Source organism: Melopsittacus undulatus, chromosome 3 (genome assembly GCF_012275295.1).
Source record: "Melopsittacus undulatus isolate bMelUnd1 chromosome 3, bMelUnd1.mat.Z, whole genome shotgun sequence".
Classification (NCBI taxonomy): domain Eukaryota; kingdom Metazoa; phylum Chordata; class Aves; order Psittaciformes; family Psittaculidae; genus Melopsittacus; species Melopsittacus undulatus.
Genome location: NC_047529.1, coordinates 65,567,697 through 65,711,875, shown reverse-complemented (window position 1 = coordinate 65,711,875; position 144,179 = coordinate 65,567,697). Strand labels below are relative to the sequence as shown.

The 144,179-nt window shown below is 37.0% G+C and overlaps 2 protein-coding genes across 2 annotated transcripts in view; one reads left to right on the top strand and one right to left on the bottom strand.

Moving 5' to 3' along the window:
• GJA1 (gap junction protein alpha 1) overlaps window positions 1-3,599 on the bottom strand; it is a 9,274-nt gene extending 5,675 nt beyond the window's left edge. Inside the window, exon 1 of the mRNA XM_005154714.3 lies at window positions 3,361-3,599. The gene's annotated coding sequence lies outside the window, so the exon portion shown is untranslated. The remainder of the gene's footprint in view (window positions 1-3,360) is intronic.
• Window positions 3,600-46,653: 43,054 nt separating this feature from the next.
• TBC1D32 (TBC1 domain family member 32) lies at window positions 46,654-133,629 on the top strand. The gene is made up of 34 exons (XM_031054064.2): window positions 46,654-46,697; window positions 48,941-49,095; window positions 53,973-54,134; window positions 55,005-55,182; window positions 55,815-55,886; window positions 57,063-57,188; window positions 58,082-58,160; window positions 58,267-58,367; window positions 58,452-58,513; window positions 58,996-59,140; window positions 59,866-59,925; window positions 61,373-61,472; window positions 61,774-61,911; window positions 63,235-63,327; window positions 63,566-63,708; window positions 68,213-68,340; window positions 69,427-69,628; window positions 76,596-76,678; window positions 78,358-78,496; window positions 79,174-79,261; window positions 80,787-80,905; window positions 81,521-81,637; window positions 84,741-84,829; window positions 96,956-97,078; window positions 98,298-98,406; window positions 99,192-99,285; window positions 106,088-106,213; window positions 112,592-112,675; window positions 122,380-122,449; window positions 123,269-123,384; window positions 124,054-124,208; window positions 125,949-126,089; window positions 127,923-128,111; window positions 131,219-133,629. Exons 2-34 carry the CDS (start codon window positions 48,941-48,943, stop codon window positions 131,336-131,338), a joined length of 3,906 nt encoding a protein of 1,301 aa, XP_030909924.2. The 5' UTR covers window positions 46,654-46,697; the 3' UTR covers window positions 131,339-133,629.
• Window positions 133,630-144,179: the final 10,550 nt, after the last annotated feature.

Sequence of the window (144,179 nt, the reverse complement as noted above, 5' to 3'; positions counted from 1 at the left end):
TGTGCTGTTAATCAGATAGCTTCGTGGTGGCACAAATATATTATTCCTTTGCTTAAGTAGATTCTACTGCTTTATGAAACACAGTACCTTGTTTTGTTGTAGAGAAAATTCATTCATCGGCTCTAACTTGTTTACTTTCAGGGCACTGAAAGACCATTTTTATTAACTGATTACAGTATTAGTTTACTGTGTATAAAAAGAGGTTTTGTATCAGTTATTTAAGTATTCTAGCTTTGTAAATAGCTTGAAATGGATGGCAGATAACCCTTAAAATAGTTCCTCAGCATTCTGGACTTCTTTTAAAACTTCCAGACACCTTAAATGAGTCCCCTGAAGGACAGATGTTGACCTGATCAATTGATTTCAGTACTTCAGGAATTTAAGGATACAACTCATGATGAATATGTGTATTTCATAAGCTCTTACTGTCTATTACTTTACAGCATTATAACTTTTTTCTGAAACAGACCAATGCCGGCCTAGTAAACTCTCTGAAAGATGAATTTCTTCCAGGTCCTACTGTGTGTGAGTAAAGATAGGGGGAAAAAAGCCATAGAGCAGCAGGAGATATGACAGTATTCATCTGCATGGGTTTTGGATGACCACATATAGAAGAAATTTGATTTGTAAGCCACAATTAAGAAATTCTAGAACTATTTTTTATGGACAGTATTCATCATGTCATCTGGTTCATATTTTCCAGGAAGAATAACGCAAACCCAGTGCTGTGGTAACATGCCCAGGTCTGACTACAGTGATAGAAGGTCACATGCTAGTTGATGGAAGAGAGGTAGGGGTTAGAGTGGGCTCTAAAATGGGATTGTGCAGCTGAAGCAGTTGGGAAACAGGCCAAAGTTTTGGTTTTCCAACTTTTCCTACCTTTTTATAAGTGCTCACACACACACAAATAGCCAACAAAAGAGAAGATTCTGGACCTTGAACATCAATCAGCTTGAGTATTTCCCCAAAGCAACCAGCAGTGCAGAGAAAGCAGCTGAGATGTACAACTGATGGGGTTTGGATGGATTGGAACAGTGAAGACTAGTTTTCTGAAACATTACAAGTGTCAGTGAATGTCTTCCACACATTCCCCTGGAAAGGTGTAGTTCATTTGTAGGTCTGCGGATGAGCTCAGTTCCCTTCATCCCCTGGACAAAGATTACATGATAAATGGCTGCAGTAACTGGGATTTAAAGTGTCACAACTTTGTGGTTTTTTTCGCTGTCTGCTAGTATTGCTGGTAGTCAGCTGCTAGTGGATCTATCTACCCATAGCCTCTGCCGCTCCTGTCTTGTACCCTCTACACCTAGTTTAATTCTAAGGTGTAGTTGCAAAAGCAACTGTAAGGACTTTTTTAGATATTCTCTAGTTGTACAAGTCAGGTCTACCCTGTGTGTTACTGCCCAGATTCATCCCTTTCCTCACTTGCTTTGAATCAAAGATGAAACTCTCAATTCCCTGAGTGGGTCTCAAACCCTCTTCATGCTCCTGCCAGTGGATTTTGAAACCTAGATTTCTGAAACATATTTGTTGCATACGCTACAGCCTAGGTGCCTCCACTAAGGATAAATTCAGAGGGTAACATGGGGAGAGATACCAGAGACTGGGGGAAAGAGCAACATATCTGATGAAACAGATAGATTGCTCAATGTCATATAACCTTCCTCACACCCACAGGAATCCTTGGCCTAAACCGATGCTCATTTCAGAGACAAACAGAAATAATCTTTTGGGCTTGCATAATATGAGACCTGAGATAATGTTACAATGTTGAATCTTTCTTCGCTTTGAGTGTATAAGTGCTCAGATTTATGTTGCAAATCAAATCCTTCTCTTCCCTCTCCTGAACCCAGCCTGCTGCTCACCCTTCTCCCATTTGTATGCTTGTTAGATATCATGGGTCAGTGCCAGTGTTTGGCTTTGAAGTTTCTGAAGGAAACACTTCAGTAAACATCCCAAAGACTTGAGGCTTAAATTCTGCAGTGTAGTGTGTCGTCCAGATGTTAAAACCGGCAGGATGAAAGCTTCACTCGAGTCCTCCAACTTGCTCCCTATGCGCATACACACGCACACAGACAGAAGTTGGGCACAAGGTGTCCATAACGCATTTATGTCCCCATTACCAGGGCTTTTTTGTCATAAATCTCACATACAAAAATCAAAAGGTACTCCTCAGACAAAATACGCCACTTCATGATGCTTGCTGGTTATCTCAAGGCAGAATGTGAGGACACACATAAGGACACAGTATTCTTGCCTGAGAGGAGAACGTGTTACTTGATAAGATAGACTCTGTGCTTAGTTTGTCTTTCAGATGAAAGCTTTGTCCTGCCTCCTCGTGTAGCTCTTTAGCTACTTGCTAGCAGCAAGCAACAACTGCTGCAAGAAACCACTCCAGGTCTTGCAACTTAAAACCTTCTTAGTTCGCCAACAGATGCCATGAAGCATTTTTTTCCTCTGCATTTTGGTATTTAAGCCTTCAAGGTAATATAAAGGGAATGTGTCATATTGGAATTATGACACATATTGTGGGTATTCTTTCCAGTTCCTCCTAGACAACTTTCATTTACATCTACCCAAAACTTTCACAAACTTATGCCAGCGTGGTAAGGCATATCATGGTATCTCACATTCCTTCTCTAAAATCCCTCACCGAGGTTGCTAAAACAGAGTAACTATATACAAACCAGGTTAAAAACTCATAACCCACGTCTGGATTTTATCACATCTATATTAAAAGAAGAGGTGAAAACCTATCAGGAAGACCACGTGCAAGTCACCATGCAGTAGCTGCCGCATTTAACAAAGCACCTAATTAAGAACCTTGTTCCGCGCAAACTAGTAGGCATCAATCAGGATTTCCATAAGAAAGCAAAATGTGCGGGGCAGAAATGGGGTGCACTCAGGACAAGGTCTCCCTGTAGCTGACTTTTGATGCAATTTCGGTACCACCGAGGCAGCTGAGGCGCACCTCCAGTTTTTAGCTCTTTAAAGGAGTACATTTACCCTGAGAGAAGGAAGGGCAGAAAGGAGGGATTTCACCCAAGCACCAGCAACAAGTCTGCAGCTCAGCCCCGCAGCTGCAGCTTCACCGCAGTTCCTTCAGTGGAACAAGGCTAGAAGTTGTGGAAGTGTAGGAGTTGAAGAAACGTACAGAAAGAAGACGAAAGAAAGCAAAGAACTTCTGCAAGTCTGAACTTAGCACTTTACGAGAACTCACGCTTTTAGAGATGTGTATTTTAAAACAAGTTCAGCCACCAGCGCAGTAACACAAAATGCTTGGGGTTAAAAAAAAAAAAAAAGTGTTTTCAGAAAAAAGTGATACACAAGAAGATGAAAAATGAAAACTTTTCAACTTACCCTTGCTGATCAGCAGTGAAACTGGATCAGAATACTTCTGTGGAGGGTTAAAGTAAAACGGAAGAGCACGTTCAGAAACTCAGACCTATTTAAACTTTAAAAGTCTACTGCTACTTTGTATTTTTCATCCTTCCTTCCCCACTAATGAAAGAAAAGTGCTGATACCTCGTAAAAGTTTTTTCTACCTTGGAACACTGGGAGAGCTTTTAACAAGTTTTTAAGGCTCTGGCTGTGCAAGAGGAGGGGAAAAGGAGGGGTGGCAGCCCGGGAGGAGGGGCGCTCCGCGAGTGGGGAGGAGGAGGAGGAGGAAGGGGGGAGGAGGGACAGAACTGAAGGCACAGCAAAAACGCTCCTGGGGAAGCGGGGAGAGCAGGGCATGGAAGCCCACTCTTGCTGACCTAACAAAACAAACATAAGAGGAAGCAGCAGCCACCCCGCACCTCCCCTCCCCCTTGGCCACTGAGGGCACCTGGGTGGTATTGCATCCACATCTGGGCTTGCCTGGGACAGACGAAACAACTTGGCTCTCTTGTGTGCCTCAGGAGTTTCGCTACAGGGAGAGGGGAAAATGCATGAAAGTGTTTAATAGGCAACCAGAGTGAGCCTCCTGGATGCTGGGGCTGGACCGTGTAGCTGCTTTCTCCAGTCCCTCCTTTGCCACCACATAGGAGAGGAAACCCTCTCAGCTTTTCTTGTGAACACAGCTTTGTTTACTTAGTTCTGTTTCCTTTACGTGCACACATGAACGTATGCACCAGGAGCAGCGTTTTGTTTCTACAGGAGATACATCACACTTTTTTTTTCATTATTATTTGTGTGTGTGTGTGCGTTTGCGCGTGTGGCCGTCCCATGGGAGAAATGAAGAAATGATCTCACATTCCAGGAAACTCTTTCCAGGAAACTTCAGAAAATAAAGCATAGTCCAGCAAATAGGTCTACCATAGTGTGAAGAAATGCTCCTGATAGTTTTTGAACGCATTTTACACAATAAAAGCATGCTCCAAAACTGGTTTATTCAATTAGTAGGAAACTAGTTTGCCTTTGCTCCTGACCAGTCCCTGGTTAAACACTCCTTGAAAAATGCCTCCTCTGTAGAACAGAGATTAATGTATTTCTCTGCCTGTGTTAAGCTCTTCACAAATGGATTCCAAACTGCATTAGGAATTGCTCTTGTACTTTTTTGTGTCACGGGGTATTAGCTCCCTGGTGGGACTACTTATGAGCTTCTCTAGAAGGTTTGTGGTTAGATAGTTCTTAATGAAGTTTTACATTTTGGGTCCTACCTGACTCATTTGGGTTTCAATTCATGTTATAGGCTATTTCTGGGCCCAATAGTGTGGATGAGCATTTTATGCTCTTTAAAGGCTACAGAGGAGGGGATAAGTCCAGTAATGGCCATTAAGGGGTTTCCAAATAAAGATCCTCTTTACAGTTTCTTCCTGAAATAATTAATGTTACACTCTACAACACAACTTGGATATCACTGCTTATTTTTCACAGCACTTACCTACTGCTTTTTCATCCAAAATTCTCTGGGGATGAGAATTAAGACAAGATCTTTGTAGGAAGATACTCATCAGGGGGCTTTGAAGCTGGGAAACAAGAACACTGGTTCTTGCTCTGGAGTTGTTTGTAGCAGACCACACTGCCTCCTGTTGAGAGAAAGAGCTAGTACGCTACATCTGTACATCTTCCATTCCTCTGACTTCAGGTACAGATGGAGGTTGGTTTCCCTAGTCTGCCCCCTTTCCTTTGTTGCTGTCTGTTAGTTTTGACAGCTTTTTACAGTTGTCCATGCCATGTAGAAGAAAGAAGCCTTTTCTTTCTGTTCTCTGAGTCTTGTTTAAAGGTTGCTTTTTATCTTCATAGTAAGGGAGAAATTGAGCTTTGTGCTTAATAGGCTGTGGGCCCTTCTTGAAAATAAAAAAAATTGTAATCTATAAACTGTAGCATTTCACTGCTTTTGTGACTATGGTATAGACAGTGAGCAGCATACAGATAATGCTCCTGCTGCTGCCCCATAAAACACAATTGTTCTAGAGCAAAGTACGAAACTCCACCAACATGGCTACGTGTGTGCCGGTGGTGAGACAATGAGGAGATTTGGGATGCTGTATGTGTCGGTGTTGAAAAAGCTGCCTCTTATGAAAGCAGAATTATGCCAGAAAAAAAAATGCTTGAATTATAGCATGCTAGAATACAATGCTATTGTTCCCTGTCGAAGCCGGCAGGCTCACAGGGTCCTGCTTGCCTGATCTTGCATTTTTCCATGTACATAGGCTTTGCAGTTTTTCAAGCACTCTGTTTTTAAAAGAAGGACTGAGAAGAATTTCTCCACTTAAATAAAAAAACAGTATTTGTGAGAAGCCCAGCACTCCTAAAATCCACTTTGGAAAACTAAAATATGTATGTTAGTAACAAGGGAAGAATAATTTTGCAGTAATAATAAGCATAACACTTGGCTTTGCTACGGCTTTATCCACATAAAAAGGGAAAGTATTTCAAGTCTTCACTATGATGCTCTGTAGAATTAGGAAGAATTATTACTAGTCCTGATAAAAATGCCTTAGAAATGTCTTCTAGAATTTGGAAATATGTCTCTGTGATCGCATTTCACAGCTTATTACCAGAACATACCCAACTTCAGATGGTGCAATGATCTACCGTTTCACAAGGTTACCGAAAGTCTCACACTCAATTTGCATTGTAATGGAAATAAGCTTTTCAGATTGAACGATTGTCTTCACATACATCTCTTCTTCAGCTGAAGCTGTGTTCAGCAGGAAAGCACAGGGGTGTCTGACCTATTTGCAGGTCTTTTCTTAATTACAGACTAAGAGATAGGGTAAGAAGATCACAGATTCAAAGCCTTGTGGGTCACAGTGTCTTTTTACATGATAGAGAATAAGATTCTGGGGAGCAGAGCTCTCTGGTACCTATATTGACATTCATTGACATGTTTTGCCTTCTGCAGCAAACAGCGCTGCCTTGTGAAGCAAACTTTAGCATAGCAATGCCAGGACTCCAGAACCTGTTTGTCTTGGTTTGGCAGGCTACAGTAAAATTCGTAAGGGCACGTTCACACTGCAACCCAGACACAGTACTGGAGCCCAAGCTCAAAGTGCATCTCTGGGACTGAACTTTGGAGTGACTTCCACAGGATTTCTGTCCACTCTCTGCTGAATCTCAGCTGAATCAGTGAAATAGTTCAGAGCCCAGAGTTCCTTTTCCAAATAGACTTACCAAAGGAATCATTAATTGTATTATTTATTATTTTAAGCCTTTGACACAGATTAATCGTTAACACAGGCCATTGTTTCCTTTCTGTTTATTACCTGAACACAAGTACAGAATTCTATACAGAAACGTTTTCCTCATATTGCCTCCAAATACTCCCTCAATAATATTTTAGTAACCTGATTTGCTTGGAAAGCCCTGGTGAATGTTTCACTTGGAAGGTTCTCCAGTCCTTAGATCATTACAGAATTCCCTGTTGATACCAGTGGTGCTCATATTCTACTACCAGTTAAGTACATCTGAGGTTTATGGAGCTCTTAAGACAAATAGTATGTCTTCAGTTGTTTTCAATTTGTTTGCTAAGTTCACTTCTCAATATTCTCATGTATAGCACTGTCCTCATCCTGTGCAACTGGGGAGAGGAATCCATGAGCTGAATATACAGTAAACTGAGATGAATATACACATGTAATGCAGATTTTCTTAGGTGCCTTTCAAGGCAGCTGTGCAGTCACCCGCATCCCTAGATGGCACGTAAGCTTCAGCACGTTTTCACCTATATCCCTTCTCACACATTTGGCTTTAAAGACAGACTTGTGAATAATGTGTGTTTCATGCCCTATTGAGGTAAAGCTTCTCAGAACGTTCAAGGAACAATAATGCAGTATTTCTTGATTACCTAAGCACATAAATGTGCAGACTAATGATTTTTCTTTTTTTTTTTTTTTGTTAAAAGCAGCCAGTGGTTTTGCCTGTTTAAGGAATTTACATCATGTAGAAATACAACAGAGCTTTGAAGTTGCTGGCCACAGTGCTTGTATGTTCTCTCAGCTGGGGTGACTGGGCTGGAGCCCACTAGAAGCTGGGGTGTCTGGGCTGGAGCCCACTAGAAGCTGCTACTGCTGGTGCTGCAAAACAGTTTCCTCCCATCCCTGGATTTCAAAGGGTCATTGCTTGTTCAAAGCAAAGGCTATTAAAGGCAATTGTCATCCATCAAGGCGGTAGCTGCCCTCACTGGCATGGCATGGCATATATAAGAAAATATTTTTGGATAATCATAAGGACAGTAATAATAAAAGGTGGGATAATCACAAACCAGTCTAATGGTGAGCGCACTTGACATTCCTTATTAAAATGGGTCTCTTGGATTCATTTGCTGTGGGGTTCCTAATGCTAGATATTCCTCAGGGAAAAAAGAAGGCTTAGTCAATGTAGATAGCCTGCAAAAGAAAAATACTGCCATTTTAAAAGAGACCCTGCTGGAAGCATGTGAAGACTGAAGCAAGTTGGATGAAAATGTGGAGAAGTTCTCAGTGGCAGAGGCCATCAGATTAGAGCTCTGCCTAGCAAATGGTCACTAGTGTCTGGAAATATTTAGCACTGTTCCACATTCATCTGTAAAGAATCTGAGTGTTTTATAAAAATAACATTGAACAAGTTATGTTGTATTAACCTCTTTTACTGAGATAGGAAGTTTGTCATGGAGAATATCAGCAGCTCTTCTGAGTCATAGACAGCTCATGTCGCAACCATGATTAGGAGCAAAATTTCTTAAATGGCAGACTCTATCATTTAAGTCCCAAATTCCTCTCACTTATTCTCTGCTTCCTTTTGAAATATCAGCTAGCAGTAAAAACAGCTAAATGGGTGTTTCTTTTTAAAATTTATGAGGATTTTGGAGAAGGAAGACACTGTCTTAAAAGTTTGGGGTGATTGTTTCCTTCCTGTTCTTTGTGCTGATTGGTGCCTGCCACTTCATACCACTAAGAATATTATGAAGATCTCATCACAACTACTTCATGGTGATACTCAGCTTCCTCACTTTCCCATGCTCCATTTAGAAATACAGATTTGCTCCTGGCTCACTCATGGACAGAAAAGGAGAAGGGTAATACATGGAGGCTCAGATCCTCTTCAGCTGTGTCAAGGAACTTCTCAACCTCACTACAGACAGCTTAAACACCAGAAAAGTTGGTTTTAAAAGGGTTTATCCCAACACTGTAACTGATTCCAATCAGTATCTCCGCTGAACTAGCTGCCCCTCTAGAAAGACACTAGAAAACCATTCAAAGAATGAAGTATGAGTTACAGATCCTTATGAATTTGGCTCCACCTTCTGTACACAGTGAAAATAAACATGAATTATATTGCGTCTTAAATGTCACCGAAGCTGTTTTGTTTTTTTATTTTCCATTTCACTTTCAAAAATCCTGCACTGAGGTGGTTTCATACTACCTTTTGAGCTTTTACTTCTCCATATTGGTGTTAAGGTTTTCCAGTCATTTGGCTCCAAAGAATGGGAGGCTTTCTTAGGACAAATATGGCCATTTCAGGTTTTCAAACCATAGAGTAAAATAATGTGAAAGTAACATAGTCTGTCACAAAACAGTCTCTAAATTTTTTCAGGGAGTCTTGCAATGACTAAGTACACTAGCAATGAAATAAATCAAAATTTCAGAACATGTATTGACATCATCTGCTACTTACTGTGATGGGTAATCTCAATGAATTCAGAAAATCTGCACACATTAAGTACTACCCAGAAATGTAAATAGAGGCTACATAGCCAAACTCCACTGCACAAATAAAATAAAACCAGTGTAGCTATACCTTCTCTTCCCCCAAATTCCTACCCAGTTGAAGATATTTTTGCACCTTCATTGATGAAAATGTTTTCCTTAGCTCCAAGCAGAAAAACAGCTGTGCAATAATCATTGTGCTTTACATGTTTAGAAAAAGTGAGTGGTTTTGACATAAATGTAATACTTTGTATACAGACTTTTCAAACAGCCGCTGCCTATGGTAGTCTTTGAAATCTGGTAGAGATTGATGAGTTTTCCACATGACTAAAACAAGGGACAGAAAGTTTGGCTACTTTGGCCATGTCAGAAGAGCAGAGGGGAAAGGGTGAGCTCCATTCCCCTCAAGAAATCTTACCTTTTCCATCCTGTCTTCAGAATATACTCAGGCTTTTATTTCATTTTGATTTTTGTTCTTCTCATTTAAATAGTTCCAGAGTTTCACTCAGCATTTGAATGAGTTTGATAATGGGAGACATTGGTTTTTAGCCACAGAGCAGTATTTCTACATATAGTTAGGCAATATCATTGGTTACAGTAAATTAAGTTGAGCTGCTTCAATACTTAAGTAAGGATTAAAGTCTGGCCAAACACACTTTTTATCCAGAGGATCAAAATGAACATTTTATTTATGTTGGTCTAGAAATTGTCTAATAATTGGAAATAAGTTCATTTCTTGTTACCACCTTCTATGTAGAAACAGACCTAATATCAGTGATTTCTCATTTATTGTTACATACATTTGAATAGGATTTGCTAATCACATTATTAATCTATTTTTAAAAAATTCATCACAAAATTAGGGAATGCCTGTGGGCAGCCTTTTCCTGTAGATACAATCATTTTTAGATTGATGTGCACATTGGTCCACATTTAGCTGGGGGACTGTGTTCACTCACCTGCAGACAGACAAAGGTTGTCATTTTAAAGTCTTCTCACACAGCTGCCACGAAAACAAAGACAATCAGCTTTCTTCTCACTTTAGGCTTTTTTTTCCAGCTGCAGACAAGAGAAGTTTAACGTCACCTGGGAGAACAGGCCTGAAATACAGTATTTCAAAAGATTTCTTTCAGACAGGGGCAGGGTGCGTGAGGTGTTCCTGTCTGAAAGGCAGAGGCATACTCACTGGGTTTTTTGATAGCATCATCGGGGTGTTTGAGGACATGAACATTTCAAAGCTTCCCTCTCATTTTCCCTATACCATTCTGTTGCCATTTGCTGTACAGCTGCATATACGTTGGCCAGAATCACTTGAGGAGCATAATTGCTTCTTTCTTTATGCAATCTGCAGGATTAACCATGTTGTAGACATGAAAATATCTGCGAAGAACTGAACATCAAGAAATTTTACAGAAAAGCAAGTGAAACTTATAAATAGAGTTGACTTCTGGTAAAAACTCAGATTGATTAAAAATATAATTAAGGAGTTCCCGTAAGAACAGCTTTGGGAAAACAACTGGAAAATTAATCTCCTGGAATTAAGAGTTTCTGTTATAAAATTTTCCCAGAAAAGGATCTTCCAGTATAATCCATGAGTCCTTTTCCCAGGCAGTAAAGAACATCAAGTCCAGTAGTCTGCTTGGAATTTAAAGGTATGTGTATTCATCTATTTAATTTCTGAGAAATTTAAAATTTAACTACAATAAAAAAAAAAGGTAGTAGAGTTAGTTACACAGTGCATCAGTAAGTTAATGTCATGTACAAATGAGGCATAAAGAACATAAACATCTCTGACTCCACAATTCATGCTAGAAATTGCTCATTAGCTATAGCTGGCACTGTTCATCAAACATGAATGGTGCATAAGGGAAAGCATCACATAAAAGATAACTATATTTCAGGTATTAATCTTTAATGCAAGCTACATGACATCAAAAGCATGCTAAAAGTATACAGAATAAAATCAGTTCATTAAGGTGAGAAAAATTAATTGTAATGTATTAAGCATTAAACTAAGGGTTAAATTTTACATGTCAGCTTTGAATAATGAAACCCAGAAGCTTTACAGCTTTCTGAGGCTGCATTCAAAAGAAACAATTTTCAATTACCTGTTCTCAAAACTAACACTGACATATTATCCATAAGCATAATTCTTGTAAACTTGATCACAATAAAACCCAAAATGGCTATCAATAATCCCACACTACTCCATATTTACAGACTATTTTCAGAAGATAGGAATGTAAGAATTAATTCCACAGTCAGTGAAGGTTGTATCTTGCAAATTATTCTGTGTAAAATTTTCTTGCAAATTATTCTGTTCAAAATATAAGTAAAAATTAGTAGGCAAAGCCAGTGAAATGTTATCCCCTGTGGAAAAAAAATGAAGTGTCCTTATGTGAGTGCCCTTCAAGGGTGATTTAGTGTAAGCACTGACTACAGAACTGACACTGCACTCCAGATATGGGGAACTGAGGCACACAAGTCTATTTCTGGCCCAGCAGCCTTCCCCCAGTGATGATCAAACTCTGGAAAAGTGTGAACTCCTGCGAAACCCAGGCATCATTCACGGTGCTCCGCATGCCCATAGCCGCCCCATATTGTGCTTTCTAGAGCCCTCTTACCATCCTTGCTCTGGCCAGAAGCCCTGAGAAAACCGAGGTACCCCACCTCCCTCACTACAGAGGCCCTGATTTGCCATATGTTTTCCTAAGCAGCCCAGGATGGGCTGCCACATGGGGCTTCCACACCATGCACTTACCTCTTCCTAGCTGAAGCCACTTGTGATTCTGCTTCTGCCACTGGTGAGGTTTTGCTAATCATTAAGTGATCAGAACACTTGCCTGCAAAGTGGTAAACTTTCTTGCAAGCCCTGCTGAGACTATAAAGTTCAAAACAGTATCTTTAGCTTCCCAAGCCTCTGCTTTAATTAGCAAGACAGAGGACAACAGAAGGAAAATGGATGCATCTTCTATTCCTGTAGAGAAAGCTGTGCTGGTTTGCAAAAATGTGGCACTGCAGGACATGGTTTAGTGGTGGGATTGGCAGTGTTTGGTTTATGGTTGGATCCAATGATCTTAATGGTTTTTTCCAACCCAAATTATTCTATGATTCTGTTTCTATGAATGAGAATTGAAAGCTTCATTAACCTAGGAAATAATTCAGGAAAAAGAAAAAAGTGAGGGTATTTACTGAACAGGCTTCTGTTTGAACCAGTGCTTGAGCCCTTAACTGTGTAGCTAAATTTTCCCATTTTTTTCCTGTTTGAACATGCCCATAAACTCCAGGAGTGGAATGACATCTCTCCCTGGGGAACCTGAGCAACCTCCTTCATGTAGAGAATGACAAGCCAAAGAAAATCAGTCTAATGACTAAGAGGAGATATTGTGTTACTGCTACTAGCAGTTTAATGCCACACAGAAACAATCCTCATGGAAGAAACAAGGTCTGACTTCTTTTCACCCTGCCAAGCACTCAAACCACTAAGGCAGAAAGAGGGGTTTGTACCCTGTGAGTGTCCTTTTTCTCCATTTTTTTCAGTAAGTTTCAATTTCAGTGCAGAAGCTCACAGTTTCAGGAAACAAAGTTGCTTCGTATATATACCTAAATAGATATATCATATATATATCTTTTGAAGCTCTATATCAGGAATTTATTTTGTGGTCAATAGAAAATTCACATAGTAACAATTTGCCAATGTAGTTTTACAATCTTGTGAAAATATTGCTCTTTTTCAATTTTGTATATTTGGAACATACAAAACACACCACCAACAACAAAAAAAAAGAGGTGTAAAACAGTAGGTTTCCTCTCTTGCCTATCTCACAAAAGGGCTGGAAGAAAAAAGCTGACTGCCTATCCATCTGTTCATATAGAAGAACATGCACATTTTCCAAGCTAGTAAGCAAGGATTGTAAATGAAAACTGTCTTTATTCATGTACCAAGCTATCTGAATTTCATTGCCTCCATTCAATGAAAAATAAGAATATTAAATTAAACCCATAATATTTAATTAATAATATTTCAAAATGAAATTTGAGGACATTTGGATTACCACTATAGTGTATTTTAATTCACTAACTGCAAGATACGAAGTAGAAATCCAGAGACTTTCATAACACGCTATGTGTGAAAGCTGCTTCTACATTTTTGGAAACTTCAGAGTCTGGACACTGATAACTTTCTTCTTTTAACATCTTTTCCAAAAATACATCTGAAGACAGAATAAGTATTTATAACGTGGTGTTGAAGAAAGTATATTTATTTCTTCTGGCAGCTTCAGATTGTCAAAAGATTGTGCACAGCCCAAGCTGATAAAATCTACATGAGCCTGAGAACTCCCTTTACCACCCCACTGCACACTAGTTTATGGAAATTGTGAGTGATTACAACATTTCAGATGAACTTCTTTAGTCACTGTTTATACTCCTTTGGGTAAATTCCTTTTCTGAAACCTGGAAAGCAGTCACAGGGATGAAGCCAGTTAAGCTGATAACTCTAAATGAAACTGCCAAAAATGTTTACTGATAAGGGAAGATCATACCGATCAGCCACATGAGACAGAAAGTGAAGGCTAATCTTAGGTATAGGAAAGGGAAGCACACACACTATAAACTGCAAGCAGGATGCTAAAACCGAAGTAAAATATCTTTTAATTACTTCATGAAACCACTACATAAAGCACAGATCATTCATGTAGAGTGAAGTGATACTGACGCACCTGCAAAATCTTTTTTTTTTCTTTCCATGGCATGTAAATAGAACTTTGTTACTTATTCAACTTTTGTTCCCTGCCCTCAATACCATTTGATTTCAAGTAGGAATTCTACATCAAGAACAAATAGCGCCTCAGCCAGCCTTTGAAATGGAAATGTAGAAGTGTGAAATCGTGAAAGTCCTTGATATGCAATCTGCTTGACCTGCAGACTCCATCTGAAAAGTGCTGATGTATGTGTTGGAAGCCCTGGTATTATGTACCATCAGAAACCAGCTCACTTCTACCACTGGCCTCCACCGTAACAACTCACCACGAATTTTTAATAAAGTGTTTTGCTCTTATGGTGGATAGATGTAGATTTAACATCAGGCAACTGGGAATTGAGTACATATCACATATAATAATTATGCATATTCATGAAATCTAGGGAAGCACATTTAAAGCAATACTATGTACTTAAAAATGTGGGAAACTTCTTTTGGCTCCCTTGTAAACTTCCCAGTGCAGGACTGGTAGGCAGAAGCGTACTGCTTCTTTTAGCCTATGAGTTGTCCTGAAGAAGGTTTATTTCGATATACCTACAATTGGTTGCCGGTGTTTTCAGCTTAGGGGTGAAAACAAAAACAATGAAAGAATGAACAAAAAAGACAGCATCATTGCCTGGTTTGTTTTTTGGTTCGGGCTTTTTTGTTTGGGTTTTTTTTTTTTGCTTGTTTTATTTTGTTTTGTTTTTCATGAAGACACTAAAAATATTCAGGAAAGCAGCATAGCAATGATATTGTGTATCCAGTATGTGAAAAGAATCCTAACACTTCAGTGCTTATCAATGTAGCCACACTGATGTTAACCACAAAACCAGCCTATTCAAATTCTTGTTCTAGCTTAGAAAGATGCTTTCCTGACACATACCACAGACTGAGGCATCAAGCAGCTTCATGCTCTCAAGACAAGCACACTCCTATGCAGTCACAGCAGGAAGCAATTAAGGGACTTCTGAGGAAATTAGGTGCCTCAAGACAGGCAATTGCAGACTTGGAGCTTCCAGGCTATTACAGCAGTACAGAAAGACCTTAAATGTAATTCAGCACTAGAAACATTGTGTGTCTTTAAGCCAAAATCTTTATCTTAATTCAAAATGTTATACTGAAATGTAATCTTTCTTTATGTCACTGTTAATTACCGGTTTTACTACAAGTTCACATTTCTATGCAGCTCTGCAAACCAAGGTTGCAGATAGATATTAGACACAATTTTCAGATCGTGCCAAGAAGAATAACTACTACTGGGCAAAATGCCCGACAGATTGTTTAACATCCCAGTCTTGACCAGTGCTTGAAGTTTTTTGGTGGCTAGCAGAAAGTGACATCTACAAACACAGCAATTAGCCTGGATGACATTGAAGGATAGCACAAAGGAATTTCCGTATTGTGCTTATTCAGATTTGCACCACATCTATATATAGAACCTCTATACTCAGAAAAAAAAATACATACAAGGATAGTAAAATGTTAAAAAATAGATCCTTTCATTTGAAAAAGTTTTATTTATGGGTATATTATTCTAAATAATTAAAATATTATAAAAAATAATTCTGATTTAATTTGATACCAAGGCATAATATGAAAAACTTTGATAGAGGACAGGTGTGTGGGAAGGTGGGGACCTGGGGAGGTCCACTTTTTGGCCAGGTCCCACTTAGCAAAGGGTGTCAGATAGAGGAGAGCTTGGGTCCTCACAGTACCAGTTCTGGCCCTGCTGCAGGTGGATCAGGCTTGCTACGCCATGGTAACAGGGGGTTGTGCGGACAGAAAGAAGAGAGGAGGTGAGAAAACCTGCAAGTGGAAGAAGGGTGCAGACTGGTGGCACTAGCAGTGAACCCCCTGTAGGTGAGCATGCTCCCTGCCAGAAAGGCATTCCACAGCCTGTTTCATCGATTCCATCAAGCTCATGTATACATATGCTCAAGTATAGATACACAAGCACAAATAAACACTTTTCAGAATACCAATTAAATAGAAATAATATATATATGTAATTTCACAGATTTATTCCTCCCCACCCCTCCCAGAAAAAAAAAGGCTCATGAATACAGCAATCAACTGTGATGTTTAAAAAATGTCACTCAGACATCACTTATGGCCATTCTTCTCTTATTTAAGGAATTCATATGTGAGAATTTGAAACTAGTGAAGGGTTTCCACCTGAAACAGTAATGATTCTTGAAATATATTCCAAGGTCTTTTATATCATGGTCTATAATATATACTTGTCATAGCATTTGCAGACTTTGACAAACTGAATGACAATTTCAGTTTTGTTTCACTTTTCCAGTGAAAGCCAAGATAAGTTGCTGGAATGTTTGCTTTGCTGTCTATCAGCTTGGAACATCTGCACAATCAATCAGCTTCCACCACAGGCCAGTACATCTCAGAAGATCAGTCCTTATTTTTCCTCTTGTGACATGCTTTCTTGTATTACATACGAAATACAAAATGTACATAGCGTAATGATTTGCCTAGTACCCCAGAGTTTTCAAGATCTGTTAGTAGAACTAATTAATTAACATTAATTGTCTTCCAGATTCTTTACTATCATTCATATTAGTCTGTTAAGATGTTCTGGTTCTTTTGGGAGCAATATGTATCATTTTGTCAATAAACCTACAACACAAGTATTTTTCATTAAAGGTGTCAGTCACTTGTATATGAAGCGAGTGATTAATTATAACTGATGTGGTCAATTCCTTCTGGGCCATATCATACAGCAATTGTTTTAACAGCAATTTTAATTTCAGATAATGTATGTAAGCCTTAATGTTCTTGTCTGGATATTGTGTTCACCTGCAGTAAACTGGGTACTTGGATCACTTGAGATCTAATTACCTCTAGAAGCATTGAAATTACTTAATAGTAAGTCAATAGAAGAAGTATCAATTAATAATGATACCTGAGGACATGCTGCCACTTGATGTCACCTCCAGAAAGGCACTGTGTGTGTTTGGAACATAAAAAAAAATACTGTGTAAGGTAAACACAGATTAAGTTACTTATGTAACTTCATCTTTCATAATAATAACACGTGAAGTGCAGATGCAAGCAGCAGGAATTTATAAGTTCTTTCTTACTACTATTTATAGCATAATCAAATCACAAGCATCCCTCCACTTAACTGTAGATATAAGTTAATGTTAGGGGAAAAAAATTAGCAAAAAGTAAAGAATGTGACCACTTCCATCCATCCTGTTATTGTAGCAGTCATGCAATTTTGACTGCAATAGCCACAGTAAATAATATAACTAATTAATTTAGGCATTTTCCATTTTTGCATGATATTTCCAGGCACAGTTTGATAATTACAAATGTACTCCTTATACAAAAGTTTCTATTTAAATGCTTACATTAATGCATTTAAGGAATGCCTCAGGAATGCTCCTGGTATGCATCATTCCAATCTTTGAGTTACTTGTAGGCTACAGTTTGTGCTGCTATTTCTTTCTATTGCTTGATTGGTTTCATAATAAACCCACAAGATACCTCACAGAAGATCATGTGCACTCCTCTAGTTCACCCCTAATAAAAATACATGTATAAGCCACATTAATTTGATTCTAGTATTTGGTTTTCAGCAGAAAAAAACCCTTGTAATAAGGCTTACCCTGTATGACTGTCCTTAAGAAAGTGCAGAATGCAGTGGATGTGTTGTAGTAAAATCTTGAGTTATTTTACTCAATACAAAGCTATTAGAATACCAAAAAAAGCCACCCCCCCAAAAAAAACCCCAAAACAAACAACAAAAAAAACCAAAAACAACCCCAAAACCCAACAAAAAAGAATAATAGATACAGTACTTAGGAGGTGAAAATATTAGGATCTCCTTTCTCAGCCATAAGCTTTATGACTCCATTGATAAATAAGTAGATGTGAATTTTAATTAAAACCCATACTTTCACAGAATCTGTCCTGCAGGTTTTTGTGTCTGATAAATCTTCCAATGCTGGCTGCATCTGAATTACATACAGACAAATCAAGAGAGTAGGCAGAACAGTGTAATTTACACTCCAAGACAGTGATAGAAATTGAAGAATAATGACAAAGTTTGGGATTTTCCTGTTTGCCTGATTATTTGGTTTTCTGCAGGGAAAGTGAGAAAAGGCAAGATTTGAAAGGAGAAGGAAAACTACTAACGATGCTCTTGAATGAAGAAAGAGCTTTTCCAACTATCAGGGAATTGAAACTAAAAATTCACTACTTTTGTTCTCAGTCTTTGTATGGCCTGAGTTGTTTACAACTAACTAGGACAGAAGCCCTTGAAAAGACAGCAATTCTGAAAGGGCAAAACCATAGATGAGAGGACCTAATGAAAGCTATTTCTATCTCTAAATCTTCTGATTGTATTTTGGCAACTGAAGTCTACTCCTTCATTGTAGTGGAGAAAGCTGAAATATAGTCAGAGATGTCTACTTCTTGTGTCCTCTTTGAAAGCTGTGGAGATTAATGTCCAGAAGTGAACAGCATGAGGAGATATTGCCAAAGTCATGGGTGATTTTTAAACATCAAATCAAATAAGATGAAACAATCTGAAAAAGAAATGTATCACATAAAGATGAAAACCTCTTATTTAAAGCTATGTAGTGCATGATGGATGTGCACAAACTTATTCAAAGAACACTTTGCCATGGCTATTTCTCTTTAGAAAAGATGTGGTGATATTTAGAATTTCCAGTAGCTGGAAAGATCCATCAACACAGAATTGCATGTAACAGTGGTGCAGGAGTGTGAGAGATTTTCATGGAAGAAAAATGGACATAGGTGTATATGAAATATTAATGATACAAACCAGACAGTGATATGACCAATGCTTCAATATGAATTATTCTACTGTATGTGTGATCTGATTTGTTTTTGAAACAGACAGATTGAGGTATTTCTTTAATTGCTATCATAGTGACTTAGATTTTCAGTTTGCTTGGTTTTTTATTTGTTTTTTTTTTTTTTGTTTGTTCTTAGGGGTTTTTTATTTGTTTATTTGTCTTTCTACTTCGTTCACTATTTGGTTTCATAATGAACAGTGTTCCATGCTCAGTATTAAGAACTTTGCTGGATTAATGTAGTTCTCAAAATCAGATTGAGTATCCAAACAACTTGGACTTTGAATCATGGCTCAGGGTGGAGCAAATAATGGACAAATGTAGGAAATAGGATTATCTGAGCTATAAGGACTGCATTTGAAAGATGATTCATAAAATTACCTTGTTAATGCAAGATTTAGTGGTTGGATCTAATCAGTAAGAAACATAGCTCCATTATGAAATCTATGCAAAGTCAAGTACGCATATCCAGTGCCATGCAATTAATGATTTGGGTAGATCTTGTTCTTTCTGATTTAGTTGCTCTCCAGCTTTTGGAAATTATTCTTTTATTGTCAAGTAGGGTTCTATTCTACATGTACCACCTCTGGCAACCTAGGCAAGGAAGATCTAGCTATGCAAGTTGATGGATTAAATTACAGACTTAACTCTTTTTAACATAAAATTTCTTTTACAAAGTAACAAATGTGTGTACTGGGTCTGGGACAGAAAGCCTGCTTTAAAATTCACAGCTAAAAAAATCAGAAGAATTAGTATCTTGTAAGCAGGTGCAAACTTTTATTTGGAGGTAAAAGGAAAAAAAAATGGGGAATGCAATAACCAAACAGGAAAGAGATAATTAAGCCTATAGGAATGCTGTCAGTCCCCATGCCTTTTCCAAAGCTGAAAGTCCACCAGTCTTCCATTTATCCCCTGATCTATTTTTTCCTGCAGATTAGTCCTTTCTACGCTCTAGACTGTTACTCAATAATTGCTTCCAAGGCTCTGCTTTTGTACAGGTGAATGCACTGATGTGATTTGCAAAATGATCAACAGGTTTGTATCTTATTCCTGTATTTTAGTACCAATAGCTTAAAATTAAAACTTTCTCACTTTCTGAGAGCAATTTTCATGGAGACAGATAGTTTCCCAGCAATGATTCTCTATGTGATTCCAGGAGCTGTTTGCCTTACTCCCAGCTTTTTTCCTATTCTAAGCACAAATAAAGGCATATGAATTCTTCTCAGACAGTTTTCAAAATCACTCAGCTATTGAAAGATTAACCTTCAATTTCTGTTTGTTAGTGTTCCTCCTTCCAAAGCATAGTTTGCTCAAAGGTAAAACTGTTGAATTTTCTTTCTGCCTTGAATTGGGGCATATGAAAACACTGGCTTAGACATGTGCTTCACTTGGGAGTTTAATTACTAAAGTTCTCAGACCACTATATATTTGAAATTGCTGAATTATTAAATAATGCTGTAGGGTAATGCAGTTGTTCATGGTCTGCTCACTGAAAAATGTGATGGCAATTTTTTCAGCATTTTTAATGGATATTTGTATTGAGAACCAAGCTATTAGTCTGAACAATTTCTAGAAATAGTAGCCAGCTATTAATATGAACAATTTCTGTCATACTGAGGGAAGAATATTGATGGCTGTATATTTGTCGGAATGCTGAACAAAATACTATGATACCATTTTAATAAGAGGCAGTTTCCCCTTCAGCAGGATTTTAGTTGAACTTTACTTCCATTATTTATTTGAATAATTTAATAATCTCTTGCAGATCAATTAAAAAGACAGATTGGACTGAACCCAGATTTGGAAACCCAGGGCATATCACTTTTTCCTGCTGTTTTTCTGTTTAATTAGCACTGAAATTTGCAGCACCTACCTTTCCACCTAAATTACTGTAGCCAGCTAAAATGCAATGTATCTGTACCTGTAAAATGTTCATGATAATCAGGAAGAAGCAAGTTGTGCCTCAGCACAGTTTTCAGATTCCCCTACATACCTAGCTGAAGGCACTTATACAAATAAAATCTTTACCAGTATCAAAGAAGCAGGTGACAGATCTGGCAATAGATTCAGATTTGTTCCAAGGCAGTGAAAATATTCAGTGATTAAGGTGAGCTGAATCCATTACTATCCTGTTTGGAAAGCAAATCTGTTATTTTAATGCTCAGTGTGCTCAGTAGAGTCAGGCTGTGGGATGTGTACACGTAAGAAAAGGCAAGAGGAAGAATTGCTAACTACAGAAACATTAAGGCCCATACGTTCCCAACAGCTGCACAAGCTGGAAAATTGTCACAAGCTGGGCAATATTGGTCTAACGATGTCACCTGCCTGAGTGCGCAGGGTGCATTTTTTTTCATGTCTCAGTCAAACTGCTCCGTATGGTGCTGTCTCAGTGATAGCTGTGGAGACATAGCCTGCTCCACAAGTAGCTTTCATCTTCTAGATAATTTTAGAGAAATGAATAGCATCTTTCTGCCCGGGAACTCTTATGGAGTTTCAGTGGGATGACTACCAGGACAAGAGAGTGATCTGCTAGAGAAAGGTAGGCAAACTATGGTATAGAATGAATCAGGAGCAAAAAGCTGAGAAAAACTAAGGGATGAGATAATCTTTACAAATAATAGTTCCTTTGTATTTATATTTTTTTAATAATTGCCATCATTGGGAGTTTTAATTTCCGTCTGGGTACCAGGGATTTTTGTAAGGGGGAGCTGCACTGAAGCAGTTTGCCACTCGAGCATCATGATTTCATATCAGAGACATTAGTGTCCTTGGCTGATCCAGCAAGCCACCACTGGCTCTCCCTGCTGACCCTGCCTCTTCTGGGGTAATAGCTGTAGAGCATGGGTTTATTCTTATGGAATAACTTTTGTGGCCTACTCTTGACACAGCTCACGGACATAAGTAGAAGCAGTATGGTGCCTGATTTTCCAGAACCAGTCTCTCACTGGTCTATAGTAACAGCCAATTTTATGTAAGTACAACATGGAACAAAATTAGTTCCTCATTTGTTGCTAGACTATTATAAAATTGTTTCCATTGACACGGCCTAAAGCTCTTGCCCAGGTTTGTCCTTGAGAGGACTGAACTAAGTTCTGTGTTTCCACTATGGAACTCTCACCATTTTGATGTGCATTGAACTGGAACTCTTCCAAGAGCTGGATAAGGAGTTCTTCAAGGTGAGCTGAACTCTGCAGCTTTGAAATATGTTTTTGTATTAGGAATCTGACAAGTATTACATTTCTACCTGTGCATTCATTCTTTGAAATATAACTACAGTCAGATTCTAATATGCCAAACACCTATGCGTCTTTTCCCTGTCATCTATGAAGGAGTATTTTCTTGATAGAGAAAACTTTTTTTTTTTTTGCTTCTCTGGAAAACAAAAACCATAGGTTCTGATTTGAGTGATAACATCACTTTGAAATGATGAATTGTCACTTTACCTTGGAAAATTCAAAATTGTTAACAACAAGAGACTCCAATAAAGATGTAAGTTGGTGGAAAAACTGTGACAGCAGTTTTTTTTTCTGTGATAGAAAGCACATTAAATAAGACACTGCTAAGGCTAGATTGATCCTCCCATTAGAAATCACAGCCCTTGTATTTTATTTAAAACATAAAGGAAAGGAATTGATTGTCTTTAATTTCATAGCTTTGATCCCATGCTAAGATTAATTTCTGCATGAAGTACCTCAAAGTTAAGGGGTGACTAGCATATTAGTGAAAAGCAAACAGACTGAACTAACATGTTAGATTCAAATGACAGGTCCTGTGTTTCATACACAGAATGCCTAAACAGGAATTAAGTAGATGTTAAGGATGAAATCTAGTTGCATGAATTGCACGTGTTGAAACTGCCTATATTTACAGGTGGATGGGGCCATTTGATATAACCAGGATATCCATGGGACTTGGAGAAAATCATAGAAATATTGGAGACGCACCTGAAGTTAATTCCTCTTAAACCCACCTTCAATTTAAACTTAACTGAAATAAACACAGAAGGCTTGGTCAGTGGACTAAACCAGGCATCTAATGCCTTTCTCAAATGGCATTTGAGATGCACTCCTTTGTCTGGCAGATGTGACACAGGACAAACAGGATGCCTTATGCTGTTCTGGAGCAGCTGTATACCACACATTGTGCCTGAGGACATCTCAAACGACACTGCTGTTTTAGACAACTGAATTTGCTGCTTGTGCCCTCCCAAAGCTTCAGAAACCATTAGCCACAATAATATATTGTAATATACCAAAAGAAGGCCGTATTTAACCAAAGAATTTTCATGTGAATTGCTCCAGAGAATAAAAACTGGATTTTGTTAACAGATGGATTATTTTCCCATTATTATCTTAGCATTGTTCCAAAGCATGTCCAGTACATCTGCAGGGTACTTTACAGTCCTCATTGCCAATGACAGCTTGCAAATACCAAGCAAGAGGGTTTTACATTGCCCAGTTCTGCACGGCAGTGTGTTTACATAGCCAACAGATCAACACTTGCCCACACACCACTACTAAGGGCCCAGGTAAGGCTGGAAACAATTTTGTGAGATTCCTTTGAGTTCACTAAACATCCTACTGTCATTAATTGTTAACTGTATTTTCATTCTCAGCACTGATGACGTGGAAATTAATGACCCAGATGTAGACAGAGATGAAACAAAAGCTTGTGATTGCTGTGAGAGCCTCTAAGCACTTGCACACTTCTATTGCAGACAGTCTGTGTCGGGAAAGGGCTATGCAGTTACATACCAAAAGAGGTCTAGAAGTGTAGCTATTTAACATGAAGTCCATTTCTTAACATAGACCACACTATAGGTAATTCAGTTTGTGTTTTCTTTGGCTCCTGGTTATGTGATTCCTATTAAGGAGATTTTGAAAGTTTATTTCAGCAAGATTCTCCTATCACACTATTATAAATGAAGGATGACTTCTAATGGACTAACTTACCAGTGTAAAATAAGAAAAATCAAAGAAAGAAATAAAATAATTTTAGATTGCCTACATGACTTCTATCCATTTACCAGTGTGCCCTAAATCCCTTCTCATTTTTTGTTTTGCTTATTCTTCTAGTTAACAGCTTCTCAAATAAATGTAATTTTGCTTTTTGCTATTCTAGAAGAATAGAATTCAACATTTTATAAACTTGCTGGTTCATACTCCACTTCCACTGAGCAGTTTTCATTAATATATATACTTTAAGCAAATTGAGCGTTCTGCCTTTATCAGGTTTGCGATTTACTGTTCTAAATGCCTTCACATTTACCCAACAGGATACTTAATAGTAATACAAAAAGGATGCAAATCAGTGAGTTTACAGACTTAAAAAGGGTAAACTGAAGAACCTTGAAGGTTGAGAAAGTCACAGCAAAATATTAAACTGAAAAAGCTCAACACTTTTGAAAACAGCTGCTAAGTGTATGCAAGCATTTAAAGGGTAAAATATCCATTATGGAGACAGCTTTTTTTACAGCATTAACCTGAAAAACACAGGACAAAGCTTGTGAGAGTATGGGACAAAGCATTCCTCACAGAAGGGAACCAGTTATTGTAAAAGAATAAAAAAAAAAAAAAGGAAAATAGTATATTCTGACTTTCTTTAGAAAACACAGCAAAACCTTAAACAGAAGAGACTCTCTGCTCTAAGAACCATGCTGCTTTGTACTGAGAACCATTAATATCCCTCCCCCCCCCCAACTTGTATTGCAGGAATCTGAAGAAAAAAGCGCCAGTAAACAGAATTATTAGACTCAAAAATTAAAAATCACAGAGCTCAAGCAAAGACCTACACTGAAAAAGAAAAATGCCAAAAAAACCAAAAATGTCAGGGACTGTTTAAATTCCGTTAGGAACTCCTTTGTTGTTATTGTTTAGCATGAAAGATGATCAGATATGATGATAATGAATAGCAGTATAAAAAAATATTGGGAGTTATTTTCAAGATAGCAGTGAGACTGGCTAAACAAAATGTAAATCTGCTTATCAGAACTCTCCCAAAGGTTGTTGTTCCTGCCACATCAAAAATAAAACAAAACAAGACAAGCATGCACTACAAAAACTTCCTGGAATATCTTGAAGGGAAAAATCCTTGACAGACTCGAGGACAGAGGATATGACCTTAAGGGCCAACTTTCAAAGGACTTTCAGCTTTGGCTGTAATTGAGTAAGCTGCCTGCAGGCACAAACAGGACCTATGCTTGCAGATAAGATTTGCAGTGTTCTCAGATCACTGATGGATCAGTCACTTACTTGTATGCAGCAGCTCTGTGAGAGGCTGTTAAGAAGGACTCTTGTGTAGTTGGTATGACAGGTCATTTCCTTCTCTATTTCAAGTGCTCCTGTGAAAGAATATGCTAATATATGAACATTTTGTAGCATTAATATATTCAGGAATGTTTTGCTCGACATCCAGCAAGGCAGTTTCCATCAGCAAGTGCAGATTGCACTAAGCAATGAGGTTACTTCATCATCAGGCTTGCAGCTTTCACTTCCAGGAAAATTATGCCATGATTTATTTATAATGCCAACTTTATAATGCTTTCTTTGCAGCTTTCCCAAACCTTGTCCTCTTTTTCTCCTGGTCTTTCATGCTGGTCTTTCTTTCTGCCACTCCCCTCCAGCTAAAAGTGTCTGTTCTGAGTCTGCAAGAGGCTGCAGGTTTTAGTGTGCTTTCTTGCATCCTTAAACTCTGGCTTTTTTTTCAAAAATGGTTAAACTGGAAGAATGCAGACTCTTTATTCAGCTTCCTTAAGTAGAAATTCAACTTTCAATTTCCTGCTGTTATGGACAAGCACCACAGGATATGCTGGCACACTCACTGAACAGATGCCATTAATTGGAAAGGAAGGGTGTACAAACAGAAGTTGGAGTGTTTTATCCACAAAGCATGCTTTTCATATGATGCTGCAATGGCCCTTTTAATTAGATTTCCCTCATCGCCTAGAATTGATGCAAGCAGGTAGCCTGTTTTTCAGCAGTAGGTGGCAGCGATGCGTGCAAAGTAGACAGGCAAAGTAGCAAGTCCCACCGAAGTTCCTGAAAAATACTTAAGTACTTCAAAAATCAACAGTCTGTTTCGAAAATCTTGGTCTTAACTTTTTATTGCTATCACTCTGTGGCCCCTTTCTGTTGCCAGTGGAAACTTCTCCCATATATAACCTAACAGAAGTCAGTCAAGTCACTTAGGTGATCAAAATGAAAGGGAGAACCAGTGTGTCTTGTATTTAAGAAGTCACCGCTATCACTTTAAATAACCAGTTTCAGGCGGTATTTTATCTCAAGCCCCCCAGCTTGAGCAGCCACTCGGCAAGCACTGCAAAATCCACGTGGCAGGAACGACCTACCCATTCAAGCACAAGCCCAGCCTTCCTGTCTTTCCTCTGTCCACAATGCAACCTCTGCTGTTGTGTCACTCAGGAAACAGATTCTGCTTTCTTTGTATCCAGCCTCTCCATTGAAATGTATTGAGAAATCACTGTGTAGGCACAATTCATTTTTTGTTCTCCCTGCCCTCCAAAGAAATTTTCAGGGCACAATGAGGGCTGGCTGTTCCCTAAGGGTTAACACTGCACTAAACAATCCCTAAACCTCAGAATTAAGAGGAAAAGTAGCTAGAGGTGACATTCAAAAATGAGGTAAGTGTAGAAAAGACCATCAAGCATGTGTTGGAGAAAACCACCCGTAACTACAGTTTTTAATTACTTTTTTTTTTAATTAGCAAAGAAAAGATATTTCCTCATATTTCATTTTATTACACATAACGTATTTCTAATACACTAGTGGTTTAAAAAAACTAAGACACAGCCTCATCAATTTTTCATGCTTCCCATTTTTTTATATCATTATAATGCAAGTTGCACTATGGAACAGAAAAGCATCCTCAGCAGACAGAGGAGAGGATGCTGTGAATATTTACTAAATCCACTACGCAGACACAGCAACACAGCAAGGTGGGCAGCCAGTGTTTTACACACAGCAGTATGCAGCACTGGCCAAGCATGGTCCTCCTTGGTCATAAAAGTGGGAACTTTATGGCTAGCTTGCATACTTGGTCTCAATAGATCGCGACTGGCTTAATTTCTGTGAATAACCTTCTCTATCCTTTGGGTAAATAATAAAATTTAGCAGCTTAAGATGGATTCATACTGCTGACTCCTTGGGTTTTTTCCCCACAGTATATAAAAAAGTACAGCAAGGAAAGGAAGCTGGTGCACTCAAAAGCTGCTGACTGTACTGAAACACAGCTCAGCTATCACTGCAGCACCATCTCCCCAAGCCCATTAGACTTGCTAAGTGCTATCTGCAGGTCTGCTCAGGAGCACTGAGAGTCAAATCTTTTATTACTATCTGGTCCCACTGAAAATAACTGAAAAAGATTTTGCAGCCTAGAAAAAATGGTAGGAATATGAATGAAATTATGTCCATCTGGTCTAGTAATCACTTAGTACTTTTTATGAATAAGAATTCTTCTTGGGATATTCCTCCTCTATCACTGCAAAATCTTAGTCAAATATTCATTAGCTAAATAACTGGGTTAGAGTTACTGTTTTGTCCTGAAGGTCTAGCAAATTTAGGCTATGTTGATTTTTTTTTTTTTCATTTAAAATTATATTTCATTAAAATTATTTTCATTTTCCTTACTGTTAATAAAGCCATTTAAAACATCCTTCAGAAACACAGTGAAAGCAGGTTTATAGAATGACTCTTCTGGTAACATAAGTTACCTATTGTCACACGTGGACAGGAAAAAACAATTCAGTGAAGCCTGTTCAGGAAGAGCATACCTGTGATTCAACAAGCAGCATATAACTTTTAAAAGACACACCCATCCATCACTCTCAAAATGATTAAAGCATTATTAAACTTTTTTCTTTTTTTAATGCAGTTTCATCTTCATAAGAAAGAGTTACACACAGTGAGGCACCTTGCCACTATCCTACAATGCTCTTGCTGCTTGGTGCCTGTAGACACATCTGTCTGTCTTGATTTCATGCTTCTCTCTCCTCCCTCACTTCAGCAGACCACTAGACCACAACCACAGGCACAGTGGGGAAATGTTTCTGTAATGTGGTTTCTGGAATTTGGCTCAGTTTTTCTTTGCTTGGCAAAGGCTTATTAATTTCCATGCTCTGCGCCAACCCTGTTCCCAGTCAAAGATAGCTATGTGAATACATTTGAGTGCTGAATTTGGGTTTTTGTGTTCAGCTGTTTTCATAATGACTTTTTCTGACTCTGTGCCCATTTTGGCAAATAAATTAAATTTTTACTAAGTAGATTTGCTGCTTAGCAGGTTTTTTATTAGTAAGTAGATTCATTCCTACTTTATTTTGATTTTGGGTTTTTTTTCTGAAATTAAAAATCAAAACCTCATTTCTAAGAACTGTTTGGAGTCCACACTAGATTAAATTTCAGAGTGTTAGTAACATATTGTTCAACCTTGATAGATCTTCATGAGTGATGCCTGGTGCCTCCTGTAAGTAGTTTAAATGTTACTTACGTGATGATAACAGGCTTTCAAAAGCAAAAACTTAGCATAATTTCTAAACAAATCCTTTCCACAATGTAGACAGACAGCTGTACAAAGGCTATGCCATATAACTGCTCTGGAGGTCCCCAGTCCATTCCCAGTGCAGCAGGCTCAGCACTGAGATCGGACCAGGCTGCTCCTGTGACATTACAGGGGAGTCCACTGTCACCAGCCTCCAGGTAAACACAATCCATTAATCACTGTCCTTTGAGCCCAACCACCCAACTGCCTTTTAACCAACTACCTTCCCACTCATCCACATTCTAATGTCCCAAATTAGTTACAAGAATATTGTAGAAGACAGTTTGAAGCCTTGCTGAAGTCAAGGTAAATGCCATTCACAGCACTCCCTGGTCCACACAGCCAGTCATTCCAACATCAAAGTCCATCAGGCAGGTCAGGCATGATTATTGCCTGGAAAATCCATGCTTGCTATTGCAAATCACTTCCTTAATCTTCATGTGCCCAGAAGTGTCTTTTTAGAGGACTTGCTGTGAATTTTTTTGCCAGAGATCAGTGTTCTGGAGATTGCTCTATTGGAAAAAAAAGTTCCAACTTCCATGTAAATAAATTGTGTTGTATTTCCTTCTATGCTACTAGACGGATTTGAAATCTTCAGAGTGGATACAACATTTGGTTAATTACTCAATTTCATTTTAAGTTAGTGTCTTCAGGAATACCATTCATTAACTTCCACTTCTTTCATGAGATCTTTTGTCTATTGCTTGACAGTAAAATTCAAGGCTTGGGCTATAAAAACCCACTAAAGCTGCTGAAATCTGTAAAGATAGCTGAGAGGAACTTCTTTTTTTTCCAGAAGACAAGTGGTGACCATAATTCATTCATTTGAATTCATTATCAAAACAATGCCTTTAGCTGAATTTATTAGAACTGTACATGCTTATATAATGTTTATATAATACAATGCTTATATAATTTTAACTATGTTAAAGAAATCTGAGTTATGGTTTGAAATATTAAACATGAAAAAGGTTGGAAATACTACCTTTAACACTGCTTTCTGTATTAAACCTGTATTGGGGTATATGCTCAATTCTAGTATCCATGAATGCCTACTGAGATGTCTGAAACCTGGTTTTGCAGGGAAAGTTCATTTAACATTTCCAAATTTCAACTCAGAAAAACTTTGGGTATTGTTTTTTTTGTTTGTTTTTTTTTTTTTTTAATGTATGTTTGGGTTTTTTTGCTTGCTCCTGTTATTTTTACGCTGTGATTGTAAACTGTGACAAGGACTGTCTGTCTATGCCAAGTTTAGACATCATCTGGGAAAATGCAGCCCTGGTGAGTGACTAAGGCTCCCAATAGTGAAAGGGAACAACTGTTAACAGATATACATAGCTGCTCAGTTCTGAGGCACTTGTAGGTTTTGTGACACTGCCCAAACTGGTTTTGCAGTAACTTTTCTTCCTTCCCTTCTCTATACTCATATAGTTTCATATGATGAAATGAGGACTGTAATTATCTGGACTACACATATATGGCTCTGGGAGATAGTTAACAAGAACTCAGATTTTCTTTTCCCTGCTTCCCTCATACTGCAGGGAAATACATGGATTTTGGAGGGTCCTGCAGCAGAAAAAAATGAGCTAAACTACAAAAGATGCTAGTTTATGGCATTATATTTAATATAATATAAAAGGTGGGCCAAATGTTCTCCTTTCTATTAGGTGCCAGTGTCACTTTCTCAGTGTAAGGCAACAATAGCAGAGGTTGTACAGTCTCATTTCTCAACTTCCAATGATACAGGTCTGAGAATATCTTAAAAGAAGACAGCGTTGTTGTTGTTTGTTTAGTTTTGTTTTTTTTTTTTTTTTAATATGCAAGACCTGAAGGAATACCATCACAGCCTGAACTTGAAAAGCAGATGGGACAATTAACCATGTACTTGATTGAATTAGATAGCATCAGAGATGTTTCAAAAATCTTTGATTATATCCTTTGTCTCATCCTCTTTATGATTGTCTTGGACTCTAAACTAGATTGGATAAATTAAGAATTTGTTTTTGACATGAATTATTGTCTCTTCTGTGCCTGCTCCAATTCACAGCCAGTGCTGAACAAATGGCTTATCTGCTGCATCTTACCTTTCTTCGACTGTGTGACTAAACCAGCAAAATTATCATTGTTGCAATCACCCCTTTTTAGCCTTATGAAAGATCATGTTGACTTTTTCTATTCTAAATTACTTTGACCATATATACAGAAAAGGAAAAACTCCATAGTTGAGAAATCATAATAAAATGAGAAGAAACTACTGTAAATATCATAATTTGTGGATCAGCTTGCATAAATTTTGTACTATTTTCATTTGACATAACTTTAAAGCACAGTACCAGTAGATGACACACAAGGACTTAAAACCATGAGATTTTAGTTATTAGGAAGAAATAAAAGACAGCAAAGGATAATGTGATTTAATCTTAAAGGTTGGAAAAATTGCAGTTACATCTTGAGGTCAGAAGTGACTGGCAAAAAACATTTACAGAGGAAAGATCTTGTTGTGAAAGTTAAGCCAAGAACTGATGAATACTTGGGTATGCACAGTTGAGAGATACACGCCAAGAAGAATATTAGGAGCTCCAAGCTTTGCAAAGTAATTTCTTCAGGGGTTCATTAAAACATTAACATAAGATATCCACCCTCTTGCACCCATTTACCAGCCAGATGCTGAAATTTGAATGGGACAATGTGGTTAACAGGTTAGGAATTTTATGACTGATTTCATAAGCAGGAAACCATTACTAAATAAAGAAGAGGTTCAGTGAAGAGTAACAGAAATGGTCAGAAGGATGGGACTAATTATAAGCTACAATTAAAAGTGCTAAATGCAAACTTAGCAAAGGGTTTACTGAGGCATAATGTAGCTAGTCATATATTTTAAAAAAATATGTTAACCTCAATATTATATGGATAAAGGAATATTGGAAAAATTGGCTAAACATCAGTAAAAAGTGAGAATAAGTGTTTTCCAATTTTCTTGGTGAAAAATAAAGGAAGTGGCATAGCCTGGGAATATTTTGGACATGAGGCATCATTGTAAAAGTGCAGATGGATTGTATGAATTGGTTAGCCACTGCCTGTAAATAAAAAAAAAAAAAAGAAAAAAAGAAAAAAAAAAGAAAGAAGAAAAAAAAGAAAAAAAAAGAAAAAAAAGTTGTGTTTTTTTTTTTTGTTTTGGTGACGAGAGATTGAAAATTGTTAATAATACCATCACTGAAAAAGTAATTACATTTCAAATAGCTCATGACAGATCAAGAAAGAGCTCATCACTCTAACTGTAGCTACCACTGACTAAAACAGCAAGTATTCCGGGGAATTAGCGTGAGCTATGGCAATTCCTCTGACTTGCTGGATGGGGTTGCTGCAGAAAGCAATTCTGACAAACATAACCCATCCTGTGGTCCCATGGCCGTTATTTAGACCTCTCTAAAATCACCAGGAGCCTTTCCACTGACTTAAATAGACTTTGACGTTCTCTTCTAGTGAAATGAACTTATGGCTAGCACCAAAGTTTAGGAAAACTCAGAGGACAAAATCCTAATCTTTCCATGCCTAACAAGGGAGGGAAAAAAATAGTGAGGGAGGAGGCCAGGAAGACCTTGTAAAGAATAATAGCAACTTTAGGACTTTCTCTCCTGAGGCATATATAAGGTAATGATACATGCTGTGGCCCTTATCCAAACTGAGACTGAAGGGAATAGGGATTTTAGAAAGCTGGGTCAAGGAAGAAGGAGGAAAGAGAGCCAAAGAGAGCCTGGCACAGCAGAGGACAATGAAGAAAGCAGTTGGTGGCCATTCTACAGAGCTCTGGTAAGAGCTGCAGGGATTTAAGATCCTCCCAGTACCTGATGAGTCTCTCCCACTTTCGTATTTCTGTTACAAATTCAAGCAAAAATGAAAGAAAAAAACCCCCACCAACAAACAAACAAAAAACAGAGGACAGGAAGAGGAAAGGCTTTGCTTTGGTGGCAAGTGGAAGGACATTGCCAATTATGAGGAAAAAATTAATGCAAAACAAACATAAAATGCAGTGTCTTGTATTCTGCTACTATAGCAGCATATATTAGAATACAGTGAACTTCAAGGCTATTGGGAACACAAAGCTTCTCTGAGCTACATAAAGACTGGAAAGACTGGGAAATGCATATGATGTAAGAAATGAGGGGAAGAAAGAGATGTTCTCATGTTTGATCTTTTTCAGTAGATAATGACATGCAGTTCTTTTTCCCATCCAAGCACTGAAAGCAGTAGCCACTAGGTGTCAGAGAGAGATGTATTCCTGAATCTGGTGTAATCAGATGTAATACTGAATCAGAACATTGAGCATAATACTGAATCAGAAAAAGAGAAATAGTGTGGTGGCAAGCGGTGTGTGCCCATTGAGTATTCTCCTCCTTCTCTTTGTCACTATCACAAGCTCAACAGCACACAACCCACCACACAGGGGGTTCCCACCTTTGACAGGCTGCTTTGTTTGTCCCCAACACATGCCACTGACTTCAAGCAGTGGAAATGAAAAGTTGGTGTATGTCACACATTCTGTCCCCCTATTCAGTTTTAGGGATTTTAATATAATTCCCTCTTATGGTACTTGTGCCTCATAGAGGTGGAGATAAAAGCCTCCAGCTGATTCTGCCACTGAAAAAATCATGTGATTATTGAAGGCACAGAGCAACTGCACACTACAAGCATTTCCAATTTGTTCAGCAGAATTTGTTCTTCCTCCTCAATGGGATACAGAAGCTTAAGTTAGATGCATCTGGGAAAAAGAAATTTATCCACCTACCTACCTGTTAAACTACATAAGAGACAAAACTAAAAAGACGGCAGTTTCCATTCCTAAACTAAGCAAATAAACACAAAGTGAAAAGCAAGAAGTGACCCAAGTTATTAATCAATGCTGATTTTGTTATTTTGATGAAATAATGAAATATTGTTATAATTATGAATAATTATTCTGCACTGCCATAGTACACCTGTATATATTGATAAGTTAATACTGAAGAAAAAGGTTTTGCTGAGATAAAGGTTTCTTATTAAAACAAAGGATCCATAACCAGAAAATATGATTAAAAATGGGCATGGAATTAATGGCCTTATCTTACTCAGGAGATTCTGACTACATGGATGAAGCAGAATGGGTGGCAGAAAGGGGCTATATGGAGAGATGGAAAGAAACAGAACATCTATATCAGAAAATTGGTGACATCCGTATTAATAATAAGCTTGCATTAACAGCATTTTAACCTAAGATTGCACAGAGAGTGTCTTAAAATTTGACTTACTGGGAGATGGTGAGCCTCAACAGTCACAAACCAACTCTGCAACTACTGCTGAGGGGACAGTCCCTCACATAGACACGTGCCATGGTCCAGATGGCAGGTGCTACTCAGTGCTTTCACCAGCAATGACTTCAGTGGAAGGGTTTTCCCTCCCTGCCCTTGCCAGCCAGTCCAAGCACAAACATTTCTTCAAATGAGATAAACAGCAGAAACAGTTTTTTTAAGAAACAGTAATTTGGTTTATTAGGACTGTGGGAAAGCAGTGCCAAACATTTAAATGTATAATAATACTATTTAACTCCAGCCATAACATTTAGATTCTGTTTAATCCTAATGTATTTTTGTAACCGATTTGTGATGAATCAGCCTTTTAAAAATCTTTATGTAAACTGTTCTTTGGATTTATATGCAAATACTACCCTTTGTAAAACTAACCCTTGGCATATATTCCTACTATAGTTTACAAGTGGTCTAACTATTTACCTTTCAGATTATCCCTAGAACTTTTGATAGTAAATAGCATCCAAAGAAAGGAAAGTGCTACTTTTTGGTGCATCACTAAAATAAACAGCCTTTGGGACCACAAAAGTCCCTCTCCTAACATGCTGGCAAGAAGGTTAATCTGAATAAAATGGGTTAGCTCAAATCTGTCCAGATTATTTTCTTAGTGTATGCAGTAAGAGCAGTTTGGGAAATTATCTACATTACAAATGAGATACTTCAAAGACTGCTAGAGTGTGTCAAAAGTAATTTCACCTTTGAAATTAGTTGACTAAAATCATACACTTACCTGGAACTGAAGTGAGATACCTGAACAGTACTAAATTCAAAACAAGCAGAAAGCAATCTTGTAAAGACCTGCTAAGTTTCCCTACCAGGTCAAGTACATTCAGAAAGAGGTAAAACTGGGGACTGTGAATATCCTTCTGCCTACAAAAGGATTTCCTATTCTCTTCTGTTCTCTGAAAAGGGAAAGAACCTTTCATCTTCTTGTGTGCCATGTGTTGCTCCTATAAACACTCCTTAAACTTGTTAAGCAACTTGCTTCTAACTACCCCCATGGAAGTTTCCACATGTAAATAATTTCCCTTGCACTAGAGGTATCCTTATCCCTGTCCATTAGCCTGGAGTGGTCAAGTTAGTAAGACCACTGAAAACAAAAGTCACAGCCTGATTAACAGGATGAGGACTAAGAAAAAAATTTGTCATAGCTACAGCCTTACACACAGTAAAGGGCCCAGAGATGGCCCAGTTAGACCAAAAAGTCCCTAAACTCACCTTTTAGGAAGAACAGAGATTCAAACTTGAGTTACCTCAGTTTTCCAAGAGATCTTCCCAAACCTTATATTGCAGATGACAATCCAAACTATCATTTCACTGAAATGTCTGTAAATATTCACATTGCATTTTGGTTCTGTATATAATTGAGTGCTCATATGGAGGCTGTCAGGTACACTCAGCTTCACTCCCTCAGAGTAAAACCTGCTTAACATACAAAAACATATAAAATCGTTCCAACAACACATTGCTACATTAAACAAAATACTGAGGTCCTGACATCAACTCACACCATTTTTAGCTAGTACATTCTATATAAACACTCTCAAACTATGCATTTGAAATAGAAACATACAGGATAAGACATAAAGAAGTAAGATACTATATATCTACATAGTATAATAGAACAGAAAGATAAAACACAATTTTCTCTTCCTCATCAGCAAATTAAGCCTTAACAGGCACTAAAAATATTTAGGATTTCAGGAGTCAGACACTTTAAAGAGTTAAGACTCTTTCCCTGGCGGTGTTCAAGGCCAAGTTGGACAGAGTCTTGGATGGCATGGTTTAGTGTGCGGTGTCCCTGCCCATGGCAGGGGGGTTGGAACTGGATGATCTTAAGGTCCTTTCCAACCCTAACTATTCTATGATTCTATGATTGTAAGACAAAACTCTATACAATACTAAAAAAGCTAGCAAGCGTAACAAGGTTTATCTGAGGAGACTTTTAGCTCACACATATTCTTTAAATCTACTTTGTCCCTTGGTAGTACAGAAGCAAATTGGCAGCACGGGAAAAGTACCAAGGAAAACAGAAGGTGTACATTAATTTCACACCTAATTATTAATTAATTTGCTCAGGCTCTGCTGGAATAATCAGCAGTTGAACAGCTTCACTTGTTCCCAATGAGCTGCTGCAGTGTCTCTGTTTAAAATTCCAGGAGGGTCACAGTTGCAGCAGGTTGAATAGTAATGACTGCAGAGAGCTTGAGTTTGGCCCTGTCTCTTCTTCCATGCGGCCTGCATGACATGCTTTTATACTACCAAGCATGACTAGGTCACCAACACAAGGGTAGATGTGATTTCTTTCTGATTATTGAGTTACACTAGCACAAAACTGAAGAGATGGAGGATTCACGTGAAATAGCTCCACTGGTCTTGTGTTGCTGTAAAATCATAAGAGTGTTAAGATAAAGCCAGTGTTACTGACATGGGAAAAATTATCCAGGAAAAATTAGTCTGTGTTGGTGTATTATGTTCATAATGCACTATGAACCAAGGCTTTGGTGCTCTGACACAAGCAACCTGTAGTGTTGGAAGATGAGATGTTCTGATAACTTATTAAAAAATGTTCTTTGACAGATGATGTGAAAGGGTGGCTGAATTTTTCCTACATGCTCTCTCTCTTTCTGATAAAACTTCTAAAATACAGAAAATATAAGCAATTCCTTGTACATTTGATCTAGATTGCTTTCCGCTCCCTTCTGTGCCCCATGTAGATTGTAATTTGCTCTAACATCTGTCTGATAAAAAGCCTCTCACACAAAATAAGTTACAATTTGAGACTTATGCTTATATAAAAATATGACACATCTTCTACATTCTATGCTTATTATGTTATTCTAGGCACCAGAAATTGGTATAAGAACTGTCACTGACCTAGAGAGAATTGAGTAAAGATACACATGTTAAAATGGAAAACATTTAGGACCACATTCAGAAGGAACTCTCCTATAAACACATTTTGGTAAACTTTATACCCCAAACTGAAAATTAGGATGTAACCTCCTGTTTGGCTCTGAAGATCCCAAATGCCTGCACGCCTCTTTCTGTTTCAAAGTCTCACAGTGCTCACTGATGCTATCTAACTCAGACCTAGAAACTGGGATTTCAACACAAATCTGCTTCTAGGAGAGTTTTATAGTTAGTGACAAGTAAGCTAATCTAAGCAGGACTTTCTTCTACTGCTGAGGATTTGTGAAGGAGATCAGGATCTGCCAAAGAGGAAAGGAAAGCCAACAAGGGGGAGCTTGGGTCTGCTCTCGCTAGGACACTTGTGTAGCAGTAAGATGTGTCTCTACTGTCAGAACTGATAATGTATTTTATATTAAACAGTTACTAGACTTAAGAGTAATAGAAGTACTAACACTCTCACATCAGTACTTAACAATGCTACAGTCAAGCTTCATCACTGTATGCACTTTCCAGATACAGGAATTTAGCATTGCTTTGGGAAACTTCCTTCCCCTCCCTGTGGTGCTCACATTACACACATTACACCAGGAGCTTTGCCTAGATATTCAAGCAGTCTTAATGGGTGCTTACGCTCAGGAGAGAATATGGAATCTGGATACCAAAAGTAGAGGTATGTGCCTGTAGACCTCCATAAGGCACCTAAACTCGAGAGCTGAATTTGAGGGACAGTTCCTCATTTTGCATTTTCTACCTGCGTCTTTCTTCTTCAGGATGTTGGGGGAAGGCAAAACAAAAAAATAGTAAGAATGATCTGAGGGCCTTGAGCCGTTGAACTTTTCCATGTACTGCCTAAAAAAATGCTATTTCTATGGTCTTTTTTGGCTACCAGGTCCCACTATGGAATCAAGTCCACGAAATGAGAGTATATGCAATATATTTCTGTAAGTAATTAGACATCTGCAGAGGACAGCTCATCTCAGTAAATTAGCCAAGTGTTTCCGTTTCTAATGGATAGGAATTGGAATATCCTGGTTAAAATGCAAAAAAAATCTATATACAGTTAAATAATAGAAAGAGTAAATGGCTCAGTACGGCAAAATGAGATTCTTGCCATCCCAGTGGATGGCAAGAAACTGTTCAGAAACAACTAAGAATGTGCAATAACCCTGAGGACTGATCTTCCAATAACCTCTGTGGCAAAGCATTACAAACATAAGCTAATTTTAAAAATCAGGTGTAATTCCCATAAAATTCTAAGCAGAGTGTCTTTACTGTTTTACACCAAGATCTATGTTTGTATAAAATTTAATGAAAATTGCACCTAATTTAGCATGGGTTATTTAATGAATTAAAATTAGGAAGAAAAGGAATAATAAATACCCTATATTTTATATTATTTTCATCACAGTAGGTAACCTACTTGTAATAAAAAAAAATGCAGCAGCTCTATTTTGTAATGCTATGTTTATTGTATTGAGTTATATGCAATATAATGCACATCAATACCATATGGTGCATAAGCAGTAAAATAAGGAGTATGAAACACGATGGCATTACAGTTATTTAGTGCTATAAACATCATAAAGTATCAGAGCAGCTAGCAAAATTATGCTGAAAACTAATCAGGAATGTATTTTTACAGTTTTTTGAAAACTTTGCCAAGAACTACTCAGCTGTGAGCATATCCTCCTCAAAACTGGGGTTGAATTCTCCACTGGTGTAATTTAAGATAGATCCATCAGCATAAATCAAGTTAATCAACATACTTCAGCCTAGAGTCTACATCCGCAAGAGTTCTTCCCTTCAGCTATTGCATTATTCTCCAGTGCAAGCCCAGGAACCTGAGTTAAAAGAGTGCGCTAAAAAGGAAACAGATTTAAAAATAATAATTACCAAATTATTTGCATACTTTGCACTGTGCTCCAAGGATTCCAAGCAGAGTATCCAGTCTTCAATCAAGTCATTACAAGTTCACAAACCCCATTTGACAGATGAGATACTCATTATGTAAAAGGCTTGAAGATTACACTCAGCCTTACTGAAACAGACTATGCCCACATCTTTGACTGTAAACCCAAGTTATTGAGTTCCAGCCCCCATCATTAGCTGACTTCTCCCATCCTAGAATCACAGCTCTTTCCCTGTCAGCAGCACTGACCTGTACACTGCAGGTCTGGTGGGGTAAAGACCATTCACAAGTCAGGAAAAATGTATTGCCTGAATCACGGGACCTGAGTCTCAACTTGGGGATTTAAATAAGCTTCTAACTCAGGAGAACAGGGACTCCCCATATGTTTTTTCCAGTAGTTGCCCCAAACAGGTATGCATAAGCAGAATGGTGTGGATGGAGGAGGTGCTTCCCTTAAAAAAAAGTGAAGGGATAAGTTTTCTGAAATGATGGTGGGTGGTGGTGGGAGAGATAGATGATACATTTTTTGCAGGCTTTTCAATGTTATTGTTTGCAGGGAGAGATTAAAAAAATCAGAACATGTCATGTCAAGCAGGCTGTAATACTTGAAGTCCCAATCAGTGGGATGCAAGACCTGTCAAACTGATTGTAGCTTTGCACTTTTACATCCTGAAGCACAGGCAGAGACCTAGGTATTTCTGTTATGCCAGCTCTGTGGACGGATTTCTTCATTTTGATGCAAGCCATATGGCTTTCACAAAATTTATTTTTTTTCTCAAAATACTAAAATAGAGTAATATTTTATTTACTTGCCAGTATCTTCTGAGGACAGTGATTCAGTCTGGGACAAAATATGCTACAGAATTTATGACAGTTACTGAGGAGGTGTATCAAGATATAAAAGTATGAGTTTGACTCATAAAACCGTGTCTCCATTGGAATTTTACTCATGCCATGAGAGCACTAAAATAAATACCAGTGAAAATATTAAGCGTTCTATTTGTTACTTAGAGATTATTATTCATGTCAGAGAAATGTATCTGCAGAGTTACAGAACCTAATTCATCCTTAACACTAAAATTCACTGGAATTATACCAGAGATGAGGGTGGCATATCAACTCCAATACTGCAAAACCATTTCTTGTGTGTGTGAAGGCATTCAGGACTGGTATTTATTTTCCTTCATCCATCTTTCTACAGACATGGTATTTGTTCAGAGGAGCTCCAAAAACTCTTCTTAGATGTAAAATTACGTTAGGATCCCAGACATTATTTAAGTGAAATAAAAGAGAAAGTAAAAAAAAAAAAAAAGTGCTTTCTGGAATTTAAATAAACAGTGTTGTTACCAAGCAATGTTTTTGCTATTTCTTTAAAACATCACTTTGATGTTTGAGGAAGTCACAGTTTGCTAGTAAGCAAAATATTTGAAAAACAAAGTACAAAGTGTACAGCTCATGTTGATGAAAGTACACAACGGGACGGCAAAACACAGGCCAAATTCTGCTCTCCTGGGCTAGTCTTACAAAAGAGTAGTTTCAAATGAGCAGCAAAGAGCACAATTTGCTTACTTTTCAAGCATTTTATAGCATTCAAAAAATGAAGAGAACAAAGTTTTCTATGTGTCACATCTAGCTAGGTTCATCTGTACTTTTAGAAGAAACTCATAAAACAAGAATATAACTTGTATTAACAAAATATAAATCAACAGTTTACATAACAAATGTCTCAAGTAATTGACCACCTCCCTGCAAACATGAAGATTACAGAAAGCACTTGGTGTGATGGTGCAGGAAAGAAATTGCATTGTGTTTGATCGTGGGATTCAGAACTATAGCAGGACAGCTCACTGGATAAGGAGAGCTGTAGTTTATCTGGGCAGATTCAATTTTCAGAAGACAGACAAAGGCGTGGTAGATCAACAGAAAACCACTTACATAGCTTGATAGCTTGGATTGTATAATAAATTTATAGCAATGATGCATTTTAGGACAGAGAGAAAGCCAAAAAGGAATAGCAGTCAGTACCTGCAACAGAATACCACATCTGCAGCTCAGAAGAGCTAATGAATGAATTCTGAAATGTCAGCATGACAGGTGCAGAAATTAACTTTAATCTTGGGAGGAAATCTGAAGGAAGTTACTTCAGTGATACTACACAAAAGAGGAGCATAAAATCAAGCAACTGTAAAATATTCACGTTCAGCATATCAAAGTACTGGTTTGCAAGGTAGCACAGTAAGTAATTGGGGAGGACAAAAAGAAAGTCAGGCAATTCTATGGCACAGGAATATTCAGGTACAACTACAAAAAAACGTTATCAGATTGGGTGAGCAGACTCCTTCAGAAGTGCAATGTAATAAACTCTGCTAGCATAATTAAAATTGTAGGTTTTGTGTTCTGTGCACACATGGGGAGATTATGTTTAAAACAAATGCAGTTGCTTCCTTACTTTTCTCTCAGGATGATACATTTAGCTCTGAAAGTGTGAAAGGATTTGGAAAGTCCATCTGAACCAGTGAGCCTCACAGGGAAGCCTCTGCCTCCATTTTGCACCTCATTTGGTAGCACAGCCATTGGCAGTTATTCAGTTCCCTTTCTCAAATATCACCCTTCTCAGACAGCAGTACCATTGAGCCCCTATCCTGGATGCATTGTGAAAGCAGACTTGGATCTGACAGAAGAATAACAGGCATGAGAGTCACATAACATTATGCAGTCCTGCAGTGGAAGGTGAAGGAGGGGAGAGCCCTGCTGCAGAGATGTCTTTGCTGGCTTCTATGATTTTCCATTCAGACTGCAGTTGGGATCTGCAAGTTCCTGACCAGGTAACTGCTAGAAAAATGAAAGGAGAAGAAAGATCTCTAAATTGTTTCCTATTTCTAGTCTTGACATAATTGCCTTGCATCACAGCAAAAACATTTCACAATAATGCAAAGTGTATTGAGTCTAAGGCAAAAGAAGTAGTCCAAATTAAAACCCCGTGATGCCGGTGTGAGATACAGTTCACCTGAGTGACTCTAGCAGTGATAAATTATTAAGATCAAATGGAGGAATGGAACTACAGGGAACCCTACAGTCAGTCTATGATCTTCCTTCAGTGATCACAGATAATATTTGGAGTGTTCTGAAATGCTAACACAGTGCCCACAAGCAAGCTAACAGTTCACTTCAGAAAATGTACATGATCCAGACTTCACTGATGCCCATGAAATGGATAACTTTCACTACAAGTAACAGAAAAATGCTAATTTAAATACTTTTGGAATATTGTTTTAGCTTCTGAATTTTTCCAGACAAAAAAATATGCAATCCCATCATGCCAGATCAACATATTTTCTTCATATTCTGTGGTGATATTGTACCTCATATGTTCACAACTGCAATATCTATGGCATCAAACTTCAAACATCATAAATATACATAAGTTCATATACACTTACATTGAAAGAAATGCATATTACAGGTCAATAGAATCAAAAGTCAGACAGCCATGCAACTCCAGAATATTGCTGCCACCTTCAGGGAACATATGATAAAAAAAAGACCAAATACTAATTAGAAAAGAAATGGAAAATAAATTGGAGATTTATGATGCCACTTGGTTATGTGGTATTTCTGTGACATTAATTTTTATAATGGTATGTAAAGATAATTTTATTATGTTCGATTTCCAATAAAGATACAAGTCCAATGTTAAGAGACTTGCCTGAGGCCAATGGGAGCCAGTGACATGGATGTTCTTCACTCCTTGAAGTTTCACCAAGAAAGATTTGTGGATCAGAAAATAATTTTATTGGCATTTGGATATTTATATTGTCATTGAAGCTTATTTTGTCTTTAATTCATTGAGGCACTTACTTAGCATTGCAGTGTAAATTTTATCACCCGCACTGAACCTCAGTTCCAGTAGTTGCTTTTACAGCCCCAAGCAAAACCTGAAAATTGCACCATAAAATACAGATGAAAATATTAGTGTCTATATATTTACTAAGTTAAAATTTTAATCAATAACATTCCTGGTTGCTATTGGGCAGAATGGTTCTGAGTTGGTGCCTTACAATGTTACAAGAGAGTCTTATCGATTTCCTGCTAGTTTCTCACTTCTTCTTCTTAGACAGGAGAAATCAGAAATAGCAATGTAAGGTCTTCAGTCTTCATGAAATGTCAGCATAACTGAAGTTTCATTACCAAATAAGTAAACTAACCTAATCTTAATTTTTGATTCCTGTAAGAGCTTGCATGCATCTCATATTGGCTTACCTCTCAGTAGTAGGGTACAAACTCAGCTGATATAACTTTAGACAAAAGTCATGATACTTATTTTGCTACAGAAATGAGGTAAATTCTGTATGGATATGTTTTAACACAAGCCTTCAAAGCAGAGCTGATAGTATGAAGTGATCCAGCAAGCAACCCTCATGCCCATATACCCACCAATTCTTTATTGTTTGTTTTAACGGAAACATCTAGTAATGTGCTAGTATTTCTAGTATGTCCCCAGAGTACACAGGGAGGAAAGGACAGATGGTCTCCAAAACAGAAAATTTCCTTTGGAGATTATTTAAAAATACTTTCCCATCAGCAGTAATATTTTAAGCAGTTTCCTTTTTGATATTTATGGTAAGATTGTGATCTAATGAAGTTTCAAAGCATGTTAATTGTTCCTCCAAATTTGGGAAACTCCCATGAATAATGATGGGAGAGGGCAACAAATGCCACAGTGGTCATAAAAGGGCTGACCCATAAAAGGGTCTTAATCTTTACTTGGGGGCTCAAGAACTGCTTAAAGGATGTCAGAGTATTCAGGAAAGTGTGGTAGGCTTCTTGTGTTACCTCCACAGCCAGATTTCACACTTACTTCTGCTTTTCTGACACTTACCTTAGTTTGGTTTGATCAAGCGTAGTTTGCTTTTCTCTTTAGTTCTTTGATACATACTCATTTAAAAACTGTATCAGCCAATGAAAAGCATGACATGGGATTTCAATACAAACTGGTTATGGTAAATTAATCTATCAGATACCAAAAAATAATCCCTTTAGTTTGCTAAAAAAAAAAAGTAGGAAGTCCCTACCTACTGAGTTGCTGAAAGTCCTAGTTAAACATTCTTGGAGACACTAATAGCTGTGTATAAACTACATGAAATCAAAATCTCTCCAGACCTTTCTGTGCCATCCACAAAAGTGTGGTCTTATGGACAGTTACAATGCAAAAAAAAGAGAATGATGAAAGAGAGAAATTCTGTCCATGGTGTAAGGACATCAGCATTAAGACTAGCTGTTCCCACTACCGTTAGCTGTAAAGAAGATTACTTTGTTTTCCACTTTCCCCCATCCTGAACTGCCACATTGGAGAAACTGCAGGTACATTTTAAATTTACAGAAACTTAGAGTAAATTAGTAATTCAAATTTTGGTACATGTTCACGGTATGGAGAGAGGATTTTCTTATGAGTCGTAAGATATGGAAATTGAACTCTTCTATAATGCTTGACTCACATCTCTGTGATGTTTCACAGTTTGAAACTTTGCTTATCCTATGTGCTACACACTCCAAGAACTGGAGGACCTGCTGTTTTCTCTGTTTCTAAAATTATAGAAGTCAGGGGTCTTTCTGATTGTACAACCAGGAGAGAACAACTCGACTATTTTTGCCAATGAGAAGGATACCTTGGTCTAAGAGACCGTGGAATCTAAGAAGCATGAAATTGGCATGAGTAACTTCACAGTGACTGTAACATCTCTCTTGTGTGACTGACATGCATCCATGTAAACATAATAATCTTCGGAATAGTGTTGCTCTCTCTGGGATATCAACCTCAGGAGGTATTTGCCTGGATGCACACTAATGACCATGCCAAATGGCACCTGAGATCTGCCAGTCTGGCTCAGGAGAAAGGGCTCTGGGTTCCAATTGCTGCAAAACATATGGCAAGAGAAGATGGAGGAGATCCAGAAAGTGGGAGAGAATAGAAAGGAATCCAAGTATTTCGGAATCAGTATGGGTACCATGAGAACTTTCTTTCTGTAATACCACTACAATTGAAATTTGTCTTATAAGGTGCTTTATAAGGAATGGCATGTTAAAATAGAGGTTCTTTCAGTGAGGACTAGGAATGCTGAATGTTATGTATATTGAGCTCCTTTATTCCATACCAGCCATGAAATTGAGGTGCTGTCACCTGAATCGGTGCTTGTGAAGCAATACAGCAATTAGAAGTGTTGGACCACAACACTTCTCAGCTGGTATGGGGACAGATAAGAAGTATGCTGCTCTGCTGCCTGTGAAATAAGAGCCTGTAATGAATAAGAGCTGCTGCTACTTGTAGCCCATTCTGAATAGCGCACTTAGAAGATGTGGAGAGTGTGCAGCTGAGCTAACAGGACTCTGGTTAATTTACTGAATTTGCATGCAGCAGACAATTATTCCAGTTTTTGTTTTGTAGGAACCTGAGTGCACTGACCACTTCAAAGTGCTGGAGGCAACAGCATTAAAGGTACCCTGGAGACTCAATTCCAACTGATCAAAATCTTGTTTCTGAGGAGCTACCAGGTTTATGTTTCAGTTCTTCAATCATCATTTTCCAGTAGAAATACTGCATTTTACATGCTTGAGCCCAGTGTCCTAGCAGCTCTATGAGAGAGTGGATCCCCCCACTTAGGTAGAGCTCTATTAACTGAATGGGCTACAGATACACATAAAGGAACATGTTCTCATGGAAGATTAGTATTACTGACATTATCAAAATCATTAGAAAAAAGTAGGAGTAAAGGATAAAAAAGGTGTGTCACATTACATTGAAGCACTGTCAAACATCATTACTGGTGTTTATTGGAACTCCTTCCTGGCTTGTTATAGCTAAGCTAATTGAAAATGATTTCAAATAAAAATGCTTTTGCTGTTTCGTGTTATGCATTTGTTTACCAAATAGTTAAAATAATATTTGTTGTTTTTTGTTGTATGTCCTTCATCTCAGCAGGGGATGGAGAGTTGAAGAGCTCTGGAAAATACCTTGCCATTCATGTTTCGATCTACTGAGGAAATCTGCTCCTCTGCTGATGTAAACTAGAATAAATGGGGTGTTTTCCTTTGAATTCTCTGGAAAACCTATGCCACACAGGCAGCTGTGGGCCACCAGGGCTGGGCAGCGGGGAGCCCTTACACTCCAGTATGAAGAAAGGGAAAGCCAAATTATCTGCAGCTGAATGTTTAGAGTTTTGCTGGGGGGTGGGTGGGGGGGATCATTATCGATAAACGTGTTTCAGTTACCTAGGCTATGGGTTTTCTTTTGTTATTACCTGGGTGCAGGGTACTTCAGGATATAAATCATAGAACTGTAGAGTACCAGGTAGGAAGGAACCTCAAGGATCGCCTGCTCCAACCTTTCTAGGCAAAGCATGATCTAGACTAGATGTCCCAACACCCTGTTCGCCTAAGTGTCCATTGCTGATGGCCAGCACTTCCAATGGCTGATTGATCTCATTGTGAATATTCCTTGTGTCCAGTTAGTATCTCCCCAGGAGTAAGTTGTGCCCATTACTCATCTTTTTCATGTGCCTCCTTGTAAAAAGGGGAGTCTTGTCTTCTTTGTACCCACCCTTAACATAACTCTCCACTTGACAACATGCATGAAACTCAATCCCCTCCTGCATGTGGTTTTTCTCAATGGCATGCAAATTCTGTAATTCAGGCCGTTTCTGATTTTTTTTTTTATTAGACAGGCTCCTAAATATTTTTAAGAAATAATTACAATTCATCCACTTAAAAGAACTGGTGAGAATTTAGTAATTTTGTCTTCAGAATATGCCATCACAGCGCTAAGAGGGCAAACCGCAGATCAATCTTTCCCAGGTTAGTGCTATACCTCGGCATCTTCGTTTTGCGTTATTTGGCCAACACAGACCACCAAGGCACGCTATGAAAGACCGAGAAAGCCAGACAGCCGCTGCACATCAAACGAGGAAGCTTCACGCTCGACACGGTTGCCGCAGGACTTCTGGGGCTACCACTCTTCCCTCCGACCGAGGGTACAGGCGGGGTTTGAAGTCAGCGAGAGCAAGCACCTCCGTCTTGGGTTGAGCTAGGTCGGGGGTGCGACCTTCCACCCCAGGCGGGAGGAGAACCAGCGGCGGGCTGCCATGGCCCAGCCTTCCTGCGTCCCTCCGGACTCTCGCGATGTTGCTAAGGGCCCTGCGAGAGTCGGCAGCAGGCGCTGCCGGTTGCTAAAGGCTGCTGCCCGGGGAGACGCGCGGCTGCCGGGACGGGGAGGGCAGCTGCCGGCAGAAGGTGATTCCGTCCGGCCCGGGCGCTCGGGATGGGGCAGGGACAGAGAGGCGGCGGGGCTGTGCACGGTGACGCTCCTTTCCGCAACCCGCGAGGCCCAGTTGGGCCCCCGAATCCTGGGGTTGGGCGGAACTGGGCGTGCGGGGCCCTGGGGCCGGGCCGGGCCGGGCCGGGCGGGGCGCGCCTAGGAGAGGTTCTGGCAGCAGCCGCGGTCCTAATCCCGCGCTTGGGTCTGGGCGCGTTCAAGTTGCCGTGGCATAGCTCCCCTGCGCTTTTAGAGGTAGCGTGAGAGAAGGACCTGGTCAGGCTTAGCTTCTCCTAACACTTAAAAAGACAAGCTGCACTCGTACGTGAGTTGTTAGAAATCTGGTTACTGCCAAAAACTGATGCGCAGTTGAATGATGGTAAAAATCAAGAGAGAATGGGAATTCTTACACTACTTTTATGTCTATTAATTGCTAGTGTATGTTTGTTGCTAAAATTGCCACTTTCCTTTGTTCAAAGTCCTTTTCAGGCAAAAGCTCGTGCAAAGGTAAACGTTGCCCACAACCTGCTGCTTCTGAATCATCCCATGGGTTTTGGGGCAGGATTTTCAGGTGTGGGACATGCTGGGAAAATTAATTTGAACTTCATTTGAACCACACATAAAGTGGCCTTGGGGCAAGGTTTTTTAGGGAGAAAACAATCATAATTTTGTCTGGGAACAGAACGGGGGATATGTCTGAAGAGAAAAAATGGCCAAAAAAACCTGAACTCAACAGGTCACAAACCTTTACAAATTAATTTTAAGATAAATATCTGTGTTGATGATTACAGAAGTCACATAAGTCTTTTCAAAACAAACTGGAGGTGAAATGGCAGTATTCTCATTATTTGCCTTTATGAACAATTTGAATGGATCTTTGCACTGATTGCCAGCTAGTATCCAGATATACTTGTGCTTTTAAAAATGCCTAGTTATACCAAAATACTAAGTGAAGCTTTTGCAGGGGATTAGGATATTGCCCAGTGCTAAGGTCAAAATAGAAGGTTTATGAAACTGGTTTGTATAGACCTAAAAATGCATTGACTTAAATATCTTGAGACTCTAAAAGAAAGAGGGCTGCAAATCAAGGAGTTAAGATTATTACAAGGGATTTATGTGTGGGGTTTTTTTTAATTATTTATTTTAATGCAGTTTCTGATAAGATGATTGAGTTAATGCTGAGCTGTGTTTGGTCAAAGTAAACTGGCAACTGTGCTACTTCTCACAGAGAAGTTACCTTTCATAAAGGGGTAATTCTTCCAGCTGGTGCTATATGGCCTTGATTGTTTTGTTAGTTAATAGTGTTTAAGTCTGAAGAAGTGATTTATTACATTGATTCTTTCAAGTGTGCATGTTGTTTATTCAAAGAGAGTCTTTGATTGACTTTAAAATAAAAGTCTCAAAATCAGTCTTCCTCAAATAGACTAGAAATACATAAGCTGGAACTGCCCCTGAGGGTTGAAAGTATTCTTTGGCATATAAAGAAGTTTAAGCCACAAATTTAGGTTAATTAATCCATGACAGAAGTGGATGTTTGGGTGGTGGTTTTATTTTTTTCCCTTGGGTTTCTTTCTTTTTTTCTCAACCTTTGAAAATTAAGCTGATGGACAGTCTTCTGAACTTGGCAGATGTCTCCAGTTTTTCCCAGTAACTGTAGGGTTGAATTGACAGGACCCTTGCTGGGTCATTTAAATTGATTACTGCAGGGAAATTAAACAATTCTCATCATTCCACCTCATCCTTGCAAAAGCTGCCAGCACCTTCAGTCATGGGCTATAGCACTGAGGAGAAGGATCCAAACGTTATAACTGGGTAGTAACAATAGATGAGAAGCAACTGAGAGACATGTAGAGGTTTCTCATCATCATTACATCTATAAAAATCCCTTTTTAAAAAAATTGTGGTGTAAACTTGTGCCTGTTTGATAGGCAGGTCCTTAAACAACTACAAAAAGGAATAATCAGATTTTTCTTAATGCAGTATCTCATTTAAGAATGTTGTACTAAGATAGGTTTATGAAAACTGATTTGGTTATTTTGTTTCCAGTTAGCCTGAAGATAAGCCCTTATCAAGTATTTTCTGTCTGTAGTTGTCTTTTGGTAAAATATCCCTTGTTATTTATAAAAGGAAAAAAGTGGCAATTTAAGGATTTATGCTTTTCTTAGAATCTTGTGGGGAGGAAGCTCTGAAAACTTGTTATTCTTATGTTTGCTTTATACAGATGTCTTGCTTTACAAGTGAAAATGAAGCTCAGTTACAGTCTATGCTTAGACAGTTGCTACAGAGTGTGAAGGAAAAAATCACTGGAGCCCCATCAGTAGAATGTGCAGAAGAGATTCTCTTGCACTTGGAGGAAACAGATGAGAATTTTCACAAGTAAAACTATTTTTCCTATTTTTAATATTTTGAAGGGATGTGAAATGTGTTGAATTATATTATTCCTGGGAAATGTTTACAATTTATATTGCAATGCGAATGTGTATGTATTTTTACATATAGGCATTTCTGTCACTAACCAGCTCTCAAAAGATGCTAAATTAAAGAATGAAATTAATTTTTTCAGATTTCTTTTTTGTGGTTTTTTTTTTTGTCCTTACCTTTTCACTCTTGGTAGTATATTTCTAATGTAATAGTAATTGACCAGCTGTTTGTGAGAGGAACTTGCAAAACTGCCTTAGGTAGCCCACTCTGCATGTCCACATGTAATGTACTAAATGCACACGTAAGCAGGAGCTAGGAGAAATCCTCACTTAAGGCTGTCAGGCAGTATTTCTGACATCTGCTAGCCATTTTTGTTTTTTTTATAATTTATTTCTTTATTTTTTTCCCTCCCAGAATAGGTAATATTTTCAATAGGCTATTTCCGTATTTGATCTGTCTGGCTTATATTACCAAACCCTTTCATATGTTACACATAGTTGTTCTTCAGTTTATATTTTGATTAAAGTAGAAATGTATCCCCATCACACTCCTGTTAAATCAGACATGACAGTGTGACCTTGCTTACATGCGATCTAGATTTTTGGAGCTCCTCTTTCCATGGTATTCTAGCTTGTTTATTTTTTTACATATGGGAGATTTTTAGGATGCGTTTATGACAAGTCAAGAGAATATCAAGCTGGAATGACTTTGGAGATATTTTAGTGAAGACCAGAATTTTGTGAAGTGATTCCTGAGAAAGCTGGTTCTCTGCCAGTTTTGTTTGTTGTGGGTTTATGTTTTTGTTTGTTTTTTTTTTTTCCCCAAAAGTGGCACTATCTATATTCTCTTAAATTTGTCTAGTTCTTAACATTACTTAGTGATAGAAGTTAGGTGAAAATAAGTGAAATAGAGCTTATTTATCTAAAATTTCACTATAATTTTAAAACTTTTGTGATTTTGTATCTTCTGAAGATGATAAATGCTTTAAAATGTATTTTAGCTCAATTTTAATTTGTATTACAAATTGTATCAGCTACCACTTTGTTGGCAGTCTTACCAGGTGTCGAGCATCAGAGTGAAAAAGGTTGATTATAAACACATCAAGTTGAAAATTACATGTAATTTGGAATGAAAAAAAATGAAACCACAACAATATATCCTTTAAAGGAGGATATATACAGTAAGAAAGTATGAACAACAACAACAAAAAAGTGAAATTACTTCTGTCAATGTTTCTTCTGAGGAGAATACCCAGAATGAGGAAGTAAAGCCCACAACTGGTGGAAACAGTGCATATATAGCTTTCCACTTCAGAATAGTGAAACCATGGCATCCATTACGCTTTCTGGTATGTTAAAAACTTGGGTCACCCTAAAGATTCTTTGTTTTCATGAGAAAAGCTTTTAACTTTAATTTAATGGAATATCAAGTGATGCTTTACATGCAGAATGTGAGCATTGCTCTCTGCTGCTGGAATATCTTCCTGGAGGTATTCTAATCTTGTTCATGACCCATGGCAGTATAGGCTGGTGTTTGTAGAAGGTCAAAGAGATCATGTGGTGGTTTATTAGTAAGACCATTAAGACACTTTCTCTTTGAACCTTATCCCATCCACCTAGACTGCAAATGCCTTTATTAGTAGTGTGTGCTTTAGGAAAGTCCAGTATGCTAGTTCAGCTCAGTATTTTGATGATCACTCCTTTTGATTCATGGTTATTTTTCCTCAGAAATTTTATCAGATTCTGAGACCTGCCTTTATCCCTTGTTCCCACAAGAAAAGATGGAAGCATGAGATCCTTTGAAAGCTAATGAAAAGGAAAATTGAATAAAATTAAGAATTTACATGCAGTGATAGAAATCAGGATTTTTAACTGTATAAGTAGCATGTTTTCTGTTGCATTTTTTCATTAAAGTCCTACAGCTAGTTTTGTGTTTGTTGTTTGGGTTTTGTTTGTTTTCTTTCTCCTCCTGTGTCCCTGGTGCTTCCTTTGTAAACCCTATTTGATTCTACATGTGGAGAATTAGTTCTGTAATTGCTGAAACACCTGTTGTTACGAAACATTTTTAAGGTGAAAGAATGATGCAGAAGATCAAGGCTACAATGTCAAGAAGACACAAACTTAGGGACATGAATAGTGATGTGATTGCTATGTATTTCAGGGAGAAGCTGTCACTGCAAAAAATGTATACCCTGAAAATGTTACTGTCATAAAACAAGTGGGAGAAAGTTTTATGACAGCTTTCATTCAGTGGAGAGTCATGTGCAGTTTCATTATTGCAGAAGTAAAAAGACAGCCTCGAAGACAAATGAAAATAAACATTTTCATCTTTCTTGAGGTGTATTTCTGATACTTTTATTGAGAATAAAGAGTGATATAGGAATGCAAATAAGGGGGAGATGGAACTGTTATACCTGATGGAACTTGAGGTAGGCAATCCAGTGAAGAAGGTATGTATGTTGATACTAGACAATATTTGATGCTTATTTTTTATATATATATCTTGAATGTACTTTGTTTAAGCCACTGTCCATCATATTTGAAAAATCATGGCAGTCAGGTGAAGTTCTCAATGACTGGGAAAAGGGAAACATAATCCCCATTTTCAAGAAGGGGAAAATGGATGACCAGGGGAATTACAGACCAGTCTCACCTCTGCCTGGCATGCTAAGGCACATGAAAAACAACAAGGTGCTTGATGACAACCAACATGGTTTCACTAGGGGGAAATCCTGCCTGACCAATTTGGTGGCCTTGTATGATGGGGCCATGGAACTGATGGACAGGGGTGGAGCAGTTGACATCATCTACCTGGACTTGTGCAAAGTGTTTGACACTGTCCCGCATGAGATCCTTGTCTCTAAATTGGTGAGACATCGATTTGATAGGTGGTCCACTCAGTCTTGTTCAAGAACTTTGTTGGTGACATGGACAGTGGAATTGAGTGCACCCTCAGCAAGTTTGCTGATGACACCAAGCTGTGTGGTTCAGTTGATACGCTGGAGGGAAGGAATGCTATCCTGAGGGACCTTGACACGCTTGTGAGGTGGGCTGATGCCAGCCTCATGAAGTTTAACCATGCCAAGTGCAAGGTCCTACACCTGGGTCAGAGCAATCCCGAGCACAGCTACAGGCTGGGTAGAGAAGAGATTCAGAGCAGCCCTGTGGAGAACGACTTGGGGATGTTGGTCAATGAGAAAATGAACATGAGCCAGCAGTGTGTGCTTGCAGCCGGGAAAGCCAACTGTATCGTGGGTTGCATCAAAAGGAGTATGACCAGCAGGTTGAAGGAGGTGATCCTGCTCTTCTACTCTGCTGTCATGAGACCACACTTGGAGTGTTGTGTGCAGTTCTGGTGTCCCAACATAAAAAGGATATGGAACTGTTGGAACAAGTCCAGAGGAGGGCCACGAGGATGATCAGGGGACTGGAGCACCTCCTGTATGAAGAAAGGCTGAGAAAGTTGGGGCTGTTCAGCCTGGAGAAGAGCAGGCTGCTCCATCCCTGGTGGTGTTCAAGGGCAGGTTGGATGAAACCTTGGGTGACATGGTTTAGTGTGAGGTGTCCCTGCCCATGGCAGGGGCTCAGAACTAGATGATCTTAAGGTCCTTTCCAACCCTAATTATTCTATGATTCTATGATATACACACAAGAAAGGCAAAAGCTGCTTCCTATTTTAACAGTTGTTTTTACTTATATTTGCTTTTTACAGCTTTGGACTCTGTACCTACATGGTGAACTGACTTTTTCATTTGAATTTTTCTCATTCTGTGTTTAGCCAAATTAGCCCAAAGTGGTTGCACATCTGTGTGTGATGTAATGAAAATGCAATGATGCATAGAAAATACAATGATGCATCTACTGTTTATGTATGTTTACTTTTTTATGTGTTTTTCTGTTTGTCTTGTCCTTTGCACAGATTGAAAGACTAAAAAAAAAAAGTTTATACATTCTGAGAATTTTTTTAAAGCAATTTCTGTAGCTAATACAGGGAACCCAGTGATGGTCCCTCTTTTGAAACCCATCTGCTTATCCTTTTGTTTAAACTAGTTTCTGTTATTATCTAATAAGAGCGTTAAGTGCCAGTTTCTTTGAGACATGCATGTAATCATAGACAGTTTGTGATCTTCTGCATATTGTCAGGACATATTGGCTTTCATAAACCTTTCAGAAAACCTTCTAGCGTGCTTGTATGCTAGAATTTATAAATTGTGTTTTTTGTGTTACCTTTCATATACAATGGCATAAATAATAATACCAGAAGGATGTACCATAAGACAGTGTTATATTCAGGGTGCCCAAGTAAGGTTCTTGTGAAATTTTAGATTTGAGATATTTTGATACTCTATGATTTTTATCTACAAAACATTAACCTTTTGTCTGAGTAGAATTTTTAATTTAAAAGAAGTGCAAAAGGGAATTAGGATCTATTTCATATTGTAGATTTAAATTGCTTATTAGGGAGAAATTCTTCTGTGAAGGTGGTGAGACACTGGAAGGGGTAGCCCAGAGAAGCTGTGATTGCCCCATCCCTGGCAGTGTTCAAAGCCAGGTTGGATGGGGCTTTGGAAACATGATGTATTGGATCATGACAGGGACTTTGGAACTAGATGTTCTTTAAGGTCCCTTCCAACCAAACCATTGTATGGGTGTTTCTGATAATGACCATATTAAAGAAAATCAAACGTGTTTTTTTACACCGATAAAGTCATAAAACCTCACCTTAAAAGTAACAGGTCTGGTGGGACAGATGATAGCACATGTAATGTTGCAAATGTTTGATGGTGAGCTTAAGGAAATCTGTTACATTTTATTATTGTATATTTGTTGCAGCTATGAGTTTGTGAAATACCTTAGGAAATGTATAAATAGCACTGTGGGATCTGTGATTGAAGAAGAAACAGAAAAATGTATTTCTGCTCAAAGTCAGGGTGAAGTATCTGGCTATGACACGCTTGTCCAACATGTTACTAAGAAGACCCGTGAATCAAAAGAGTGAGTGTATACATGTAATTAACTTTTTTTGTTTCTTCTTGGCCTTTGTCTTCCATTTTCTTTGCCAGAACTTGTTTTGAAAAAATAAATTCTGAAGCGATGGGTAACAAAAGTGATTCTTTGCTTTCAAAACACAGTGCTAAGCAGTTCAGATATTCCCACCCTACACTGCAATTTGTCATGCTTCATCTCACTCTGGAATTGAGATTATGAGCTATGACCTGAACTTGTTGAATTTATTATGAAGATACTTCTGCAGTGCTGTCCATGTAATGTAGAGCTGGTATGCAGACCAACTGTCTATAATTATACAAGATTTTTTGACTCAGGCTGTCAGATGGCCAGAAATAAGTAGATGTGCAAAACAACATATTACCACAGGGGTCTCTAGTCCAGATTAATTGCCTTTGAACACTGTATTTAGTAAAGAAGTCATAAATATTAAAAAAGGCTCCGTGAGTACCAATTAATTTTTTTTTCTTGGTCATCTCTTCCCTACTAACTTTAATCAGGGTGGTAGCAATCTTACTGAATTTTCATGCTTTGTATTTTGAATTTGCATAGGCAGATAATAGCTGTGATTCTTTAAAGCAGTGGTCTGTAGTGCTTATGAGATGGATTTTAATATATACAGCTGTTATTTCTAGGAAATACATAAAACCTCAAAAATATAGTTATCTTAAACATTTGAGGTACATATGTCTTTTGTTGCTCATTTTGGATATGCATTTGCTTTTCATTCATTTATGTAAATTCACTGAGTTTGGGTCTAAGTAACGTGGCATATTCAGTTATTCATGATTTAGAGATTTTTTTTTTAATTGGGGATTCTTATGCTCTTTTAATATTAAAATAATTTTTACTTTGAAGATACAGAGAGATGATGCACGCCTTGAAGAATGTCATGATGGTTGTGGTAGAATCTTTGATTAACAAGTTTGAAGAAGATCGGATGCATAATAAGGAGCTGGATAGTAAAACAAAGAAAGAACGTCGGAGTGGCTATTACACAGACAACTGTTCCGACAGTGACTCCTCGTTCAACCAAGTACGATGTGTTTTCTCTCTCTCTGTTACAAAATAAGCATGATACTGCAAAATTGTTGTTTGTCAGTGGAGGCTGAGAACAGCTGTAAAAAAAGATTCATACTCCTTATCTTTGATATATCCCAAGACTGATGAATTACCTTTCTTTCACACTGAAGTACTAAGCGTGTGCTAGCTTTCTAACCTTTAGATAGCATATGCTAGATGAGATTAATCTGTTGGCCATATGCTCTAAAGTACCTATGCAAGTACTACAGATAAAAAGATAAAATAATGGTAAAATGTTATTACATCATCTAAATTTTTGTGATTTTACTTCTGCAGTTCATTTCTGGAGTACTGCGCTATGCTATGTTGCTTATTGAAAGAATTATTTATTACAAGGAATTTTACAAAGATATAGGAAACTTTAAAGCAAAGTAAAGTATGTAACAGTAATTTTGTTGCTGTAAATTTAACTTTGGGCAAATGGCGGAAGACATTTAGAATGTTGATTTTAATGTTAAGTTAATACAAATGTTGAAGTCCTAATTATTAAAAGTAAATTAGATATCAGAAAGAGTGATGATTTTAATCTTCTGCTGTTCAGTTTAATAAAATATACTAATGATCATTCTATAATACATATTACAGAGTTATACGTTCTTGACTCAAGAACAATTGCAGCTGCTTGTAGAAAGGCTTGACCCTATTCAGCCTATGGAAGTAAGTTTAAAAGCAGAAATAAAATGTTAATGATGAATATTTATGACATATTGGAAAACAGACTGTGTACATAGGAGTTCATATGTACCTAAGTGGAATCTTGTCTTTGTTGGTTTATATCTCTTGGCTTCAGAACAGTGGTAACTGCTCTGCAGTGCATTATTTCATTGTTCATAACCATGTGCTTCAAAAACTAGTGTTGTAGAAAGTATCTGTTTTGTTTTGTTGGTAGTTTATGTGCCTATAGATGGACATTTATAGTCTGCAAAAGGTTGTTCTGTCTGATATAAAGTTATTGAAGCTTATTTTCCTGTGTATGTGTCCCTTGTCCTTGGTAACTTTCATGTTGTCCTTTGTGTTACCTCCTGCTGGTTTGCTAACATGCTACTGCCAGAGGGAATGTATAAAGTCCAAGTTAGGTTTGCCTTCCTGTCAGTGGCTGTACTAATGTGGGTCTCTAACCATCAGTCGGTACCAGCTGCTGATACTTTTGAGGCTTTTAGAAGCATCATTTTGAGAATGCTGTCCAGTAACATTTGTTTGGGATTGTATGCCAGTTGAAAAACGCAGTTTAGGTTGGGATTGGTATAAACGTTGTGATCAAGTTTTGTTAGAAAACAATGTAGAAAGTCTGATGCTATTAAATATTGTTAAAATTTCCAGTTTGTTTCAGTAATATGAAATGAATTACTAGAGATTACAATTGTCTACAAACAGAAAAAAAGAAGTTATTTGAAATTATTTAGATTATAATGCTAATGAAATTCAGCAATAAAACTGTGTCGAATAACTCTGTTTCCAATTTATTGACAGTTTGGAGAGCTGCTGGGCGCATTTGTATTATTTGGCAATAGTTTCCTATATGCCCTCATAAAAACCTATCTGACTACAAGCAGAAAGTAGAACATAAGCTTAGCACCCAGCACTGAAAACTTACATGACATAGTTTTGTTACGTTTTCAAATATATGTTTTTTTTTTTTTAACCTTAAGTGATATAGTGTTTTGCCAAAATTGCCATAAAAATGTAGCAGAAGGTAAATAATCTGGAATTCTTTATCTGTTGTACAGCTGGGTCCTGTTCCTTCCTTCCTTCCTCCAAATTATAATTGTAAATTAAATATTTGAGAGGTTGCTGTGAATGGATTTATGGTGTTTATCTTTTTGACCACTTCAGGTTCGCCAAGAAGCATTGCAGACACTGTGCTTTGCCCCTCCCTCTGATATACTGAACTCTGAGACTTGGCCAAATCTGCGTATGCATCTGACAATGTCTCTGTCACATCCTGATGCTGCATTCAGTGTAAGCTAATGTTCTGTATTTAGTAGCCATAGTAAAGAATTCTGAATAGGTCTCAGAAGTTAAATATATGTTATGAGTAGTCCATCAGTGTCCCAGGACATTTCGTTATTTATGTGTCACAAACTCTTTTTGAAGTAAAGTACTGTATGATTTCAGTACGTCTTCATTTAAAAGATTACAACAGGATTTCAATATTTCAAATTTCAGAATATTTAGACACTGGAGTACTCGCTTGTGTATCTTTTAATGGGAATGAAGAGGTTTGAATATCTTTTAGCAAACATGTAAAAATAAAAGTTGACAAAATCCTTCTGTAAAACATGTCATGTTAATATTTCCTATTTATGTCAGGTATGTACTCCATGGTGAAAATTATAGATTGTAATGTTACACAGGCCCTGATGAGGAAAAAACATAGCAGCTACTTAAACTGCTTTTAGATTATTTATTATGCCAGTTAAGTCTTTAATTTCTTTGACTTCTAAAGTGATTACCAAATTAATAGGAAAGTTGCCTCAGCTGTTGTCATGCACTTCTCTGTCATAGTAGAAAGTGTACTGTTTATTTTAAAACAGTGCTAGTTACAAGTCACTAGCATGTTTGATAATATAAAAACATTAATGCTAATGGAAAATTACATCAGTATACCCTGATCTAGTTATTTGTATTGCAGTGAGACTTTGGTGCTGTCAGTTAAAGTATTCAAATAAAATTTCCTTTAGACTGGTGGTTTCTGTTGTCTGAAACTGTGTATTTTCATGAACTGTGCTTAACATCTGTGCATATCAGAGCAATATCTATTAAGAATAATGCCACTACATATTGATTATTGTGCAATAATAATACACAGTTACATGGCTATTTAATAAATTGCTTGCTTTTTTCTCTCTTAGGAAAAAATTCTTAGGTTCTATGCAAAAGCCTTTTCTTCTTCTCCATTTAATATGACAAGAGATGTGTATACAAGTTTAGGTATGTACATTTAATTATATTTAAGACTTCATGATTCATGTGCAGTATAGTCTGTTTTGCCACTAGTTTCATGGAGGTTTTTTTTTTTGTTTCTCTTGTTTTTTAGCAAAACATTTGGAGTTGTATTTTCTTTCTGAAGAATATTCTCTCCGTATTTCAGCTGGTCTGGATGTATCTAATCCAGATATAGATCGTTTACTTAGAAAGGTATAAATAAACTCTCTATACCTTTTTATAATTACTAAAACATCATGCATTATTTATTTTTAAATTTTAATAATTATGTTTCAGGTCCGCCTTTTAAATGAGTACCAAAAGGAAGCTCCGTCTTCGTGGATTCGGCATCCAGAAAAGTATGTTACCTGCAAAAATCTGTCACTGTTTCTTAATTTAATGACTTCTGACATATAATTAGATGCATGTAATTGCTTAGCAAAGGGTTAATTACAAGATACATAATGACTGGTCAGTGGCATAATAGGGAAGTTGTATAGGAATAATTATGGGTCATATTAAGCTGCTCATTTAGCTTTTGAAGCATTCCAAGTGTTTTTTAACAAAAATAATTTGAATCTGTATTAAGAAGTGACAACTGTAGGACTTGGTACTTACAAAACATGAAATAATTTAGGAGAGTACGTATGTTAATACTAGTTTTATTCATGGTAATACTAAGGATGAATATTCTTACAAGATCAAGTTAAAGATTATGTTGATATTTATGATTTATCTGAACAGCAAGGTTTTACAAGAAATTTTTTTCACTGGGTATTACTGGTAGAAAGATTTATGTAATTTTTGATTTCTGCTAATTTTTTTCTATTTGTGCCGTAAGGTACATGGAAGAAGTAGTAGATACTACCTTCTCACTTTTGTCAGTAAACCACGAGCCTGATCATCCTGCCTCTTCAGATTTTTTGAGTCCAGTCTACTTCATGGCCTTGCTAGATATCAAAGCAGTATGGTTTAAAAAGTGGACGGTAAGCAAAAAATCTCCAACCCAGCAACCCATGACTTGTTCATGTCTGACATGTGTTTTGAAAAGTTTGATTTATGACTGTTATTATCACAGACCCATTGTGTCCTGATAACAACCTATATGTAGGTTGTAATTAAGGAAGTCTGGAGGTTTTTTTTAGGCGTTTATGTCCTTTGCCCTTTAACGCTACTGTCTGCCTCCATTTCTATTCAGTTAATAGTTTTCATAAGAATTCTGAGAGTTTACTGTGCTTAGTGACTTCAGTCCCTTTTGTCATGACCAACTGACAGCCATCAAAAGATATGAGTATTTTTCTGGAAGAAATGATGAACATGAAAGTACAGTTGCATATATGATACGCCCTACACAACTTGCTAAACTCCAGAGGACATTAGAGCTTTTTCCAGCCTACCATGTGTAAAATTATAGTGTAGGAATTACATGGCTATGCCAGAGCATGTAATCTAACATTTCAGTGTGGTTATTGTTTACTGCATATTCTGCTACATATTTTTCTAATGACATTTTTTTTGTCATCCTAAATGTACTGCAAACAAAAGACTCAGTTGAGTATAATTTGGTTTACGCAATCTGGAGTTCAACACATTAAATATGTATTGTGCACAGGATCCCTAATAGAACAGAATTGGGGATAATTTTACTTTTTAATTAAAAAATAAAACTTACATGTTTGCAGGTGACATCAGGTTGTCTTTGTCATTTTAGCATGCGTATTACAGCAGAGCAGTGGTACTTAGGCTTTTGGAACAGAAATACAAATCTTTGGTAAGTATTTCCCAAGGTAAATTTATCTGGAACTTTATCTGGAACTTCCTGCTCTGCACATTGTGGTTTGAACATGTGTTTTCCTTTTTTTCTGTATTGTCAGAGCTATCCCACATTGTTTAGCTAGATAAGCCCTTTGGATTTTCAAAATTTATTTTTAAATTCTTTTTGCTTAAATTACTTACTGTTAAATGCAAAGAAGGGTGTGTGACCAGCTCTGAATAAGAGGAAATTTGGATGTTTTATAGCAGGTGTTTAATTAGGATTATTATTTCTTAATTCCTGATGTTACATTCATAGTCAGAATTATTTCAGACAATGTATAAAATACCAAACGGTGCATGAAAAAACATCACAAAACCTCTATTCTGAATTTGGGTTTTTTGATGGAAGTAAACTAAAAAACCACCAATGTGTTCTTAAAGTTGTGATACAAAGCATTAAGGATTCAAAGATAAACTGAGAAAATTTCTTTAGTAATGGAGGTGTTAATCCTGTTGCGTATTCTGTATGGGCAAATGTCTTCAGTGGGATAGACCTGTCATTCATGTCAGTAAGACCAATACAGATGTGAGCTCAATTCATATTGACAGGACTTTGGCTATGTTTTGTAAAATCTAGTAGTACAGATGAAATATAATGTAAGATGTATGTGACTGATAAAACCTTAAGATGGGAGACAAGGATACAGACAACTATAATAGCTGTTTGTCTTTATCTGTATGCGTAGAGCAGAGCATAGAATAAAGTGTGTTCCATGCAACAAAAAGTTTATAATAGGAGTTCCGTGAGCAGGGTAGTTTAATTTACAAGCATAGAGTAAACGTCCAATTATTTTTTTTATTATGTATGTCTGTATACTTTATTTACACTTGTGAGTAAATCTTAGAAGCTCCAAACTGTAATAAATCAAAAATGTACTTTTTTTCTTGATATATCTATGATTCTTTTCTAAATCCATGCTGATAATTTTTACACTTTTATATTCATTGATTAGATGACAGTGCTATGATAACTATACAACACTCCTGTAAAGAACAGTAATAGCACTGAGAGCACCCAACAATTAAACCTACAGTTTAGTAAGTGTGTTCAAGGCAAAGTTTTTCATGTGTTGACAATAAAAATATTCCACAGTAACAGCAATATGGCAATCACAGATTGCCATCAACTTCACAAAATACTTTCATTATTTTCTGTACTCTTTTTCATAGACTGTCTTAATGCTTATAGAGCTAGTAGTGTGATAATGTAATAATAATTGTAATGTGTTTTAATCCTGTGAAATTTTGCCTCCTCTGGTTAACTCATCCAAAGTACTGAAACATGAGGTATTTGCTGTGAAGTGGCTGTTCAGGTTTTTGTGTTAAAGGACAATACTTGGATACAAGAGAGAAAGATGTTGTAAAATATCAGGTATTTTATTATTTTGTGCATTTCTTCACAGATAAACGCAGCTGTCCAGCAATGTCTTGATTATTTTGAGTCTTGCAAGGCACGAGTTAATAAAAATTCCAGTGTGAGTGACTTCTCCCATCAGTCTTGTAGTGAGTATCTTTGCACGGCTTGCATTGTATGCACATACATCCACATTCTCTAGGTACTGGAGTATGCTACCTCAAGAGAAAGACATTCTATCTGTTCTTTTTATTCCCAAAATATTGTATATATGTCTTTTGAGAGAGAACTAATAGCGGTGATTAAGTAACACCAGTTACTTAAGCTAAGCTGTCTGTCTTTATATACCAAATGATCCATATTATGTTGCAGGTAATAGCTAGGTATTGTGAAGTAAACTAGTGAAGAATCAAGTTCTAATTTGTTTCTTTTTTTTTTGTATTGCTAAAGGTGATGAGCAGAACTTTTCTTACACTGGACAAGAATTGCAGTATGTTTATTTTGTTCATTCACTGTGCCTTTTAGGAAGATTGTTGATCTATAAGCAAGGGCAAAATCTCTTTCCAGTACAGCTGAAAAATAAAAAAGGTAAGAGGAGGGCTGAGGAAAATGGGAGCTGTTGTGAAACATTTTATCCATACTTGATATGCTTCTACTGCAACATTGTGGACATTATAGGACAGTACTCTGTTCAATAATTCAGTACCTGGAAACCTTTCCTAAAAGATAGTACGGGTAACTTTGAGCATCTACACAGTTTCTTTGATGGATGTGGTTGAATAGATTGCTTTTTGTCCTTATGTTTAATATGTTAATTTCATGTTGAAGGAGTTGGATTAGTATGGGATTCAGTTTTTCTAGGTATGAATAATAACTTCCATTGAACTATCAATATAATTGATTGGAAGAGAGACATATCCAGAGACCAAAACTGTTTTTCAGGTGTGAAAACCAGTATTTCAAGCTAATTGTGCATTGAAAATGATTGCTCTGAGCTTAACCTAATAATGAAAACAATGGTAGAGGAAAAGGTGGTACCTGTGGAACAGGTGTGTTAATAAGGACAGAAGGTAAGAGATGGAAGAGCTGTTGGACACCCAGCGAAATTTGCATTATGTACGGTTGGCAAATACAAGTGTGTGAGGATTGTAGGGTTCCATTACATTAATATCTCTATTAATTTAGTGTAGAATTCAAAACATTGCTGTATACTAATTCTGAGACTTTTGAAGGTATTTTTCCCTCTGGTTTGAGGATCAGGACTTAATAGGTGCAACAGAGCAGTTGTGAAGAAGAAATATCTAATATAAGGCTTTTGTCATTTCCCTGTACAAGACTATTCAAGCAATGATCCATTGATGATGTTTTTTTTTTCCTTTCCCCTACAAAAGTAACAATCTCAGTCTTCTTAAGTGTCCTTCTCGACCTCATAGATAGCAATGCTTTCCTCAGAAATTGTCTGATTTATTAGCATAATTACGTTAAAGTCAGAGCAATAGTTCCCAGCCGACATTTAGCTACACGTTTTTGTTTCAGACCTGAGGAAGAGTTGTCTGACAGCTTGTCTCTTTTCCAGTTGCTTCACTTAATCCAATAGCAAGGTAGCGCTTTGTCCTACAGCTGTGTCTGTTCAATATTCTCAAATGTTTGCTGCCATTTTTTTTTTAAGGGAAGACTTGATAAAATTGCAATTGGCTAAATTGGGAGCAAGATGAAGGCTTCTAAATTGATCATGAAATACTTCGGTAGAATCCCAGGGACGTGCGTGTCCTTTACCACTTGTACTTATGTTGATTTCTTCAATATAGCAAGAAAATGTTTACCATGTATTTACAAAATCCATTTGATTTGTGAAATTAAAGTTGCACATTAATTTGCAGAGGACTTTCTTTTTTTTTTTTTCTTTAATAGATCGTGTATCCATAACTGATCTGTTGGTATTGTTTACTGAGCTTATTTATTACTCTCCAAGTTACCCAAAGACAGCTTTGGCAGGGGATACAGGTAAATGCTTGTTTTTTAATATATGCTAATTATAATGAGGCACCTGGTAACTTCTTGTGCAGTTTTTAATTTGGGTCTGTTATTTGTGAAGATTTTTCTTTTCCCTTTCTCCCTTACCTTTCTGCTCTCTGTGTTAAATCAGTACTTAGCAAAATTGTAATTCAGAAGCATGTATATAAGCCATATAGATATGTCTGTGTAAGCTAAAATATAAATAAATACTTCTTGTGTTCACCAGACGATTATTCTCCAGCAAGTCTTGTTATGGAGATTCTGCAAGTTTTTTGTGATCAGACAGGATGTGCTGCTGAATGTTTATATGCAGATGCAGTGATAGATGCCCTGCTTCGTCCTGTTCAAAGTGTACTGAGTGGCACAGAGGTTTGTAGAAATCTTACAAATAATTTTTAAATCTGTAGAATATTACATTTTTCTGTATTTTCAATGTGTAAGATCCATTTAGTCAAATGGTAACTTCTGTAGTATTTTCTGCATTTGCTGTTATAGTATGCCTTAAATAGCACAGGCTGTTATGATTGATCTGGCAAACTCAGCTTTCTTGAAATCATGTGAATAGTAACAAAAAATCTAATGTGGTGAGTGAGACTGTTCCCTCAGGAAAACCATATAGCTTATTTTAATTTTTTTTCACTTCTGCTGTCTTTTGGATATTTCTTGGGTGCTTATTTACTCTATCTGCTATTTAAAAGGCATCATGCATTTATTTCTTTTTAATTCAAATAGCAGCTTGAAGCAAAGTATTCTTAATAACAGTATATGTAAAATATGTAATTCTTCATGGAAAAGTATTACTTTCTGAATTGGTAAAAGCAAGATTGTTTTTTGTTGTTGCTGTTGTCTTTTCCTGAATTGGTAAAAGCAAGATTTTTTTTTGTTGTTATTGTTGCTTTTTTCTAAAACATTTCTGTAAGAATTGTAAAAATGTTGAGAAACATTACCTCTAGGTGTTTAAAAGTGAAGTTACAGTTTTAGATTGTTGTATTATTTTTGTTTTGACTGAGATAATTTAATTGATCTAGGTAACTTTAAGTCTCAAGAAAAAGGCCTGACATAACTGGAGGAGCCTGACCTGTCTCACATAAAGAGACTTTGAGAGAAATGAATGCTGAGAATTTCTGAATTTACTTCCTGAGACTCATGCTTGCAAAGAGTCTGGGTCCCCAACTTAAATACCTCAGCTAGATTCTTTAAGTTGAATTTTGTCAGAATCTTTCTAATTATATTTTCAGAGCAGTTTGTTTGTTTTTCAGAAAAAATTCTTTGTATTTTAATTCCTGAAAGCAATTTTAGCTGTAGAGGAATATTCCAGTGCTGTTTCAAAAGTGTAAAAAAATGAATTTCCAAGTAAATATTTTAAAGTATGTGTTTACAAGAGAATATAGGGATGGGACAAGGGAGAATGGTTTTAAACTGGAAGAGAGTAGACGTAGATTAGAGTTCTTTATTGTGAAAAAAATTCCTTAGTGTGAGGGCAGTGAGATGCCAGAACAGGTTGCCCAGAGAAGCTGTGGCTACCACATCCTTTCAAGGCCAGGTTGCATGGGACTTTGAGCAACCTGGTCTATTGGGAGGTGACCCTTCCTGTGGCAGGAGGATTGGAACTAGATGACCTTTGAGGTCACTTCCAACCCAAACCATTTGAAGCTTAAAACCATAGTCCTGCAAAAACTTGACCATGGAAATAATTTAGCACTTCTGTGGGTATCTGTACTGAATACAGTAGCATTATTTATACATTTCATTATAAGCTTATCTATGGATCCTTCTGCATGATTAATACTTAAAGTTGTCTTGTTTTTACCATACTTTCCAAAATTTAGTGCAAATTTTTTCAAGTAGGCTGAGCCTATGAATACTTTGGACACAGTGAAACTTGAAAATCATACAAAGGCAATACTCCATTGATTTGCTGTGATGGGGTCTCTGTAGTTATATGGTATGCTAAAGAATGTGCAACTGTAGCCTTTATTATACATTAGTAATTAAAAAAAGAAAACATTTTAATATTTAACAGTTTCTTATTTTCATTTTTTTTTGTTTCTGCCATGCTCAGCTGTCTCTCATAGGTAGATGAACTCAACAAATTGTAAGCCCTCCTGTGACTTAATAACTCGTTTGTTTAAAAAAAGTAGATCATGTGTAGGAATACTTAATGCACAGTAGCTGTAGTAGATTCGTTATGTGTCATGAATCTGGAATGTCACATCTGTTCTAACAAAGGTGCAAATTTTTTGTATTGCACCTGGCAAACCTATAGCTAGAAAGGTAGACCAAGTCAGAGTGATCTTCTTCCTCTTTTACAAGAATTTTAACTGGTTTTGCTCCCCAGCCAAGCCATTGTCACTTCTTAGACACCCAGAAATCCTAATGCTGGATACTAGTACTGGACCATGTCTGTCTCAAAGGGAAGGATATGGCCATGCATGCATCTTTCCTCAGCTGGGGCTGTGGAGTGGGTAGCACTAGATCTGCATATAGGCCTAATGAGCAAATGCTGTTATTTTACGTTTGAGCTTTGAATTCACTCAGATATGTGTAAGCCTCACTTGGTTTTTAAGCAGAGTAGTATTGCGTATTTGTGGGGTTAGAGGAAGAAACTCATCTGAGAGCAGGAGTTGTCAGAAGGATCAGTTTCTGGGCAGCAGTATTGACCTTTTGGGCTCCGTAGCCTCAGAGTTGCTGCTGAAGCATAGCTGGTGCAGAACATTGGATTCACATTTTAAATAAACAAAGTACTGTGTTTTGGATTTTCTTTTGGTGCTGCACAAAGAAAACAAATGAACAGTCTTAAAGAAACTGACAGCGCAGTGTGTCCTTTCTTAGAATCCTGAACAATGATACCCAGTAACTGAAAAAAATAACAGGTCAGGGAGATTTTTAACCATCACTGAAAATTTTAACTATAAAACAAAATCAAAATTTTGTTTTTCTCATGGGTTACTTTGATCGCTGGCATTAATAATAAATTTTTTAAATTTTAAAGTAGGAAGGCTGTTTTTCCTCTGCACTATATAAAATGTAGAGCTCCCTGTAAGAGGAGAAGCAGGAGCATTTAAAAAATAATTTGTCTTGTGAGTCCAGCTGTCCTTCGTGAATAGCAGAAGAGTAGGAAAGCTTTAAACAGCAGACTTCAGGAGAGTGGTATTTAATTCCCTATTCTGACATACTAGATACTTAACAAGTGTTAATGGGAGCAGTTACCCTCCCTAGCTCATCCTTGCCACAAAGTCATTTCACTGTTGACTCCACTCTGTAGTTCTGGGTGTGGACATGGGGAAACTACCAAAGAGGACTTCTCACTTTGAAAACCATCCTTCTCCTTTTAAGAACGTTTATGCATAAATCCTAGGAATTTGGAGTGTTTCTCAGTCCCTGGATGAGAGGGTACACTCTGGCTAAGTCATGACTCTATAGTTGAGGCACATGGACAGTAACAGAGTTTTAGTGAGCACCTTTAGGAAACTGTAAGTCCTGCAGAATTACAGCTACTTTTCTGCTGTCAGGCCTTGGCACATCTTCCTCCTGACTTCCCCTCGTGTGGGCTTCGAAGCCTAGGCTCAAAGGCAGCATAGGTAATGCTGTGGGTTTGCAGCCTTCAAGTTAACCATTTTAGAAAGCTCTGCTAGGAAGACTCAGCAGAGTTCTCCCCAGTGACTACTCTTAATAGGGTTCAGTGTGGACTCATCACAGGAGTGGCTTTTAAGATTACATTCTTCTCTTTCCCTGCCTATACTATGGTAGTAGCAGCAAGGAAGCCTCCTGTCCATTAATCTGCACCTTAACCCACAGACTATGATTTCTTTGGTTGTTTTACCTCAGACCTGCCTTGTCACTAAAAATCTGGTTGCGTGGTGAGCACTGTACTTTGACTCTGGTTGTTCTTTCTGGAGCTGACCCTAACTCAGTGACTTGGTTTCCTAGCTTAACCTTGAACCTTCCTCATCACTGTGGAGGGAATCTAGACTGTTGGGTGAACCTGGTTACTATGACTGGACCTTGTCTGCTGACCTTGTTTGGGTATGGTGGGACTATGCGCATCCGATGGCAAGCCATTGCCTCTGCCTGCCTCATTATCATGCTTGGCTTCTGGCTTCTTGTTCCTTGGATTCTGCCCTTGCTGCTCCGTGACAGGTTCTTCATGGAACATCCATGTTCTGCTTGTCTACCATGGGACATACGGACTTCACTTACTAAAAAGCAGTGGCTTTGATTTGGATTTAACCTTGGTTTCATTAATCATAGTACCATACCGGACAGTCTGAATCTCAGTGTTAAATGTTCAGGTTGCTTGATTACAGTCTAGTTATAGCTCTACAATACTCTGAGGTGAATAAGAAATTGGTAGAAGACATTTGCTTTGCTGTAGTGGGGGAGAATCTCCTCATGATTCCAAAGCAAACGGCTGTTTCAGCCTACTGCAGCCTACAAGTGAAGTGAATGCAAATGATCTTGGAAACTTGAATTCCATTTCTAGCCAAAAAGTTGTCAATGCTTATGCAGCAACAAACAAGTAAGAATGTTTCTTGTCTTGATTCACGTGTTCTTAAACTCCTAGATGGCGTATCAGAGCCTTTTCATATTCGTGTGGGAAAAGAGAAAAAGGAGTTCAGAAATGTTTGTTTTCTGTATCTGTGCAATCTTTGGACTCCTGCCATAATCATTAAAAGTGATGATTACTGCCATTTGTGATGAAGATTTCTATATGATGGTGATGGGCTGTTTACTTATTTTGTTTAAGCGATTAAGCAGGCGTAGGAGAGGTAGCCTTTAGGTTTTGCATACATAAGCCAGACTTGAATAAACAGCTTTCACAAAAGTATTTAATTTAAAACTTTCTCTTGTTTTCTTTTTTAATTCCGAATAGGTGTATTTGAATTGTCTTGAAACCACTTTAATTGATGTAGCTGATATTTTGGCAAGGATTGCTGCTGTAGATGATGGTCTTTCTTTTCTTCTTCATGGAGAAAATGAAAAAACTGCCAAAAAAGATAGGTAAGAGTGCTTTAATGAATGGCATTAGTGAGTACTTTAATGCATTAGATTAATCTTATGAGATTTATTTTCTCTTTTCTCATTTATCTGTAACATTATGTGTTTTGTTTGGAGTAAAATACCTGATTATCAAGTAAAGTAGTAAGTGATGTATCAGGGAGATGTGTATAACCAGGTGAAATGACAATTTAAAGAAATACTTTTATAAAGAGAGATTTCAACAGTTCTTGTTTTTCTTATTCATGTGAGAGCTTTCCTTTCTCTGAATATATTTCCACTGTATTTATAGTGCTACTACTGAGGTCAAAGGCTTTTCTTCTCTGTTTTTTGTTTGGTTTTTTTTAGAATAAATATTAATAATCAGTTTATTTAAAGAATAGATTTAATATAGCGTTCACTTTTCAATACATCTGGTAAAGACAGATCTTCTATCTGAAGCTGACATTTGTAACACTGTACCTAACTAAGACCTGTGTGATGCTGTGGGCAGTATATTGTTATCTGATGCTAAAACTTAAAACGGGACAGGAAAATTGAGACTAGCCTTTAAAAATAGCTAAGCTGCAGGTGATGAAAATGTTTGGAATATGTCTTCTAAGTGGATGAATCTCAGAAGTTGCTTGTTTTTATGGGGGGTTGGAAGTAAGAGAAAGTATTTTGAAAAAGAGTTGTCCCTTGTATTGCAAACCTAGAAGACTTCAAAGTGATATCTCAGATAGGAAAAAAGAGGAAAAAGGACAAATATTGACTTGTAGTGATATCCTTAACACTGATTAAGCAGAAGCTAAAATGACTGTCTTGTTACTCTTGCCAACTGGACTCTTAAACACACACAGTCTGTAGTTCATGGCCATGTGGGATTGTTGGAAGGCAATGGATGCATTTTTGCTTTATGTAGACCTGTAGCCAAAGTAAAATCACTTCCTGTAGATTTCTTTCCTTCTGCCTGGTGCCACAAGTTATGACATAGTGGATCATAGTTTTTTTTCCCCCTAGAAAAAATTGAATAAGTTTGGTCAGAGGTTTTATCTCAAGCTTTATTGATGACTACAAAACAGCATTTTAAAAGTGTTATTTTATTTCTAGTCCTACAGCTGTTCATGTAATTGTTCAGTTTACAAAGAAACTTCTTCATGACGACATTTCTCTTCTATCTGGATCCGAGCTTTTGCCAGTTGTTAAAGGAGCTTTCATTTTTGTATGCCGTCAGATGTACAGAACGTGTGAAGGCCTGCAGGTGCTAATTCCTTATGGCTTGCATGTATCTATGGGAGAGGCCTGGAAAAAGGTAAATCTTGTTTTGGACTAGGAAAATTGGAAAAAAAAATTTGAGAGATTCAGCTTATTCAGTAGTTGTACTTTGCTTCAGGTTGCTTATGTTTAAGTAGTGAGGTAGTGCTTAGGATTGTTCTAAAAATAAAGTTCTACTTTTTCAGATTTTTCTATTTGAACCTAGCAGAAGCTTTGTTTGAGACTTGATGCCTTAAGATTAACCCAGAAACAATCAAGGTGGAAAGACCATTGTTCTTGATGCTGAAGGTTATTCGCTGTCATGATAGCCAGTGTCCACCACAGCTCTTGACTTCTCTCTTGATTTGGGAAATATTGAAAGGAAAAACTCCCGAGATGTAGTCTTAGTAATTTGTAGATTAAACTAGTTCATTCTGGTGGGAGATATGGAGGAAAAAAAAAGGGAGATTCCAAATATTTGACTTAAATAGCACTGAAATGCTCTGAAGAAACCATAATAAGTGCTGGGTAAGAGTTCTTGCTTACCTATGTACTTAGACATCTTATGAAGTGTAGACTCTGTACTGTACTTCAGCTTCAGTTTGATTGCAAGTCCACTAAGAGCTTGGATCTAACAGTTCTGAGTAATCTGCTTTCTGTTATAAATTTACTGAAAAAGTTATATAGATCTCTGCTTTATTCACTATTCTATTTTCAATTGTTCTGATAGCCAAGTGAAGTGTGAAAATTCTTATCTGTTATAAAAATTTAGTTAAGATGGAAAAATGATAGCAGATGCTTCAAGATTAGTTTTCAAAAAGTTGACAGTGAAGTAAAATTTAAACAAATGTTTGAATCCTTAAGGTTATTATTTTCATGCGAGGAAGTGGGAGAGAGATTAAATGCAAAGGAGAGAAAATGAATCAGCTGTTCTTCCTGTCAAATGTTGTATGCTTTTATTACAGTTAGAAATTTTAATAACTACAGTTGCAATTTAAACTGAGGCAGAAAACATTAGAAAGATGAAACATGAACAGAAGAGAGTCTTAAACCACCACCACTACCTTAAACCAGGGTATTTCTCACTGTTTTTGTATATTAATATTATCATGAATGCATACTTTTTACTTAATTTGCAGTCATAATTCCGTCACAATGAGCTCTTGTTTCTCATCAGAGAGCACTGGTTTTGGAACTTACTTTCTTCTTTGCATTGAGAACTTTAGGATCTTGTTGAATTACGGAGTTTGGTTCTCTTGAATCGTGCTGTAATTTACATAACTCAGCAATCTGTCTGTTGTGTGGCAAGTCAGTCTTCCTTGAACTAACCTGTTAGTCTGTTTGATGTTTATCACAGGCAAACCATTAGATGCTTTTGATGGGCATTTCCAGTTATTTGCTCTAAAGCACAACAGCATTTACACATGCACAAAAGACTTCTTTGCACATGAAAAACTTTTATTATGGTGTAGAACATAGTTTAGACAAATTGTTTTGACACATACAAGATACGTAGGCTGAATGTGCTGAATTAAAAAAAAATGAAACATTTAACTGACAAAAGGCCCTTTCTTCATGCACTTTGGAGATCAAATTGAGACTGAAATGGAATCTGCATATTCAGGACTTCAAGAATTGACAAATTGTTACAGGGAAGTCACATTTTGAGCTTTGCCATCTTGATTATTTTTTAAAATTATTTTCTGTCATTGTTCGATTTTAAAACATCTGCTGTTTATAAAATGTTGTGCCATTTATAGCGTAGCAAAAATGGTGGATTTTTGAATCTATCCAAGCAGCAGTGACAATTATTTACTGGATAGAGTGCTAATTTGTTTCCTCCTCTTTTACACATCTCCTGGAGTCTTAAGACTGATGGAGAAGCAACTTTTTAGCAGTTTCTACTGGAATTCTGGGACAGAATTTGTACAGATGGTAATAAAAGGGGAACTCAACAGATCCAGGACAATTGACTATTTTGATAGAAGAATCTTTTGTATATTTATTAAATCACATTTATAAGAGAGTAGATTGATGACTAAGGTTTTTCATTTGAGTGGTGCAGTTTGCTTTAGTCTCTGGAAACATAAAGCCACTTAAATCAGTCATCTGAAATAAACAGTGTTTTTCACACCAATTATTTTCAAATATGATTTCAATAACAAACCTCGCCAAATATAAAGGCATGTGTAGAGCTACATAGATAAATATATATACACACAAATATAAATAAATTTATATAATTTATAAATACAAATTGTCAGAATTACTTAATTTGTTGACTCCAGAGGCTGTTATTTCTATTACCTGTGACAGAAGTGAAGAGTTAGAATCATAGAATCATAGAATAGTTAGGATTGGAAAGGACCTCAAGATCATCTAGTTCCAACACCCCTGCCATGGGTAGGGACACCTCACACTAAACCATATTACCCAAGGCTTCATCCAACCTGGTCTTGAACACCTCCAGGGATGGAGCATTCACTACCTCCAAGGGCAACCCATTCCAGTACCTCACCACCCCAACAGTAAAGAATTTCTTCCTTATATCCAGTCTAAACCCCTGCTGTTTTAAGTTTGAACCCATTACCCCTTGTCCTATCACTACAGTCCCTAATGAATAGTCCCTCACCAGCATCCCTGTAGGCCCCCTTCAGATACTGGAAGGCTGCTATGAGGTCTCCACGCAGCCTTCTCTTCTCCAGGCTGAACAGCCTCAACTTTCTCAGCCTGTCTTCATATGGGAAGTGCTCCAGTCCCCTGATCATCCTCGTGGCCCTCCTCTGGACTTGTTCTAACAGTACCATGTCCTTTTTATGTTGAGGACACCAGAACTGCACACAGTACTCCAAGTGAGGTCTCAGGAGAGCAGAGTAGAGGGGCAGTATCACCTCCTTTGACCTGCTGGTCACGCTCCTCTTGATGCAGCCCAGGATACGGTTGGCTTTCTGGGCTGTGAGTGGACACTGCTGGATCATGTTCATTTTCTCATTGACTAACACCCCCCAGTCCTTCTCCGCAGGACTGCCATGAATTTCCTTTTTGCCTGTAGCTGTGCCTGGGATTGCTCCGACGCAGATGTAGGACCTTGCACTTGGCATGGTTAAACTTCATGAGGTTGGCATCAGCCCACCTCACAAGTGTGTCAAGGTCCGTCTGAATGGCATTCCTTCCCTCTAGCGTATCAACAGAAGCACACAGCTTGGTGTCATTGGCTAACTTGCACACAGCTTGGTGTCATTGGCTAACTTGCTGAGGGCACACTCAATTCCATTGTCCATGTTAGCGACAAAGATATTAAACAAGACCGGTCCCAACGCTGATCCCTGAGGGACACCACTCGTTACTGATCTCCAGCTAGACATTTAACCGTTGACCACAACTCTTTGAGTGCGACCATCCATCCGGTTCTTTATCCACCGAGTGGTCCACCTATCAAATTGATGACACTCCAATTTAGAGACAAGGATGTCATGTGGGACAGTGTCGAACACTTTGCACAAGTCCAGGTGGATGACGTCAACTGCTCCACCCCTGTCCATCACTTTTGTAGCCCCGTCATAGAAGGCCACCAAATTGGTCAGGCAGAATTTTCCCCTAGTGAAGCCATGTTGGCTGTCACCAAGCACCTTTTTCTTTTTCATGTGCCCTAGCATGCCTTCCAAGAGAATCTGCTCCCAGATTTTGCCAGGCACAGAGGTGAGACTGACTGGTCTGTAATTCCCCAGGTCATCCATTTTCCCCTTCTTGAAAATGGGAGTTATATTTCCCTTTTTCCAGTCATCAGGAACTTCACCTGTCTGCCATGATTTTTCAAATATGATGGCCAGTGGCTTTGCAACTTCATTTGCCAGCTCCTTCAGGACCCGCGAATGGATTTCATCAGGTCCCATTGACTTGTGTACATTCAGGTTCTTAAGATGGTCTTGAACCAGATCCTCATGTACAGTGGGCCCAAGGTCTGTTTTCACAGTCCCTGCATCAGCCCTCCAAGACTTGGGTGCTGCGGTCAGAGCCTTTGCCAGTGAAGACCGAGGCAAAGAAGCCATTCAGAACCTCAGCCTTCTCCAAGTCCTGTGTAGCCAGTTCTCCCGAAAGCGTCTGGAGGGGGCCTACATTGTCCTTAGTCTGTTTTTTAGCTGCTACATACCTATAAAATCCCTTCCTGTTATCTTTAATATCCCTTGCCAAGTTTAGCTCCAATTGGGCCTTATCTTTCCTAACTTGGTCCCAAAGTACCCTGACAACATCCCTGTATTCATCCCAGGCCACCTGTCCTTGTTTCCACCTATTATAAGCCTCCTTTTTCTTGTTGATTTTTCTCAGCAGCTTCTCATCCATCCAAGGAGGTCTCCTGGCCCTCCTGCTGCACTTTCTTCTGGTCAGGATGTAACACTCTTGAGCCTGTAGCAGGTGATCCTTGAATGTTAACCAAGAGTCTTGGTCCCCCTTGCCCTCTAGGGCTATATCCCATGGAACCTTGCTAAGCAGGTTCCTGAAGAGCCCAAAGTCTGCTCTCTTGAAGTCCAGGGCAGTGAGCTTACTGCAGGCTCTTCTCACTGTCTTGAGGACCTCGAATTTGACCATCTCGTGATCACTGCATCCAGGATTTCCCTGGAGAGTCACATTTCCCACGAGCCCTTCCCTGCTGGTGAGCACGAAGTCAAGCAGGGCACGTCTCCTCGTTGGCTCCTTTATTGCTTGCAGAAGGAAGCTGTCTTCCACACAATCAAGAAACCTCCTGGATTGCTTGTGCCGGGCCGTACCGTTGCCCCAACAGATGTTAGGGTGGTTGAAATCCCCCATGAGAACAAGGGCCTGTGAGTGTGAGGCTTTTCCTATTTGTCTGTAGAGTTCTTCATCCACAGATTCCTCTTGATCAGGCAGTCTGTAACATATCCCCACAGTAATGTGTCCCATCACCGATTTTCCCTTAACCATGACCCACAAACTTTCTGTTAACTGCTCACCTGTCCCCAGACAGAGTTCCATATGCTCCAGCCTGTCCCTAACATAAAGGGCAACTTCCCCTCTCTTTCTGCTGGGCCTGTCTTTTCTAAAAAGCCTATAACCTTCCATTCCAACACTCCTGTCAAAGGAGCCATCCCACCATGTTTCGGTGATGCCTGTTATATCATAGCCCCGTAGATGTGCCCACATCTCTAATTCCTCTTGTTTATTCCCCATGCTATGGGCATTTGTATAGAGGCATCTGATCCGAGCTCCAAATGAAGCCGGCTCAGTGGCTGGAGCGGCTAGAATATTACTACATTGCTCAGAGTATTTATTATAGGTGCTGGCAGCTGACTGGGTGTGTTGGGATGGAATGATGCTCCCCTCCCCCAACACAACTAGTTTAAAGCATCCTTGACAAGTCTGGCAAGCCTCCCAGCAAAGCCACTCTTCCCTTTCTTTATCAGAGCAGTTCCACCAGGCCCCAGTAGGCCTGGCCTACAAATGTGGGCCCCATGTCCAAGACACCCAAACCCTTGACTATGACACCACCCTTTTAACCATTTATTAACCTGTCCAATCCTCCTTGCCTTTGGAAGGTCCTCCCCTGTGTCTTGGAGAATTAGCAAAAAGACTATCTGAGCTCCAGAACCCCTGACCACCTCTCCCCGAGCTCTGTAGTCCTTCTTTATACTCAGGCTATCACTAACACCCACATGGATCACTAGAAATGGGTGACAGTCAGTGGGACTTACTAGAGCAGGCAGCTTCTCTGCAACATCCCTGATCCGTGCCCCAGGTAGGCAACACACCTCCTTTGCAACTGGGTCAGGCCGACAGATGAGCGCTTCTGTCCCTTTCAAGGCAGAGTCCCCTACTACTACAACCCGCCGCTTTTTCCTGGTGGCACCAGTAGAGATCTTCTGTACCAGTGCACCAGCTGGCTGTTTCTGATGCAAGTGCTTTTCCTCATCAGCCCCTTGCAGGACAGCAAAGCGGTTCTGGGTGGGTAGAGCAGATTTAGGAGGAAGCCCCTTGCTTTTAATTGCTCTCTTCCTCCTTTTGTTCTTTTTTTTTGTTACTAATTCCCAGCTTCCCTGATCAACAGCCTCCTTCTTTCCTCCATGAGTTAGAGGGGAATCTTGAGGCCCCTGTGCTGTTTGGGCCTGGAGCAAGCAGTCCTGCTTCCTCTCAGCTTCCCTGACATCTTGCAGCTTACTGACAGCATCCCGTATCTCAGCCACCTGCTGGAGGAGGACCTCCATCAGGGAGCAGTGAGCGCAGCCCTGCCCATTCTGCACCTTTCCCTCACAAGACCAGTGCAGGCACTCTCTACACTCCGAGCTCTGCACCCCAACCTCCCCACTTACCGGCTCTGTCTGGGTGCCTACACTGGCCACCACCGGGGCAGCCAAGGCAGAGCTCCCAGACCGGACCCTGGTCATACGGCGAGTGCTCACCATCCCGCTCGCCTGCCCACGCAAACTACCTCGACCTGCCCTGTTTGCCTGCTGTGTTCACCAGCTCCTGTTCGCCGCGCTCCCTGGGTAGATTTTTAACCACTCACAGTTGGTGCCCCTCCTCCAGTCTCCGCCCTCGGTGAGTCACCTCCTCGTGGTAGCTGAGCTCTTGGGCAAGTCCTGTTGAGGACTTGAGGCTCCCTCCTCAGTGGCTTTTGTCGCTCTGTGGTGAGGCTTCTGGATGCTGATCTCCCCTGGCTCCGCTCCAGTGTTATAGGTGTCCTTTCTCAAGCCACCCCCCTCAGCAAGTGAGTTGCTTTATTTATTGTTTTTTTAACAATATTAAAGTTAAAAAGAGGAGTTTTAGAATTTTAATAAAAATGTAATAGCTTTAAAACGGTTTATACTCAAGGAAGAAAAAAGTGCCAAACTTTTCTGTAATAAAAAATGTAGTGAAATAGGGTATACTGTGCCAAAGGCTAAACTACAACCTGTTCACTGTTTTGTTTTGGTTTTTTTTTTCTTAAACATATAACAAGAATATCTGGAGTTTAAAAATGGCGTAAATAAACAGTAAGTAGGTATTTATTTGTTTTTGATTTTATTTCACAGATGAGTTTGCTTTCAGAAAGAGTACCAACTCCTGTAACTGGTGTGGACTTAATTTCATCAATAAGTCTAGAGTCAAAAAACAGGTAAGTTGATACTTAATTTATACCCATGCATAAGTGCTGAGCCACACACTGACTCTTTATCCACAACTGAGGCCATCTTAATTACCCTGCTTTTTTGTTTGTTTTTTTTTCCAAAAGCATAGTGGTTGGTAGAGTGAAGTCGTCCTGGCATAGGCCTTAGTAGAGTTACAGAATTGTTCTTGAGCTTTCACAACTTTCTTGGCTTACAGAATTGTGTTTAATTTATATAAAATTGACTTATGGTTGATTTTGACTACAGAAATCGGCTTGATGAACATGTTAATTAGAAAGCATAAAACAAAGTGCCCGTCAGAGTTTATCTGATGGGTTTAATGTGGTGTTAGTTTACAATGCTGTTCTGCCGAAGGGTATCGGACACCTTCACAATATTATGTAGCAAAAAATGCCTTATGCATATTAAGTGAAAGTCATCCTTCCTTTTATACAAAAACTTAATGTCCTTTTATAGAAGTTTGTGTGTATTAGGTTGAGAAATAACAGTTATTTGTGACCCTGAAAATTCATGGTGATATTGGTGTTAGTGCAGCACCTAGTTAATGAACTAGATTCTTGTTTATACTTTACTATAAAGTTCATGTATAATTTGAAAAGATGTCTCAACAGCTCTAGTCTGTGATGGTGACATGTGAACTGGTTATAGCAACTTAAATCCAGAGGCAAAAAGAAAGCTAGGGTGCAGAGCTCTGACTGTGAAGGCTATTACTAGTCATTACCAGAGACATAAATAAAATTTTTTCCTAGTATCTAGATTTTTCATTTAACTGTGGAACGAGATAGCTGGGTCTTTTCTGGGTGAAATTTTTGCTTCTGAACATGACATGGCAGGGGTTCTGCAGAAGTGATTAAAGCTTGGGGTAATGGATGACTGCTATGAGGAAAGCTGCATGCTGCTTACTGGTGAGAGAAGTCAAAAATGAGGAATGAGAACAGAACTCAAGATGAGAATCCACTTAGCAGGTGCTCTTAGAGAAGCAGAATCACAAGAGCCTAATGGTACCTGCAGGGATGGTACGTAGTCAAAGATGATGTAATTGCTTCTCTTTTCTTTATGGGGGGTAGAATATTTTGTAGGGCAGAGGATATAATCATATTTCATTCTTGCAATTGCTGTCCTTCCTGCCATGCCTGTAGAAAATAGGTTCCATTTATTGTTGTTAGTACATGAGTGTATTTTCTTTATATATAGCATTTTAGTTTCATAATTCTGTACTCATTTTTAGAAGGTGCTTTATTTCCTTTAATGTTTTTTAGTTCCTTATAGTCTTCTTATGTTGGTGAGAAACTCTGTCCATTTTGCTAGTTTGTAACTGCCACATTAAAATCTCAAGAATTGTCTAAAGTCAGATAGTAAGTCATAAGTGTATTTAAAGATGGCATAGATCTTTTGGGTTCCGCATTACATCATCTTTCTATTACGTGTTCCTATTTAACCATAGTTTTGCCAGGATGAGTGTGAATGTTTGTACAAAATACAGTCTAATACGTAAGTTTCCCAAATGCTTTTTTTTAAAACCAACGTAAATGTTGTAAACATAGAGTAAGCATAGAGTCTAGGAAATGAAGTGGTGGTGTTTTTCAGGGTTAGAAATTGTAGTCTTAATTCTTTTTCCCTTGCTTTTTTACATATCTTTTAAAATTATTACTTTCTACTCTTGCAGTTTGTTATGGGAAGAGACTTTGTTAGATGCCTTGCTAAGTTTTTCTGCCACACCCAAAGGACTGTTTCTGCTTCATAGTACAGGTGCCATGAATGACTGTGTGAACTTTATATTCAGCAGTTTATCAAAGAAACTCCAGGTAAGCATTACAGAGTCTGTCTGTACAATTTTACTTTCTTTAGTGACTATAATAAAATAAAAAAGGAAGAAACTAGTACAAAAAAGAAAACCCAGAAGCCACTTTACCACTTTTTTTTCTCCCCGAAAATGAATTTAAATGCAGCTCATCTTTGATATTTGTACTACATTAATTTAAGTTTATACAGTGTTACTCATCTTCAGATATAGAGACATTTATTTTCAGACTTTTTACTGTAAAGTTTGAAGTGCTAGGATTTTTATTTTTACTTTTTTTAAGTGCAAAATTTTTTTTACCACCTTGTTAGATGTTAAATCTAGATATGTTAGACAGTACTTGAAATGCACGTATCAGGAGAAGAAAGGTGATGTTACAGGCATCTTAGTGAATGTGTGCAAAAGCCATGATACCAATGTTTTTATTCGTTGCTGGTGTTGCATGTCTCAGCCATAGTATTTTGTATTTAAATTTTTAGAAGATACTTGATAAAGATGTTTGCTTTGGAATCTAACCCTGATAAGTCTTTAGAGGCTAGTTTCTCTGAACTGTTCAAGTCTAACCATATAGTGGATTAAATTCTGTAAACAGGTGTAGGAAAGATCAATATTTAAGAGATCATTGGAGAGTTTCATGCCCTCTGGATAACTAACACTGAGCTTTATATATGTTACTAACAGGCAAATGAATATGAAGAGTTTGGTACTAAAGTGATTATTACACAAATGGCAACAACACCATCAGGTGCAGTAGCTCTGCAAAGTTCAGGTAAATTGAAGAATGGTATTATTATGAATATTTACCTGCTATGGTCTTGCATAGTGGAAAAAGACAGTGAGAATGATGTTAAAAAAGATCAGCTGCAGGGAATAATTATACTTTATTAGCAAAGAATGCCTAGATGTCCATTGATTTCTTCTTGATGGAACTTTATTCTTTCCAACCTCTAAGTCATCTACTTACCTTGATGCAGGGTTGTATTTGTTTTGGTTCAGTTTACCTTTTTTTATTTCCTTAAATTAATCAAAATCTTTACTCCATTGTTTTGGATTTCCAGAAATTTTGTGTATGTGCATGAAGACATTTACATCTGTTAAAAAAAAATGTTGCTTACAATTTGCAAGTGCTTCTTATTGATCTACAGATCAGAATTGATAACTGTTGATTTCTGTAATTTATATGTACTTTTCCATGGTTGCTGGGTGCTCAAAGAGTGAGAAACTGTGCAAAGGCCCGAATGTCATTGGTGCTCTTATAAAATAGTGAGATGGAATTCAGATTGTCTGAATTGACAGTTCTTCTTGTATGTCAACCCATGCCACAAAGTCCCTTCAGATTCATTTCCAGATACCTCAACTGTTGCCATACCCACTCAGTGGTCTAGGTAGTTCTTATGTTAAGACTAGAATGTTACCAATAAAGTAAAGCTACTTAAGTTGCTAAGGAAGTCCATGAGGTACAAAAGTTTCCAAGTATCTTTTGAGTGTCTAGAATTGGCTGATGCATAATTAAAATGACTTGATGGAAAGACTCAGAAATGTAGGCAAATTCTGCCAGGAATTCAAGGAAACTGCTTGTTTTTTATTTACACATCTGGGGTCTTTCAGAAAGGAGGGAGCAGATCTACTTGAGGAGTAACTGTCTTGTTTGTGGTTCTCAGCCAAGTTGCTTCGTATAGCCTTTGGCATCAAAGACAGATAATAAGCATTGTGTTTCAACCCTGAAAGGAGGTTGTATAATGGATGTGAAGTTTGTATTGAGTGCATAACTTAGGATAGTCATCTAACTCTGGAATCTCCAAACCTTTCTCTTGTATTTTAAAAGGTAACATTATAAAGTCAGCTAGTAGTACTTCTATTAAAAAGATTTGTTTCAGTTCTTAACTTTTCATTGTGGTATATTTTCATTTATTAATGAGTTATACTAAATCTGTATTTTTTTTAAACCATAGAGACAATGCTAGCTAAGCCTTGATCTGTAGCAGTTAACTTGTTAAAGAAGGTCAGCAGCTCGTTTATGTGGAATGTATATAAATATCATCCTACTCTAGTGTTATAGTCTTTGCAAACTGTTGCTGTATAGCTTAGATTTAATATAAGGAGGTTGCTTGACAAAGGATTGAGAATGGCAGGGAAAGTACCCCTCAGGCAGTCTGTCTTGTGAAATTGTAGTCTACAATGTAGAGAATATTTGAGAATTTGAGTCAGAATTGTGGTGTAAAATGTTTTTATCATGAAAATTGTTTTTCTGGTATTCTTGTCATTTTCATGATTAGAAAAAAAAATTTGTTTAGGCTTTATAAAGGCACTTGTAACTGAATTATGGGCTCTTCTGGAGTGTGGAAAAGAAGATTTAAGGATAACTCAACCCAAATCTACTCCTATTGACCCTATTGACCGAAGCTGTCAGAAGGTGAGAAATAACTTAATCTTCTGTATTGGCATGGAAAAAACAGTGATGTATGTCAGATAGGATATACATACCTTTCTGCAAATCTTTATTGCAACTATACCAGCTTCTTGACACATAGGACAAAATTAGTATAATACACTAGTCAAAGGATGACTGACTGAAAGCATTCTTTTGTTTCATGGCAAGTCACAATGACACGGATCCATTAAAGTAAATATAAAATAATACATAACAATCTTGACAAAAGTGAAATTCTTGAAATACTGGCCATCAGTTCATGTCTCTGATTACTGTAGTTAGATCAGAGACAGTGACATGTTTTAGAGTATGCTGTGTCTCTAGATTTTAGAATTATGTGGTTATAAAAATACTGTAATTTTTAAAATTGCTTGTACAATTTGGTGAATAGTACATATTTCACAGCCATTGCTGCCCTTTTAGAATATAGACACCTGCCAGGTTTTGCATTCTCTTTTTAGGCAACATTATTTATGTGAAGTTCAGCCTATAAAGAAGAATAAGAATAAATTTAAAGTAAATGGCAAATTGTTAATATTTACTTGGTTAGACTTAATGGATTAATGTTTCCCGCTGCCCTTTTTTCTCTTTTTCTAGTCTTTTCTGTCTCTGATAAACTTGCTTACATATCCTGCAGTTTTTGAGCTCCTGAGTAAACAAGATATACCAAATAAGCCAGTGTATTCATTCCGTGAAGTACCTACAGGTATTATCGTAAGTACAATTTTTACTTTGAGAGAAAAATAAATACTTCTCTAAAGATATTTTTCCTGAGAAAATGTTACTGTAATAGTAGAATATGCTTTTTCTTCTTACTGAAAGATTTTGAAATTTTCTGCATTTTATATTATATACAGCATGAGGGCAGTATATGCACATATCACTTCATGTTAAAAAAAAAAAAATTGAAATCCTAAAGGTAATATAAAATTTAATCTGTGACCTTGAGTGGCAGTTAAAATCATGTTTGTTTGTTTTTTTCTAATAAGCTAGCACTTCGAATTGCAGCTGTGTTTTAAGTGTTTGTTTAGCACAAGATCTGGATTTATGTTAGTTGAAGTTGTTTAGACAGAGTATACCGTGATAGTGTGTTTTTGGAAGGGAGTTTTTAGTTCTTTTATGTAATACTGTTTTGATGATTTCAGAAGGAAATTTTATGATAAATTCTATTTTTTCCAATTCATTCAAAGTTGGTGTGTCCGCCAGTGGATAGTTCTCTTCAGTCATGAAGTTTTCTGAGGCACTGAGGGCAAGGGATACAGATCTATGTTGAAAGTGATACATTATTTGAGAGCTGTCAGATTGGGGTAGATTTTAAGTAATAATTTTTGTGACTGTTGAAAGCTTATGTTGTTTTGGCTTTTGAAGCACTTCAGTATTTTGATGGAATTCTGCCAGTTTCTAGAAGTAGTGATGCTGCTACAATTATGTATGATACAATTAGAAGTTCTGTGAACAGTTATAGATGTTTTGGATGGGGATTGTCTCACTAACTTCTGTGCAACAGTGGGTTTTGCAACCCTAAGCTGGACATCCAAGATTATATAACTAACAGAAGGGAAATAGTTCCTCTGATGTTAATTTAGCAGCTAATGGCTAAGTCTGAATGCTCAGAAAACTTCTGGGGTTAAGCAGATATATAGATATCTTATAACTGTATTTTTGGGCAATGATTGCAGAAAGCTATAGAGAAAAGATTTGACCAGATGTAACTGTGGTTAAAAAGCAAAGTAAAGGCAATTTCAGTGCCACCAGAAGATTTGGTTAGAAGACTTCAATTGCTCTGTGTGCTAATTTTTTCTGTATTTGTGAATCATGTCACATTACCACAGAATCTGACTTTTAATATTTATGCTGAACTTTATTTGATAGCACACAGAACTTCATCATCTTTGTATGCCCTTTATTTCTAAAATATACAGGATTTAAACCTTTCTTCGTCTATATTTTTGGCTAACTAACTACTTGCAGTACTTGCATCATTGACTGAACAGATCATCAGTTGAGCTTTTACTGCTTTCAACTGTTGGCTGATCAGGTTTATGAGGTTTTTATTTTGTGCCCTTAGGAATTTTTTTCTAACTATATACTGCCTCAGGTTGTTAGGGACGTTTTGGCGTCATGGTTTTGGTTTGGTTGAGGTTTTGGTTGGTGGTTGTTTTTTTTTTCTTCCTTTTTTTTTGAGGGTGTTTTTTTTGGGTTTTTTTTTTTTAGCTCTCCTTGCCATATTTTAGAAAATGGAGCAGATAAATCAAATATCAGCAGATAAATCCCTCTACCTTCCACCACTCTTCCTTTGAGAGGTTCTTCAGTACACAGGAATCTAGCTTGGAAGGTACCCTCCAGATCTGTAGCTTTGAAAGGCATGCCAAAGTGGGTGAAATTTCCTTCTCCTTGCCTTCCCCCATGAATATGGAGAATCTTATTTTTAGATGGTGTTTCTTAGGTAGTCAAAGTAGATGACACCCTACCTGTAATATTTAAGCTGTGCTCTGCAGTTGGGCAGTGCAGATCTGTCTGCACATTTTTCTTACTGGGCCTTGTGTTGGACGCTGTTCGTTGTCTTCCTTCCTGATCTCCCAGATCAGAGCTTGGTTTGCTTTCTCAGTAGTCTCATATCTTTTGCAAGCTCCAAGATTTGATATATAGATAAGAGGAGGAGGTTGTCACCAGAGAAATAGCCCTTGGTATTTAACTTTTTGTATGTTCAAATACCTAAAAAGCCCCAAACAAATCAATTGCTTTTATTACCAATTTTATCAACAACTCTGAGGTCTGAGTTGAATTGTTTTATTGTGAATTTTATTGTGAACATGCTATATGGAAAAAGTGCATTTTTCACAGCTGCCACCCAGAAAATCTAATAGGGAAGATATGGTTTCACTGTATTCTAAATAAGAATGCATTTTTTGAAGACAAGTACTTTGACAAGTACTAGATTATTTTTTTCTCTTCCTGGAAGTTTTACTTGTAGAGTTTACTTTTCTCTCTGTTTAAAAAACAGAGCTGTTCTTGATTTCATGAAACAACGGATCCTTACTTTCGTATCATATTGATATGACTCGATCTAACTAGTTGAATAAGTACTCCCTCAGAAGTCTCTGAAACTATACTTCTTATACATGGAGAATATTAAAGTTTGGATTTAATCCAGATTATATAAAACCCACAAGGACTTTGTAGCTTGTTTCTTCTGACCATAACATAGCATAGCAGTCTGTGTCTGAGATGATAACATCAGTGAATGTGTTTATGCATTTCTTAGCCTTTTAATGAAATAATTTCTTTGGAAGCAGTTTCAATATGCAGTGAACCAAAGCGGAAGATAATTAGGTTGGATCTGTGGAAGAAGTGGGAAGCAGCCACAGATCATTGTCTGTTACATGAGATGCTGTAGGTAGGATAAGATGTAAGCCTCAACATCCAAGCCAGGCCTTGCTACAGTGAGAATAAATAGCTGTGTTTTGAAGCATGTAGCACTAACTAGTGTTAGAAAGGGTATTATACTAAAGGATTTGCTGTTCTTTTCAGTAAAGCAGATGTATGCACATTTCAAACATAGGAAAAACAGTTTAACATTTTTGTTGTGGATTAATACTAAAGGAGAAATGGGATATTTGATATGCTAGGATCTTTTATCTCCCCTAACCTTTTGTATGGTTTCTTTTTTGCCATAGACATTTATGGTGGACAGAAATAATTCCACAGTGTGTTCAATAGTAGGTTTCATTTTATAGAAAACATCCCTATGAAACTGTTGCATGCATAAAATATGAAATCATACATCAGGTTTTTAATATTTGTTGTCTTTTGGCAGGATATCATTGACAGGCTTATAATTTTGAACTCAGAAGCTAAAATTCATTCCTTATTCAGTTATGAGCAATCACATATCTTTGGGCTGAGGTAAGATGCTCAGTTTTTGTTCTTTGTTCACATTAACTAAATAGGATACCGCATGCTTGGATGCTTTGCTTCTGATAAGATAACAATGTTTGGTTTCTGTTATGCATGAAGGTGAAATTCCCTCTTTTTTTAACGTAAGAAGATTAAATGAAAAATGACCTACAAAATGGAAATGGTGATGTATCTAATCTTATTACCTGTAAATGGATATGTTGTAATATGATATGCAGTAACAGAAACTGCATGTTGTTATTTCACCTAGTTGATTGTAAAGAACATGCAGCACAGCCATTGTAGCACATAAACAGAAAAACCCTCCACAGTACTAAAGTATTTTTTACCATGCTTATATTGGAATTGGGTATATCTAGTTTCCCTGTACTTAAAATTATTTTTTAAAGTATTAGTTTAATTATCCCCAATTCACCAAAAAGTATTTTGAGAAGTGCCATTTAATCTCAACTATTTCTAGAACATAAAGGAAGACATGCTCACATTGTTGGGTCATGCTGATGTTTTGTAATATTAAGTGCTTTATAATATTTTAGCATAGAAATTGGGTTCTGATTCTTTTCAAATTTGAATATATAAATCCTTGAATTCACATTTTTGTTATTAACATATTTAATGTAATTGATGTAGAAGATCTGCTGGATTGTTCTTTATAGCATGGAAAAAATTAATAACCTTGCTTGACAAGATATAGCCCAATTGATTAAGTACTGTGATGTTAGCTTTCTGCAGCTGTATTTTTCCCTTGATATCACAGTAAAATTATTTCATACCTATGTATAAATAACCATAAGATACAGTATAGTTTGCTGATAAAGATGAGCATGGAGGAGATGAACAGTGGCAGAATTTGGAATTGAAAGATAGATGATTTTGTCATACAAATCAGAAGTTTTAAATGCTGCTTTGGAAGAAGTCACTAGATGGTTAGGAATGAGAAGTCCCAAGATGAGATTTGAAAAATAAGATATTATTTTTCATTAAGGATTATACTGAATTCATAAAAAGCTTGACAAAACTCCCACTGATTGAATTAGGATAAGGGAAAGTGAGATGTTTTATGGTTTTAAAATTATAGTTTAGTTTAGATTGTATTCTGTCTTTGTAAGGTAGGATGTTAGGAACACTTATAAGATGTAGGCAAAACTGAATTACTCAATCTGATTGTGTATGCGGTTGACTCTCATGCTGTAAGACAGAGGCTGATGGTACACAAATACATGGAACGTGTTGAAGTTAAGGTGAATGCTTACAGTATATTTTTAAGGAGACCTACACCCTGTGAAGCAACACAACTATTTGTAAGTACACATATGAGCAATGCAACAAACTCATCTGTAATCATGTAAAAAAAATATTGTTACACGGATAAGAAGATTTTTAGAGTACACTGTGGTAACGATGTGTACTGCTGCACACTGACAAAGTAAAAAAACAGGTGAAAATCCAGCCAAACTTCCAGATTTCAAGAAAAGTTTTTGTAGTATTTTCAGTGTGGAAACCTACTCCTAAAACTGGTAGATATCATAATAATTAAGTAGTAATCAGGCAAAGGAAATATTTTTGAAATATTTAAATATTTTCAGTGGAAGCTTTATATTCTGCAGGGATTTTTAGAATCTCAATGATACTTTTTTTTTCTTAACTCTTAAAAAGCTATGTTTCCTACCCCCTAGCTTTCTTTACCTTTGATGTAAAAGAAAGGAAAGTGAAATTCTAGGGAATTTAATATGAGTCTCCTTATACCACAAACAACATAAGAGTGCGTTTATATACTGATCAAATGGCTTCTGAGGAGCATTTGGGGCTTGCTGTACAAATGTTTTTTTTACAAATAATAGAGAATTAGCACATACAATTTATGACTAATTCTACTGCCTGCACAGTGAGAATTTTTATTCTTACATTTATTCGAAGTTCCCTATTAAAATGATACAAGAATTCTGGATGATTCTGGAATTCATCATGCTTGCTATATTGTTTAAAGTGTTAAGGCTTAAAAGAAACCCTACGCTATATTATCTGAATATGAAATGTATTACGATTTATCTTAAATACCTTTTGAAAACAAGTTCCATGAACATTTCTGTGAGTGCTCCTGATTGCAGACATCTGTATTCTGTAAAGTGAAACTTGCCTTGTGTAGTTGGTTCACTCCTTGACCAAATTCCATCAGAATACCAATTTCAACAGCAGTTAGATCCAATAATATCAAATGCTTAACATATCTGAAAATGAAAATAAATTAGAAAGAGCAAAACTCTGCTGTTATGTAGAAATAAGATACTTAAATGTTTATGGTAACTACATTATTGAAAAAGTGAACAGTTTTGTGAAACATTTATCTAGAAACATTTCTTTCTGCTAGACTTAATACCAGGGATACAGCCAAACTCCCATTCTTTTAATCATTCACAGATCTGCACAGCTATATACTTTGTTATTTGTATATCTGGCTCACCCAGAGCTGAGTGCTGAAATTCAGATCTACTTAAGTTACAGGTTATACTCTGACGTCCTGTAACCCACTTTTGTTGTTCAGAAGAGTTACAAATTTGCTTACTTGAAAGTTGAGCAACTCTGCAATTTAGAACTACATTTTTGTTCATGTATATACTGTGCTTCAGTGACTTAAAATTATTTTGGTTACTAGCTGTGTAACTGTATTTAAGACTTACATAGGTATAGGCCTGTTTAATCCAAAACACACAAGCATATCTATTATACTTCTAATGTTAATATTGCATTTTCTGGTCATAGAATTGTAGAAGGGTTTGGGTTGGAAGGGACCCTAACAATCATCTAGTTCCAACCCCCCTGCTGTGGGCAGGGATGCTTCACACTAGACCAGGTTGCTCAAAGCCCCACCAGACCTTGCCATGAACACTGCTAGGAATGGATGAGGCAGCCACAGCTTCTGTGGACAGTCTGTTCAAGTGTCTTACCACCCTCATAGTGAAGATTTTTTTCCTAATATCTAATCTAAATCTGCTCTAATTCAGCTTAAGCCTATTATCCCTTGTGCTGTCACTACATGCCTTCGTAAAAAGTCCCTGTCCAGTTCTTTTATAGGCTCCCTTTAGGCACTGGAAGCTGCACTAAAGTCTCCCCTGAGTCTTCTCTTCTGCAGGCTTGGCAAGCCCAACCCTCTCAGCCTGTCTTCACAGGAGAGATGCTTCAGCCCTCTGATCATTGTGGCCCTCCTCTGGAAATGCTCCAGTAGTTCCATGTTCTTCTTGTGTTGGAGGCTTCAGGACTGAATGCAGTACTCCAGGTGGGGTCTCATGAGAGCAGAGTAGAGGGGCATAATAACCTCCCTCGACCTGTTGGACACACTCGTTTTGATGTAGCCTGGCAGTCTTGCAGAGGCTCTGAGGTCAACTTTCCTTTTCAAGCTTGCCCACTCTGAAAAGTTATGTGCATGCAATAGAAATCAAAGCGTAAACATAGGGAAGGTAGATATGGTTTTGCATAATCAATATCTCTCAGTCTATAAAGAATGCTCTATATAGAATATATTCCATAAAGAATATAAAGAGTGTGTTCAGACAGACTAGGTTCTGTGTGATCAAGGTAAAATACTTTGTTCCACAGCAAGCTATAGCCTAGTGCAAATATTTATTTTATTTTTTTTTCCCCAATTTTTAGCTTGGAAGTATCTTGGCCTATGATTCTTCTTCAGTAGTTTCACAAAAAGTTCTCTGGTATTCCTTTAATTGCAGTTATTGCATACTTCTAGAATGAGATTTATTCCCTTGAAGGTTTTTTTAAACAGTTTTTTTTTAATAATATTGACAACTGTTTAAGAAAAACTTCAGACAAGAAGTTGGAGATAAGAATAGAAAAGTGAAAGTCTATAGATAGTTCCTACTTTGTGGATTGAAAGATTTTTCAAGATGTCAGTTCAACTTTCAATTTCAGTGCAGATTTGTACTTATTTAGACTCAGGAAGTTTCTCAAACAGCCAGTATTGGTTGATAAAAGAACACTGAAGGCTGTCTCAGCCACTCCTTTGTGGCTGAGAAATATGGATGTGTAGGAACTGATGCAAAAATTCTCAGTCTCTTTCTTTTACAAGATTCTGAAGTTGAATTGCTGCCAGAGAACAAATCCTAGAAAAAGGAAGTTCAAAGCAGTAATTACGGTAATAAATTTTAACATGGAAAATTCACTTAATGATCAACTTTATTTTTGCAAAAATGTACAAATTGATCTTATTTTAGAAGTTATTGAATATGAGAGAAAATTCTTGTAAAGGTTGCAACATTAAGGATCCTAACCACCTCCCTTTCAAGGCAAAGCTCTTTGAATCTTCTTTTATATTAACAAAGGAATTAAGTAAACATCAGTAATATACTTTTTCAGAGTGGTAAATTATATCAAGGCAACTTATCTAGTATTTAAATATAAACATATGCATAATATATATTTTCAAAGCCTCTGCATAAAGCATTATTCAGGTATTTACATATTGCTGTTCTCTCAATTCAGAAACTTGAGTTTTCTGTGAATGTTAGTGACACTGTGCTGTTAGCTGGATTAAAATGGAGCAAAGTACAAAATTTTTACCTTTAATAACCAACCCCCAATCCCTAATAAGTATCATATAAGTATACTCCAAAATAAATCCAAAGGTACCCCATCAGTGTTGGCTTGCATGAAAAACAGAAGGAGAAACACTGCTGGGAACAGACACAGACTGCAGGCAGTAGATGGGGATCAGATCTGGTCTTAAGGCAGCTTTGCAAAAATTCCCCTCATTTATTGCTTTGGCTATATTATATACATACGTCACTATTGATACGATTTTTTGGGGCTATAAGTCAGTAACACTTGTAAATATTGTGAGGTCGAAAGGTCTTTTGTGTGTACATTCTGAATTAGAAGAATCATTGTTAGCCTCATACTTATTTGTTCACTGAAACACCTCCTGCTAATGAGCATCAAGCACCAAGTACAGCACTGTGTTCAAGTTTGGCTTTCTGAGGAAAATACCTGGGAAACAGATTAAATCTTTTTCCTTCAGATACATAAATTGGATTGTTTAATTTTAAAGACACAGTGTGCTTGCTTGGCATTAGAGATATTTGAAGATTACCTATTTTGTAGAGTCACAAGTTGATCTGCAATGAAAAACAGATTTATTTTAAACCTGGGTAAGGTAAGGCTAAAAAAGAAGTATTTACAATTATAATGCTCTGTGTGAATCATATAAATACATTTATGTTTCTGGAGAATTATAGAATATTGTAAATATTAGTTTAAGTGACATATTCATCAGTATCAACCCCAGAGCTGTAGAGCCCTCTGCAGATAGGAAAAAAAATATTGGCTTGTAATTTTCAGATTTGTATAATAAATATTTTGACATTAAGTCACTTTTTTGTCATATGAGATATCATTGTGAATATTTTTTTTTCTTGTAATACTCATTTTATTGCTTGAACTGGTGCAGGAGATGATAAAAATGCATTTTGTTGGCCTACATAACTAGTAGGAGTAGTTTTAGGAGAGAAAATTTAAATGGCTTATACGATACTGACATCAGAATCAATCAGCATCTTGGAATTTGCCTCAAAACAATATGTATTAATGAAAATTTCATCTAGTGCACTCCAGTGAAATACAGATGAATGAATTAAATCCTACAGGAGCTGGAAGACGAACAAACGTGATGGGCAAGAGATAAATTTGTGGGTTTAGGAAATGCAGGTAATAAACACTCCTGCATTCTTTTCCATTGTTTTTTCATCTGCATTTTAAACACGTTGTTTTCCATATACTTGCATTTTAATGAGGTAGATTCAGCATATAAAATAATGTTTGCTTAACTGTACTTACATTATGTGTATTGTTAATTAAGAAAATGTGTGATTTTAATGGTCGCAACACAGTGGAAGGAGCATTAATTACCTTGTTTTCTTAAGGTAGAAGATTTGAAACCTGATCATTATTCTTCAGGTCAATCTGCTGTTCAGATTTGTCCTCTCTTTCTCTGTATTAAAAAGCATCACGAATAACAGAAGCCTTTCTATATAATTTTTTTAAAGTGTCATTCATTAAAAATTGAAGCAGGACTTTTTATTTAAAACTGGTTTTAAGCAAATTCAGTTTGCCCTTTAGAAAACCTGGCATTTTTTTACTACTTTCTTGTATTCTTTCCCATCTTTGCTGCAAAGCCAGAAACAATTCCTTAAGTCTTGCTTTTTGTGTATCTTTATTTTAAATATCCTGTCACAGCCCATGAGCACTGTTGTCTGATGTCACTGATGAGTCTTTTTGCCCACTACCATTCTAATGATTGGCTGGTACATTTAGTCTTGCAATAAGATTTGTGGTGCTGTTGGCTGGATGTATTCATGCCACATCCTGGAGCATTCAACATCCCATATCTTTGTGTATGGAAGAAAGCCATATTCATGGAGTTCCTCTTCTCAGAGGAAGGAGTATGGTAAGAGGAGGGAGGAACTGAGCTTGTAACAGTGTTTCTTTCTTCCTCTGAATCTGCGAGATTTGAGTATGTTGGAGGCATTGAAAGTCTATGTAGTCCTCCAGTTATTTACTACCAAATTTTTTTCAATTAAATAAGGAAAATTGAATTAATAATTAGTCAGTGACCTATGATCTATTATTTTGTTTTCTGTTTAGTAAGTGATATACATTTCTTTGGAAACAAACATCTTCCAAGTGTGCATGCTGGATGTGTGAAGGAAAAGACTTCTGTAGTAGTGATCACTGGATAGTGCATGTGTCCTTGAACCTTGTTTAATGATCCGAAGGTGACAAGAGTCTACATTAGCAGTGATGGGGATTAGCCACAGGTTTAACTTGCCATGCTTCCATATAGAGTTAATTTTTTTGTTAGTCTAGATGTTAAAGGAAGTTTGTTAGATTAATTTAAAACCATTTATAATTAATAAAATAGGAGCAATAGATTCCATCACAGGATTGTGTCACTTGTTGATGTTTTTTATTTTTAATTCACTGAGGGATATTAAAATGCTTCACTTGTGCAATTTAAAATCTGCTTCAATTCTGAGTCCTCTAGGTTGGCAAGTGATGCTCATGAAAAGCATTTCTGTTTAGTCAGGGAAACTCTTTTATAGTTAGTAATCACATTGCATGTGGTTTGTAAGTACATTGTGTAGTTGTAGGTGCTCTTTTGAAAATCTTTTCATGTGGAAAACATTGTAAGGAATACATCAGTCCCTAAGTTCTCTTACTGGGAAAGACATGATTGCCCTGAGGTAGTAGCTTCCAGTGCCCCAGGCATTGGAGGTATAACTCAGAGTACTGTGTTTCCACAAGGTCTGATGTTTTTCAGGACCACTATGAGCATTGCCGTCAGTGGAATAACTAAAAGTCTTGATCCTTTAGCAAGACCGCATGCAGAGGTGTGTTCTCTGTGCTCATTACTAATGCTCTTTGTGCAGCCTGCAAAGGCAGTGTACAAAGCTTTGCATGGCTGAAGCTTCCACGTGCCCTTCGTGTTCTAGCATTTACTGGGTAACTTTTGGCTTGCTTTCTCCCCCACCCCCTTCCTCTGACCATAACTCAAAGCTTAGTAAAAAATCAGAATGGTTGTGTAGGCTGTGATGTTTGTTTTGAGGCCATCCCCCATCATGCTGACACTGGAATTATTTAATGAAAATTTTGCTTTGTGTTTCTCTGTTAGTATAAATATTGGTACATATGTTCATTTAGCAAAAAGGAGGTCCTGCTACTGCAAAGAGCTTCCAGTCTTTGCTTTTTTCCCACTTATGTTTTAATATTGATTCCTGGAAAAGAAAGACCTTACTTTGTCCCATATACAGCATAACATTTGTAGACAGTTATTTTACACTGGTCTGGGCAGCTGTGCCTGAATCTATAGCAGGCAGTAACTCCAAGCCAAAAGAAAACCTTATACTAAAGCCCAGTTTAGTCCTCCATTTTGGGATCACATCTTTATAGACAGCATAGATGCAAGCATTTCAGGTTTGGTTAGCCATTACACACTGTCTGGATTCATATTATGACTGCGATTACAGCAGCTGGGTGAGTGCTTAGTTGCTGTCTGTTGTCCACCACAGACTAGTACTGTGTTCATGAGCAGTACCTTGCATCTTTCCTTGCCATCTGGACATTTGCAAGCATCTCTGAAGTGAGGACAGTGCATCAGATTGTTACGAGAGTAAGGAAGAAGAGAGTACGGGAGTATAGTGGAAACTGCTGAAAACTAGAACTGGGTTTATGGTAGTAAAGATAGTGTTTGAGAGGGGTGTGATTTGAAGTTGGGGGGAGGGAGACAACAGAAAATGGGAGTAGAGGGAATATCATATTATTCTATGTTCTTTAAAGGAACTTAGAAAAAATATAGAGAAATATGATCATAAGCTATCCTCTTAATGTGTGGTTTTAGCAACTTAGAGAAATTCATAGGTGGCTTAATTATACTATGTTCAGCTGAAAAAATCTAGAGGCAACATAAAAATTAACAGCTGGAATTATTTACTAGTTGTTTTATGTTCCATAGAGGACCTTCTGTTCTGCCATAATTAAAGAATTCATTATGATTCCACCTACCAAAACCAAGGATATATCAGTTTATGTAGGTACATAAGTACTAGTTAGAATACCTTCTTTCAGACTAGAGAGTTCTACATTGAAGTATTAGTTGTGAAATTATAGTTCAAGGGGAAGAGTCCACGGAGGACTGTCCAAGAAAGTGAGGGATGGCATAGGACAGGAAATGGAGAATTAGGAAACAAAATTGCTTATTAATACTATATTTTCACAACTATGATGCATGTTTTGACTTTTCTGAATTTCTTTAAAATTTCTTTTAAATAAATTTTAAACTTATTTTTTCTGTATTGCAGTTTGTTTCTGGGAATATAGTATATCTTACTAGTAGCTTTCATGGAACTGTAGATTCAGGATTGATAGGGCGATTGAAGATGGAGCACAGCAGTTGGAATATGCAAAGTCAGTTTGACTAGAGAGCGTTATTCAGGGCTATATCCAGTTTAGAATATCTCCAGGGTTGGTGATCCTGCAGTGTATCTGGACAACTTGTTCCACTATTACACCACCATCACAGTATATCACAGTGGAATTCCATGTGTTTCAGTTTGTGCCCACTGCCTTTTGTTCTTTCACTGGGTATCAGTGAGAAGCATCTGGCTCCATCTTCAAACCCTACTGTGAGGTGTTTATACACATTGACAAACTCTCTTCTGGGCCTTCTCTTCTTTAAGCTGAGCTCTCTCAGCCTCCTTCCCTGTGTCAGACAGCTCAAGCCCTTAATCATCTTTGTGGCCTGTTCCTGGACCCACTCCATCTCATGCTTTTACTGGGGAGTCCAGAACTGGACCCAGCACTCCAGGTAGGGACTCACCAGTACTAATAGAGGGGAAGGGTCACCACCCTTGCATAATGTTCTGGCAGCACTCTTCCTTACACAGTCTAGGATGCTGTTAACCTTCAAGAGCACATTGCTGTCTCACGTTCAACCTATTGAGCACCAGTCAGTCTCACCTCTGTGCCTGGCAAAATCTTGGAGCAGATTCTCCTGGAACACATGCTGGGGCACATGAAAAACAAGGTGCTTAGTGACAGCCAGCATGGCTTCAGTAAGGGGAAATCCTGCCTGACCAATTTGGTGGCCTTCTATGATGGGGCTACAAAAGTGATGGACAGGGGTGGAGCAGTTGACGTCATCTACCTGGACTTGTCTCTAAATTGGAGGGACATCAATTTGATGGATGGACCACTCAGTGCATAAAGAACTGGCTGGATGGCTGCACGCAAAGAGTTGTGTTCAATGGCTCAATGTCCTGCTGGAGACCAGTAATGAGTGGTGTCTCTCAGGGATAAGCGTTGGGACCGGTCTTGTTCAACATCTTTGTCAGTGACATGAACCAGTGGGATTGAGTGCACCCTCAGCAAGTTTGCTGATGACACCAAGCTGTGTGGTTCAGTTGATAAACTGGAGGGAAGGAATGCTATCCTGAGAGACCTTGACACACTTGTAAGGTGGGCTGATGCCAGCCTTATGAAGTTTAACCATACGAAGTGCAAGGTCCTGCACCTGGGTCAAAGCAATCCCAGGCACAGCTACAGGTTGGGCAAAGAAGAGATTCAGAGCAGCCCTGTGGAGGACTTGGGTGTGTTGGTTGATGAGAAAATGAACATGAGCCAGCTTCAGTGTGCCCTCACAGCCCAGAAAGCCAACCGTATTGTGGGCTGCATCAAAAGGATCATGACCAGCAGGTTGAAGGAGGTGATCCTGCCCCTCTACTCTGCTCTTGTGAGACCTCACTTGGAGTATTGTGTGCAGTTCTGGTGTCCTCAACATAAAAAGGACATGGAATTGTTGGAACAAGTCCAGAGGAGGGCCACGAGGATGATCGGGGGACTGGAGCACCTCCCGTATGAAGACAGGCTGAGAAAGTTGGGGCTGTTCAGCCTGGAGAAGAGAAGGCTGCGTGGAGACCTCATAGCAGCCTTCCAGTATCTGAAGGGGGCCTACAGGGATGGTGGGGATGAACTCTTCATTAGGGACTGTAGTGATAGGACAAGGGGTAACAGGTTCAAACTTATTCAGGGCAAGTTTAGATTAGGTATAAGGAAGATCTTTACTGTTAGAGTGGTGAAGTACTGGAATGGGTTGCCCAGGGAAGTTGTGAATGTTCCATTCCTGGTGGTGTTCAGAGCCAGGTTGGATAGTCTTGGGTGACATGGTTTAGTGTGAGGTGTCCCTGCCCATGGCAGGGGGGTTGGAACTAGATGATCTAAAGTTCCATTCCAACCCTAACTATTCTATTATTCTATGAAATAGTTAGCATAAAATTAATAAAGCCTGAGGAGGACTGAAATTGAACAGATCAAGTTGTATTTAAGAAAAGCATTAAAAAAAAACTAAACCAAAACAAAAGAAAACAAAGAAAAAAAAAACCCAAACAACCAACCCCCACAAAAAAAACCCACAAAAAAACAAACAAAAAACTCCAAAACAAAACAACCCCCACAAAAAAAAAAACAACCCAAAACACCAAGTCCCCATGTATTATCATCTTGACTATTGAGTCCTTGGCCACAACTGTGTGAATTTGCAAGTGTTAAATTATGTGGAGAAAGGCTTTTTTGCTGTTTGTTAGTAGAAGCATATTGGGAATTACATGGAAGAGAAGTGTTGACTAACAGATTTCTAATTTCTAACTATGTATGGTTTAGTTCATATTAAGCCTTATGTGAATGCAAAATACAATGCTGATCAGGCTAATTTATGTGGTGTATTATGACTGTGATAAGAAGTAAAATTAGCAATAAGAATATTTAGTCATATTATTTTCCAGGAATGGGAAGCCTTGAATGAAATTTTTCTGTTGCTGAGTTAGAGTGAATAGATCAGTAAAAAAAAACTAATAGGATTTGAATTGCCCTACATCAGATTTATGTGAAATATATTGGATTACTTTCATTGTCTTGAAGTTATAAAAATTGTATGTAATCTGCTGTCATGTGCTCGTGATTATTAATTTCATTTACCATTGTTTTGTGTTTCTCTCAAAAAATCCCAACCCCAAAACAGTAGACTTGGTTGTTCGGGGTTTTATTTACATTTTAAATCCTTTATTGCTTTTGAACTGTGGTGAATGTGATTATACAGAAATGCTTAAAGACCTGTTTTGTAGAGGAAAGATATATTTCTATCTCCCTCTTCCCCCTTACTTAGAAAAACTGATTCTGAGTTGCCTTATCAGCCTATTATTGTATAATTTCCTCTTATTTCACATGGAATGTGTTATTAAGTCTGTGTTATTCCATGATTTAAACTGAAAACCAGACTGGGCTGACCAGTGAATATTTTTCCTTGTTGATCAGTGCATACAAAAAATCTGTTGGGAAACTTTCGCTGTTTGCTTAAGGCTGTACCTCTTTAGTGGCTAGAAAGGATATAAAAGAGATTCCTGACCCAATTCTGTCTGGGTATTTTTTTATGTTTCGTATCTCTCAAGTTTTTTGTTCAGCTCTTTTTCCATTCTGAGATCTCATAAACATGTTTGCCTCTGTCTTACTCTGCATTACTAGATTCCTGACTTATGCACTGTCATTTCATGTGTCCTGCAGGTTATTAAATGTACTGTGCTGTGAGCTCAATACCCTTTTACTCTTGGAGAGTCAGTATAAAGTGTCACAAGTTTTACTAACAGCTCAGGAGGAAAATGTCATAGAAACTTCAGAAGGACCAGGGTAAGAAGTGACTGATATAAATGTTATTTTGACTATAAACCTTTCTTCCTGAGAACAAATACATGTATACTTTAGTGGCTTTAAACATACAAGTGCTCTCACTGAAGCTGGCTTATAATATGTAAGTTTACTTACATGCAAGTTTGTCATCAGTCTTAAATTGTGAGAAGATGCAACAGTCTTGGTTTTAATCCCACAACCACGTTAAAAGTGTAAGGGATAAAAAAAGAAAATATTTTTCTCATTTTTATTTGTGTTTATCTTATTTCTTAAATAAAAAGTGCAAAATTTATGGATGTAAATATGCCTATTAATAGTACCCCTTTATGTTTTGTATATAATATAAAATTAGGGTATTGTTTTAATGTTTATAAATTAAAGGCACCATCAGTACTTTTTTTTGGTGTTTTTTATTTATTTATAACTTAGTCAACTCTCCAACTTTTGTGACTTTCCATTGCTGATTTCTAAATAAAATTGCACAATACATCCTTTCAAAAAGGAAACTCTATTTTTGGGACAGAAATGGACTGTCATTTAGTCACAGGCATGTTGTCCTTTCTCTCAGCATGCTGAGTTGGAGAATCTTCCTCTTAGTGTTTGCTACATGGGACCAGTACAGAGTTTAAGCCAAACAGTATGGGTGAGATCTCAGCAGATATAGATGACTGTTATTTACCATTTGAGGATGAAGCCTATTATTTCCTTACTATTTAAAAAATTGTAAGAAACTTGGTGTATAAAAACTGATTTTTATTCCATTAAAAAAATTATGTAGCTTGGGCCACAGAGTGACTTCAGATAACAAGTTGGCTGCATGTCAAGTTATCAGTAACTCTGCTTATTTGTGACAGCAGACATTTGCTGGTAGGCCAAATAAGGAGCAAATTTTATTGCCATTAGCTGTGCCCTAATTACTGAGCATCTGGGCATAATAAAGCTTGTAAAGTTTTCTACTCTTTTGCATACAGTAATTGTTCAGATGTTTCCAATCAGCAGTCAGTACAAAGTTACAATAACGCTTGCATACATCTCAAAATACTTTATGTTTTTGTTTGCTTCTTTATGCCTTTGTGTTTTCCAGATTGAGTTTTAACTCCAGCATGTGTTTCAAGGTATTCTTGCTTATTGAAGTTTTCCAAATTAAACTGCTGGTAAATCAAAGTTGTTCTGATTTTTTGAGGTTTTGGGGTTTTGTTTTTTTTTTTTTTTTCCCCAGGGATTTTATAATCGATGGTCTATCAGTGGAAAGAAATCATGTTCTTGTAAGGATAAATCTCATTGGAGGACCACGGGAAAGGATTTTGCCTTTGAGAGTATTAGATAAGGTTAGAAACTAAAGTTTTAGAGTTTCTCTTTCCATAACTCTTGCCTTCATTAATTGAACACTTTTGCTGATAATCAACATGTTGAACATGATTTACAAAATACCAGTCCATCTTTAGCTTTAGAAAGTGCTAAAATTTGTAAGAAGTGACGCACTGAAAAAAAATGCTTTATTTCCAGTATCTGGTGGAATGTGCATATGTGAAGGACATGCTGTGTTCAGATGTAATATCTATATTGCTTCATGTCAATGTTACTTTGCCTACTATAAAAGTGAATGCAATTCATCTTTTACTTATTTTCATATTTCTGTTTGTACTGTCTTCTTTTTATTTGATATTTTTTCCATGTTTGGGTTTTGTCCGCAGCATCTAATATCTGGAGCTTTTCATCAATGTTCTAACAATATAGTTTTTGTAAGCAGCTCCTTTAAATGTTCTGCTTCTCACTTGGCTGTCAGTCTTATAAAGATGAAATGCAAATTACTGTGCTGTCAGCACAGCAAAGATCAATGTATAAAATTGGAAATACAGTTTTGTAGGATGTTTTTGTGTGTGTTTATTTATTTGGTGAAATATAAAAAAAAACTGGTTCAAATGCTTTTTAGATTTTTATATCCTTTAACTTTTATTCGTTTTTCCTGTTACAGAAAATGTAATTGCAAATTACTGTATCAAGCATAATTCTGGTGCATAGGCAGTAATTCTGGGAACTTCACCTGTGTGTTAATCACGCAAATGCTGTTAATTCTTCTCCTAAATTAATTTCTTTCTGGTCTTGTTTCTAGGGCAGTAATTCATATCCTTGGCCAATGTTTTCATCGCTCCCTTTGCCAAGGTGCTATCTTGCAGAAATCCCTAGGAAAGGTGAATTCAGACAAGGTACGTATGAAGCATGCAAACAGTGCAGATGTCAAACAAGCATCTGTGTTGATTTTGTATCTATTTTTTTATCCTTCCTCCACACCTCCCTCCATCCCCCAAACTATAATCTCATAAGTATTTAAGGATTTTTGTTATTGTTCACTACATTTGTAGTTAAATAAGTTCGTTTGGATTTGCTTGCCTGGCTTTGTCCAGCTGTCAATCTGCAAAGCTCTGTTTAGTAATCTAATTCGTATGCAGACTTCAAGATTAACCTTTTGGCTCACCTTAGGTGAGTGACTCAGGAGATACATTTATATCATCTCTCCAGTAACTGAAGCAAGACAGTATGGTTAAGCTACAATTATTTTGTACACTATTTTCATGATTCAGATCCCTGTGTTTACAAAGCTTGGTGGTGTGTGAAATAGACAGCGTTTAGGATAGTTGGTTTCCATATTGAACATCAATTTGGAATGTGAGCAGACTGGAGAATCCTTTCAAGAACTACCTAGGCAAAGCAGTTTAATTCATACAGAGAAACCATTTTAAGGTTCTTATTTGCATAGAAAATGCAAAAGAACCTGATGAATGGTTTATAGGAAATAAGTAATTTGTTGTATTTGTTCATGTTTACTGTATCCTTGAGATGTGCTTATTAGAAATTATTTGTGAATTTCCTAAGCAGATGCAGATTTTCAGAAATGACAGAAATTCTACATTAACTCTATAATATAAAATAGTCTGTTTATGAATATCTGTTAAAAAGAAACAAAACCAAAAAAGTGATTCCCTTGTCTAATAAGGAAAGGCCATGTAGCTATAAAAGGGATTTTTTCTGTATCTTAATGTTAGCAATACCATTCCAGGCTTCCCAAGGCAATTTTCATAGGACAGCAACAAAATCACCATAAAATGAGTGCCCAATTGTTTTAAATATGTCTTTAAGGAGGCAGGTAATATTGCTCTTAGATTGGAAACAAGCATATTTTTTGTATCCTACAGAACCACTCTGCTGTCTTGTTCAGAGCAATTCTGTTGCTCATCATTAACCAGTGGGATAATGGAATAGATATTATAGTTGTCACTTTTGTAGGTGACAGCCACCTAGAAAAGCTTGGGTAAAACTTTTTGACTAACAGTAAATTGGCTAAAATGAAGTTTCAAAGTTCACAAATGTTTGCTGAAGTATTGAATTATTTTAATTTTAAATAGTATTTTTTATATTGTAGGTAACTGAAGTAAAAGACTAAAAATGAATAAAACATTTATTTTCATAGTCAAAGTATTTTGTGTTTTCTGTTTGAAAAAAGAAGGGAAAACAAGACATTGAAAATATTCTATTTCAGTTCTCATTAAAAGAAAAAAAAAAAATTGATTTCTCCAGTAAACTGAATATCTGATTTGCCAGACTGAGGCTTTCAGGATGTAGTAAGTTATATTGAAAGAAAGTATCAAAATAATTAGATCAAAAATGAAAAGAATGAAATTCATACATTGATATTTCCAGTGGTTAGTAAAAAAAGAAATCAAGTGCATGAGGAGAATATGGGGAATATCTGAGCTGTATTCTTTAGCACTATGGTATGGTAGTGATAGGAATACTCTTTTACAAGAGAGCTTAAAACTATGATTGTGAGAAAGATCTCTGGGTTATATTTATACAAGACAGAAGATGATGATTATCAGCTGAAGGTGGTGAGTCCTTGGGTGGAGTACCTCTAGCAGGGGCACTTGCAGTCTAAGGAAAATAGATACATTTGAGGGATTCTGGAGCACAGCTACGTATCACAACTTAGAAATGTGATATGCCAATATAGATTGAAATAATTGGAACTGGCTGATGCTGAAAAAACAGAGGTCATGCAGGTGTCAGTATTTTAAAAACAGTTATAGGGAAAGCAGGTTGATGGTTTTCTATGTCCATGTGCAGAAAAAGGAATAGTTTACTTACTTGGCAATAAAGATTTGTTATAAATTAATTAAAAAAATTCTAATTGGATACATTTGGAAATAGTGAAATCATCATTGGAGGTTTTAAGACAACCTCTTTGATGTTGTGAATATTCAGATTTCATGTCATGTGTTATACGGCTTGCTTGAAAGTTTTAAAATTAGTTTGGACAAATACTTGTTAAACTTTAATTCCGTTTCAGTGCAAGGAGATGGACGGGATTCACAGAGAATTTTTCTGAATGGCAAGAATTCTGTAGTCATGCAAACACTTGTACATTGTATGGCTGGGAATGCATGACTGCTTTGTTACATCTGTCACCAAGAACTGAAGGCTAGCACAGTGTTTCTGCAATTCCCTGAAGCTGTCTGTGTTCAGATTTCATGCTGCAGTGTTTCATTATGTAACCTGTGTGGTATTATTCCTGTCCTCTTCTTGGGGTGTTTCTATTACTTGGGTTATTAAGACTACTAGATCCTTAGTACAGGCTGAAAAGGCTGTAATTGTAGGTTTTATTCTGTCTGCTCTGCTTTCTTAGTTACCCCCTCTCCTACTGCCTAGGTGACACTGACACCTGAAGAGAAGCTTATCTTCTCTTTCTCCTTTGAAAATTGGTCCTGTGTCCATCACGTAATTTTTTTCTGTTTTGTTTTGGTTGGTTGGTTTTCAGTTTTGGTGGGTTTTTTTTTCTGTTTTTTTGTTTTGTTTTGTTTTTAATCAGATCTCTTTTCAGCCATGGGTTTGGGGTTTTTTTTCTGTTTGTTTTTGGTTTTCTTTTTTTCTCTTTTTATATCTGCCTGAAACTAGCTATCAGTTTATTTTTTTTTAACTTTCTCTGTAAAAGAACCAGCTATATTGGCTTTCCTATTATCTCTTAGAATTTCACTTAAATGGCTTCATCATCTGCATTTATTTGACTTGACCTCTTTTTTATATTTGTCTCTGTATTCATGTATGAGCCTGTTGTCCTTCACTTTTTAATAAATCTTGGTGAGAAGTAAGTGGACAGGTCCATCAGAAATGTACCTGAGCTTTCTAAAATACATATCCTTATATGAATTTGCTTTCATGTAATAGTCAAGTATAATATAATTATGTTATTCATTATCTCAAGTTTAGGTTCTGAATAAGATACGCATGGATTTGCAGGTCTTCGTATCTTAGTCACAGAAAAACATTTTTATCACGACATCCAATCAGATGAGAAAGGGCTTGGGGCATTTCTGACATTTATGAAAACAGCTATGAAGACATGGTATGAAACAGGCTAAGTTGGAGCTGTTCAGCCTGGAGAAGAGAAGGCTGTGTGGAGACCTCAGAGCCTTCCAGTATCTGAAGGGTGTCTCCAAGGATGCAGGAGAGGGACTTTTCATCAGGAACTGCAGCAATAGGACAAGGGGTAGTGAGTTCAGACTTAAACAGGGGAAGTTCAGGTTAGATATAAGGAAGAAGTTTTTTACTGTGAAGGTGGTGAAGCACTGGAACTGGCTGCCCAAATAAGTGGTAAATACTCCATCCCTGGCAGTGTTCAAGACTGGGTTGGACAGAGCCTTGGGCAACACGGTCTAGTGTGAGGCATTCCTGTCCATGGCAGGGGGGTTGGAACTAGGTGATCTTAAGGTCCTTTCCAACACTGACCATGCTGTGATTCTATGGATTTTCCTAAGTCTTACCCGCTTTAGATACAAAAGTTCAGTGAAGAATTATTTGAAGGCTTGTAAAGCAGGATCTTTTAAGGAATGAGATCAGTCTAAACCTGCAGAAAGTTATGGTGTGGTGGTTAAGATTTCATATATGCATGTAATTCTAGGTTATTTGTAGAGCAGTTCCATAGCTTCATAAACTAGTAAATGTAGTTATTTGTGACAAGGCTACACAGAGCAACCAGTACTAGCACAAAGGAAGGGGTGGGATGGTAAAATATGACCACATATAAGAAAGAAAGCAGGACTGTAGCAGCTTAATTAATTAAATTGACAATAAACTTCTCTTCAGTCACACTCTTAGGGTTGAGCATATTTAAAAGAAAACTATCATCAGAAAAGGAAGGACTGACTTATTTCCTTCCTTGCTGTTTTGTTTTTTAATCTCTCCTCCCACCCATTCTCTCTCCTTCTGTCCTTCACCTTCCTCTGCAGTCATGGTGTTTCTTCTAGAAAAAGTAAATAAATTCAAGTAATTAGTGTGGCATAACTAGTAAACCCATTTAGTGATGTATGTGAAAAGAGAAGAAAGAACAGCAGGACTTTTCACTTTTGGCATTGGCATGTGTTTAGAACACCTCCCATTCAGTAACCAGCAATATGCATAACCCAGGACTGTATGGTAGTTGGTGTCCCAACTGCATGGTAATACTGTTGGTCAAGTTATAGGTGCCTGGTAACTTGTGAAAGTGAGTTAACATTTATTTGATATTATGAGGGTTTTCTGAACTTATTTTCATTAAAAAAAAAAACAAACTGATATTTTCTTTCTTTTGTACTGTGATGACCTATTGGTGGAAGTGATAGTCTGTGCTGAATGACAGGCTGTTAAGAAAAGCAAGTGGTTTAGCTGGATGAAATAAGGTGCTGTAAGTTGCCACTATATGATACCAGTTACAGTATGTAATGGATGTATTAAATGATCCCACAGCAAAGAGATTGTGCATAGCTGGAGTGAGGGTATGTTCATTTCCCTTGTTACAGATGCCACCTTTATTTTTCCCATCAAGTTGATCAGAAAATATTTCATAGTAGCATCAAGTAGTCCGGGAATGGAGCTGCGTAAGGCAAGGCAGCTTAACTGATTGTTTCCATTTTGTAGGAGTCAGTATTTTCTGTTAGAAATCTTGAGTTTGATCAGTTTTATTTCATGTAAAATTACTTTATGAACGGACTTGTCATTTGAACTTGAAATTTGTTTTGCCTTCGGAGAAAAGGAATTTGAATGGTCAGCCCTTCCCGATATATTTGCATTTTTAAACATATGTTGTATATGGGAAAAAATTATTTCCTCTTTGATTTTCCAAAGCCTATGTATGCATTATTTTAGTCACTACTTTGCATTTATTATTCAGTGTCCTGTGTTATCAGGTATCATGATAGCTTGCTAATATTCGTTGTTCACTGTGAATTCCAAGATACACAGAATCACAGAATCCCAAGGGTTGGAAGGGACCTCGAAAGATCATCTAGTCCAACCCCCCTGCAAGAGCAGGGTAACCTAGAGTACATCACACAGGAACTTGTCCAGGCGGGCCTTGAATATCTCCAACATAGGAGACTCCACATTTTGGTTGCAGAAGATATTTCATTTAAAGAAAACAGTTCTCAATGCTTTAAGTAGTTGAAAGCGAACTTAACGTTTTCATGTATGATTACACATGCTGGTTTTACATTTGTTGGTATGGTTCTTCTGTTTTCAAATGTCTTTAGGACTCAGCCAGTTGTGAAATTTACTGCCTCAGCCTCTGTTATATTACTATAGGAAATTGGTTAAGTATATGCAATTTCCTCTAACATAGTGGAAAATAGAGAGGAGGCCAGGGGAAGGGAAACACTTTTAGCCAGAAAAGAAGAGAACATACTTACTAGCCTTTTTTCATTGCATCAATGGCAGTTTTCATTTTGAAGACATATCCCTATTGTAAGCAAGAATGTATCTTTAATAACAAGGTAAGAGTAACAGTAAGGAGCAATCTCTGAAATTCTTTCTTTGCATTTAAAAGGAGTTTTTCATAAAGATCTTTTTGTAAACTTTTCTGCAAAATTGTTTTATAAGCAAGCTGAGCATATAATAAAAATGTTACAATTGCACCAAAAGACTGTGTTTTAATAGTGCTCAAGTAAAAAGTCAAGCATTCGGAAATTAGAAAGTGCCTGAATTATATTGCTGCAGGCTCTGACAGCACCAACAATGAGCCTGAGGCCCAGGGCCAAATCATGCTGGGTGCACCTAAGTTTTTCAGAATTTGAAATTCTAATTTTCTCTAAATATTAATGCAAAACATGCAAGGTAACATCTCAATGACAGCAGAAGTATATTTTAATGTAACGTTTTGTCACAATTTTAAGTCCTTTTGCTAAGGTTGGGAAACACTGGAGATTACTAGCAAAGCTTTTAAAAGCATCCCATTGTATTTTGCAGAATTTACTCAGTAGGTATACCTAGGAACCTGAAGACATACACATATGTGCCTGTGTTTCTGTCCAGAATAGAAGCCTGTGAGGGGAACCTGCTTACAAAAAGAAGCAGAAATTTTCTGTTAAACACTGTTATGTAACTGTCTTATGTTTCATTTCATGTCCTACAAAATAGTACTGCAGCCTCTCTATTTTATTATTAAACCAGTGTTATTTGGTAGAGGATCTTTGCCTCTCTTCTACTTTTGATCTTCAGAGTAGTGAAATTACATGGAAATACCAAACTACTTTCTTTAAAATGTCTTTCCAATTCTTATAATTTGAAGACAGAAGAGTAACAACTTTAGAGGAGTTACAAAATGTGCCTCAGTAATGTCTTAAATGTTTTAAACCCATCACAGAGTAGAATGAATATTTCTGTTTTTTTTTTATAAAGCAGAATTTAGTCAGGTTTAGGACTGCTTCTCGAGTTTAATTGTCAGATAAGAGATATTTATTTAGTCTCTTCTTCCTAAGGTATGAGGTCTGCCAAAAATACCAGGCAGTGACAGTGCTCTAAGGTACATCTGACTTTCCTGTTCTTTGTTAAAATGTTTTCTAGTTGCTGAAAGCAGCTACTAATTTCTGTGGTACTCTGTACCTATTAGCTTCTTACTGCTTATATAGTAAGTTTAAAAGAAACAGAAAGAAAAAAAAAAAGCTTTGATTATCATTACAGAATAACACTTTTTTTTTCATCCAGATAAAGATCTTGACAAGCTCTTATCACTCTTAAAAAGTCCAGAGAAACAGAGTGGATGGACAGAAATTTGCAGAAAACAGTTCTACAAAGTCATGAAAGCCAGACCAGATATCATCAGTGGAACAAGTGAGTATGACTTTGTGAGTTTAAGAGAAAGCAAACAGAAGGCCACTACTAAACAACTGTTTTTTAAAAGTTCATTGAAGATTACATTACCTATACAAGTAGTCAATAATTTTGTCTTGATTATGAAAACCATTTCAATGGGATTTTCCTGAGAAAACAAGGTTTATACCTCATGTCCAGTTTTTTCTCTTTATAGCCATCATCCTTTTGTGTTGGCTGGTTTTACTGAAATTTGACACAGAAAGAGGGCGCATTAAGGTGAATGACTTTAAGATGGGTTGGGAAATTATATTAATAGGCAATCCAGTAAAACTTTTCAGAATTAGGCCATACTAAACATCAAAGAACCTACTCATTCAGGTTTTTCTTCATTTTCAGGTGTATTTTCTAGTGAAGAGTACATTCATGCAGGAGAATTGGGATAGATCAGCTAAAACATCATACCAGGCAAAACAAAAACTGTGATCACCCATATAACTTAGATCTTCAGAAAAGAGACTTAATAATTTAATTGCCATGTCATATAAACCTGTCTAGCAGTAAAGAAGCTAGGAGTTTTTCAGACGTTGTACATCAGATGGTACCTCAGAGTGTCTTCCATTTCTGTAAAAATTCTGATTATGGTCAAATGGTCAATACATAGCCTAACTTTGTTTACAGATGCAAAGGCTTCCCTTGAAATTCTTTAGGTAAGCAATTAATACAACTGACAGTGAAGACAGAAGTATCTTCTATATGGGATCAAAGTAGCCTTGCATTTGTGTTTTATATAAGAGACCTGAATTTTATGTAAATTATATAGCAATATAGAAGCTACAGGGTGATTTCAGAAGCCTTAAGGAAGTCATTTATACAGGAACTGATTTAATATTAAAATACTTAATAAGAAGTTTGTGATTTATGTAATATGCTTAAAGGCAATAATTATTGGATGTTTCTAAACTCTTGAGTTCTCTGTTCTTGCTGCTTGTTTGAAACAAGCTCAAGTCTATAGTCTTAAGTGATTGTAAACTGAGCTTTCACCTTTCATTTGGAAGAATGTGTGTTTAGACAGAATACTTACGTATTTGTAAATAATGCATTTATGCACTTTTTTATTGTACACATCCACAAATGCATATATTCAGAGAGCTTTGTGAAAGGTGAACAAATAGAGATTTGTAAATACTAAGAAATACCTAAATGTATTTTATGTGAGCTTCTGTTAGTATAAGAAAAATCAATTGAGGAGTAGCAATTAAGCCTATTTTTTTCTAGCAAAATCATATGTTTACTTTCTTGCATGACTCTGATCTAAAAGTTCAGTGAGGGTTTTTTTGATGTTATATATTGTGAACCATAAATAATTTAGTCCTCGTAAAATCAATTTTATTTGAATGCATATTTTCTAGACTGATCTCTTTTTGGTTTATATGAAATTTTTGTTGAAAATTGTTTGTATGTATTCCTGCATCTAAAAGGAATTATTTGTTGTAAAAACATGTTTTTACAAAAACCAGATGATATGTGGCTTACAAAGAAAAGAAAAGAAAAGAAAAGTCTTTCTTTTATGCAGCTTCAAAACCTCTGTAGGTTTTTTTTTGCAGCTTCATTAGAAATACCAGAAGTTAGAATGTGGAATTAAAGAGAGCCATTAAGATTTGTTAACCCCAAGCAAAAAATTATTCTTTCTTCTGGATAACTGTTTCCAGCTGAGATGGAACTGGGAGTAAAAGGCAGCAAAAAAGTATCCGTGGAATTGTTTTTAAGCCTCACAGAGTCTTCTGCAAGTGCTTTCAAAAAGCACACAAAAAAGTGAAGCAGGAAAATAGAAACAGAATAGCATAATGAAGTGCTAAATAAATAAAAACACCCTACAAAAGGATAATAAAAACTCAGTGTAACTACTGGTAATTTAAAGTGAATATAAAGATACTTCAGATGTAGCAAAATATCTGTGGTTTGAGAAAACATCATGTTCATTGAAACTACTTAATGACAGACAGCTTTCCCAGGCTCTCCCAAATTTCAAAGGACTGAGAGGCTTCAGTCTAGATCTCAAGAAATCTTCCAATCAAAACTTTCTCTTTAGTTACAGATGGCACAGACTCCACAGATTATAGAACAAAGATGCATACTTATGCTTCCTGTACTGGACCCTGTCTAATGGAGACTAGCATTAGCAAGTCATCAGTCTTCATTAGGTCCAGCTATAGAAGATTTGACTGTCTTTAGTCTTGCATTCTAGTCTTCCAAAGACTACTTGCTAAGTATGTGAGAGAGAATTCTCTCTGATTTAGATTTTCATTCTAAATTGATCATCAGAGGAACCTTCTCTGTAAGAACACGTATTCTCAAAGCTCAGTTTGATCTTTTTAAACGTGGATCAAATTTTCTGCCTTAAAGATCATTCAATTAGATCTAGATTCTGTCTGTGTTCTGCTCACATTTTTAATGTGACCAATTTAAAAATACTGCATTGCAAAAGAGGGCTTTAAAATAATAATAATAAAAAAGATATTTGCCTTTTTATGTCCTTACTTGGTTTTTCAAGGAGGCTTGTTTCAGAATTAGAGTGGAATACTAAGTCTTTCACGTTACACAAGAACAATTGCAGATCAAAACTTCTTTCTTCTGTCCCTCAGAACAGTTTGGAGTAGTTTCCAAACTAATACCCTGTAAGCAGTGTAAGTGCATGTGAGTGTGCCTGCATGTCTGTAAAGATTACACCATTTGATTAGGATTTGAAAGGCTGTGTTTACCACTAGTAAAGACAGTACTTGTATATTGGTATAAGATATGGAATCTTCATCGCTCATGGAAGCACCGTAGGAATTTTTTATAAGTTGTTTTCTTGTGTTCAAAGAAAATGCAAATAGTTCCTTTGCTATTTCAATGTACAGTAATTGAAAGTCTCTCCTGTTATTTTAGCAATTAAAAAAAAGTACTCTTGTTGTTGCCATTGAGAATGGAACTGCCAGCTGGGTTTGTCATAGATTTATTAAACTGAATTTGTTGAAGTTGAAAATTGCTGACACTACTCTTATAAATTTTTCAGCTGTCCAAGGATTTTACTCTTGTTATTTTTAACCTCTAAGACAAGTCAAGCAGGGCTACTGTTAAGTCTTAACAAAGTTTTTTTTTCTTCTTTTAAACTCCTCCCAAGCATCTGCGAGTTGCTATAGAATAAGATCCAATCCAGAATATGATCCAGTAACACTAGTTACATTAGAGGATTTAAAAAATCTGTCGCTTTTCAGAATTTTGGAAATTTTGGTATAAACCTTTCAGAGTAGGAATTAGATAACCTCTCATGATTACCTATTAAAAAAAATTTAATCACATAAATTTTTTAATCAGTGTTCTTAAGCAGTTTAGAAGCTATTTTAATTTCCTTCCTTTTGTACATTAGTTCTTCAAGGGGGGAAAAAAAAAGCATCCATCAGGAATTCAAGTATTTTATGATTGCATACTGTAGTTGTTTAGGGAATCTTAAAACTCCTTCATTTATTTTGTATATGATTACACATTTCTAAATTAAAATTCTCTTTATTTTGGATATACGATTAAATTTGCATGAGTTAATTGTCATTCTCTTAATAACTTCAATGTTAATGCAGCCAACCTACCATAATTTAAGACAAACAACATTTTCACTGAATTAGTAGGCCACAGCACTCATCTCTACCTCTAAACATAACATCAGCATAAGAATGCGAGCTTTTATAATACCGACTGTAGTATATACAATGAACTCTCCTAAAAATTTTGTCTGCTTTTTCAGTTAAATGAAAAATTACTAAGCCAGTTTCCACCTTTATAACAGTTATCAGGGAGTGTCCAAATGGCAGATAAATGACAGTATTAAGAGACAAAAATTAAAATGACTACTTGTCATTTCGCATGGATGTTCGAGTGTCCTGTAAAAACCATTTATGTATCAATCATATTTGTTTTGATAAATTCTTGTGTGTTTTCCACTCTCAAATTTGATTAAAATCTTTTCAAAGATCCTGTTAGGCACTTAGATAAACACTGTCAAATGGCAGAAATCAATTTAGTGCTTGAGTTTCAAAAAATTCCTTAGCAGTTGAGCTGTCACTTCTCCCGTTAAGTCAAGCACTGAACTGAAATATTCAGCTGCTAGGTCAAGTGTACGGTTGCCTTCCAGCAGAAGGGAAAAAATGTACAGTATTCTGACTCAGTTTTAAATTTTCTGAATTATGTGATATTTTGGTCTTTTTAACATATTTCCTGTTTGTTGTTGTAGCATGGCATATTTCTGTAATTGCTATGCTAGTAGATATACAGCAATCATCTAGATAGTTACAAATTTCAAATTTAATTTCTGCTTTTTGCTGTCTGCAACTCCAGGTATAGACAACTTTGCTCATTTTACACAAATACTTTTTATGTTATTTGTGGACCAAATTCCACTAAGTATATTGGTGAAGATCAGTGAGATTGTGTATTATGTTCATTTTCACAAAATGAATAAACTATTACTCTTCTATAAAATAAACTGCTTTTTGCTACCCCCATGTTGTTTACTAACTACGATTAAAAATAGCTATTAATTAATTAAGAGTTTCTTCTCACCATAAAAGTGCTTTTAAGAATATAAATTACACATGGGGGATTTTTTGTTTTGATATAGTAGTCCTTTGCAGTACAAAACTAACTTTGTTACTGTTGGCATTGGCTACTCTAACTGTAAATCTGTGTTTAGCTGTTGTAGTGTAAACTCTTTTCCCCTTTGCCCTAACCATCAATCTAGTGTTGCCAAAACTCAGCCTTTTAAAACATTTTTCTGGATTTATTCAGTATCAATGAGCTTTTGTACGTGTTTTAGACAACTAAGCAAAGGAAAAAAAAAGGTCATGATTTAACATCAGTGTGTTGGCTTAAAATGATTGGAAGGAGAGTTAATTGTCTTTATGATATATTAATTATTTTTCTGGTATAACAAGCGTCAGACTCTAGTTGGAGGTTCTGTCTTCTCCTCCTCACACACGAAAGATCTTGCATTGCAGTTTCCTGTTTTAGTTTTCCTGTTCAAGGCTAGTTCAAGAGTTTTCTAGCATTCTCCACTGCCACCTTCACCATAAATCTTTAAGCCTTACTTGTGCTGCTGTTCACACCTATTACAACTATTCGCACCTGTCTGCTAAAATGATGTAGTGGAATTATTCAGTTTAAAACCAGCAAAAGCACCTTTGAGAGTATGGCATTAGTTGCAGGAATGTGGAACCAGGTGCTGAATCTTTGGTGATATTACATTCAGATGCTGCCAGTAAATTGTAACAGGCACTCTTAAAACAGGAAAGCCCATGGGTAGCGGCACTTGTTACTCTCCAAATAAATTTCCTTGCTTTCATCATTGTGAAAAGAGGGTTATACCACTGTGCTTTAAACCCTATTTATCATTACAACACTTTTAGGATAGCAGTTGCTTATAAAAATTGTTCATTGTTGCTATCTTAAATTCTTAATGTGGTTTATCTCATTATGGGCTTCCTCCATAGAGTATGCACATGCAGTATGCATAAAGGCTTCCTTGTTCCTTTGTTTAAACCTGTAAGGTGGCACGTGCTCAGTTGGAGTAGCCTTAAACTTGCAGAACTGAAGAATCAGTTTTTGTTAATGACTTGTTATTTGATTTCTTGCTAACTTCCTGGCTACCATCCTGTTGAGGTGGGAGATACGATTTCCTACATAATACCTAGATGTCAGCATCTGACTTACCTATGAATCATCTGCTGACTCAGAGTTCCGTGGCAAGAACTGAACATATTATGGTCATCATAAAATACAGCACTTCGCAAAGGAAATTCTTAATTTTAAGTGAATAATTTGTATCCTGTGATGGCATGGGTGGATTTATAACCTTTTTTTTTTTTTTTAAACATCCCTAAAGCTTCACTTACTTTGTTAGCATCATTTCAGGGTCATGGAAGTTTTTTGTTCTGTGCAGGTTGTTGGGGTTTTTTAGGGGTTCTGGTTTGGCTTTTTTTGGGGGTTGGTGGTGTTTTTATTTTTCCTGTTTACATGCACAGGCATGTGGTAAGATATTGTAGTTTAATTGTAGTTAATTTTCGTTTCATATTGAAACCATTTAACAAATTCTGAAGTAATCCCTTGAGGATATAAAGATAATTAGTGATTCTCTCTTTATTTACACACAATATCTTTTCAGTTAAGCTATTAAAATTTAAGTTTGGAATACTGTTAGGAATGCAGAAGGGCTATATGTGCTTTGAATTGTTCCACCATAAAGTATAAATAAACATGCGGGCATTCAAATAGCTTTAATTTCTCACATATTGTCACTTGGTAGGTTATGTAGTTCCACATTTTGTTCCCTGCCTCTAATGTTTTAATGGGTTTTACTTTCTGCAGTTTTGGCTGAGTTAATTGAGAAGTTCGTGTCACATCTTTCTGAAAGCCAATTGGATTGTTATTTCAGCACGGGAAATGATAAAGGTCAGTTTCCTAATAATTTATTGCCAGCAGCCTGTTTCTATTTAAATAACTTTCCTCCTTAATGTATCTGTAGCATTTTGGGGGTTGTTTAAAATGTTTTTTTTATCAGCTTAGAAATTGATTTCTTAACGGGTGGGAAATACCTTTGGTGCAAAAGATGATGTGCGTGTGTAAATAGTACAGATAATTATTAATGATAGGCTTTCACATTTCTGAATGTGTAATGGAAAGCTGGAGATATGGAGCAGGTGAGAGTAGGATTATTGGTGGTAGCAGTAGTGATTTATGTTATACCGTAGTTACTGGACTGTTCTTACCTCAACCTGTGGGAGTTACATTCTTTCGATTATACTCCCCATCCCCCCAGGAGTGGGGAGAAGGGAAGAAGGGGGTGGGGGGAGTGAGACTGCATGGCTGACTGAGTTTAAACCACAACATCACCCAAGGCTTTGTCCAACCTGGCCTTGAACACTTCCAGGGATGGAGCATTCACAACTTCCCTGAGCAGCCCACTCCAGTGCCTCACCACCCTCACAGTAAAGAATTTCTTCCTTATATCCAATCTAACCCTCACCTGTTTAAGTTTTAACCCGTTACACCTTGTCCTAATTAAGAGTGCCTCCCCACCATCCCTGTAGGCCCCCTTCAGATACTGGAAGGCTGCTATGAGGTCTCCATGCAGCCTGCTCTTCTCCAGGCTGTACACCCCCAACTTTCTCAGCCTGTCTTCATACAGGAGGTGCTCCAGTCCCCTGATCATCCTCGCGGCCCTCCTCTGGACTTGTTCCAACAGTTCCATGTCCTTTTAATGTTGAGGACACCAGAACTGCACACAATACTCCAAGTGTGGTCTCAGAAGGGCAGAGTAGAGGGGTAGGACCACCTCCTTCAACCAGGATACGGTTGGCTTTCTGGGCTGTAAGCGCACACTTCTGGCTCATGTTCATTTTCTCATCGACCAACACCCCCAAGTCCTTCTCTGCAGGTCTGCTCTGAACCTCTTCTTTGCCCAACCCGTAGCTGTGCCTGGGAATGCACCAACCCAGGTGTAGGACCTTGCGCTTGGCATGGTTAAACTTCATGAGGTTGGCGTCAGCCCACCTCACAAGTGTGTCAAGGTCTCTCAGGATAGCATTCCTTCCCTGCAGCATATGAACTGAACCACACAGCTTGGTGTTATCAGCAAGCTTGCTGAGGGTGCACTCAATCCCACTGTCCATGTCACCAATAAAGAGTTGAACAAGACCGGTCCCAACTCTTATCCCTGAGGGACACCACTCATTACTGGTCTCCATCTGGACATTGAGCCATTGAACACAACTCTTCGCATGCGGCCATCCAGCTAGTTCTTTATGCACTGAGTGGTCCACTTATCAAATTGATGTCTCTCCAGTTTAGAGACAATGGTATCATGTAGGACAGGGCTGAACACTTTGCACAAGTCCAGGTAGATGATGTCAACTGCTCTACCCCTGTCCATCACTTTTGTAGCCCCATCATAGAAGGCCACCAAATTGGTCAGGCAGGATTTTCCCCTAGTTAAGCCATGCTGGCTGTCACCAAGCACCTTATTTTTCATGTGCTCTAGCATGCCTTCCAAGAGAATCTGCTCCCAGATTTTGCCAGGCACAGAGGTGAGACTGACTGGTCTGTAATTCCCCGGGTCATCCATTTTCCCCTTCTTGAAAATGGGGGTTACATTTCTTTTTTTTTCCAGTCATCAGGAACTTCACCTGACTGCCATGATTTTTCAAATATGATGGCCAGTGGCTTTGCAACTTCATTTGTTAGCTCCTTCAGGACCTGCGGATGGATTTCATCAGGTTCCATGGACTTGTGCATGTTCAGGTTTTTAAGATGGTCTTGAACCAGATCCTCTCCTACAGTGGGCCTGGGGTCTTCACTCTCACAGTCCCTGCATCTGCCTTCCAAGACTTGGGTGGTGTGGTCAGAGCATTTGCCAGTGAAGACTTAGGCAAAGAAGTCATTAAGAACCTCAGCTTCCTCCAAATCCATTGTAGCCAGTTCTGATAGCTTCCAGAGAGGGCCCATGTTGTCCCTAGTCTGCCTTTTATTCACAAAATTAAAAAAGAAATTGCAGTAAAGAATATGTATTAAAGAACTGCTATTGTTGGCAGAGTAATCTGAATGGTAGTTTTATACAGATGTCATGCTTGCAGCCAAGAATAAAGGTTGAATGGTAAAGTTAATTTATTCTGAGTGTGAATTAATACTTTTTAATATTTTGAGGCATTTGAAAAATGAGAAGATTTAGAAGCATTGTTAATATCCACCGGAAAATGCACTTTCATTCTTTACTATCTGTCCACGGCTTTTCTCTTAGATTGTAGTTCAGTCACTTAGTGTTCTTATTCTGCCACTAACTCTGCATAACAGCCTGTTTTGAGGAAAGTGTTATTTATACTGATATTTTAATTCTCACATCTGTAGGATGCAAATATGGTGTCCTTGGAGGCTTCAGACTCGTCTTTAAAGTTTCAAAGCACAAAACCCCTTTAGAGGATCTCTTATGTAACGGCCTTTACCTTCTGAAAGCTTGCTAACACAATACCCTTAATTTTGAGAATCTCTCTCCTCTTAATGAAGAGAGTTGCTGAAATAGCACTTCTTTCCATCACTGTTTTACTTTTTCTGAAAAGATGCTTAAAGAGTTTTTTGTTGTCCTTTATTAGTTAGTAATTTACTTTTTAAGTTCTCAGGAGACATAATGAGCAATAAAAGTCTTTTCATGGACTCATCAGACTTGATACTTACGTATTTCTGATACTTTCCAATTCAGATTATGATTTTGATTGTCCTTTGAAAGCCCACATAATATCTTCATTGTGTGAATGATTTACTCAGCAGCTAGACTACCCTTCTTGTTCCTCTCTGTACATCTCTTAGGTCACAGTTTAAAGCATCACACATTCTCCAGTGATATAGAATGCTAGGTGTAGTTTTCTGCACTGGGGAATGTCCATCTTCCGTTTCTTTGGAGAACAGCATAGCCCAGAGATCAAACTTTTCAAGGTTATTTTAGTGTTCCCTTAAAAAAAAAAACATGAAAACCCACTTTGTTTGAATAAGTCAAAAACAAGAGAGGAGGAACAGACATCTAGCTTTGCAACCTCCAGGTTCCCAGGCTGCTGTTTCTTAATCATAACAGCTAAGTGCTTCCATCCAGTATGAAAGAACTCTAATGAAGGAAAGCAGTAGTCCATATTCTGTTCACTTAGATGTCAGATACCTTAGTTTCAGTTTACTCTCCTCAACTCTTTGTTGAAAGCTAGGATTTAAAACATGCTCAGGAAATGTCACCTGGATCTTCTACTTCATTGATTTCCCTATGAACCACTGATTAGGTGGATATAGCAACACTATGTTATTTATCAAAAATTTAATGCTAGCTTTGAAGAAACACTAGGTTGGAAAATCCTGTGACAATTGCATACATTAAATTACCTTTTTAGAATGGAAGATCATAAAGAACAGGTACAGAAACAAAACAATAACAACATAGTAAAAGCCTCAGTTCTTGATTTTCTTGAGCTTGACAGATTTTTTTTCCTTTTTCATGATGAGCAAACGCAATCTGTATGAAATTCCTGTTATGAATATTTTTTTCATTTAGTCTCATAGAGGCACTACTGGGCATGAATTCTGGGTAAGTTTGCCTGTTCAAAAAAGCTCCAAAATTTAAAGGGTCAGCTGATAAACAATTTTCATTCGAAAATGTTTTTGATATTCCATGTGCTTGAATAAAGCCAAGCTTGGAAATCAGGGAGTGAGAAGCCTTCTCAAGGATAATAGTCTGGTAAGCAACTGATGTGAAATGTAGGCAAAGGGTTGGTGTTGTCTTAAAGCTTTCTTTCCCTGTCAGCAAAACCATTATCACATTTTTTTGTTGTGAAGAGTTCTCCTGACCAGAAAAGAGTCCTGTTCAGGGAAACAGCATATGTTTCATCAAGGCTTTCTTGTAACTTTTATAGCATAATAGTTACTAAATTTCATAGCACCTTTTTCAGGCAGCTGTGGCAATGAGTCCAGGGACATTAGTTTAGACCAATAAATTCATGGTAATTAACATGAAAGTGAAACAAAAGTATGGCTCTAAAAGCTGTGATAATACTCCACCCTGGAACAGTAAAAAGGCTTGATTTTAAGAATTAGTTGTATAGATAAATTTCCATTCATTTCACATTTTTTTTTACATCATAAAATATACAGTGTGGAATACTTATGAAAATAGGAATGCACTTTGAGAACCCAAGTTTGTGTTACACTTCCTGTTTGTACAGAAGCAACAAAGAAAACATGCTCAAATCTTTATCAGGCCTTATTTACTTAAAATTAGTTTTCTCACTGATCAGATTGATCAGTCAATCAAACTCACAATTGATCAGATTTCTATACATTTCCCAGGGTTTTCTTCTAATGCGTATGAAGGGTTGGAATTTCTCTAAGGAGAACTATTAATTATTTGAACACTGTGTTATTTCACAGCATCTTTTCTGTATACACATGTGTAGTTCCTATCTAAGCTAAAGCTAATGAGTTGTTAGAAGGTAATCTATATTCCAAACGCGTCTTTCTAGCTGCATATCAAAGTAAGCCAAACATGTGCTTGGCAGCTGTGTACGTCCACCATTGTCTTGAATAAATTTGGGTCTGAGGAACTGAAAAATGCCTTCCAATAGTTGTTTAATTTTTAATGAAAAGAGGCCACAATTTTTATGAAAATGGATTCAGTGCAATGCATAGATATTCAGTATTTATCATGTTTCTTGCAATGAGAAATTAGTTCTCTTAAAAAATGACAGCTTTCTAAACCTGTAGGTACTTGTAATTAGAATAACAGTCATCCATCTGCTGTGGAATCCCTCAGGATTTGAGTCTATTATAAAATTTGCAAATAGGGAAAAATCAAATTAGTTTGGGTTGTTATCATTTTCAAGATAAGAGATAAGGAAAAAAATGTCTAATAAACCACTATGTAGTTGCAGTGTTTAATTATAAACAGTAACACGAATCTTACTTTAAGTTTACTTCATGCTAGTAATGATGTGGATTCATATAAGTAAGATAACATACAATATGTACATTCAATGTAAATGAACACTATCTATTCCCTTTCCTAGAATTAGTACTTTTTAGTTTGCTTTTATTTTTATCTTTCTTCATTAAAAAAACACCAAACATTGAAAACCAGATCATTGATATTTAGATGTAATGGGCAATAGAATGATATGAAACTGAAATTTGCTATATTAGTAAAATAGGCATTATGCATTAGGGAATATGAAGTTCCTAACTAGCCACTTGCTCTTCCTGTTAGCAAATTCCAGTTCACTGCGACATAAATGCTTTGTGGAAATGTATTAGTTTTCTCAACCTTCCAATAAACCCATTTCTCAAAGAATTCCATTTGCTGTGTCATCTAATACATTGGTGTCTGGATGTCTTAATTGATCTCCGACATGGTGGAAGGTGTCCCTGCCTATAGGGGGTTAATGGTCTCTTCCAACCAAACTATTCTATGATTCTGTGTGTTGCAGAATGCCCAAGCTTGGGAATATTTTGAGCTTTCAGTATCAACTGTTTTTTTTTTTTTGGTAGCTCTGGTTGTGTGGATGACCATGCACTGCTACAGGGACAGAATCTCAGGGATTTCAGGCTTTGGCCATTAAACTCAAATGTCATGGTGTGTTCCTTCTCTAGATGAGGTTTAGTTCTCTTGCTGAACAAAATCTCATGGTAGTTTTCTGTCATTTAATGAATTCTTAATCTTCTAAGGGTTAGGTGGATCAGGTAATGAACTGAGAAATTTTATAAACATCAATGCAAAGCTATCTATTGAGAGCTGATCAGGAGGAGTAGCAAATGAGAAACACAGGACTGCAATCCCATCCCATTTTTCCCTTCTTCCTGCATCATTTGATGTATTCACTTCTTTAAAGATGGATGCCCACTTTAAAGATGCTGTTAGCAGAAAGCATTTTGCCCTCTACCAGTTTATGTGTAGCTGAACTGAAAATTGTATTAATTTTTAATAATGTTGCTGCCAATAGCTTGAGTATTTGTAATGGTCAGTACATAAAGAAGAAGCTCTAGATATGAGCATTTTGATTATGTATTGTCATGACAAGCATACTGTTGACATAACAGGAACTTTCAATATTGAAGGTGGAATTGCATATGAGATTACCTAGCTCTGATGGGGAGCCAGCAACATAATTCAACAGTTATTCTTGGATCTTGTTCACACTGACAAGTGTCTCAGTGAGTCCTCTTCCCTACCCTCGCTGCTTCTCCCACTCATGCAGTAGAGGACCTAATTCTCTCTTTTTGGTTCTCTGGAACACTGAATTTGATCAAGAGATAGAAGGGTTGGAGTTAAGAGGAAGATTACCAAGTCATAAAAAGATAGTCCAAGTCATAAAGATAATATTCTACATTTTTTCACATGTAGTGTTCTTTTGTTTGTTTGTTTCAAGTCATCACTGACAATTAATAGTTTACAGTCCCTGGCATTTCAACTGAAGTATTTTCTTTTCTTGAATGATCAGGATTGTGTTAAATAGTGGATTAAAAAAAAATTGAGTGCAGACATACCAATATTTAATATGATTCACTTACCTGAAGTGTGTATGGTAGGATGCTAGTATGAAGAGCAGTTACGTGGCTGAAAAAGGCAAAAAATAAAATCATTTAGACTTAGAAATGGTCCATACTTACTGCTGTTGTTTTTTTAATGCATTTTAGAATAAGAGATAAAGTCAACTTTCTATTATATTTTTTTCCGTTAATCGTAAATCTGCTCCTAGAGAATTCTGCTATCCTTCAAATCACTGGATTTACATTTATAAAGTATAAAATACCTGTTTAACATAATTTTTATTAGGTAAATAAAAAGCTGCCAAAGCGTATTCTTCATGCCATTTTGTATAGCCACAGTGCTGTATCATGTTTTATCTAATTCACAGTTCAGAGAGGTGGTGTGTTCTTTGAGCATAAAGGGCATTCTTATTCAGAAAATTGATCTGTTGATGCATAACAGAAGTTATGAAACCCATTGTGTTTCAAGACAGTTAAATCAGGTATGTTGATAAATATCTGTCAAATGAGCTTTGTAGAAAATTAAATTCAGTATATTAAATCAGGTGTCTGAGCAACATTACAGTAGTACAATGACAACATACTCCTGCAGTCATACTGGTCAACAACTCTTTTGTCTGTGGATTGCAATATGCAGTATTTCAGTATTCTGCTTCTTGTTTATAACAATTTTCTAAGCTTAATGGAGCATTTAAGGTTTCTAGGTCCAGTTTTTAATCAGAGGGAAGTGGTCCTTTGTATATTCTCTCTGACTGTATAGTTTCCTAAAGCCTAATCTTCCCAGTTTGTAGTTGGTAAAGAAAATGGATAATCAAAACTTTGACTCAGGACAAAGTTTGTGTGTTCCTGTTACAAGTTGTGGATTGACAGCAACTTTACTACCCAATGTATGGAGCTATGATTATATCATATACACTGGTGTACAAAAGCAAGAGTTTTTGCCTTGATGAGGTAGTATGCAATATAGAATTATTATTCAATCCAAACTCTCTGTTAATTTTATCTTCTTTCACAATACAGGGGAAAATATCAAAAAGAAAAATGATAGGGAGAAAACCCTTTTCAGTAACTAAGAAATTGCTACAACAGAGAAGAAAAGGCAATAAGAATCAATTAAATCAGTGGTGTTCTTTTAATGTGATTGAGAAATAAGCATTCAGTATTTGCTGTAAACTGTTACAGCATAGAAACTGGGCTCAGATTGTAGGCTGTGATGCAGCTGATGCTAATTACACCCTTGCTGGACTGCGATACCAGCTCATGCATTGCTATCCACGGGATGATCCTCCCTCCTAGTGGATGCAGGGCTTCCTTGTGGCTTAGAATTTGTTATGTTGCTTGCCCCTCTTCTGTCATCAAATATGGTCATGTCAGGACTGAATTAGCAATTATTCATAGCAAACTCATTCAGATTCCCCCCGTTTTTAGGTTATAAGAATGCCTCTTGCCTTCATGATTGCACACAGAAGCCTGAAAATTAATTGACTTAGCATGGTAATTGCAGCCTGAGTAAACAGATAACTTGGAACAGGAGCTGTAAAAAGATAGGAGCTGTTTCACTCATGTCTGTGGGTTTTTAACTGAAATGATCTGTGATTTTATATGTATTCTTCCAAATATTGTGTTGCTAGTATGCTGTGCAAAAAATATTTGAACTTCTGTACTTTGGGTAAAAAATACCCCTTTCCGATGTGGTTTTGGTATATCAGTCCCATCAGATTAATAAATTAATTCATTCTACTCGGAGACCAGTTGATTTTTCTTATATATAAATGTATTTGTCAAAAATACAAGGTTAAATTCTCATGACCCTAACACTTAGATCATTCTAAGTGTTACAATACAGAGTATGGTTTTTTTACCATACTTCCTTTGCTGAATTTTATGGCTTCATTGTCGAGTGTAATTTTGCTATGTTGTTTCCTTCAAAGAAATTTTAACCTACTTCATCCCATCTGAGTAGGTGCTCCTTAAATTATTTTTCTTGAACTTTTCTTCCCAACCATAGGCATCTCCTCCCTTAACCTGTGAATATTTAATCTGTAATACCTTACTCTCTGTTACTAGGAACATAGAGTGTTTACCTGAATAGGTAGCCAGGGAATCCTGCCTTTATTTCTGGTTTAATTCTCTGTCTGAGGAGGATTTATAAAAAAATACATTATCAGGTTACTGTGTGATCTGCTTAATCAGATTTTTGCATTAATCACTTACATGAATATATTTTAACTTCTGCTGCCATGTCGGTTATTTACATTTTTAGCAAATTATGTCAGTTGTGGGTTGTTGGTTTTTTTTTTATTTCCTTAATTTGTTGTATTTTAAGTAGCACTTTGAAACAAATATATTAAAGGTTTAAGCCCTCAGCTTTGTAAATCATAATATTATTAAACTATTTTTTTTCTGTCTATAGTGATATTAGATGAAACATGTACATGAGAGAAGCAATGCCCTATTTTTAATTGCATTTGCAATTTAAAATTTTGAGAAAATATTACAACAGATGTAGCTTTAATTCATTATATACTAATTAATCTAACTTGGTTTTTTAGTTTGAACAAATGCAGATAATGGGTTATATGTTACTGTGTGAAAAAACAAGGCAAAGAAAGACGGGATTCTTAAATCCATCAATTATAAAGCTTCTTGTTATTCATATCAAAATAGATTTTTTGTTAATAAAGTTGGTTTTACAGCTGGGAGACTTAAAGAACACTGGAATGGAAGAAAATAGATCAGAAAATGCTGCTTTATCTTATTTCTTGGCCAGAAGGGATAAAGTTCTACTAAGAAATGGGACTGAAAAATACGTTGTTTGTTTACATTGTGCTGTAAAGCTAATGATAACCATACTAACAGTGAAGATTTCCTTCTAAAGAAGATGATTTTAATAAATAATAATTACAAAAAACACAGCATATATGAAGAATTCCGATTCCTGATGCACCCTTTGCAAACACTATTAAACTCATTTTGATTTAAGAAGCAGTTCTCCAGAATTGGTATTCATACATAATAGAAGCTTTACTTTAGTATTCAGTTAAAATCATATTTTTTGTAATACTTTATTATATCTTTTGTTTTAGCCATGGATGTGGATGTGAAGAATGAAAGCCTTTCACCTGTGCAGCAGCTTGGTGTTGAAATGACAGTCAGGTACGTGGTATTAAAATATTTCCCTAGTGTATTTCTAAGATTTGTTTGATTTTCATGGAATGACTTTAATGATACTTAATCCATCAACTCAATGCTTTCTACCATTTTAAATCTAAATATCATCTTAAAATTAACTTTCAAAGTGAAAAAGGTATTAATGCATAATTACATTATATTTACATGTTATAGGTTATTATCCTTTAGTGTTGTAAAGGGTAATTGTAACTTGTTAGTAAGATTTACCATAAAATTATATTATCCTTAGCTACATGTGTTTTTTCTTTTGTTTTGTTTTAGTTTTTTTTCCGTATATTACTTCTCTAAATGGTTCTGTTTAGCCAAGCTTAGTTACATGCCATTTGAACATTTTACTTGGCTGGTAATTTGCAGAGCCATGATGAAGGAAAAGCTAATGTGTCTGTACTTCCGCAGATTGTACTCTTTAGTAATAATATTTGAATTCTGATGCTAGTAATTACACACAAAATATATTTAGATGGAATTCTAAATAATGTATGTGAAGAAAATGAGTGTTAGAGTACATGCTCCTCCCCACCATAGACTTTAAAACTCAACTAAAGGAATTCAGGTGAGGAATTGTAACACTGAGTAGCAGATATTTGGTGTGCATCCTTCCTAGATAAAGCATAGTAGGTTTTATAAAACCATTTACGTGTGTATCTACAGCCTAATGTTTGTAATGACCAACACTATGACAGCTTAATTTTCACAGGTCTATTAAGTATAATTTCTTGGGTTTTAGGAATAAAAAAACCCTCCAACATTTGAACAGTTTTGGTTTTTATCTTTTTGTGCTAGATATGGAAAATACCTAAACTTACTAAATGAACATGCTGAAAATGGGTTGGGCTTCGTGTTAATGAACTGCAAAAAATTTTTGAATCAAGAGCAAAGAACTGTGGTATCCTCACTTTGTATCCTTTCTTGATGGCATAAACTCTGTTGCCTAAATGTACTGGAACTGGAACTCTCAGTTTGGGCTTTTAGTGTAGTTTCAATGTATAATGTGCACATCCACATATGTGAAAAGTGGGGTGGGAAGGCAAAAAAAACCAAAACACCCCAAAGCAGCACTTTTACTTTGAAATTTTGTTAAGCATACCCAGTGCACTCCAGAAACTATTCATCCTTTTGTTCCCATACTTTGTTAAAATTGTAAGTCTTCCTCATTTTTGTCATAAACTGTTTTGGAGTAGGATCACATCATTCTGTATGTGATAAAGAGTCTGCAGCAATGCATCTCTGATCATTAATGAGTATTTGTGGTACTCCCACAATACCAACAATATTAATGGTATTGTCCATGTAATGATATGTGTCTGTAAACTGGTCAACAGGAATGTTTTGATTTCAGATTGGAAAAAAGTAGTGTATTGGGAAAATAGCTTAAGTTCCTCTTAATTCAGTTTGAGAGGCATCTGTGCCTCAGGAAGCTGGCTTCTGTGCAGCTGTATTCCCTTTGTCCCATTTCTAACAAACCAGCTCTTGCCTTTATTGTGCATGGGCCTGGGGAATAGGAAGGCTGCAGTTCCCAAAGTATAGTGAGGAGTTTTCTACCCAAGTTCCTTAACCTTCTCATGCAGGCTGCTTGCAGGAGCACTGTCCTGGCTATGACTGGTTTGCGTCTTCTATCTTCCTCATAATGTCAGGGGACGGGGAGAAGACACTGATGTTTCTTAAACAATTTTCACGTCTTCTTGTTTCAGCATTTCTGTGGCTACCAAGGCTGCATATATCTGTAAGAACTTAAAAGCTGCCTCTTTCTGAAAAGCAACATTGAAAGTTTCTAAAGGAGACTATTAATTTCCTTAGCTTTGGGTGGGATTATTTTTGGTGTGTTTATTTGTTTTTGTTGTTGCTGTTGATTTTTTTTAATGCATTAAGTTTTCATTAAACACCTCTAACTGAATAAGTGACCGGAAGAAGTCTCTCAGGAAAATATAGATTTGATATTTGCTCAAATGGTTGTTTAAAAGTAGTGAAAATACAGGTAGACTGATAATAACGGCAACATTAATTAATTTTAAAGCTGGTAGTAAAATAAACAGTGCTATTAAATTCTGTGTGAAGGCTGTGGTACTGTGGAATGACCTTTTTTTTTTTGATTATTGTTATAGAGTGAAAGTTCATCCTTTTGATTTTTTTTTCCTAGTAAAACTACCAATCAGTTTTAGAATTTACTAAATAAACTAGGATATATTTGATAAATTAAAAAAAAATATTACTGCCCAAATACTGATTGTTTGACAGTTTGAAATTATTAACATCTTGGATCAAGTTTGTAGTATAGGAAGCAACATTTCCATATTTCATTAGGTGTGATTCTAGCTATTTAAGGTAAAACCCCTGGAGTTTTATTTTGTACGTTGCTATGTTGTCTTAAATGTTTTGAATGGAAATTGTAGAACAACTCTTAGTCTTTATTAGAGAACTCCAGGGTACAAGAAGCACAGATTAGATTCCTTACCTCTTCTGCACGCAGTCTTCCATATTAATGTGAATTGCTCCCTCCTGTCACCAGAAGTGACTGTATTGGTCCACTCATAGCACTGAGTTTAGCCATGAGGTTTTTCCAGACGAATGAAGTTTTGGTCCATTGTGTGAATATACTTGTGCTGGACACCATCATTGCTGAGAACTTCAGTTACCTGTACAGTTGTCTTTACAAGAACTAGCCAGCAGTGCTGGCAGGTTATTGCAGTGCTGATGTTCATTCTCAATGCCTAAATTAATTTATTTTTCATAATATATCTTCAAGACACAAAGAGAAAGTTAAGTAATTAACCTATTTGTGTAACTGCTGCAATGTCAACTAAAATAAAATGTCAAAACATGAATGATGAATTATCCAGCCATGGGATTATGTTGCTGCCTACTTCAGGAAGGAGCAAAATGCCAAAGGATGTACCTTGACCTTCCAGCATTACCTGGAAACCAGACCCTGATTTCTAAAGCTTTTCCATACTAATAAAATCTCTGTTACTTTTGCTGCACAGAACAGAATTTCACGAGCAATACGTACTGCAAAGAAATGTGCACACACAGAACAACTTCAAATACAAGTTCCACTCTCTTGACCAGTAAATGGGGGAAAAAAAATTGTAACATAGTCTTTTTCCCCTTCTGTTCTTTTGTTTAAAATATGACAATAGTTTCTCCATCCCTGCTTTCACAATTTAAGCTTACATGAAAAGAAATAAAGAACTAGGTTGCTATTGCAAAGGAATAGTCAGGATATATTTAATATGTTTCTAACTTTTAATTTTCTTTAGTATAACTACATGTTTTTCTTAATGGTAGTACTTTTTTTGTTAATTCTATTTCCTATCTCTAAAATAACTGGGATTACTTATTCTACAAGTAAAGATGTGTACTTTTATATATTGTTCCCACAAAGGTATTTTAAAGTAACATATTTTCTGTAATCCTTTTCCTCAATTCTGTTCTTGCTGCTGCTGCTGTTGTTGTTTTTAATCAGATGCACCTACCTGCTACCACAGTGGAATCTGGCATCCATCCAGTCTATTTCTGCAGCACTCACTACATTGAAATGTTGCTGAAAGCTAAGTTGCCACTTGTCTTTGCAGCCTTCCAGAGGTCTGGTTTTACTCCATCCCAGGTAACTGATGAAAGCTTATCAAAGTATCATCAAATTTTTGGACTTAAATCCACCAAATCAAGGATGGTCATACAGTATGTGTGTGCAGTTATGAAAGTGTGGGTGAGAGGTGGTATTGAATGTGAATGACTTAGAGCATCTGAAAATAGAAAGAAACTGATATTGGTAGAATAATGACTGTGAACTGCAGCTGATTACCTTCTATTACATGTTCATGCAGAAAACCTGATAAAAGTACTATTTACTAAAAACCTCAGATTTATCATTAAAAATAAATAGAATATCTTATTCCCTGAAATAATTTTTAAAATTTTCCATAGGAAGGAAATGAGTAATTTGGGGTAGGTGTATAATAGGAACCAGTTCAGGTAATATGATAGCAAAATTAATTTTATACGAACTACCCGTACTATTACAATCTGGCAACACACTAGCCTTCTATATTAAGGAGATATTACTAAAGAAGAGTATTTATCCATAATGTTAGCTTTCATTTTACCTACTTACTATTATTATTTGGTAATACGGTATGGTAACGTGTGGAGGATTACTTGTAAAGACTACAGTCATGATGAAGTGTAAACAGTGTCGTGTAATAATAAATTAGATTGCAAATGCAAAGGACCTCTCACCACAATAAGAAAGCTTAGTGCTCTTCCAAGGGAAATATATTTTATCTGATTCCTTCAAAATCCCTTTGCAGCTTAAGAGACTTCTTAATGGGAGCAGATGCCAGTGTGGTACAGATATTACTTTTAAAAGTCAGCTTGGGATTTGGTCTTTGAGGAGAGAAGATCAGCAGATGAGGGACTTTTATCTCAGCATAGGAATGAGGTGCTCATAATAAAGTTCTTGTTTTGGGGTGGGGAAACACATAGGGACTATCAGTCCTTCCTCAATTAGTCTTGTGTAAGTTATGCTATATACAGTTATACTGCTTTTATATTTTGTTACACTCAATTAGTAATAGACTAGTTATTCTTCTGAACTGCTGACAAGGTTTTTTGTTTGGGTATTTTATTTTTATTTAATGTGTTACTGAAATGCCACTGGTGGGTGACACTGTATCTTCTGTATGCTACTGCAGTTCTACTGCAGGATTAAAAACAAATGAACCCTGAACTGTGAAAACAACTCTGATGTAGTTAGGTGCATGTACATCAATAAATACCTGAAAACAGATTCAATGCCAGAGTATGGCTGCTGTCATCTAATTAGAATTTTGGTACTTCTGCTTCTGCATATTTTTAAACACTTTAAGGACTGATTAGCAGAAGATCTGTGGTCTGGAACTAAGTGAAGTGAAATGTGCTGTATGCTTCTCAATATGTTGTGATTTAAAACTGGAAAAAGGAGTCACTACGTGTGTTCCGTACATACTTCATTAAATGAAAACGTGTCTTAGGGAAGGGATTAACATTAATTTATAAGCAAAGAACTGGTTTTATTTAGAGGAAAATCCATGTTAAACATACCTTCATAACCCTCATTACACTTTAGGCCACATTTTTAAAAAATCTTGAAAAAAATCCCCTTTGCTTTCATTGGACTTTGAGCTTTATGTCTCAACTTCAGTTGCCAGAACATACTCAGATAAGTGAGATCCACACATGCAGGGTGTTATGTTTAGCAGAACCCACTGGAAGTCTATTTGGAGGCTGCAATTTAAAAAATGGTGATTCTTGGCTTCTTTTGTACTTTATCACTTTTATTCTCATAAGAAGGGTAATGGTGTAGAAAAAGGTGTCCATAGTATAGAAAAGAGATAAAGCTGATCAATTAAGACTGAATGTCTACAGCAATTTAATTATGTATCATTTTGTTCTCATCTAGATTTGTCTGCAATGGATAACTCAGTGTTTCTGGAATTACATGGACTGGAGGGAGATCTGTCACTATATTGCTACATGTATCTTGCTTGGTTCCGATTATCAAATATATATGTGTATTTCTGTGTTCAAACACCTACAGCAAGACATCCTGAAGCACACTGAAGCCCAAGATCTCCAGGTTTTCCTTAAAGTAAGGGTTTCTTTTTAAAAAATTTTAACAGCTGAAGGGAAGCAAAACTCTCAATAGTGAAAGCTCTTACTGAATTTCACTCACTGATTTTGAGTGAAATGATACTTTAAATGTATTTACTTCTTTGCAGAAAATTATGGTATTTTCCAGAGAATAGCTTTCCTGTATTTGGCCTGGTCAGGTCCCTTTGCCAGCAAAGTAAATAGCCATGCTAAGTCATGAGGGCATTTAATTCAGTTCTCTGTACGTGACTCCAGTCTCATTAAACTAGATGTTCTTCAGAGAGGTGGGTTTACAAAGCAGTCTCTTCCTGAAGCTTGAAGAGATGAGACGTGGCACAAAGCTCAGTGAGCTGTTATTTTGTTATTATTATATTTGTTATATTTTGTTATTATTATAACTACTGTATAATCAGCCTCAAAATTTAATATTCTTTGCCATTTTATAAATTACCTTTCCTTATTGGACTCTTTGTGCTTAGCTATAGATACAGTCATAACTCTTCTTCCCAGAGACACCTCTGTTTATTTTCACTGGTCTTTTTCTTCAGTCAAAATACTTCTGAGAGCTAGATATCTACATCTTAGTCTATCCTAAAAGCAAGTTTCTTGACTAATTTTCATCGAACTTACATATACTTAAATATGAATAAGCTGATAATTTTCCTGGAAATGTTTGCCAAGGTCTAATGATTGGATTGTTTTGTTTGAATGTGGTTTTGGTCAATTTGGCTGAAAAACTACTACATCTTGAGGATTTTAGTTGGATAGGGTATGTAATTTCTAGGAAAAGAGACTATATCTTGTCATCACCTACAGCATAAATAAGCCAAAGATTTGACATGGTACTGTTAATGAGAAATGCTGTATATTAGTGCACTACTGGAGCATTTAAAATTCCTTGAGTGACTACAGTAGAAAATGGGGAGTTAATGTCATACTGAAATAGTAATCTTGGTTTTGATAGCTCTTAATTCATCTAAACAAAAAAAAAATGCTATTATATCCATTCAATTTTATGCGAGGTTACTTGAGTTTAATACTTGCAAAGGCGTTAGCTGGCCTTTTTTTAGAAATAACCAAGTAATTTTCAAGTTTTAGCCTTTTTCTCAGCACAACATTCATGAATTTGGATTACTATAGTGGAGTAATTCTTTTAAAAGTGGAAGTATAAACTATTCTGAGAACATAGTCCAAGTGAAGAAAAACCCCAAGACACCTACAATCTCTGAATATTCATGTTATATTTTTTCAAGGAAATGTCACATCTTGGACTTCATACTAACAATAGTCATTTGCTATACAAACAAGTCCTGCTGCTTGTTTTCCTTCCAAGAACCAATAGTATGTTCTGTTTTTAAGCTTCTAACATGCTTTATGCCTGTAATGGAAATATGATGATTTGATAGCAATACACATTTGTTGGTATTATCTAAAAAGTAGTTCCAGCTAGCTGTTAAACCCAAATATTTTCTTCTTCACTATTATTGTACTTTTATTTGCACACACACAGAAAAGTTTGAGACAGCTTTGCTGTCAGTTCATATGACATTATACCTAGGACTTAAAGTTGAAACATTATTAATTAGTAAAACATTAATTCTTACAGTATGGCCTTCTAGAGATAAAAACATGACCACACGTGAAAGAGATAATTTTCTATTACTCTACTATTTGCCTTTCCTCTGTGCCAAGAGGAAAGTTAAATAATGAATTATCCATGAACATTCTGTCCCTTTTTCTGGTTCTTTCAGTTTGCTGAGATGGATTGCTAACAGTTATGATACCTTTGAGACATCTTGGGAGTTTCAGCATTAACTGAATTTTAAATTTATTGCTTGGCCCTTTATCAATCCTTTCATTGAAGGGTGAAGGCGCATAGATTTGTAATTTCTACATGTGAACCAAGAATACTGTAAATTGCCACCTCAGTGAGCTCATCTTGACTATCTTGATTTCATTGGTTTAATTTGGATAAAATAGAGAAACTTGGGCTACAGGGTTTGTGACTTGTAACAGCACATACAGAGCTAGTATGTCAGTCTTCTGGAAGTAACTTAGCTACCGCTCACTTTATTTTCTGTGGGTATGGGCCATATTATTGACAGCTAAATCACTAACCAATGTTTTAATATGTGTGCACAGTTAATCAATATATTTTTTTTAAAAAGGGAAAGAAAAAGAGTTAAATGCCTACTGCAATTCTCTGTTGAAGTCTGTTTTCTTTTCCTCTGTATTCCTGTTCAGATGCCAGAGTATAGCCTTCCAAGCCTAAGTAGACATTCTCAGGAGAGTTCTACTTAACAGAGATATAGAGTCAATACAACAGTAGATAAAATGTGTCCACAATGACTCTCTGGCTCCAGAGAGCTTTTTGCAGCATATGGTGCCAACAGTGGTAATACTGCTTAGTAGATGCTGGGCACACTAATTTTTCCAGTTCAAAGCAGCAACTAATTCACTCATTTTATCTAAACTGTTCTTCAGGTCCTACTTTCTGCTGTGCACCCTTCCCAACCCTCTAATCTAGTAGCCATGGAAAGAACATGGCCTGTTTCTTTTTTTTTTCCTTAGGGTCCCCTTTTTTACTCTGTTTCTTGGAATTAGTGAAAATTTAATGATTTTTAGTGATGCAGAAGTCTTTATTATGTTTTTAAGCTCTTTATAACAATCTTTATCATTGATTTTAAAAGTATCTACTGTTACTGTCCTAGTTTTATTGAGAATCTAGTTGGATATAAAAACCGCATTAACAAACTTCCAGCATGTCATGTGCTGGTATAGAATTCTTTTAAAAGAATATTTGTGTACATGGTTTTGCCTTCTTAAAGCTTACTTTGTTAATCTTGAAAATCTTCAGTATGTAATATTCTCAAAAAATGAGATGAACAGCATCCACCTGAAAAAACTATTAGATACTAAAACTTTAATTAAAAAGAATTGTCTGAAAGCAGATACTAGCAGTTCTTTGTTTCTAAATGAAATGTAATAACATGTATTTTAAACACCCAAACAGACCAAAATGAGCTGTCTTTAGAAGCTTCGAATTCATTGAGTTGTGCATCTTTTTTCCTAGCTTATAAATGTTTTCTGTGTTTATTTGTGCAGGAAGAACCATTCTATGGATTTCGAGTGAGTGATTATTTAGAATATATGGAAAGGTTGGAGGCAATCTACAGACCTATGCTGCTGGAAGACATGAAGAACATAAGAGTGCAGAATACGTAGATGAAACAAACAGGCACTTCATTTTCCCGCTTTGGTTACACCTTTTAAAGGGATGCTGATTGATTGATGTATCAGTTGCACCTAAAATAAGTCAGACTATGTGAATATACATAGTATAAAATAAATAAATAAATGAGGGGTTTCAGAATATATATTTTGCAAAATGACTTAATCTACGTTTAAGGACCTTAAGTAACATTTTCCCAGAAAGAGTGTATGTGCAGCCTCATTTTCAGTTAGCAGAAGGCAGCTTCAGAACCCACCTGTAGTTTGCTGAAGTGTCTTCCTTAAAAAGTCCTGGGCCTGTTCCCAACTTTCTGCATTGTCACCTTCTTGTTGCACAGTCCTAAAACCTTCATATTTTGCTAAGGTCTGACAAAGTGATTTTTCTGAGAAACAACGCTAGTGTGTATTCACATGCATGAAAAGTCAACAAATGAAAAACAAATTCCCTGTACGCAGCTGTTCTGACTGTGTGGGTAAGGTTGAGAAAATGGGGTGCTCAAATGCATGCAATAAAAAAAGACTGATATTCCTGTCTTTTTAAAAAATAAAGTCATAGAATCTGTGATTCTAAAAAATAAAGCATTTATCTGTAGCATACACACTTCAGCTGCATAAATAAACGAGAAGTCCTGAGCAGCTTGCTTTTAATACCTCTGGAAAATTATAACTTTTAAATATTCTGGTTTCATTCAGACAGGAAAACTAATAAGAAGCTTCATTTGTGCTTGCCTTTCATCACAAATGAAAAGCAAGAATTAAGGCTGTTTGTTAGGTATTTTCTAACACCAGCGCACTGTAGGTAAAATTTCACATTACTGAAGTTGATCGATTGACATTCCCAAAGAAACATGGTTTTCTTGGGGACTGCTGCATCACATTCACTGTAAGTATGGGTTTCCAGTAATAATCAGTGGGCTGCTGAGGAAACACTCTAGTAGCTTTATTTTCCATATTAGTCATTGTTAAATATTAAGAATTCAGTATATATTTGTGCACCAATGAATAGTACTTTTTTGAATCCAAATTGCAAAGCTCTGGGCATGATGTTGAGTCAATAATACTCAGATGACAACATATTCTTTGAAAAAAAACTCAAAACAAAATGAAACCCCAAACAAAAAATGTTTCAAAAACTCAGACATAGGTGAAAGTTGACTTACTGGAGGTCAGAAATGGCTTTAGTGGAGATTTTGCTTAGAAGGCTTTATTTTTAGACACCCTCTCCCCTCCCCTCCCCCCCCATGCGCTTTATTAGTGCATTGTTTCAAACTGTGTTCTTTCAAAAAAAAAAAAAAAAAAGAAAAACCCAGACTTAACCCAACTGCCCTCTCACCTAGCCCAGCCTTCAACAAGACTTACCCAGCACCTGTATTTACTACATCTTCCCACAAAACTTTATTTAAGGTCTTAAGATCCTGTGTTGGAACACAGTATCACTGACTAATAGCACATTCAGTGATGGCATCTAAATAGGCTTTGCAGAAAACAGCAAATACCTGACTACTCTGAGAGTATAAGAGATTCTCTAGTGTCATCAGTATCATGTTCCTAAACAACTTCTTGAAAACAAGATCATTTTTGGACAATAGACCTGTTCTCATCCTGAAATACTCTTTTTCCCTAAGTAAATTTGCATCAATAATTCTGAAGTTTCTTTAAACTCATACTTCATTCTTTAACCACCCAGAGCTTCAGTCAAATGCCAAATACATCTTTTTTTAAGGAGATCTAGCCTTTCTTAGGATTTCAGTTTTGTTTCAGCCAAAATAACAGTTGCACTACTTCAGTTTAAAGTGATATGCCCTATCCCTGCAATTACATTCAAAGAGATTTTTGGTCTTGGTAATTATTTGGCGTAGAAGTTTGGTAAATTGCCTTGTACCTTGCAATATCAGACCCTTAGTACTTTGATGTTTCCAGTGACATTGGTGCTTTATCGAATGAAACAAGATCTAGCTTCTCTAGCAAAAACTTGCTGTGTTCTCACAAGAAGTCTTTACACTGTGAGGTGTTAAGGAGACGGCATAATTGGTCAAATCCCTGCTGCAGCTAATTTTGTAACTAAGCATTATGAATTCCCCAAATGCATCCAAGTTATCTAGGCAACATTACCACATGATATTACATAGTGAAAGTTAAGTAGCTCTTTATTTGATTAAAGAAGTAGAGAAAATATTATGCTTTATGACCAGCTGCAGTAGCACTTGCTTTACAGAACCTCTGGAATCTCGAAGTATTTTGATGAGAATTTGTGATACAATAAATGTTTTAGGAGTCCAACAAAACCCACGTGTCGAATTTAGACTTATCCAATATTATCGCCACATCCCTGGGAGACAAACTAAACATTACTGCAAAGTTCTTGGAAAAACAACTTCACTAGCTAAAATGAATGTGTGAGCACGTACACAAATTCAAATTATAAAATACATTAGAACCTGCAGTGAATTTCTGTAATTATATGTAACCAACCTAAGAGTGAACACTGACAAAGGCTTTGCCACTAATTTATGTTTTCTTGACTGTGTATTTCAGAAGTTCATGGGTTTAGCTTTTTTCCCTGTCTATAAAAAAAATAAAAGTCTTAAATATTTTTTTACTTCTGTGAACCGTGTTGGCTTTCTTACATTAAGAAAAGAGGCTGGCAAGTATGAGGAAAAGATTACAACTGATGGAACCAAGTTTTTGCCTGACACCAGGGTAAAGAATGTTAAGACTTTCAAAAAATATGTTTTTTTTTAATCTTTATAGCACTCTGTTTTTAAAATAACAGCTTCTTGGCATCTATCTCAAAATAACCAAATGACAAACATCCAGATGCAAATAATATTGGAGAACTAATATATATGTCTTTCTGGAAATTCTCTACATTTTTAAAGATATTATAGTTCATTAAGGTGCTTTTTAGAAACTCTGCAGGAGATATTTGTCAGGAAAATCAGCTATGTGCTAGGTATTTGGGTCTCACCATCTAAATAGGTGCCACTTTCTATTCATCATCCCCCGAGAGAGGGGCACTGCAGAGTCCCCCAAGAGAGATAGGCACTGCAGAGCTGACTGATATCAACGACTTTTACCAATACCGCACCAAATCAATGCAAAGAGGTACAGCACAGAATAATCAGGAAGATGAGTCGAATACAAAGCAAACAGCTTAAGTGCCATATGCTGCTATTGACAAAAACACTTTTTGCCTTGCCTCCAGCAATTCCATCAGCTGCAGTTTCCCCATCTGCAAAATAGCTATATTTTCATACAATTCATGTAGGTGCTGAGATGATTAATTGGAGAGCATTTGTAAAACATTTAGTGCATGAAAATTCTATGTAGATGCTAAATCTTAATACCAGATAATATGAAATTCGATTGTGCCCTACAACAAAAGCAGGACATTGGCACATATTACAAGTACACTGAAGCAGCTTGAAGTGGTGGTGGTCAGGGAAAGCAATGGCATCTTCTTTGGATCAATAACAGTCTGAAAATAAATTACCATTTTAGCAACAAATCTGGAGACATGCTCACATCCTCTATTACCTCTGGTTTGAAGCCTTCCTCATCCAGCTTTTCTGGCTTATATATAATTTCTACACTCCCTCTTTTCTTTCAGGGAGCTAAAGTCTACTGAGATGTAGATCTTTTCTGTCTCTAAATCTTTATGTGTTTTTCTGGTTGCCTCTTCCAGCTTCTTTTTCCCTGCTTTCCATGATTTTATTTACCTCTCTCAGGCTTCTTCTGTCTCTTATTTTCAGATGTTTCCCTGTTTACAATCCCCAGTGAGGGTCCCAGCCCTAATGGTTAATAAGTGTTCCCTCGCTTGTCTCTAAAATTTGTAACTAAATATGATTTAAAATAAACACAGCGTTAAAAAACATAAATGAAAACCCAAACAAACCAAGCCCAAACAAATAAAAAAAAAAACAGTACAAACACTAAAAAGCCCAACTTGGAAAAAAATGAGAAATTAGGTGTTTCTTTGCAAGCAGAATACATAAAGATTTTCTTTTTTCTTTGGACAGATTGAGTAACTCTAATATAACACATTAACTTAACCATCACATCTAGTCTAAATTCCTCACTTCGTGACAATCCAGACATGAGCCCCCCCCCAGGTAAGCCATCAACAATCCTGACTCAGTCTTCCACTGGACAGAGGTAAGCACTGCTGACTCTGCCTGTCGCATCCCCCTGACCATCATCCGGGATGCCACTCTGAATAGACATTTTCCTTAAAAGACATGCAGTTTCCAGCAGCCTCTGCAGCATGACTCAGCCCTTTGGGATAAAATCAGTAATCTACAAATACATTTTTCATCTGCTCATGTCTGCCATGTTGCCTTTTGCCAAGTCATTTTACTTCTGAAAACTTTTGAGTACATATCTAATTAAATTAATAATGCTTACTTGCTTTTATAGAAATGACAGTTCTGCAGGTGGAAACATTTTCCCATGTGTTCATGCAGTGTTCTTGCAGCAAGAGAAATACTGGCAGTGGAAGCAACTAGAAAGTTTTTTTTAAAAAAAAATTCATTTAGATCTGGTAGGGAAAAAAAAAAATAGAACAAAGTTAAATAGTTACATTGTAGAGTCCTTTTTCCACTGCTTTAAGATGCCCAACTCAGATAATCAGTAGGTCTCTCAGCTCTCTAAACCATTTCGTGCTGTCTTAAAGTAATTTCTAGCTAATACATAGCAATATTCCATAGATTACAAAAGGACATAAGTGTGAGTAACAGTAAAAGATCCCAGTAAATAGGCTGAATCTCAGTATAATGTGTTTTGAGTAATAGGGGCCAAACATCGTGTTTATAGCATGAAGGACTTACTTTGCTATGATAGGGCAGTGACAAAGACCAGTCAGTTTGCTGCCTGAAATAATCCCATACTATCACAATAGAGAAATTTATGAGCTGTGGCTAAGAAAGAAATCCTAATTTGTAAAAGAGACTATTTTCCTCTATTTGTAACATCAGGGACTATTTAAAGAAATAACATCTTATTCTACTCCCGCACTTCAAGAAGCATGTGTAAAAATCAGAATGCTGTGAAAAAAAGCCACAGTAAGTGTCATACTAAATAACTCATACACTTAAGGACCTATGAGACATAGCCTATTTAGTCCATTCACTAGAAGACTCTTAGGTTAGATTTTGGAAGATTATTTGCTCACTGTCTGTGATTGCCTGCATGGGGAAGAGATTTCTGATAACATCTTTTTAACCTAGCTAAACGTCTTCCCCTCTACCCTACCCCATAAACAAGAAAAACACATTGCCATCAAGAATCTGAGATCTAGCAATGAGGAGCTGTGGAAACAGACTGGAAGAGGTTGTCATTTTACAATGAATATAACCATCCAGTAGAACAAAGTTACTTTTGAGATAATAAATCATCAGTCCTGATCTTTTTTGTTGAGATGGTGTGCTGAACACATGCAATGCTAAAATACATAATTTATTTCAAGTTCCACAGACCCAGTTATAGTGAAGTAACTTATATGTTCCTAATATATATTAAAAAAAAATAAAATCAGTATCAGTAGTTTGTGATATCTTCCAATTTTTTTTGATGTATTTTAGGCAAATCATAACAAAACCAAACAAAATCAATACAAGAAATTAGAGATGAACAAATCTGAGGTCAAACAGCAAAAAAAAAATATATATATATATATAATTTCAGAATAGATAGTAGTGACAGCACACATTTTCCCTTTCAAATTATATGTCTATAGATCGCATTGGACTAGAAGGGAAGATCTGAGCAGAGAGAAAACCTAACTTGTTTGACATATAACATTATATTTGTGTCAGAAGAAGTAACTAGCATTTATTTTCTTTAAGGAAGGCATTTGGAGAGCTGCAATGTTTGTACCATTTCTCAAATCACTGGAGTATGTTCATGACACCTCTTCTGGCACAGTGTATTTACTGATCACACACAAGTGAACAGATGTATGGCTCTTCAAAGCTAGATTATTAAACTTAGTTTCCCATAATTTAAAATACTATTTCCAGGTATTTTCAGACCATGTCCTTTCAGACTTCGTTCAAAATCTAAGCTAAAGCAGAACATTTTAATTTCAGATCATGAATGAGGTATTAGTTTTATTACTTCATCTAACAAGAACTGGTTCAAAAAGTTTTGCATAGTCATCAGAGGATAAGGAAAAAAATGCTTTCCCTGTTCCTCTGATACCAAACCACCAGTAAATTAAAAAAGCCTCACAGCTCCAGAGCATAATGCTATTTGATTCTGTTTCATCACACACAAAGAAATGGTCTTAAAACTCAACATACAAATGCAGTGGTGCATAGGGAGGTAACAACATGGTCTGAAAAATTAGTTTAGATGGGGTTAAATCAGGAACTGACACTTGACTAATATTTCATCAGGTCAGTTTCCTACTCAGAAATAGAATGAGACAAGGGGAATACATGAAATTCGCTTAGAATGATGAATGGGGAAAGCAGGCTCATTCTTTTTTTTCTTTGGTATACTTTTTTTTATTTTTGTGGTAGATTTTTAAAGAAACAAACATAGCAAAAATTAAAACTCCAGGTGAAATTAACCAAGGGAACTCCAGGGGAAAGAAATCAATATTTGCTCTCTCAAAAGATTTTAATCTGCTCTTGGCATTTCCTCTAACTCAAAGCCTGCCATGGTATCAACATTCACCCATGGTATGGGAATTAGCTGCTTTTAAAAGGAACTTAGCTTTTAAAATGTTTCTTTAAATTAATACAGACATTCATAAGCCAACACAACAATCCATTTACACTGCAGCATTCCTTTGCACCATGGCTACAGGTAAGGTCACTGCTGAAAGAAGGCAATAGTTGTAACAAAACCAGGAGAGTGAGGGTCTCATCCGTTTGATAAAATGAACATCCATTGAACAGAGAAGTAGCCCAATAACAAAACGGATTTGTCAGGTTTTCTCTAGACTAGAAGATGAAATTTCAAACAAAGCATAAAAGTGATGCCCATTCTGTCATATTTGCATTCATCTATTTGTATTTCCTTCTCCTCCAAATTTATGAATGTATAAATATGGTACATTTCCTGGAGTTATCAAGACTAGCTCCTGCAGCACATTTTTCACTTAGAAGGCAAATTACAGGTAGGTTTTACAGATCAATCTTTCCTTGTTTTGTCTTACGCACTGTTGTGAACAGTGCTGTACACTGTCACAATTTGTGTCATGAACCTTGTAGGTAAAGCTTTCAGGTCCAACAGAAATTATTCCCCATTTCAATTCAGGATGGTGTTTCATTACAATGTTATTTTTCTCCAGCTCTAAATCAAGAAAGAAAAGCCTGCTGCTAGAAAATAGGAAACCAAAGTTTGGAACAAATACAGTTTTGGCAAGGAATTCCTTCTGAGGGAAATTATAGACCCGTGAAGCCAGCTAGACCATCTGTCTAAATCACTTTGGAGTCATTCAGACACTCATAGGAAATTCATTTTGCACAGATCTTGGAGGAGAGGGGGAACCATAGCCTCTAGATACCTCAACCCTTTCAGACATGCATGAAAATTAAATTTAACGAATTCTTGGTCAAATCACATGGAGGCAAACAGCTTTATGCCTTAGAGAAACTAATTTTGTATCCTGAATAACTGCCTTCATCTTTCAACATGCAGTAGACTTGAATTTTCCAAAACTTCCTGAACTGCAGGAGTAGGAAAATCTCAGTCTAACTCTTAACAATCACTGTTCTGGATTTATTTTGCAATGCTGCTACAGACTACCACTATGGCAATTCTTAATGCCAACTGCTTTTTGTCTGTGAGGTTGGAGTTTCAAACAGCTACTGACAGCACCATGCAATCCTAACATGCTATGCTGAGGAAAACAGTATGATCTTCCTACCACAAGCTACTAGCTCATTCTCTATTGAGAATAATAATGAAATTGCTTGCTACAACAAAATTTCGACATCAGATTTCATCAAATATGCGTTTCTTTTCAGAGGGAAACCCTCTTAAATGTCTTCCTTAAATAGCACCTCCTACTGCCTGTAATTCCTGCTCCTATCTTAAATATTGCTACCTCTTGTACCACTCTGATTTTTACCAGGTCCTTCCACTAGCTGGTTTGTATCATTAAAACAGTAGAAGGACATCTTATTTTGTGGGAGCTGTTTTCTGGATGCTTGGTTGGGGAGTGGGAGCCCCATGAGGTTTGTGAGCTGAACCTGTAACATGAATAATAGTGCACACATGGAAAAAACTCTCCTTCACATGTGTAATGCACAGTTAAACTGTTATTTGTTACAGTAGAGAAGATGAAACTGTCAGAACTCCAATGTAAGAGTAGTTTGGTTACCCCATTCACCCTCCTTCTGAACATATTCCTACTATAAATTTCAACTATTGAAGGAGGAGTGTGAAAGATTCAAAGAAACACATTAACATACTTCATGATATACCATAGTCTGGATTGTAAGCAGACAGCTTGACCTTGACTTTACAGAACAGTATAGCCCTCTAGGACTATATCCCATGGAACCTTACTAAGCAGGTTCCTGAAGAGGCCAAAGTCTGCTCTCTTGAAGTCCAGGGCAGTGAGCTTACTGCACGCTCTTCTCATTGTCCTGAGCATCTCGAATTCGACCATCTCATGATCACTGCAATCAAGGCTGCCCTGGAGCATTGCATTTCCAATGAGCCCTTCCCTGTTGGTGAGCACGAGGTCAAGCAGGGCACCTCTCCTCGTCGGCTCCTCTATTACTTGCAGGAGGAAGTTGTCTTCCACACAACTGAGCAACCTCCTGGTTTGCTTGTGTCGGGCTGTACGGTAGCTCCAACAGATGTCAGGGTGGTTGAAGTCCCCCATGAGGACAAGGGCCTGTGAGCATGAGGCTGTTCCTATCTGTCTATAAAGTGTTTCATCCAGACTCCTCCTGGTCATGTAGTCTGTAACAGATCCCCATGGTAATGTCATGTGCCCCCCAGCTGTTCTATCTTAAGACACATCATTACCTTTAACAAAGAACAGGGATTTTTTCAGAAATCTCTTGCTTTTATTAATTCCGGAGCAACTGCTCTGGTAATTTCACAGGCTTTCTTCTGACAGAGTTGAACGTTAGGTAAAGTTTCTTTGGAGAATGAGAGCTCATCAAATTCACCAGAGGTTTTAGCAAGCATACTGTGGTCATTTGTGAGGTGACTGTGCAGTTTGATAGATTGCAATTATTATCAGTTAAATGTTCAATTCTTTCCACAAAGTAATCAGCCAACAAAGATTAGCTCATTATGCAAATTCAGACAGTGAACACTGTGTGCACAGTGGTGTAGCAAAGATGCTGCAGTGGCAACAAGCTACTTAAGGTACAGAGAGAAACCAGAATTTAAAACAGTAAACGCAATAATAAAAAACAATTAGAGAGAGTGTAAACATTAGGTCTGAGACTAAGAAATTAGAAAAGAAATAACTATCAAATTAGCATGCCAGCATGGAGCTGGAAAGCAAGGCGCTTCATAAAATAATCAGAGCACAACAGAGACCATCTGAATCTAAAATTGCAGTTCCAATGGATACAAAAGTATCAGCCACTTGCAACAAAAATCAGCCCCAATGAGTATATGAAATCAACAGAGCTCTCACCCAACTGTAGAATGGTGTCTGTGCAATGCTGCCAATTTCTTGACAGAACCATCTTATTAAAACTGCAAGTGTATTGGCCTCAGGCAGCTCTTCTGAAATATCTTACAATGAAGAGTTTTCCATAAACCCATGGCAGCTATTTAAAAAACCCTGCTTGCCTTAGCTGGGATCAAGCTTTTCCACCCTCCTGACCTATGTGGAATGCTGCAACCTCATCATGAGTGAACAAGAAAGTACTTACCTTGTAACACTAGACAAGTTGGCTGTTAGCTGACAGTGCACAGCCCAGTCCAGGTTGGAAAATCTTTCAGAGACATGAATGCACATATGCCCATGCTATGTCCATACAACTTCCAGGCAAGAGGGATCAGCTTTGAATTAGCACGTATTTGCACATTTCCATGGCAGCCTAACCAGTTCCAGTCTCACTGAGAAACTGCAAGCTCTGAACACGTCTTATTATATGGAAGTGTTAAAATAGCTGCAGGCTTTTGAATCAAAAACCAATTGCAAAAATCATGTGCAAGCCCCAGGTCTACACATTTGTTTAAGTAAAGGTAGTCCAACAGCACTGCAACATATAACAAATGCTGGAAAGTAGCTTCAAGAAACGTACTTGTTTCAAAGTTTGGATCACTTAATACTTGGCATTCAATTCTTTGTGAAGACATTCAAATTACAATATATTTTTCACATCTTTAGAAGGATCTAAGCCTTCAAAACTGGTGTTTTAAGTAAGTGATCCACTGCCAGTTACGGATGTGCATCCTAAGAAATTGCTTAGTTTCTTTAAAATACTTCAATTGTTCAGTGTCAGATATACGTCACTGATACATTAACATCCAAACAGTTCACTGCTTTTCAACATGTTCTTTTACAGGCTTTATCCACAAGCCACCAATAATCTATTCAACTGCTTTTTGCAAAGCAGAAAGCAGTAATGGATTTTAATTAGCTACATATAGTAGAAAACATTCATTCAGGAGACTGCTTCTTTCTGACTATTTTCAAATTGTGACTATCCCCATCTCCTGCTCTGCTTTGCTGTGACTCTGCAAGAGCGATTTATTTCTTTGTGAATAGGGAACACCAAAAGAAAATGTGTCCTGAAATGCAGCAGCGCAAGACTCCACCTGGTCTAGAGATGAAAGGTACAAAAGCTCTTGAGCAGCATAGGCCATTCATCAAAAAGAAGGATTTTAGACTAAGAAAAAAAGATAAATTAATCCCCTTTACCCAGAAAAAAGTAGGGATTAAGCCCATGCCCAATTTGATAGAGAACATTTTTCTTGCTGTCTGTCGGTCTGAAAGCAAAACACCACTCTTAGAACCTGCTATAGATAAGATGTTTGCAAAAGAGAAATTACAGATGAATTAATAACAAATTATCCCGTTTTCTCAAATTTTCCAGTAAGCAACAAAAGCTAACTGGAGAGAGAAGTAAAGTAAAACAAACAAATAAATAAGCCCTCAAACCACCAAGATTAATAAAAATGGGGATAGGAAATTTTTCTCTTTTCTGCATCTCAGTCTAATGCCAATAGGAGAAAGGGATTTATACTTTATGATTGTGATGACATTGTAAAAAAGGCCATTTCTCACAATACCAAGAGAACTGGGACCCAACTACCTATAAATCTGTTGGTTAATCTACTTTTGTTACTGTAAGAATCACTGCTGATCTCTAATGTAACCCTGTAGACAATTCAGTCTCTGGGATTTCAGACAGGGAGATCTCCAAACCTAATCCAACCATTTTAGATTTACTAAAACCTGAAATTTACACCTGGCTCTTTCATAACTCCTAAATCTGTACCATGTAATACATAACTCGTGGGTGCAATCTCAGCTTTCCTGCTGTGCACTGAAGAAGTCAGTAATTTATACCAGCTACTACCACTACATGTGTAACATTTCAAAGGAAACTCTAAAGACCTGTTTTTTCACAACCCAAGACCACTGATAACACTCTTCCTGCGTTTACTATGATTACTTTTTCGACTTTACCTCTTTTTCCCTACTGCTTGTGCACATAACACTGATCCTCATTTGTGTTGCTTCCACTTCCCTCAAACACAATTGGCCTGTAGCACCTGTAATATATGAATACTTGAATACCTGCAATTTAAAGCTATAGAGATTAAGTCATTACAGGCCAGAGTTCTCTGTCATAGACTTTATAACTGATCACCCATCTAGAATTATATTAGTCATTAGACAAACACTCATTTGAGTAGCATTTCTACTCATTCTTTTTCTGCTTTATCTCCATGAGTCAGGCAAGAGCGCTCAGAGCTGCAGGCTGAGTGACCTCCCAGTTTGTAAGGGGCTTCATGACACCATATGCTGCTTCCAACACGGGTTCAACCCTGGTTTGTTTCCAGCACATTATTTGAAACATAGAAGTCCTTAGGTTTTTTTTATACAACGTCTTTCTGAACCTTTGCCAAAACTGAACTCAGCATTTTGCATTCAAAGCTTGCATTTTAAAAATTAAAAGCAGTAAGGAAGGCACTCCAGCAGTCTGCTGTGGAAACCACACCAAGAACAAAGCCATGATATCCATATAAATGAGTACTACAGTTTCTTTCTCCCTGCGTTATCCTCGCCTCTTCTGCCGCATATGCTAAAAGTTCTTGTTTTGTTCTTTCCAACATCCATTTCAGCTGCCCAGGTGCTGGTGGGGGGCTGCAGGGCAACCTCTGTGAGAACAGTCAGGGCTGTCCTGTGCTGGACACTGGCTCCAGGCAGCTCCAAAACACCCACCACAGGACACAGCTGAAACTCTCAGCTAAAGCATGCATAAGGGAGGGGAAAACACCGCCCAACTGTACAGAGTGAGAGGGAATCCATCACTCATGGTGCAAGGAAATAGAGAAGTCAGAAATGAAGGAGTGAAGTTGAGACAGGGAAAAAGGTGTCCAAGGGAAATGTGCTTTAGTTTTGTCTTTGTTTCTCACCATCCTATTCTATTTTTAATTGGCAAGAAATTAAATTATTTTTCCTCAGTTCAAGTCTGTTTTGCCCAAGACAGTAACTGGCTGGGTGGGGGCTGGCCAAGGTCAACCCACCACAATGTGGGGTTTGTTCTGACATTGCCAAGCACCTTTTCCCCTTGCTTTAGGAGGAAATAAAATACTTTGGTTTTAATTGTTACAGCTTCTTTGGTTTTCCTCCACCCAGCAAAATGAACAACTATGTCTGGTATTTTCCACATTTTTA

Bases quoted from the DNA above. Each gene is read 5' to 3' on its own strand.
- TBC1D32 (XM_031054064.2), top strand. From the start codon at position 48,941: ATGTCTTGCTTTACAAGTGAAAATGAAGCTCAGTTACAGTCTATGCTT. The intron at 59,141-59,865 runs GTAAGCAAAAAA...TTGTCATTTTAG, and splicing joins TATGGTTTAAAAAGTGGACG to CATGCGTATTACAGCAGAGC. The intron at 126,090-127,922 runs GTAACTGATGAA...GTTCTCATCTAG, and splicing joins CTGGTTTTACTCCATCCCAG to ATTTGTCTGCAATGGATAAC.